General features: G+C 35.7%; 2 protein-coding genes across 5 annotated transcripts; one reads left to right on the top strand and one right to left on the bottom strand.

Annotated features, from left to right (window-relative positions):
• Nucleotides 1-18481: 18481 nt before the first annotated feature.
• On the bottom strand, nucleotides 18482-84288 carry P4ha1 (prolyl 4-hydroxylase subunit alpha 1). Of its 2 annotated transcripts, none has more exons than XM_046419814.2 (15): nucleotides 84152-84288; nucleotides 70209-70316; nucleotides 68203-68299; nucleotides 66531-66682; nucleotides 62846-62983; nucleotides 54006-54245; nucleotides 51322-51518; nucleotides 48584-48760; nucleotides 46597-46667; nucleotides 32462-32561; nucleotides 28503-28556; nucleotides 25009-25074; nucleotides 21663-21731; nucleotides 20776-20872; nucleotides 18482-19450 (listed from the first exon to the last, which is right to left on the bottom strand). In XM_046419814.2, the coding sequence occupies exons 2-15, from the start codon at nucleotides 70282-70284 to the stop codon at nucleotides 19380-19382; spliced, it is 1605 nt and encodes a 534-aa protein (XP_046275770.1). In that variant the 5' UTR covers nucleotides 70285-70316; nucleotides 84152-84288; the 3' UTR covers nucleotides 18482-19379. The 2 variants fall into 2 exon arrangements, with proteins under 2 accessions (XP_046275770.1, XP_046275769.1); XM_046419813.2 differs by lacking the exon at nucleotides 46597-46667 and adding an exon at nucleotides 45357-45427.
• A 14860-nt stretch (nucleotides 84289-99148) lies between these two features.
• Nudt13 (nudix hydrolase 13) lies at nucleotides 99149-117334 on the top strand. Of its 3 annotated transcripts, XM_046419934.2 has the most exons (10): nucleotides 99149-99298; nucleotides 104236-104328; nucleotides 107524-107663; nucleotides 109528-109662; nucleotides 110569-110675; nucleotides 111445-111570; nucleotides 111895-112006; nucleotides 113002-113156; nucleotides 115887-115977; nucleotides 116062-116199. In XM_046419934.2, exons 2-9 carry the CDS (start codon nucleotides 104246-104248, stop codon nucleotides 115929-115931), a joined length of 903 nt encoding a protein of 300 aa, XP_046275890.1. In that variant the 5' UTR covers nucleotides 99149-99298; nucleotides 104236-104245; the 3' UTR covers nucleotides 115932-115977; nucleotides 116062-116199. The 3 variants fall into 3 exon arrangements, with proteins under 3 accessions (XP_046275890.1, XP_046275889.1, XP_046275891.1); XM_046419933.2 differs by lacking the exon at nucleotides 115887-115977 and having other exon boundaries at nucleotides 116062-117334; XM_046419935.1 differs by lacking the exons at nucleotides 104236-104328; nucleotides 107524-107663; nucleotides 115887-115977 and adding an exon at nucleotides 110240-110414 and having other exon boundaries at nucleotides 99175-99298; nucleotides 116062-117334.
• The last annotated feature ends 13574 nt before the right edge of the window (nucleotides 117335-130908 follow it).

Here is a 130908-nt window from a genome sequence, read left to right as displayed (position 1 = left end):
ATTAGATGCAGAATCTCTGGTTTAATTCCTAGGTCCTTGATCCACTTTGAGTTGAGTTTTGTGCATGATGAGAGAGAAGGGTTTAATTTCATTTTGTTGCATATGGATTTCCAGTTTTCCCAGCACCATTTGTTGAAGAGACTATTTTTTCTCCAATGTATGTTTTTGGTGCCTTTGTCTAATATAAGATAATTGTAATTTTGTGGTTTAGTCTCTATGTCCTCTATTCTGTACCATTGGTCTACCAGTCTGTTTTGATACAAATACCATGCTGTTTTTGTTACTGTGGCTCTGTAGTGTAGTTTAAGGTCTGGTATAGTGATGCCACCTGCTTCACTCTTCCTGCTAAGGATTGCTTTAGCTATTCTGGGTCTCTTATTTTTCCAGATGAATTTCATGATTGATTTTTCTATTCCTATGAGGAATGCCATTGGAATTTTGATTGGGATTGCATTGAATCTGTATAGTGCTTTTGGAAGTCTGGTCATTATGATAATATTAATTCTGCCTATCCAAGAGCAAGGTAGATCTTTCCATCTTCTAAGGTCTTCTTTGATTTCTTTTTTTAGGGTTCTGTAGTTTTCATTGTACAGTCCTTTCACTTCTTTAATTAAGTTGATTCCCAAGTATTTTTTTTTGAGGTTATTTAAATGGGGTAGTTTTCCTCATTTCCCTCTCAGAGGATTTGTCACTGATATACAGAAATGCCTTTGATTTATGGGTGTTGATTTTATAACCTGCTACTTTGCTGAATTCATTTATTAGTTCTAGAAGTTTTCTGGTGGAGCTTTTTGGATCTTGTATGTATATAATCATATTGTCAGCAAATAATGCCAATTTAAGTTTTTCTTTTCCTATACATATCCCTTTAATTTCTTTCTTCTCCCTAATTGCTCTGGTCAGTGTTTCAAGAACTATGTTGAATAGAAGTGGTGAAAGAGGGCATCCCTGTCTTGTTCCAGTTTTTAGAGGGAATGCCTTTAGTTTTTCTCCATTTAGAATGATGTTGGCCTGGGGCTTAGTGTAGATAGCCTTTACGATGTTGAGATATGTTTCTGTTATCCCTAGTTTTTCTAGTGTTTTGAACATAAAGGGGTGCTGTATTTTGTCAAAATACAGCTTTTTCTGTGTCTTTTGAGATGATCATATGATTCTTACCTTGAGTTTATTGATGTGATGAATTACATTGATTGATTTTCATATGCTGAACCAACCTTGCATCCCTGGAATGAATCCCACTTGATCATGGGGCATAATCTTTTTGATATGTTTTTGTATTTGATTTGCCAGAATTTTATTGAGAATTTTTGCATCTATGTTCATTAGAGATATTGGTCTAAAGTTTTCTTTCTTTGATGTGTCTTTGCCTGGTTTTGGAATCAGGGTGATATTGGCCTCATAGAATGAATTTGGAAGTGCTCCCTGTTTTTCAATTTCCTGAAATAAATTGAAGAGTATTGGGATTAGTTCTTCTTTAAAGGTCTTGTAGAATTCGTCTGTGTATCCGACTGGTCCTGGGCTTTTCTTGGTTGGTAAGCTTCTGATGGTGTCTTCTATTTCATCACTTTATATTGCTCTGTTTTAATTGTGTATACTTTCTGATTCAATATGGGAAAATCGTATGACTTAAGAAATTTGTTGATGCCTTCAATATTTTCTATTTTATTGGAGTATAAGTTTTCAAAATAACTTCTAATTATCCTCTGTATTTCTGCAGTGTCTGTTGTGATATTCTCTCTCTCCTTCTCTTCGTTAGCAGTAGCTAAGGTTCTGTCAATTTTATTTATTTTTTTCAAAGAACCAACTTTTTGTTTTGTCAATTTTTTCAATTTTTTGTATTTCATTGATTTCAGCTATAATTTTAATTATTTCTTGCCTTCTACTGCTTTGGCTGTTGATTTGTTCTTTTTCAAGGGCTTTGAGATGTAAAGTGAGGTCATTTGTTTGACTTTTTCTTCTTTTAAGGAATGAACTCCATGCAATGAACTTTTCTTTTAGTACTGCTTTCATAGTGTTCCAGAGATTTCGATATGTTGCGTCTATGTTCTCATTTACCTCAAAGAATTTTTTAATCTCCTCTTTGATGTCTTCTGCAACTCATTGTTCATTCAGTAGCATATTGTTTAGTCTTCAGGTGTTGGAGTAATTTTTATTTTTTATTTTGTCATTGATTTCCAATTTCATTCCATTATGATCCGATAAATTGCATGGTAGTATCTCTACTTTTTTGTATTTGCCAGGAGTTGCTTTGTGGCAAAGTATATGGTCTTTTACCCATTTTTTAGAAAATATTTATTAGTTGTAGATGGACCCAATACCTTTATGTGGGGCTGAGAATTAATCCCAATGCCTCACACATGCACTCTACTAGTGAACCACAACCCCAGGCCCCTTTGCCAATTTTTAAATTGGGTTTTTTGTTATTGTCGTTGAGTTTTAGAGGTTCTTTATGTATTCTGGTATTAGTTTCTTATCAGTTACATGAAGTGCAAATATTTTCTCCAGTTCTGTGGGTTGCCTTTCACTCTCAATTGTGTTCTTCAATGTGAAATTTTTAATTTTAAATTTTTATAAAATCCAACCTTTTCATTTTCTGTCCTTTCTATGTCATAGTCATATCCAAGAAAGCAAATCCAAGGTCAAGAAGATCTTCCTGTTTTGATTGAGTTTCATAGTTCCTTTTTGTTTTTTTAAATACCATGATAGTTTCACTTATTGCTGGGATTAAGGTCGGAGCATAATTTGGAATTGTGGCTCTTTTGGGTTGGCAGGAATATTAAAGTTCATCTTAACAGCTCTTCTGATGTTTAACCCTACCCCTGACCCCCAGAATTGATCCATTTTCTTGGTTGCTTTAGAGTTACCTATAATATTTTTAGTGTGTAAGCAGGGAGTGATTATTTAGTTTGAGAATTTAAACATGCTTTCTCCTTATATAAATTCCATTGTCAACTAGGAATTTTTCTCAGAATTGTAAAGAATAAAGCAAATGTATTCCTGCTGTAAGAGGATTATTAAACCCAAACTCTTGGATGGAAGGATCTCTGTATTTAAAGGGTTTATTGAACAGTTATGGATGTTACCCAGCAAAAGGACCAGGTCCTGGGACAAGTTCCCCGACTACCCGCAGCAGGGCTGAGACATGGTGGGACGTGTGTCTGTCAAACCTGGAGCTAAGAGTATTCCTATTTGAGGAAGGAAAGTGTAAGTTGTTTACATTGAACCTACGTAGGATGTAGATAGGAGGGGCAGCTCAGCAGGCAGCAGGGAGAGCTTTGGGAGAGGAAGTGGTCCCAAAGAAGCCATGGTTGCCTCAGGAATGGCTAGGGTTAACAGGGAAGCTTTTACGTAAGCAGGGCATTGTGGACCCCATGGGATTTAAGGCAAGGTTTCAACATACATTTAGGGAAACAGTCTTTGCTGGATTTAATCTTAGCTGTAAACTGATTAACTTCTCTTATCTTTCCCCACCCCTTACCCCCTGTCCAAACTCATCCTCTGGCTCTTAGAATTAAGTTTACAACATCTCAGAATTTTTTTTTTCAGAATATGCAATACTCCTTTCTTTTCTGACTTGTTTCTATCTAGATTCTAAGGTTGGCTTCTAATGTGATGCATTAATCTTGTGTCAAGAGTCAATTTTTGAAAGAGAAATAAAAGATTGTTGTTGGAACAGATTAAAAATGAGTCATTTATTTACAAAATGGTTCTTTTTCAATACCTTGGAAACAAATGCAGCCACAAGAACAGGGTAATTCAGAATGTCAATCCTAGGAATTCTAGTCACACTCTTCATCTCTTTCTGTCAAACCCCTGGGCTCCAAATGTTTTCATCCCTCCACAAATTTCTCTGCCTCTTTTTACTTCCTGTGGAAATGGTCAGAAATCCTTTATATATGAGAAAGGATTGAAAGTAATGAGACCCTAGACCGATTTCATCAATAATGCTAATGAACGTTCACCTTCAAAGTCAGTTTTGGCTGAGTGTGGTGGCGCATGCCTGTAATCCCAGTGGTTCAGGAGGATCTCAAGTTCAAAGCCAGCCTCAGCGATGGTGAGGCGCTAAGCAACTTGGTGAGACCCTGTCTCTAAATAAAATACAAAATAGGGCTGAGGATGTGGCTCAGTGGTGGAGTGCACATGAGTTTGATCCCCAGTAATCCCCCCCAAAAGTTAGTCAATTTGGGAATCCAGACGGTTATCCTGGTGCTAAAAGTTGGTCAAATTTTTTTTAGAACTCCTTCATGAGTCAAGTATGCTGTTCTCTTGATCAGTGAGGCTCGATCTGTGCATAGTTCTCAGTCTTGTTTCACATTTAGGAAATTGTTAAAATATGTCCAGTTTCATTTCTAGAAATTCTAATTGGTATGGGGGTGGATCCATTTTGAGTTAATTTTTCTGTATGGTATATAAGGGATCTTGTTCATTTTTTTTGCATAGGGATATCCAGTTTTCCCATTTGTTGTCAAGACTGTTCTTTCACCATTGAATGGTCTTGGCAGCCTTGTCAAAATCATTTGACCGTATATATGTGGACCCTTTATTCCATTCCATTTCTCTGTTTATCCCTAAGCCAACACCATACTGTTTTGATTGCTTTAGCTTTGTGGTATGTTTTGAAATCACAAGTCCTTCAACTTGTTCTTTATCAAAGATGTTTTTGCTACATGAAACGGTGTTTATCTGTCACATGCAGTTTCTGTATTAATTGAAATGATCATGTTTATTTTCCCTTTTTCTATGACTATGGTATAGTACATTGGTGTATTCCAGGAATAAATCTCCCTGGGTCATGGGATATAAACCTTTTAAATTTGTGGTAGAGTTTGATTTGCTAGTATTTTATTAGGGATATTTTCATCAATGTTCATAAGGGATATGGGTTGGTAGTTCTCATATCTTTGGCTTTGGGATTAGAGTAATGCTGTACCCTTAGTATAAGTTAGGAAGTGTTCCCTCCTCTTGATTTTTGAGATGAATTTGAGAAGGATTGGTGTTAAATTTTACAAAAAACTTAAAGAGTTATCAGTGAGGCCATCTGATCCAGGGATGTTCTTTGTTGTAAAGTTTTAGATTCAGTCCCATAGTAATGATAGATTCAGAATTTGTTTCTTCATTATTCAGTCTTGGTAGATCTCGTGTGTTAGGGGAGTTGTACCTTTCATCTAGGTTATCAAATTTGTATTCAGTTGTTGGTGTTTCCTATAACCCTTTTTATTAAAATTTGGAATTTTAGTAATTTGTCTTCTTTTTTTAGTCATTCTAACCAAAGGTTTGACAATTTTATTTCTATAGAATCAACTTTGGTTTTGTTTTTTCTCTATTTTTTTCTATTCTCTATTAATCTCTGTCCTAATTTTACTATTTCCTTCTTCCTGCTAGTTCTGAGTTCAATTTTTTTCTAGTTCTTTAAGGTATAAAGTTAGGTTATTTATTAGAGGTCTCCAGGTTTTTGAGCACGTGTGTGTAGCTATAAACACTCCTCTTAGCTCTGCTGCTGTTGTTCCCATAAGTTTGGTGTATTGTTTTTGTTTTTATTCCTCTCAAGGTATTTTCTAGTTTCTATAGTGATTTTGGGCCACAAAACAAGACTTAAATTTTAAAAGGCTGGAGTCATACTAAGTATCTTTTCCACTCCAAATGAAGTGAGCCAGGGTGTGGTGGTGTGTGGGAGCCACATTGAGTGACCACGCCTTCCAGTCCTGATGCACCATGGCGATCTGAAAGATCACTGTAGTGTGGCCTGGTAGTGCCGGGACTTGTTATTAGGTCTTTTCTCCCTGCTCAGATAGCAAGGAGGCCGTCTTTGTGGGAAGTGCCCCTAGGGTTGAGTTACACCCACCTGTTCCCTTGAGTCCTGCCCCTTCTGCCTTTTTTGGATAGAACTTTCTAAGAACAAGAGTCCCCCCCCATAAAGCTCACTTCTGAATGTGTTCTTTTTCTCTTGTCAGCCTCTCCTGACTTTCTCTTGCTCTCCCTTTTGGGGAGGCTGAGGCTGAGAGCCGGGGAACCGTCCTGAAGCTTGTGTAAAGGCAAATTGTGACTGTGTTTTATTTGGTGTCCCTGCAAATTCACACGAGCGACCTTAGTTCAGCTGCCTGTGCTGGTCAGGGGGCGGCAGTGACTGCACACCTATGATCCCAGCAGCTGGGGAGGCTGAGGCGGGAGGATCACAAGTGAGTGGAGGTTTCTGTGCATGTCTGGTAGGCCTAATTGTTTTATAGAGTTGCTCAAGTCCTCTGTTTCCTTAGTGATCTTCTGTCTGGTTCTTCTATCCATTACTGCAATCCAGGTACTAAATTCCACAATTGTAGAACTCTTTCTCCTTTCAATTCTGCCAATTGATTGATATATATATTTGGTTGTAGATAGACACACTATATTAATTAATTAATTTATTTGTATGTGATACTGAGGATTGAACCCAGTGCCTCACACATATGAGCCTAGCACTGTACCACTGAGCTACTGCCCCAGCCCCTAATCGATACTTTTTTTCCTGAGCTCTGATATGAGGTACATAATATGCCTATACTTGTTATGGCTTCTTAGTGAATTGACTCTTTTATTAATATTTGATGTTCTTCTTTATCTCTGGTAATAGTTTCTTATCTGGAGCCTGTTTTGACTGTCATTAGGATAGACATCTCCACTCTTTTATTTGCATGGAATATATTTTTATATTGTTCATTTTCAGCCTATATTTATTTTTTAAAAAAATTTTAGTGCATTGTAGTTATACATAATAGTGGGGTTCATTCTGACATATTCATAAATACATAGAACAGGTTTTTTTTTTTTTTTCCATTACAATTGCCAGTACTATCCCTTTCACTCCTCTGGGCTGTGGCTGTGGCTCAGTGGTAGAGCGCTTGCCTAGCACCTGCGAGGCACTGGGTTTGATCTTCTATTTATTTTTAATTGGTGCATTGTTGTGTTCTGTGACTAAACACTCGGGGTCACTCCAGGTGAACTGGATTGCAGGAAATAATCGCCCAGAGATAGAAAAATACTTTTTTCTTTGGGTCCTGTGATGGCTCCTCTGACCTTAGGGGGGGCGGGTCCATGGAAAGGGAGAGTGAGAGCCTGTACTGAACCCTTCTATGGGGAGAAGCCATTCAAATGAGGTAAGGGGTCAGGTTTCAGGGGGTTGAGTCTAGCTTCCTGACGTCTGCTGTCAGCTGGTTGACTGACCTCTACAGAGGCCACGCCCATCTCAGGAGCTGTGTGAGGATCCTGGCAGAGCAAATGAAAAGACCAGAGCGAGGCCCCCCAAACAGAGGGGCAGCGTGGGTTCAGTCCACTTGGTGCGCTCAGTGCTCATAGTCACACACACACAGCCGTGGCTGGCTTGCCACAGCTCCACACTCTCATCACTCAAGGCTAAGGGGCACTCGGTTCCTGTGTGGCAGCTCCCGACTGTGCATTATAGTTATACATAAAATTGGAATTATTGTGATCTTCGTACATGCACAGAGCTTAATTTGGTCAACTTCATTTCCTACTTCTTCCCATTTTCCTCCCCTCCGCTCTCCCCTGTGTCCCCCACTTTCGCTCTGCTGACCTCCATTCTGTTTTTGCAAGATCCCCCTTTTTATTCCTTTTGTCTTTCTAGTTTCTACATATTAGAGAAAACATTGAGCCCTTAACATTCTGCGTCTGGCTTATTTCACTTAGAAAGATGTTCTCCAGTTCAATCCATTTACCAGAAAATGTCATAATTTTATTCTTTATGGCTGAGTATAACTCCACTGTGTATATACCACATTTTCTTGTCTGTTCATCTATGGCTGGGCACCTAGGCTGGTTCCATAACTTGGCTATTGTGGATTGTCCTCTATAAACACTGGTATGCTTGTATTGCTATCCTATGATGATTTTTAGTTCTTTGGGATAAATACCAAGGAGTGGGATAACTGGGTCACATGATGGTTTCTCTCCTAGTCTTTTGAAGAATCTTCATACTGCTTTCCAAAGTGATTACAATCCCACCAGCCATGTGTTAAGTATACCTTTTACCCACATCCTCACCAGCAATTATCATATATTTGTATTCTTGATGATTGCCATTCCAATTGGGGTGAGATTAAATTTGTGTATTTTTTTATTTACATCTCCCTTATTGTTAGGGTGTTGAATTTTTTTTTTCAAATTTGTGGCACATTTGCATTTCTTTTTTTGAAAAATGTCACTTTAGATCTTGTGCCCATTTATTAAGTGGGTTATTATTTTGGGGGGGGGGGGTTGTGGGTTTTTCTTTTTCTTTTTTTTAGAGAGAGAGAATTTTTTTAATATTTATTTTTTAGTTTTCGGCGGACACAACATCTTTGTTTGTATGTGGTGCTGAGGATCGAACCCGGGCCGCACGCATGCCAGGCGAGCGCGCTACCGCTTGAGCCACATCCCCAGCCCTGTGGGTTTTTCTTTATGTTGTTCTTTATATATTTTGGTTATTAATCGTCTGTCAGAAGAGTAGCCGGCAAAGATTTTCTCCATTCTGTAGGTTCTCTCTTCACTCTAATTGCTCCTTTGCTGTGTTTTTAAATTTGATGCTGTCGTTCTTACTGATTCTTGGTTTTATTTTTTGAGCTTTAGGAGTTTTATTAAGGAAGTCAATCTATTTTTTGTTTAGACTTAAAAAAAAGTTTATACTTAAAAAAAATCTAGACTAGGATTTTTTTTTTTAAAGCCCATTTTGTCGATCTTTACTTTTTTCATTGGTGTGTTTAATCCATTTAATTTATTCTTGCTATTGTGCTATTTGTTTTATGTATGCCTTATAGCTTTTTGGGGGAATTATATATATAACATAGTAAAGTTATAACAATATAATTCAAATGATGGTAATATAGCTTCATTCATGTACAGAAACACTACTTTCCAGATCAGCTTTCCCTTTATCAATGTCACCAGTTACATCTTTATGCATGTTATACCCAAAGAATAGATCTATGACTTTTAGGCATTTGTCTATAAGGTAATAAAAAGTGAAGTTACAAACCAAAATTATAATAATCTCATATATCTTATATTTGCCCATGTACTCACCTTCACCTGAGATCTTCTATCACCACATGGCTTTGAGTTACAGTCCAGTATCATTCATTGCAATCTGAAGGATTCTCTTTTAGATTTTCTTACAGGGCAAATAGAGTGGTGATGTATTTTCTCAGCTTTTATTTTTCCATAAATTTCTAAAATTTTCCTTGTTTTTGAAGGACAGTTTTGCCAGATATAGAATTCTCGGTTTGTGGGGTTTTTTCCTTTTAGCACTTCAAATATCGTATCCTACTGTTTCTGGCCTCCTGGATAGCTGCTGAGATGATAATATTGAGGATTAGCCCCGCTGCCTTGTATTTCTGTGAAGCCCTGGGTAGACCTGAGGCATGTCAATGTCTGGGCCAGTTGCTTGGCACTGGCTTTCCTGCTTGCCCACAGATCTGGTCCTGTCTGCAGTGCACACATGCAGGCTCTGTTGTCCCGTCAGGCTGCACTTACAACATGTAAGTTCAGAGTTAAGAATTTTGAGAACTTGAAGACAGTGATAGCAGAACATTAAACAAAGTTCTGTTTTTTTCCTGAGAGGAGGGCATCCATGAAGCTGGCCCTGACTGGGACCAAAACATGCTTTCTCTACCAGAAGTAGCACAGCATCTCTTCAACTGACATCTAAAGTGGAAGTAAAATATATGAAGTATTTCTTATCCTTATGTTGAGGACAAAAGAGTTTACTGTTTAATGTATTTGAGTAACAAACGTACAGAAATAGTAAAGAAGACAGCTAACAGGTACTTGGGCTAGGGCTGGGGCTCAGTGGTAGAGCACTTGCCTAGCATGTGTGAGGCACTGGGTTCAATCCTCAGCACCACATTAAAAAATAAAGTTTAAAAATCCCATGTATTTGCATGTAGGACAACTTGATTAGAAAGCATAGTGAATGAAGGGATCTACTGTATGATAAAAAATGCTACAAACTCCAGTTAGTTGCCATCAGTAAGATTTTTTTTTTTTTCCTGCCGTACTGGGGATCGAACCCAGGGCTTATGCATGCTAGGCAAGTGAGCTATATTCACAACCTATTTACTTTTTTAAAAAATCCATTGTATAGGCCAGTCTCGGGGGTACACACCTGTATCCCAGTGATTTGGGAGGTTGAGGCAGGAGGATAAGTTCAAGGCCAACCTCAACAGCTTAGTGACGCTTTAAGCAACTTAGCAAGACTCTGTCTCAAAATAAAAACCAAAAATGATTGAAGAAATGGCTCAGGGGTAAAATGACCCTGGGTTAAATCACCAGTTAAACTTATGGACAATGGAATTTTTTTTTATTTCTAATTGTTATAAATTGCTAAAACTTGTTTACTAAAACATTTGCATTAATGCTTTGTATCCTCAAATTTATATTAAAATTTATGCACAAATAAAAAAAAATCAATTGGAAAAATTGCCAATTGATTTCTGTTCCCTATTTTTCTGCTTGAAATCATACTTTTGACCTCGTGGAGTGGGAGGGGAGACCTAACATTCAGAACTACCAAACAGGAAAAAGAGGGAAAGAATATTTTTCACCAGAATGAAATGTTTTCCATCATAGTGGATTTTAAAGCATGTTCTCCATGTATGTGGCATGCTTTTTTTTTTTTTTTTTTTTTTGTCCTAATTGTTACAGATTTGGCATGGATAGCACATAGGTTGGTGTCTTCAAAAATAGTCAACCAGGTAGGATTCAGTTGCCTCCTGCAAAGCACTGATAGCTGTGCTTTGGAAGGGCAGATCTATTTTGAAGTCTGAGTAATTTCTTACACCATACACTGGAAGGGGAGAGTGTGAGTCTGTACAGAGGAACTCTGATGTCAGGGAGCGCCTCAGTACCAGGCGTGGAATGGTGAGGTTTCTTCATCTTTCCAGCAGAGGGCGCTCTTTGTGAGCACCATGTGCAGTCAGTCGCACCCTGGGCGTTTTAACCACTGGTTGACTTGTGGACAGTTGGCTTTGTCAGAGCCCTGATAAAGAGATCTACTCTCTTCTGCTGAGCTCAGTAAGCTAGAGGTGGCATTGGCATTCGTGATGGCAACACCTCAGCAGCTGCAAACACAACTCTAAAATACTTATTTTTTAAACCAAGTTTATAATAGAGAATCTGACCACTTAAGGTTTGGGGAAGATTCAACTCAAGTATCATTATATCTTCATAAAGCAAGTTCACTTCTAAGACTAAATCCCTGGCGATCTGAGCAACATGGTTTTGTTATATGTTAGCCTAGTATGACTGACTGAGTCAAAGCTGTTTCTAGGGCATAAGATGCGAATCTCTCTGCTCCCTCCCATTCCCACAGTTTTCCAGGGCCAGGTGTGTATGTGTGCACGCATGTGTTTGTGTGTGCTTGTGTACCTGTTATATTCAGGATGTTAGTCTGTGCTGTATGCAGTAACCCTTACTGTGACTTTGCAAGCCTGCTAGAAGATGGAAAATGGGCAAATGGAGAGGCAGGATGAAGTGACCATACGAATCCAGAGGTTAAGGTAGATGGAGAAGATAGCCTCACATGGGTCCTACCTGGAAAGCCCTACATACATGGCAGAGAAGGAAGCCAGTCAGGGAATAGGAAGCACAGCATACTCTATTTACTCACCACTCCACCCTCCCCTGTGCTGGGGATGGAGCCTAGAGCCTTGCACAGTCCAGGCAAGCTTTCAACCAGTGAGCTGCAGTTCTAGCCTCAACAGTCTTTAATCACAAAATTTCTCTTCTGGAAAGCCTTCCTCTGCCTGGTCAAATCTGACCTTCATGGCTCAGTTTAACTTATTCTTGTATAAAATTTAGCTTAACTCTAACAGTGACCATCACCTATTGAGCATTTATTGTATGCCTGCCCTGGTACTATTACCACTGTACATATGAAGGTAATAAAACAGGCTGAACAATTTGTCCAAGGTTAGATTGTGAATGGTTAAACCAGGACTCAAATTTAGGACTGCCTAATTCCAATGCCATTCCCTTAATCCGGACTGGATACTATTGCTCCTACTTTGTTGGTGCTGGTCCAGCCCTACTGTCGAAGGTCGCCTAATTCCTGTAAGCCTTGGTTTGCCTCATCCGGGGGAGCAGCAGCTGTCAGTGACTCCTGCTATGCTCATACTGTTCAGTCCTGCAGAACAGGATTGTCCCAGCTACCAGCACAGTAATAGTTTTGCCTAAAGGCTTTCTCTGATTGCTGAGCCGCCTCTGCTGTCTTGGTACAGATGGGTGGAAGTACCTCAGGGAGAAATGACCCTGGGGCAGTCCTACCAAATGCATGATGGCAGCTGGTATATAAAAACCTTTGCCATGAGCAGAGAGAGAATTCTGGGATGTATTTGTTTCATATTGTTACTGACAGTCCCCTGCTGAATTAAGGCCCAGGTGCCCACAGAAGTAACACACCATTTTGTTGTCTTCCTCCTTTTCCTGTCTTCTTCCCCTCTTTCCCTCTACTCAGGCCACCTCACAAGTATACTACTGGCAGCCAAACCCTCCTCCCCAGGGACTGCTTTTGGGGAAACCCAAACTAGGACACTCATTTTAGTTTTATTGCTAACTTTTGTTTTATTTAGACCTTCTGTGTATCCATGTTTTCTCTACTAAGGCCTTGTCACACCCCTCCTTGCATCACAGTTAGCAAGGGATTGGGAACATTAGCAAGGGGTTGGGAACAAGGTAGGTGCTCTGAACAAACCCATTTGATTGCCAGGCTTTATTCCAATAATTTCTGGCCTGGGAGCTTCATATGCAATGGGCCACTGGGAGCTGTGATTGACGTCTAAGGCAAGTGCTGTAACAGGTAACCCTCAAGGAATTACTGGAGGTCCTAGAGAAATATGTGATCTCTAGTTTCACCATAAATCCAAGTTTTGGAGAATCCAAATCAAAGCTGGGACCTGGATGTGTATTTAATGACTCTGAGCTGCACATTAAATCTGAAACTACCACAAAGCAGCCCAGGGCTGATGTGGAGAGACTGAAAACATGGACTCCCCTTGATGTGGGTAAAAGGACTAACATGCATTCCCTTTGTAGGCCATGAATGATGATAGAAGGGAGGAAAGGCTATTTAATGTTTATTTAAAAGATTGACTATGTGTATAGAGGCCCCTGGGGAAAGGGTGACCTCTGTAGTATTTCTCTCCTTCACATAATTACAATACCCACAAGTGTTCCTCAGCAGGGTAGTTTTTAACTTTTAGAATGCAGAGTTCTACAACTAGCTCTCCTGTGACTGCCTTTTCTCTAAATTAAGTTTATGAGTTGCCATAAGGGCCCTCTGTCCCTCCCATCCCTTTTCAATAGACTTTCATTCTTCCCCATCCTTTACCAAATCAAGACAAACTTCTTCACCTGGGATTCCAGCAACTTCATGATCTGGTCCTTTCTTTTTTTTCTTCGTATTTTCCATTTCTTTCTATTCTGTATGTTTATCAGTGTTCATTTCCCACTTTTCCCAACTTTCCCCCATCTCCCCTTCAATTTCTAAAGCCTGTCTACATTCTGAATGTCCTCTGAGTCATGAGGACTTCATCCCTCAATGTCCCTACCTACCTACCACCACATGGAATCTCTTACCACCACTGGGCCCTCAAAGCTATGAATTATCTCTTTTGAACATAAGTAACATTTTATTTCTACTGCCATAACATCTTTTAAACCTGATTTGTATATAGTAGTTCTCTGATTTTTCTTCGTACTCAACTATATAATATGTACTTTCATCTGAGTGTGTATTACCCAGAAATGGAATTGCTGGATCATGTTAACTTTTGATTAGGAAATCAAGTTTTGATTTTCATATTTTCCACAGCAGTTATACTGTTTTATATTCCTTCCAGAAATGCAAGAATTCCAATTTCCTCACCTAGCTAACATTTTTTAAAAATAGTAATCGTAAAGTATTATAGTTCTGATTTTACACTTCCTTAATGACTAGTGATATGGCATACCTTCACATGTGTTTTATCTTTGGAGAAATGTGCCTATTTGCAAGTATTTTTCCCCCTTGGTTTTTTGGGTTTTTTTTGAGAGAGAGAGAGAGAGAATTTTTTAATATTTATTTTTTAGTTTTTGGTGGACACAACATCTTTATTTTATTTTTATGTGGTGCTGAGGATGACCCCAGCACCCTGTGCATGCCAGGAGAGTGCGCTACCGCTTGAGCCACATCCCCAGCCCCCCCGCCCCTTGGTTTTTAAATTAGGATTTATCTTTTTGCTTGTTCTTCTGTTCCAGTTGTCTCTTTCTTCCAGTATCACACTATTTTGATGACTAACTTTGCAGTAAATGTTGAAGCATTATGAGACTTCTACAACTATTCAAGATTGTTGGCCATTTAAAGTGCTTTGGGATTCCTTATTCATTTTAGGAGGGATTTTTGTATTTCTGCAAAACTCTTGGGGATTTTGGTAGGGAATATATATTTCCATCCTTTCATTTTGAGCCTGTGTCTTTAAATCTACAGTATTTTACAGACAGCATATAGTTGAATCCTTTTTTTTTTTTAATCCTTTATGCCAATCTGTCTTTTTGATTGGATAATCTACACTACTAAATTTAAAGAGATTACTGTTAGGGAAGGATTTCTCTGTTTTGTCTTACAGCTTTTTCTCCCATTTTTCCCCCCATTATTGGCTTCCTTTGTGTTGACTTTTTTTTTTTTTTAATAGTAACATGTTTTGGTTCCCTTGTTTTCCTTTTGTATAAATTGTGGTTATCACGGGAATTACATGTAACATCCTAATGTTATAAACAATCTTAACCTGAGTTCTGGTGTGCTGTTGAATTGCTCTAGTGAATTTTTCAATTCGGTTATTACATATTTCAGTGTCAGAATTTGTTTAGCTCCATTTTACATATTCTTGTTGATAATCTGATTTTGTTCACGTAGCATTTTCCTACACCCCGTAGTCCGTCCATGTTTCCCTTTAGTTCTCTGGGTATACTGCAAACAGGTATATTAAAGTCCTGTCTAGTCCTCTGAGGTCTATGTCTTCCCAGATGGTCTCTACCACCCTTGCTCCCTTTGAAGGTTAGGTTTGTTTTCTCATCTGTCTTTTCGTTTTTGGTTGAACCTGCATTCATGCCAAGGACAACCTCTGCTAGGAGTGGGCAATGTTCTGAGCCTTGAGATCAGCCAGGGTGATGGCTTAGAGTCCTGCAGGTTTTCCCCAGCTGCCTCCTTGCTTCCTGCAAGCTCTGAGTTAGGTGAGACAGACTAGTCCTTTAGGCAACTCCCAGACAAGTCAGAATACTGAAAATAAGTTCTGCTCGGTTCTCTCTAGGACACTGGGAATTTAAAAATTTTACTTTAAACGTGATGGTTTTCACTGAAATAAGGAATTTTTCCACAATGTAAATAACACATTGCTTTCATCTAGAAAGTCTTGCAATAAAAAAAAAACTGAATTAAATGTGTTCTTGATGTAATATGATTTTGATGTAAGGTCCTTAACGTTAAATAAGAAACCCCAGGGTAGCTCATCTACAAATCACACTCAGAGCACTTTTATTATTGCTTTTCTTGAATTTTCCGTAGACTTTCCCCATAGTTAAAGAAATAAAATGAGAATGTGGGAAAGATAGCACTGATTATTTTTAGTTAGGACTTTTTTTTCTGTTTCATGGTAAAAGTCTAAAAGGTGTTTTCAGAAGTCACAAACTTCAAGTAATTTTTGCCTTTTAAAAGTAAAAATAGAACATAACTAAGTTCAATTATTATGTAAATTATTTCATCTTTTAAGATTAGAGGGCTGGGGTTGTGGCTCAGCAGTAAAGTGCTTGCCTCGCATGTGTGAGGACCTAGGTTTGATCCTCAGCACCACATAAAAATAAAGATTAGACAATGGCAATATTATTATAAAGGCATCAAAGGATAAGATCAATACCTGTTAGAAGTTAACCATTATGTAGTTATCTTATATATGATTTAAATAATATCTAAACCCATATAAAACCACTTTGCAATGGAGATAAACTGTGACTTTGAAGTAGATAAGGTAATAATTCTGATTTTTGTGGAGTTTATGTGAATGATTTTCCTAAGAAAAGGTTAATTCTCCTGAAAAACACTGAAGTGTAAAAGTGCCTGTCACTCTATATTTAAAATGTTTTATTCTGAATTCTGTAAGGTGCTTAGCCTAAAACAGATTTTTAAAAATAAGTCTATTAGGAAATTAGAAGGATCGAATGACATAATTTAGGAAACTTTCCCTTGAAAGTTTTCAAGTTTCTCTGTGATTATCTTGCTTTGTACAATTAACTTCAATAAAATAGTACTGCAAAAGAAGTTCAAGAAGGCCACCAAAAGCAGAATAAAGGATAGGCTCAGGGTTACTGAGGAAACCAGAGTTTACACTCCACCGGTTTCCTTTTACTTAATATCTGCTTGTACATTTAGTAAGTTACAAAACATCAACAGCAGGCTATTTTATCAGTCTTCCTGTGTCAAAATTTAGATTTAATTGAAGGTGATGTTTATATAGAAAATGAACTTAAAAACCCTCAAAAGTTAAAGTAAACAACCAAGAACCTGTCTACTGTAGTTAAATTTTGCAAAACACCAGAGTGGTAGGATAATATTCAAAGACATTAGAAGAATATGAAATTAACATTATTCTGATCTGGTAATTGATAATATTCTAGTGTTGGTAATTCACTCCTCTCTAACTTACCCAATATTATTCCTTCTAAAATACCTAACTTAACACAGTAAAAATAGGTGCTACCAAGAGAAAGAGATTTGCTCTTATGTTGCTGACTAATCAGATTAAAATGTCATTTTTCTGTTCTGCTTTCTCCTTGCAATCTTTATTTCACAATTATCTATTCTTGATTGAATGATTACAGTTACTCATGAAGATGTTTTGGTATTATTACAGTATAACTTTCCCATTCAACTATTTAGCCCATGATGTCTGGCACATACATTCATTATTCAATTATCTGGGTATAAGTAGTCACCTGGCATGCACCTTACATATAAATCTATACATGCTTATGTATAGATATTCAGATTTTTATCAGCAATAAGATTTCATTCATATACACATAAAAATTAGTCAATAAATTACATATTTTACTGCTTACAACCCTTTCACACAGTAAGATTTTTACTGAAGTAAATGGCTAATTGCTTCTTTCATCATTGTATTTCTCATTTAGCCAAAGAATCCTACAGTTGCCTTGGTCTTTTTTTACTAGGTCATGACCTAGCTATCATATTCACATATCCTGCTGTTTAGGATGTTCTGGTGGATACATCAGTTAACAATGAAACTTCTAAATTTGAAGGATAGGCCTAGGGTTGGTGAAGAAACCAGTTTCCACATTTTCCATGAGAGTTCAGCTCATTAACTTGAAAGGTCAGCATTAAAAGAAAAAGGAAAAAGAAAAAAAAAAAAAAAAACTTGTGACAGCTAGACCCCAAGCTTCCTATTTTTTTTTCCTCCTTTTTCATTGGAAGGAACAATCACTGATACTTATGAAACTATGGTGGGTTCTATTGAGACCTAACTCTGAAAGGAGTTTACCAATCCCCATGTGGGATTCTGGGTGAATATAATGAGATAATTTGTAAGGTCATGGACTATGCAACTTCCTTGTGAAAGTTATCTTACTTGCTAAAACACATAATGGCAATACATTTTATTTTCTATGCTTTGAATACCCATCTTATTTCTATACTTTTGAATTTGTTGCTTCAATCTTGATTAGAAATTTTTGTTATTGATGTTCTGGGGATTGAACTCTGGATATCATTTATGCTAATAAGCATGTGCTCATTTATGCTAATAAGCATGTGCTCTAACACTGAGGTACATCCCAACATCCTCAGCCTAAAAAAGTGAAAACAAATGAAAATGCTAGACTTAATATTTTTGTCTAAAATACTTGGGGTGGAACAGATGGTAGCTGAGAGAAAGGAACTTTGTACTTCATTTATACATAGGTAAAAATAATAGCTACTTCCCCACAGAATCAAATGGAAACCTTCCTTACATATTCAAAATGCAAAAGGATAAAGAATCAGGATTCACCACAAGTAAAAAGTCGGGGTTAATTAACATAAGTTCACAGCTTTCTATTATCATACCCTATTTCTGAATAGGAGAAAGCCTTAAGTACCATTAATGTAATAACCCCAAAACTAACCAAAGCAAAGCTCTCTAAAACAAACTTTTTTTTTCCTGTTATTTTGGGGATATAAAACCTGGAGCCTTGTGCATACTAGGCGAGCTCTACCACTGAGCTAAAATCCCTAGCCTAATGGAAACACATTTGACCGATTAATTTATCTGAAACTTCAGAGTCTTTGGCCCATAATAATGTGTTATCAGTGTGAGTGAAAACCAAGAGTTTATAAACCTAAATCTTGTGTATTAGGTAACATAAATTAGAATCAAACTACTATTGCTATATTAGACGTTCGATTTAAATAAGAAATACACAGAAAACAAACATTTTAAAAAAAGATTTAAGATCATAAATAGGTCGTTGTCACAACACATTTCAGAATTTTTAAAAAACATTTTGGTTTTTTAAGAAGTATTTTTTAAAAAATCAATTCCCTCATTGAAAGGACCTGTACATTTTTAAAATTCCAGTCTTATAAGGCACAATATTTAATCAGAATGCCAACATCACCACCCTGCTATAGTAGGAATAAGATGCAAGGTACTGGCACTAAGAAACAACAAAATTTCCGGGAAAAAAAAATCAGTCATTTAAGAAAAATGAAAAAGACAAAAATGCCTAGTGTTATGGAAGACTTTCTGTTAAAAAAACTTAAGTATTTTAACTCATTTAATTCACTAAAGAGGAGCTATGAGAAAAGAGGGGCAGTAGCAAAATACATTTTCTTTAAAAACTTACCAAAACAGCTTTGAATAGTGTATGGAGGGGGCAACCATCTAGAACCCAGATCAGAGCCCTAGATTATTACTATTGTCTGAGCAGATTCAGAAAATAAACAGGAAGACTTGGTTAGTATGACACTGTAAGGCATTTGTTCTGGCCTACTACACAACAATGGAGATATAGTGGAATATTAAAATCACAATTATATTTTATCCTGCCAAAAAAATTCTTTAAAATATAAAATTCTTCATTTTTAACTTTGCCTCATTTCCTGTGGTATCAACTGAACTTTAAAGTTCTATGCAATGTGGTGATTTACTATTTTAAAAGGAAAAAACCCACAAAGTGATTGTCCACAGATGAAACACGGGATGAGGTTCATGACTGAATCAATCATGGAGTGTTAGTCAATTGTAAACTCTCAAAGGTTAGGACTAGGAACTGTATCAGACACTAATTAGAGTACAACAATAGGAATGGAAAGGGAAGCCTATTTGTCATTCCAATTCTGACAAGGTACATGGTCTTCGAAATTCTTGTCCACGTTCATGAAGCCATTTATTGGATACTGTGAGGAGGAAAAAAAAAAAAAATTAATTTTCTTCCCTTCTAAATGCTAGTCTGTAACAAAGTTTCAACAAGGACTAGGAGTTCAAGACCAAAACCAGATAAAGGCAGACACTACTTTAAACACTGGGCCTGGAAATATATGATTTTGTTATGTACTTGTATGTGTATATACATTTGAGTCTATGTGCGAGTTTCCCAAAGCTTCCAAAATGAGGCTTGAAATGAGTACAAATAGGATTCAGATTGAAAGGTAAAACAATGCCCTGCTCTAAATATGACATCCAAAATAAAAATGAATGTAAACTCTCCCATATAGAAGAGCAACTCTGATCAATTACTATTATTATGTGCTCATTAATTTTCCTTGGTTCCTAGATAATTAACTTCTTTGGGATATATTTTTTAAAATTTTATCCTTCGGAGTGGGGTTGTGGCTCAGTGGTAGAGTGCTTGCCTAGCATGTGTGAGGCTCTGGGTTCAATTCTCAGCACCATATATAAATAAAATGAAGGTCCATGACAACTAAAAAAATATTTAAAAAAATTTTTTTTTCCTCCTTCATCTCCAGTATCATAAACTACATACCTTATTTCTTAACTGCTTTTTTACTATCCCTTGAATCTGACTGCTATTCATCAAACTGTCACTTCTTCTTATTTTTATTTTGGTACCAGAGACAACTCAGAAGTGCTTACGTACTGAGCCACATTCCCAGCCCTTTTTACTTTTTAAGATGGGGTTTTGCTAAGTTGTCCAGGCTGGCCTTGATCTTGCAATCCTCCTGCCTCAACCTCCCAAGTTGCTGAGATTGCAAATACACGCTACCACACCCAGCTCTGGATTTCTTATCTCTTGAATCTTTTATTTGTTCCCTAACCCTTCTGCTGCTGCTTTAATTCAGGCTCTCGATTCACCATTGCCAATTTAGAGGAAAAGAGCCTGCAGAAGGCTTCCCCAAACTTAGGTTATAAACAAGATATGACTCCCTTTGTATTAGTGTGTACTGCATGATACTGCTTGAGATTCTATACTAAGAATTCATAAATCAAACTCTAAGCCTCCGAGGAGAAGATGTTTTATCACCTTTGAGTCAATGTTTCTTATAAGAACAGGTGGAAATGCAGTTAAAAATATCTGTCATCAAAATTCTGATCTGAAAAAATGAAAATTTATATAAAGATCAGGGACTTCCTTGGTTGAATCCCATACAATCAATGTTAGTCATATGAAGCAAATCTATGGCAGGAAGTGCTTTTGTTTTAAGGTGTAGATTACGAGTTTTGAAATAAGACGTTCTTTTCATGGAATACAAGAAATATTTACCCCATTTGTTTCCAACTAGCACTGGACAGGCTGCATGCCGTGTACTATAATCTCCTTCTCCACTGGCGAACAGATTATACCAGAAAACAGCAGTTCCCTGTGGGAAACAATTCAAAATTATCCCCAAATAAAATGCCAGGTTAGCTGAGGTTGAGGCTCAGTGGTAGAGCGTTTGCCTAGCATGTGCAAGGGCCTGGGTTCGATCCTCAGCACCACATAATAAATAAATAATATAAAGGTATTGTGTTCAACTATAGCTAAAAATAAATTTTTAAAAATGCCAGATTATAACTTTTTTTAAAAAAAATTTTTGGGATTACAGGTGTTCAACATAGCTGGGCTCTTTTTTTTTTTTTTTGGTTTGTTTTTTAATAAACATTTCTTTTCCCTTTATTTTCATGTGGTGCTGAGGATTGAACCCAGTGCCTCACGCTGTGCTAGTCAAGCACTCTACGACAACCCCAGCCCTACGTTATCACTTTCTATAGTTAAATATTTGTTATCCTCTGGGGAAGCATTATACTTCCCCCTAATTTAATTCTGCAAGTGAAAATCACTTCAGAAACCTTCCTTGATTATTTAAAAAAGTTAATAACACAAAGCTTCTTGACGAGAGTATTTGCTATGACTAGATTCATTATCTTTGTTTTAGCAATGTGAAGAGGAAAAAAATGTCTGAAAACCAATGTTAGGGATAAGAACTTTTAAATACCAATCCCTGGTTGTTACTCATCTCACGGTAATTTGTGCCATAAATCTAGAGATAATATATCCCTTAAAGGATACTACCTTTAAAAATTTAACAATCAGACCATGAAATACAAGCGCATCTCCTTCTCAGGGGAAAAACAGACAAAAACAAAACTCCCACAACAAACCCAGCTTACTTTTTTGGGCCAAACACTAGCTCCTACTTCAGGAAAAACAGTGGCTCCTCCTGCAGACACATCACTCATCTACAAGAAACAAGAGGGCATCATCAAAAGTGTTATAAAGTAAAACATGCCAATGAGGAAAACGTGATATTGAACTTTAGAACACCAGGGACATATAGATTCCTATTTACATGGCTGGTCTTTGCATGATACTCAGAAAAACACTACGAAAGCATGCTTAACAGCAAGGGAGATGGGGATATAATTTGAGATAGGCACTTCTTTTATATCAACAGGGAAAATGAAATGACTTGAAACCAATAAATCAAGTAACAGGCATAAACATCTATTTTATTGCATTAACATGTAATCTCTTGGGCTGGGGTTGTGGCTCATCGGTTGAGCGCTCACCTCAAATGTGTGAGACCCTGGGTTCGATCCTCAACACCACATAAAAATAAATAAGTGAAATCAAGGTATTGTGTTAAATAAATAACATGTAATCTCCATGGAGACAAGAATGTCATTTGTTTTGCACTTCTGATCTTTAGCTTCTAGAATAGTAACTCAAGAACTGTAGGTACTCAACAAATATTTCTTTAAATAAAATTTAAATGAAGAAATCAGCTTTATTGTTCTCATGCTAGGTAACCAATTATGTTAAAAATGAAAGGGTTATATTAAGTTAGTCATGAAGGAAACATAGAATTAAAAACAAACATTTCAAATTAACAAGCACATGCACCAAAATAAGGTAAAGTAAGTATAGATCATATCGTGAATTTTTTTTTTTTTTTTTTTTTAAAGCAACACAACAGGGGCTGGGATTGTGGCTCAGCGGTAGAGCGCTCGCCTAGCACAGGCGGGACCCAAGTTTGATCCTCAGCACCACATAAAAATAAAAGGCATTGTGTTGTGTCCATCTACACCTAAAAAATAAATATTAAAAAAAATTAAAAGCAACACAACACATTAGGTTTTGCTTTGTGATAACAAAAGTCTATGTGTAATATCAGCTTATCTAAAATAAGACTTATAAATACAAAGATAAGATTTTGGGGGGTAATATTGCCACCCCCAAAATACAAAGTATGATCTCACATCAGACAGACTAAATCAAGGAAAAAAGTATTAATGAAGGGTATTTCACAAGAATGAATGTATAATAATGAAGAGCTTATCTCTTAAGCAATGAGAAAATCAACCTTGGAGATATTTAAATGTTATGCATGATAGGAAAAATAAATATAAATGCAATGTGGCTCACCTGGAAATAGTATTTAAATTTAAGAAATGAATACTAATCAAATGCTATTCAACTATTTTAGAAAAATACGAAGAGTGTATACATTAAGAAGGAAAAAACAATAATCTAACATAATCTAATAGGCCAAATAATATAACATCAATATTCATAAAGCAAAGACATATGAGAAACAAACCCAGAAACTAAGGAAACACAAATGGCTCTAAAACCTCTGAAAATATGTAAGATCCTAAATAAACCTTTCTAAGAGAAATACAAAATTAAATAACTGCCAATTTGGTGAGTGGAAGATATACAGATCAAGTAAGTCTGACAAATGTATCACACTTAGAGGTAGGACGATTTGGTACAACCTCTATGGAGAACTCACTTCTAGAAAGTATGTAAGCTTTTACAGCATAAAATTATACACTGTACCAGTTTCTCTTCTGGTTTTTCCTCGGTGATATTTCTTTCACTTTATTTTATATGAAACTTAGTAATGTACCTTACCTCCTTTCAGAAACTAGATGGAGTTGTGAGGGAGATGCAATTCGGAAGACAGGAGAGAGGGGAGGATAAGAGGGTGAGAAGGTGGAATGGAGGCAGGGAGAGAGGAAGAAAATAGACTGAGCAAAGACAGATATTGATAGGGAGCAAGATACCACAGATAGCAAAGATAATTCTATAAAAGTCTAATAAGGGTAAGAGATGGAAATAATGAAATAAGCAAAACTTAGTCTAGTTATAAAATACATCTTTAAAATTAAAGGTCATAGCCTTGTAGCAAATTATATTTTCCAAATATGTATTGTATTCCAAATATGGATATATTCATCACAGTATGCTTCATTCTACATGTTTTTTGTTGTTTTGGGTCTCATGCATGCTAATGTTGTGGATTAGCATGCATGAGATCCAAGATTGAGCCTTGGGTCTCATGCATGCTAATCCACAACCATGCTACTAGTGAGTTACACCCACAGCCCATACATTCTCTTTTTATATGACACTGACACTCATCTCAGGTGGTCGAACTTATATTCCCTCATCTTGAAGCTGGGCAGAGCTTTATGATTGCTTTAATTAATATAATAAAGAGCAAAAATTACACTTATTACACTGAAGGACATTGAGGGTAGGTTATAAAAATGCCTTGTACTTTTGCATTGTTCTTTTGGGATGCTTGGTCTTGCAATCCAGACACTATGCTGTGAGGAAACACAGGTCACATGGATTGACTAGACTTGAAGTATGCTGTACAAAGAGCCAGTTTCAACCTCAGCTTCAAGATGACCCTAATACCAAACATCTGACTGCAAATGTGTGAGAAATCTGGAGCAGGAATCATGAATTGAGCCAAGTCAACCTCATAACCATGAGATAATATTAAAAGGACTGTTATTTAAAAAAAAATTTTTTTTAGACTTTGGACATTTATTTTGTTCATTTATTTATATGTGTTGCTGAGAATTGAACCCAGTGCCTCACACATGTGAGGCTACAACTCCAGCTCCAAAAGGACTGTTATTTTAAACCACTTAGTTTTGGGGTGATTTGTTATGCAACAATAGAAAAGTAGAATATGACTGAAACTTAATGGGTTTAAACCTCAACATCACACATACCAATTTCATTTTACATTTATGTCTATATAAAGTTTTTAAAAAGATCGGTGTTTTGAAACTAACAATGTCAGAGTTGTTTACTGCTGATAGCACATTGCAGTACTCCAAAAGCCCTATTTGATCTGGGTACCAGTTACCAGATGTGTTCACTTTGTGCAAAATTACCAAGATATATACTTAATATGTATATTCTTCTGACATGATACTTCAATAAAAATTCTAATTTAGAAAAGTTTACTAAAATATGTGAATATATGGGCTTTTACATATATTAATTATACATCACAAAACAATTCTATTAATCATTAATATTTGAATATTAACTAAATTTAAAGTTTTCCAAATTTCTACACTGAACTTCTATATTACAAACTAAGTTAACTGTAAACTAGGATGTTAAATAGGAATAATGCTGAAGAATCTTAGTTGAGTACATCTAAATATTATGTGATCAAATCCCAACTTAAATTTAGCCATAACTTACATAAAACAGCCATGTAGCAATTCTGTTTCCTGTCCCCAGCTCTTTGAAAGCATCTGGCTCATCTTTCTGTGAATGCAACAATGAATTCAATGATATAAAATTCAATAATGCAAATACTCTAATAATAACTAAACATCAGTAGTAATAAGCTGAATGATAAGCCAAATTGTTCCCTTATAATGTCCATAAGCATACACAATAGCTGCTTAAATATCTGTTGAGACTGGTACTTCCATCATTAGCGGGATAAAAACAGATTTGTTAGCCTAAACAATAGTAGCCAGCATTAAATGACTATAGATTATTTAAAAGACATTACAGCCACCTCATAGCTACATTCATGAAGTATATTCTCTATGGATAAAAAATTTACACGGAGATTAATTTTCAGCTTATAACCTCCTCAAATACTTACTGCAATTCTGATTGTCTTTCTTTTGGATAGTCAACAATAATGAGGTTGAAGACTTCATATCTATCTACTTAAATCTAAATTAAAATACATAAAAATCTCTTGGCATTTATAAAAATGTATCTTTCACACAAATTTGTATACCGTTGTTTGTAATAACCCAAAATTGAAAACAATCCGAATGTTTTTTGATTTGTGAATTGGTAAACTGAGGTGCATCTATGCTATGGAATACTACCAAGCAATAAAAAACTCACTGTTGATGTGTGCCTCGAGGAAATTTTATGCTTGGTAAATAAACACAATCTCAAAAGGATACATACTGTATGGTTCCATTAATATAACATTTATGAACTAACTGAAATGGAACAGATTATTGGTCACCAGCAGTTAGGGATGGGAGGAGGAAGTTTCTTTTTTAAAGTTTTTTTAAATTTTTTATTCTAATTTGTTATATATGACAATGCATTACAGTTCATATTATACATATAGAGCACAATTTTTCATATCTCTGGTTGTATACAAAGTATACTCACACCATTCATGTCTTCATACATGTACTTAGGGTAATGATGTCCATCTCATTCCACCGTCTTTCCTACACCCATGGCCCCTCCCTTCCCCTGGCCCTATCTAGAGTTCGTCTAATCCTCCCTTGCTCCCCCTCCCAACCCCACTAGAAAGTTTCTATGTAGCTTTAGAGCAGTACTGCAAGGGAACACTGCTGTGATGCTACAGTGATGCATCTTGACTGTGGTAGTAATTGCATAAAGCTACACCATGTGCTAAAACTGCATAGAGCCACACAGAAACAAGTGCACATAATTGGTATAATATGCATACTCTTGGTGGATGTGTTAATGCCAAATTCCAGGTTTGGATATTTGACAATACTAAAGTTATGCAAGATATTAACATTGGGGGAGGATGGATGAGGGGTGCATGGGACCTCCCTGAATGTATGTTTACTACTTCCCATGAATTAATAATTAAAAATAAAAAGTTAAAAACATACAACTTAGTTTTGTAATTCAAGGATTTAACTGTATAGTTTTCTACACCATCAAAAACCTTCATATCTTTGAAAACTGAAAATAGAAGGAAAACAGGCTTTACATGTCTTGATAGAAAAAAGGCCCAAGATTTGGGGATTAAGCCAGTAGAGGGTTTTTATAAAATATAGACTGTTTTCTATGAAAAAGAATCTACCAGGCTGGGGTTGTAGCTCAGTGGTAGAGTGCTTGCCTAGCATGTGCGAGGCCCTGGGTTTGATCCCCAGCACCACATAAAACTAAATAAACAAAATAAAGGTATTGTGTCCATCTACAACTAAAAATATCAAAAAAAAAAAATCAACCCTTGTTTCATAATGGTGATCAAGAATGCTGTGGATACATGAGGCACATTCCTTAGAATTCCGTCATTATAATAAAGATTAAATTAAGATTGGTAATGCTATACTTTAAAGCCGAATATATAAAAGAAGTAAAAAGAGACTAACATGTATTAATCTTAAATCAAGAGTACTTGGCAAGCAGCACAAACTTTTATAAATTGCTTTAATATTATTATCCTCTATCCTCTAAGCTCTCTAGATCTTTCTTGTTTTTTTGAGATAGTGTCTTACTATGTTGCTCAGGCTGCTCTGGAATTTCTGGGCTCAAGTGATCCTCCTGCCTCAGCTTCAAGTAGCTGGGACTACAGACACACACCACCATGCCTGGCTTCTTTTGTTTATTTTCCTGTCTGAAAATGCGTTCATGTAATTGCTTCAGATCTATTGGTTCAGAATTCATATGAATTCACTTCATCTGTCTCTATTCTGTTTTGAACTTAGCCATTACAATTTAATTCTCAATTATTTTTTAATTTGAAACTTCCCTTATTTTTTAAGTATAAAAATTCCTTCTTATAGTTTCTTTTGTCCCATTCTCTAAGTACTATGTAAGTATTTTATATTATGTATCTGATAAATTTTAGTATGTAAAATCCTGGGGATATCTGTCAATTGCTTTAGTCCTACCAACAGTGTCTTATTTATTACCAGTTAGTGATTTTTAAAAAATGTTTATAGCTTAAGTGCTCCAATGAGTATTGTCTCTCTCTAGACAGGATATGAATTTGTTTCTGACACAGCAAGGAATACCACCTAGCTGAACACTCTGTTCTTTTCCAGAGTAGTAAAAATTCAAAACGCAGATTCATGTGAGGGTAGGCCTATACTTCTAGAAGCAGCGTCCCATACCACCCCAGCCAGGATAGATTGTTTTTAAACCCACTCTTTCCTTCACTGAAGGTGTAATTCTTCTGGAGATTTAGGTGTGATACTGGCGGTTCAGGTGCAGCAGCTCACATTGTGGCAGATCCTCTCCCTGAGCTGGTAATCTGGGTTCTTGCAGGTACGTGCCTCTGGCATCAGCTTTTCTGTCTCCTGTTATCCATCTAATTTTGGTCTCTAGGTGTCTTTGTTCAGTTTGTCTTTGGGAATATCCTTTACTTTCTTCCAAGCTTACCAATGCACTTAACCAAGTATCTTAAATACTTTCTCAGGTATCTAGGTGTTTTTTACTGCTAAAAAGGCTTTGCAGAGTATATATTCGCTCTGGATTTATAACACTAAAATAACGGAATAAATATGTTGACATTCTCTTCTTGACCAACTCTACTCAGGTCCCTCCAAAATCTCTCTTCAACTAGGCCCCAAATTCCAGGCTTCTGTGTTCACTTCTGCATTTAAGCAAGAATCCTGCTAAAGTTAATTTAGCCAGGATTACCCATCCTCAATATCTAATCAGGTTCCTCATCTTTTATCCCCTAAGTGAATATGATCTCTCTGCCCTTTCTGCAGCAAGATTCTTCTCTTACTCTTCCATAATTTTTCATTTTTCCTTACTGTATTTGGAGTTAAGCTCTCCCTCACTGCAAAATCTGACTGCAGTGGTCCCTATACTTATCTAACTCAATAGTCCTCTATTGAACTAAGTCGGCCTTCATCTTTAACAAGGGTCATGAATAATTTTTCTTTAACAATGTAATACCTAAGCTTCAGTGGATTTGTTAGGTCTCCATTTCTTTTACTTACCCGTGCAAAGTCAAAATGGGGTTCATATTGTCCTCCAACTCCATAATTTGCGACCTGAAGAAATAAAGTATGAATTAAAGAACTGTCAACATTAATGCTTTAAAAAAAAAATTCTGTGAGCCCGACTTTGGCCTTTTATATGGTTAGGAACTTCAAGAGAAATAAAAAAGCATTTAAAGTCAATGAGAATTCCAAAGAAAATAGGAATGAAAAACTAAGGATAGCTACTATGTGCTATTTTTAGAAACTTAGTTAATGTGATTTTCTCTTTTGCTTTTGCAGTGAGGAAGCACTTAAGCATATTTGAGAGACATGCTTTTTCCAAATACATAATTTAAACTAAAATTTTGAGATTGCTATTTATTTTCACAAATACATTTTCCTTAGAAATTTAAATTTTAAAAAAGTTTCTCAAAGCACCAAATGCTAGCAAATTTCCAATGTACTTTAATAAATTCCTTTCCTTGAATATTTTTTCTTCTTTTTTTTGAACCCAGGCCTTGTGTATGCAAGGCAAGCACTCTACCACTTGCGCTATATTCCCAGCCCTTGAATATTTTTTCTTTGCTAAGGTAAAATGGGAAAAGGTCTACATCTATTTAGTCATTTCTGCTGAAGGGTCCCAACAACTTCAGTTGGTTATGACAATATCTCAGTGTGATAAAGAAGGAAATAAGATATTTGTTCTGGGCTGGGTGCAGTGGCGCATGCCTATAATCCCAGCAGCTCGGGAGGGAGGGAAAGAGAAAGGGGGATCGAGAGTTCAAACCCAGCCTCAGTGAGGTGCTAAGCAGCTCAGTAATACCCTGTCTCTAATAAAAATACAAAATTGGGCTGGGATTATGGCTCATGGTTGAGTGCCCCTGAGTTCAATCCCCAGTACCCAAAAACAACAAAAAAGATACTTGGTCTAATTTTTATGTTCCAGCTCTCCTATTTACAATGTTTGTAATGTTGGATACATCTAGTTTTTTTATTCGGAAAATGATGCCTTCCTTAATTCCCTCCATCACAACATAAAATGCTGACAAAACCAAAGGAGAATGTAACTAAAAGAGTGTTGCTGACAAAACAGGAGATCATAATTAGAAGTACTGCCCACAGAAAGTGCAAGTCATGTATATTATTCTGGACATTTTATTTTTGTTTTAAGTAGGTGGACCAATCTGTTAGAAATCCACAATTTGCTTGGAAGAGGTTATAAAGGTTATGGAGGTTACAATAAAAACAAGATTGGAGAAGAAGACGACAAAGTGTTTTTTGTTTTTTTTTTTGATGATAATAATCAGATAACCATAGAATAAATGACAATTTAAGAACATATAAATATAGGCAGTTCTGCTTTACACAGTTCTAAATCTCATTTACTATGGCTTATCTACACCAGGACCCTAAAACACAGTTCAAATTTCAGTTGCCATGGTATATTAACTGTAATTGCATAAAGTAAAACTTTGCTGCTATTTCTTCAGTCCACAAGTAACTATGTAAAATAAAAGCTACACATCATGATCAATAATCAGTCATATCCAATCTTTCAAAGGCTGTCAGTGACTGGTCACTGTGCATCTGTTATTTTTTGTTTTAAATTATCATGACAAGTGACTTGCCAAGACAATTCAATAGGAAAAGAACAGTCTTTTCAATAAATGGTTCTGGGACAATTGATATCCACAGGAAAGAAATGAAGTTGATTGCCTACCTCACAATATCATATGCAAAAGTTAATTCAAAAATCAAAGACCTGAATGGAAGAGAGAAAACTATAAAATTCTTAGGGATCAGTGGTATAGCGCAGTGTCAGTGTGTGCTTAGCATTTGTAAGGCAAGGGAGGAGGGTTTAATTTCCAGTACTGAAAATAAAAACTACACAACACTTAGATAAATGCACAAATGTAAATCTTCATAACCCTGCATTAGGCAATCATTTCTAAAAAAGCATAAACAACAACAAAACCCTGACAAATCAGATTCCATCAAAATTAAAAATATTTGTGCCAGTAGATGCCATTAGAGTGAAGACAGCTCACAGAATGGGAGCAAATATTTGCAAACCACATCTGAAAAGGGACTGGTATCCAGAATATATAAAGAACACTTGACAAACAATTCAATCTGAACATGGGCAACAGATTTGAACCTCTTTTTTTTTTTTCCCAAAAAGATATAGTAAATGGCCAACAGCACAGGAAAAAGATGTTCATTATCACTAGCTAATAGGGATATGCAAACAAAAACACGAGACAGTACTTCAAACTCATTAGGATACCTATGCTAAAAACAAAGACTGACAATATCGACTATTAAGGTTGTGAAGAAACTTTAACCCCCATATATGGCTACTGAGAACATAAAATGGTTCAATCACTTTGAAAAACAATTTGGTATATCCCCAAACGCTAACCACTCTGGAAAGCAGTATGGAGATTCCTTAGAAAACCTGGAATGGAACCACTACTTGACCCAGTTATCCCATTCCACAGCATATACCCAAAGGACTTAAAAATCAGCATACTATAGTGATATAGCCACATCTATGTTCATAGCAGCTCAATTCACAATATCTAAGCTATGGAACCAATACAGGTGCCCTTCAGCAGATGATAAAGAAAATGTAGTACATATACACAATGGAATACTACTTAGCCATAAAAAAGAATGAAGTTATGGCATTTGCTGTTAAATGGATGGAACTGGAGGCTATCATGCTAAGTGATATAAGCCAATCCCAAAAAGCCAAATATTCTCTCTGATATGTGGATGCTGACTCACAATTAGGTGTGTGTGGGAGAGTAGAAGTTCAGCGGATTGAATGGGGGAATGTGGGGAAGGGAGGGGGAATGGGAAAGACAGTAGAATGAATCCCACATAACTTTCCTATGTTCATATGCAAATACGTGATCAATGTAACTCCCATCATGTACAACCACAAAAATGGGAAGTTATACTCCATGTATGTATGATACATCAAATTACATTGTGTCATGTATAATTAAAAAGAACAAAAAAAAATGTTACCATATGAGTCAGCAACTCCTAGGCATATACCCAAGAGGATTTAAAATACCTGTACATGAAATGATCACTGCAGTTATTCATAATAACAAAGTAGAAACAACCCAAATGTCCATCAAGTGATGAACAGATACATGAAATGTATTCTACCTACAAAATGGAATATTATTGTGCCATAAAAAGAAATAAAGAAGGGCTGGGGTTGTGGCTTAGCAGTAGAATGCTCGCCAAGCATGTGCGAGGCACTGGATTTGATCCTCAGCACCATGTAAAAATAAATAAAATAAAGGTGTTGTGTCCAACTACAACTAAAAAAATATTTTTTAAAAAAAGGAATAAAGGACTGATATATGCTTCCACATGAATGAACCTTGAAAATATAATGCTTAGTGAAAGAAGTAATATACAAAAGGTCACATATTAGACGATCCCACTTATATAAAATACCTAGCAAAAGCAAATTCAGAGACAGAAGGAAGACTAGTGGTTGCCAGAAGTTCAGAGAGGGGGAATATGGTATTACTATTTAAAGGGCATGGTTAGGGTTTCTTGCTAGGATTGTGAAATTTTTATGGTATGTGAATCACATTTCAATTCAAAAATTTTTAAAAAGTCAAAATTCATAGTGGCTACCCTCCAGACAGCCTGGGGAATGAAAAAAAAATTATAATGTACTTAGTAAGTTTTAGTGTCACATACTTTCCATTTCCTTGTACATTCATATTCAATAGTACTTCATGTTTTGACAAAATTCAAAGGTCATAGAACAATTATAATTTCTCCCACTGATTATTAAAATCACATTGCATGGTTTCAGGCAACAGTTACTTTTGACAGTTTCCAACTATCATGCAAATAAAGAACTGCCTGTTCAGTGTCCAAAGTTCTTATCTGAAGCCTTTCTTGAAGAACTATAAAAATAACTTGCAAATATGATTACCTACCTGTAATTCCTCTGCTGTGGAAACATCGAGTCCTGTTAGATCTTGAATTCTCATATTTATTCGAGACACTACAGGGTCTTCATAGCCAGAAAGCCAAGCACTAAGGACAAGAGAATATTAGTTTTACTGATATTGTTTTATTACATGAAGATCAAGAGCTGTAATGGGGAATGGGAAAGACAGTAGAATGAATCCCACATAACAAGAGTAATGGGGACTAAACCCAGGGGTTTTGTACCACTGATGCATATAACTGGCCCTTTTTCTTGTTTTGAGACAGGGTCTCTTTAACTTGTCCAAGCTGTCCTTGAACTTGTAATCCTCCTGCCTCAGCATCCCAAGCTGTGATCATATGCCATTGCACCTGGCAAGAGCTGTAATTTTAAAAATCATAACATATAGGACTATAAACGCTTAAAGGCATTTAGGTGATTTGCTTGTTTGTGCTTTTTATTAATGAATATATATTTTTTTTTCTAAAGAGAAAGTTAGAGAGAGAGAAATTTTTTTTTAATATTTATTTTCTAGTTTTTGGCGGACACAACATCTTTCTTTGTATGTGGTGCTGAGGATCGAACCCGGGCCGCACGCATGCCAGGCGAGCGCGCTACCACTTAAGCCACATCCCCAGCCCATGAATATATTTTTTTAAAGGATGTCACATTCTATAGTTAGAGACTGAAAGGAAAATATTTTTATCATTTTAGTGTTTCTATAAAAATTGTTGGATTAATGTAAAGAGACCACACTGAGAATTTCTTTCCTTGAAATAACATCTCACTATGTTCCTGGCCAATCTGTTAACTCCTGGACTCAAACAATCCTCTTGCCTCAGTCTCACATGTAGCTGGATTGTGGGCAAGCATCACTGTGCTCTGGCTTACAATAGCAATTTCTAAAAATTCTAGAAAAATACATTTAAACCGAAAACAACTGTTTCATATAATGTATAGGAACAAACTGGGGTGGAGGTCAAAGGGTCTTTAGTCATATGTATATAATAGTAATATTTTATAGGAAACAAATTCATGTATTTTATTTACTTTATTTAAATAAGTTTTATAAAAATATCCAAACACACCCACTAAGATAGTTATAACAAACTGATGATAAGCATTTATAGAAACTGGAACTCTCATACATTGCTGGTGAGAATGTAAAATGATCCACCTATTGTGGAACACAGCTTGGCACTTCCTCAAAAATGTCAAGTACTACCCCGAAGAATGGCACACACCTGTGATCCCAGCTACTCTGGAGGCTGAGGCAGGAGGATTGCAAGTTTGAGGTCATCCTTGACAACCTAGCAAGATCCTGTCTCAAAATAAAAAGGGCTAGGGATGGAGCTCAGTAGTCAAGTGCCTCATGAGTTTAATTCCCAGTACCACAAAAGGAAAAAAAAAAAAAAACCCAAGAGTAACCATATTAGCTTATAGCCATCTATGCAAATTAAATATTACATACAGAAATGTTCAGAGCAGCATTACTAACAGCCAAAAAAGTAACAACACAATGTCCGGGGTGTGTGTGTGCATATATCCATAAAATGGACCTTTACTGTGCTGTGAAAGTACTGATATATGCTATAACATGGATGAAAACTTATAAGCATATTCAGTGAAAGATGCTAGATTCAAATGGCCACATATTATATGATTTCACTTATATGAAATATACAGAATAGGTAAATCAACAGATGTAGATTAGTGATTGCCAGAATAGGGTGGGGGGAATGGAGAATAACTCATATTTTGGGGGTGGGGGGACAAAAATGTTTTGGAATTAGATAATGGTGACAGCTATACAACTAAAAAGATTAAAAATCCTTGAATGCACATTCAAAAGGGTGAATTTTATAGTATGAAAACTGTATTTCCATTTTTAAAAATATAACTCCATCATAAGGCGCTGGGTTTAATTTCCAGAACATAAATGACAGAACCCCAAATTCAATTATATCCCCTTTACATATATTTTTAAAAACATTTTTTAATAGTTGTAGATGGACAGCATGCCTTTGTTTAGTATTTTATAGTGCTAAGGATCAAATGCCTCACAAATACTAGGCAAGTGCTCTGCCAGTGAGCTTCAGCTCAGCCCCTTCACATATATTTTTGCCCAGTCTATTGGCCCTTTTCTTTCTTCATTTCTCCTCTCCATAAGCTTAATTCCATGGTTTGTCATTTTAACAATATTCTTGCTATGGGACTAAGTTTAACTGAGAAAAACAATCCTGCATGAATTTTTTTCTCCAAGCTATACCTATGTCACCAAACCATAGTCACAAAATAGGGCAGATATGGTCCACTAAAAAAACATGAAAACCAACTTCAAATGAGCCCTTACTCTTACTTCCTTCTCTATTCCGGACCCCAACCCACCCAGCTGCTTCTTTACTCTGCAAATAACAGAGAACAAACCACACAACTTGCCTACATTGTATCCACCTGTTCCTTCTAGTTTCCTAGAGGCTAACCTAAGGCTTACCTTTTCCTTTAGATTCCATTACCTCCATCTCAGGAACTGATGCAAACATCTTACCGTTGTGCTACAACCCATCTTCCTTAATAATTCCCATATCTTTTAACTGGGCTTAAGTCTCATTAATATAGAAAAAAAATTCCCACAGTTGTCTCCTTCTCACCAGCTACCCAACACCTTATTCCCCTCTTAATCAACTTTTTCAGACTCATAAATCCATTCTAATCTAGTTTTAGTCCCTTATCACTCCATTTAAATTGCTCTTGATAATGTTACCCATAATCCTATCATGCTACTAAATCTAATAACACTTACTAATTCCTGTTGTTTCTCCCCTTGGTAACATTTGACAGTATTAATTCTTTCTGGAAACTCTTCCTCAAACACTCCTTCTCCAGATATTCCTATAGTGTCTGGCTCCTTTACAGTCACCTCCTCCACAGCCTTCTACCTCCCTCCCAGGACTTCACCACTTCCTATGGAACATGCCGCCTCTAGCCCTAAGGCTAGTGCCATGCTTTTCTCTTTGCCCAGAATATTCTTTTGCTTTGCAAAATCAAGGCTGTGGATAGCACCTTAGATATCACTTCTTCAGAGAAGCCTTTCTTGGCCTCTCTCCCTGTCAGACTAAAGTCAAGTCTTCTAATACTCTTTTTTTTTTTTTTTTTAAAGAAGACAAGGAAGAGGAGGAGGAGACAGAAGTTTTTGCTAATCACATGAAACTGGCATAAATAACATCCTATTAGAATTAAGCGAGGATAAATACTGTTATAAAATTTCTATTTCTCACATCAATTTCAAAGGAAAATATATTTGGCTTTTTGATCATATGGACTGATGTCAGTGATTTTGATCATATGGACTGATTTCAGTAATACCGTGTGTGTTGTGTGGTATCAGGGTTTGAAACCAGGGTTTGTTCTACCTAACACTGAGCTATATCACCAGCCCCTTTAGCTTTTTGAGACAGGTCTAATTCATCCAACTTTTAGTCTTCCTGCCTCAGCCTCCTATGTAGCTGGGATTACAGGCTTGCCCCACCATACCTGGCCAATAAAACCATTCCCCACCCCACTGCATCCAGTAGAACCATTTTAAAAAAAATAGTAAATAGCAATTAACATCATCTCAACTGCTAAGACATTGTCTTAAAGGCAATTATAAAATCATATAATAACAACTGGAAGGATTAGGACTGTGTTGTAGAACACTAAGAATCATCTCTATTTTAGCTGTTATATCAACAATACACCTTGCAGTTTTCTCTCCCAGTTTTACTCTCTTTTGGAGTACAATAAATAATACAGATTTATAGGTAGGGAAGTATTATGAAATGCAGCTGTTCCAATTTTCTAAATTTTATTCCTTCAAAAGTAAATGGGGGGCTGGGGTTGTGGCTCAGCGGTAGAGCTCTCACCTAGCACGTGTGAGGCCCTGGGTTCGATCCTCAGCACCACATAAAATAAAATATTGTGTCCATCTACAACTAAAAAATATTTTTTAAAAAAAGTAAATGGGCAATTCATGATTGTTAGGAGTAATTCTTTGAGATACTTCCAGTTTTCTAAAAAGCAAGGTTTCTGAATAAGTTCTTAAAACTAGTTTTTCATTTTGGTACAAGAGCTTATAAGCATTATACATTTTGATCTGAATTTTAGTACTTTTTTTATGACTGTACTTACCTTCAATGAGGATTAATGTTTTAGTTTAAAACATTCTACTTAGATTTAAAAACTGAACTGAGATCTTTTTTCCACTTGTATACATTAATGTGTTAACCTAACATACACATATACACTTGTATATGAATGTACATGTATTCTAAAAGTAAGTTACTTTTACCAGTAGAATAAAACTAAACTCAAGAAAAAACTCTGAGGAACAGTTTGGTTTGCCTTAGAAATCCTTTTCAAGGTTGGAGAGAGCAGGTTGTTTGTTAAGAGTACAATAAAACTACCTATAGTCTAAACATCTGTCAGTCTCACACTGTGTCAGATTGCTCTGCAGCACAGGTCTCTAGAGGGATGCATATCAGACACAGCATGCTGTTGGGTGCTCAGTCAACGCTATCTGCAATCTTTCAATAACTTTTATTTTCCACTTTGTGCCTAGTTTTTGTACCAAAGTAATCAACACATTCAAGAATATCTCCATCTATAGAATGCCCAAATAATAGCCTTTGTGCCACTACACTCTCTAAGAATAGATATACACTTTCATTTAAATCTCCCTTCATTAACTGAATGCTGTAACTGCATCTTCAAAGAATTCTTCTATCCAGCTCTGAATGCTTCTACCTCCATGTATCCCTGTAGTTATTTCAGAAATAACTGCTAACACACATTATCTGCCACAGCCTGGTTCATCTATTGCAGGTCATATGCCCTATTCTCAGGCTACAGGGATCAGAAGGGTCCCGTCCTGGTGGGAATCCTCTTCAGGACTATTTTCTTAAAGGACTTATATTCTGCTGGCACTCCTTTTCTTTCCAAGAGGGAAGAAGTATTTTTTCTCGTGTATGTATTTTTTTTAGTTGTCAATGGACCTTTATTTATTATTTGTGTGTTTGTTTATATGTAGTGCTGAGAATCGAACCCAGTGCCTCAAACATGCCAGGTAAGTGCTTTACCACTGAGCCACAACTCCAGCCCTCAAAGTTTTTTGCCTGCAAATATTCTTAATGTTTTCTTGAAGTTAATAAGACTTCTTCACAAAAGCAATCTATTTTGTGGCACCTTTGCTACATACTGGAACTACAGTGACTTTGGCATCTGCTGGATGCTACTAAATGAATCAGCTTGATAGTTGGGATAATAGAGGGTGTCATCAGCTATACACCCAAAACTCTCCTAGGTTTCTCATAGTCCTTTAAAGAATCTTGGAGTTAGCAACTGCCTGCAGCCTGAAGCACATCAGGGAAGGCCACCTATGAGCATTAGGAAGTGGAGAAAGCTGCTGCTTCAAAATGCTTTTGTTGTTGTTGTTGTATAAAACATTTTATTTATTGATCTTTTGGGGGGAATGTGATACATCACCATTTTGTATTACAGCTGAGCCTTAATCTTGTAGCTTTGTCTACATAAGTTTTTTTGGCTGGCTATGTGAAATACATTCCTGGACTTCTGCCCTCCTAATTTGTTCCTGGCCATCAGCTTTCACCAGATCTCCCACATGCAGCTGCTCAAGTTCCAGGTGATGCTCTGCCTCAAATATGCTTTTATAGTACTATGCTATCCTTCCTTTCTAGTATTAATCACAGTAATAATTTTACATTTATTTGTTATTTGACTATAGTAGATATGTTAATTTGACTCTTATTTCCAAATACATATAAATGATGCCTGTTTCTGCTCACCAGTACAACTATAGAACCTACAATGTCTGGCATATAGTAGATGCTTAGTAAATATTTGCTAAATGAATGAACATATTCTGTACACTTCTTAAAACAAATCCAAGATTTATCTTATTTTACCAAATTTCTTTGTCTGTTGATCTCTTATAAATTTATCAGGACTGGCTGAGTAGGTTTCCTTAGTGAGCAGAATGGGAAGAATAAAAGAGTATTATTGTAAATTATATAGGTAACATACAGGTAATAAATATTAAGAATTTGATGGATTTTTTAAATTTAATAAGCAATCAGCAACTGACTTATAGTTAGCGGCAATGCAAAACTGACAAATATTCTAAGAAAGCTTCAAATTAACACATCTTGATAACTGTTCCTATTCTATCCTAGAAAACTATTACCTCAAAAATCTGTTACCCAAAAAGAACCTGACTTCTGATATCTTCACTCTCCTTCCTTGCTACCACCAATTTAAGTGTCTAGGCCTATCTTTTTCTTATACTTTAGTGGAATCATTTCCTTCAGCCTTACAGAGGCATACTCCCCCCACCTCCCCTTTTGGGCTGAGAACTAAACTCAGGGCCTTGCACATGCTAGGAAAGCAATTTGCCACTGAGCTAAATCCCCAATCCCCAGAAGCAGACTTTTCTATGATGCTTTTGAGTCTATCCTACTATCACATACCTTATTCTAGCAGCTGTAGCCTCCCTTTTTATCTTTAATCTCCTCCTTGCCAATGCTTGTTTGTTTTGGTACTAGAGAATGAACCCAAGAGCACTTTACCACTGAGCTATTTTGAGACATAGTCTCATACAGTTGCTGAGTCTGGCCTTGAAATTGAGATTCTCCTGTCTCAGCCTCACTGAGTAGCCAGAATTATAGGCATGTGCCACCACACCCCACTCTAGTGCTTGCTTTTTATTCTTCACTGTGAAGTCTCCTGCTACCAAGAGGAAAAAAAAAAAAAACTTTCATTTTTTTGCTCTTCTAGAAAGTTTTCAAAGCTCTCACTTTACTCATGTAAAATTACAAAAACAAAAAAAAATGTTTGTTATATTCAACAAATGGTCATGGAACACTGGATAGCTACATTCAAAGAAGAAAACTTCATACTATATTAAAAAATATTTTACTCAAGATGTATGAAAGAGTCAGGTGTGATGACACGTTTCTAATCCCAGCTACTCCAGAGGCTGAGATAGAAGAACCACAGGTTCAAGGCCAGCCTGGACAACAGGGCAAAACCCTATCTCAAAAAATCAAAGGTGTGTGTCTGTAGTTCCAGCTATTGGGAGACTGAGGTGGGAAGGTTGCCAGGAGTTCAAGCCAGCCTGTATAGCACAGCATGACCCCATCTCAAAACAAAAAACAAAAACCACACTCCACCATAAGATATAACACTTAACCTCTACTGGGATGGCTACCATCAAAAAGACAGTAACAAGTCAGGGGCTGTGGCCCATACCGGTAATCCCAGGGACTTTGGAAACTGAGGCTGGAGGATTGCAAGTTCAAAGCCAGCCTCAGCAACTTAGAGAGGCCCTAGGCAATTTAGCAAAACCCTGTCTCTGAAAAAAATAAGAAGGTCTGGAGAAATGTAGCTCAGTGGTTCAGCACTCCTGGATTAAATTCCTAGTACAAAAAAAAAAAAAAAAAAAAAAAAAATCCAGGCACAAGTATGTCAATCACTAGACATGATAGACATCAAAAACCTTTTTAAAAAAAATTTATACAATTTAGTGGTTCTTGATATATACATAGAGCTGTACAATCATTACCAATACTTAATTCCAGAACATTTTTACCACCACAAAAGAAACTCAGTGCTCATTAGCAGTCACTTCCATTCTTACCAAATATCTCATTTATCAGAAAAATGATTTGTAAATATTCTATAAGTTACCTTTCCATCTCTTGATTGAATCTGTGGATGCATAAAAAATTTTTTTCTGATACAGTAAAAACAATCTGGAAAAACTAGAAACCTAATAAATTGTTGGTGGGACTATAAAATGGGACAGCCACTTTGGAAAACAGCCTGACAGTTTCTCAAAGAGTTTAACAGAGTTACCATATGAATCAGCAATTTCACTTCTAGGTATAAACTCAAGAAATTTAAAATGTTTGTTCCTACAAATCTTGTAAATATTTATAGCAGCATTATTGTAATAAAATTTATATATATATATATATATATATATATAATTTGCACATTTGTGGGAATATCTCTGGATAAATTCCCAGATGTAGAATTGCTACAACTTTTATATTCTGAAAAACTATATCAAATTGTCCTTTTAAAAAGCTGCACTGATTTATACCTGCTTATTTCATAAATACTTGTTAACATCAATCTTTTTATTCTTTGTCAATCATAAAGGCAAAAATAATTTTAATAGTTTAAATTTTCTTAAAACTTTTAAAATTTGCACTTCTGATTATAAAAGATCTCAATGGAAGGTTTGGAGCTTAGCCGTTAAAGCCAATAATGATTACAGGTTAAAAAAAAAAAAAAACTTGTCATTTTAACAGTGATTCTATTGTAGTCACTGCAGAGGAAAATGAATGACACATGGGAATCAATCCTGCAAATATATCTTTGCAGACATTACTATAGACCTATCAGGTAATTTAAAAATCTAGCTGTTATTCCTGCATTTAATCATCAGAAATCATGGTTTCTTTTTTCTAGTACCCAGTGCTTTACCTAAATTAATATGTAAAGTTATTTAGGGGTGGGGATGTAGTTCAGTAGTACAGCACTTGCCTAGTGTGTACAAAGCCCTGGGTTTGATTCCCAGCACTGCAGAAAATAAAAAGAAAAAAATAATTTAGAAATAAGTAAATAAGATTACAGAATTTATTTATTTATTTTTTAGTTGGAGTTGGGCACAATATCTTTATTTTATTTTTATGTGGTGCTGAGATCAAACCCAGAGGCTCACACATGCTAGGCTAGGGCTCTACCGCTAAGCCACAATCCCAGCCCCAGAATTTATTTTAATAGGAAAAAAATCATTTGAAGCTGGGCATCTAATCCCAGCTACTTAGAAGGCTGAGGAATGAAGATCATAAGTTCAAGATCAGCCTCAGAAATTTTGCAAGACTCTCAGCAACCTAGTGAATCACAGTAAAATAAAAAGGGCTGGGGATGTAGTTCAATGGTAAAGTGCCCCTGGGTGGCTCAACCCCCAGTAGGAAACAAAAACAATCATTTGAAGATTTTTTTTTTTTTTGTACAACTGTATTAGAAAATGTCAACTAAGTTATAGTGTTTTCCCCATAACACAGTTTAGTGCCAGGAGGAAAAAAAAATTTGCTTCAAATAACTTCATACAAATCCCTAACTTCCATTAAAAGCTAAATTGCCCAGGGCTGGGGTTGTGGCTCAGTGGCAGAGCACTTTCCTAGCATGTGTGAGGCACTGGGTTCAATTCTTAGCACCACATATCAATAAATAAAATAAAGGTCCAGTGCAAACTAAAACAATAGTAAAAACAAACAAACAAACAAAAACTAAATTCCCCCAAATATCTTCCTTTTGGCCTTAAAGACAAACTTATTAGCCAAGTCGTACATTTAATTAGGGTACTATTTTTTTTTTACATTATCATTTTTAACATAATTTTTTAAAAAATCACAATAATGCTTTATTGACAAACAATATTCTCACACTAAACAAGCACAAGTGAATAAAACCATTTTGGAGGTTTTGGAGATTGTTACAAATGTCAGTAATATACTTTGAACACCATCACTGCCTTCTTCTAACACAACACAGATGTGAAAATTAACTATGTACAATTAGCTAATATAAAAATCACTATGCAAATTATCTTTTGCCTTTGTAATTTGGGGCTCAAAATGCCAGGGGGCAAAAATTCCAACAGTTCTTCAAGTGCTCTATGGTTAACAAACTGTTAACAGTGGTTCTCAGATAGAAATGGACAGATCTGTAGTCTTGTTAATTATTCTACTATTAACAAGACTACATACAGATCTGTCCATTTCAGTTCTTAGTCTGAGAACCACTGTTCAACCCATTAAAGGGCAGTGTTGTTAAAAATTTTAACATAATCTTAGCTTAAATTTTTAAAAATCTGAAATTATTTAAAATTATTTGTAATGCTTACATATTGTAAAAGTACTTTTATATCTGGATCTGCTCCTTATTAGCATGGTAAACTAAATTCTGAGCATAATATAAACATTATATTTGGTATCATAAATGTCATATTGTAGGAAAACATTACTTCAGAGCAAAGAAATTAAAATCATTTCTAAGAATAATTCACCAAATCATAGAAGATTTTTCTACCACTTTAAATAGATTGTTTATTATATATATCACTATTTATATTACTTCAACCGAACTTTATAAGCTCATCTAATTTGTCTTTTCAGAACATGTAACTGAACGTTTACCTTTCAAAACTTCAATTTCTTAGCCAGGCATTGACTTAGGAGGCTTCTGCAATTTAGCAAGGCTCTAAGCAATTATGTGAGATGACCCTGAGTAGCTGGGGCTACAGGTGTGCACTAGCATGCCTGGCTTAAATCATGTTTTAAATTATAAAGAACTTTCAAAAATATTTTGCCAAAGAAAATTCCATTTGCTGGAATGCTGGAATAAATTTTACTTCCACAGAAGATAATGTACTCTCTTAGCTATTTCTCAAAATACAGTTATTTGAAATCACCTTCCAGAAATTTTCAGAATACAGATGTTCCCAGAGCAAAAGAAAGCATTATATTAACAGACATCAGAACACATAAATTTTCTTCCATTTATTACCTGAGATGCCTTTTTCTTATACAAGAGAAAATATTTATTTCACTTACAGGAATTTTCAAAATTAAGATTTACAGTGATGGGTGGCAAATGACTCCACATAGCTTTAAAATAAATTTTCAAAATAGAAAAAACAGATTTTTATTTATATATATATATAATTTATATATATATATAAATTTATATATATATAATTTATATATATATATTTTATATATATATTAAAAAAACACAACATAGGACTAGGGGATGTAGCTCTGTGGTATAGTGCTTGCCTAGTATGCACAAGGCCCTGGGGTTCAATCACCAGTACCACCTACAAAAGATTTGTGGGCTTGTGTATATATATGTATATACACACATACATATACATATATACATACACATAGATTTTATATATACAATATAATAGAAATTATTATATATAATATGTATATAATTATATAAATAGAAAATTTCCAGGAAATGTTTTCAAAAACCCTTAACTTATTAAATGTTGTTTTATATGCTTCCTAGAAACATCCAAATGTGAAGAATTAAGTACTTATAAATTTTATGATAGTAAAAATGTCTAAAACCATGCAATCATCTCTGATGAATTACCTAACAACTTGTTTTTCTTTTTTTTAAAGAAGGGGTTCATTTTTGTGGAAATGAACAAGGTTCTGTAATACAATGGAAAATTAGTGTAACTTAAAATCAGGTTAATAACAGTGATCAGAAGCACTATAAATTATTCTCAGAACATGTCTACCCAAGTTGGTTTCTGCAAATCGTTACCATCTACTGGTGTTCCTGAAAGACAAATGGCTCCTACAATTAAATCAAAATCATATTAAAGCAAATTTAAATTTTCTTCATGTCTTCTGATCGAGTTCTGGATGCTCTACTCCAAAATATGGCACCTGGCATATGAGGAAATAGCAAAGCCAGAAAATCTCTGACCTCCTCCTATTCTTTACCCATAAAACAGGCCATAAAATAATTCTCTGACCTTCCTCAAAATAAAAATATTTTCATTCCAAAGATACCCTCCTTTATACCTGAAGGAAAAGAACTTATTCTTATCCTTAAAGATACAGAGATGCCAAGAAGTATCTGAACAAACAGGCCTTGTTAAATTCACTCTTGTTTATCACCATTAGATCATATGCTACTTTGTCCAATCATGCTTTTCTGAAGGCTTTAATGTAATGTAACACTTTATTAAATAAATTTGGATGCTCTTATTGATCTCTTTGGTTGTAGTGACTCAGCCATAACCTAGTGAGAGGTGAGAAAAAAACCTTTTCTTCCCTATTCTTACTGGGCAAGAGGACAAGTAGTGGTATAGGGTAGAGACAGGTAGGAAACTAGAATATGTATATGGTGATGTTAAGGTTAGTACATGAAGGACATAAATATATGCTCAAAAAACAGAAAATGTTCATGAATGTATTATCTAATCTTTAAAATTATTTAACAATTATTTGTAAAATAATTGTTAAAAATCTATGTAATTCTTTGCATAATTTTTAGTTGACAACTAAAATTTTCATAAATAATTTCAAATGATTTCATTCTGTCACAATGAAATATTGGTGTTATTTTGGTTTTGGGAATTAAACCCATGAGCGCTTTACCATTGAAGTGCATCCCAGTTCTTTTTGAGATAGGGCCTTACTAAATTGCTGAGGCTGCCCTTGAATTTATAATCCTCCTGCTTAAGCCTCCCGAATTGCTGGGTTACAGGTGTGTGCCTCTGTGCTTGCTTCTAAATTATATATTCTTAAAAATCATTCCAGTGATCTATCAGCTAATAATCAGAGTCTCTTTAAATATTGTCAAAAGCAAGGAATCTAAAACTGACTTGCAAAGGTTTCCTTATGTAATAACTCAAGGTGTTTACTTTCTTAATACTTACAGCTACTATGTGAACTAGAGATTAACTCTTATTTATAATAGAGTCCAAATTAGGCCCTATTCTATGGAGAGTCTTCGGGATCTTCTCTTACTTCAATATGAGAATACAAACTTTACATATAAGTTAAAGAGTTTAGGAGCCTTACCAGGCACTCTGTAATCTAATAAATTACTTTGGAAAATGTCATCAACTGCCCCATAACCATGTCTGTTTATTGGTCCATCATAAAAATTCAAGCACAGATGTCATCAAATACCTACACTTAACAGCTGAGGTCTCAGAAACCATATCAAGGATTTTGTGAAAATTAAATTCAAGAAAGAAAATGGTCCAAATATGACCAAAGTTCTCTCCATTACTCCCTTACCTCTTAGATACTCTGTACTGTGCTGTGGTCAATTTTCCAGTCTCAGGGTCATGTACTGTAGCTCGGCTCAGCTACAAAAAAAAGAAAAAAGAAAAAAAAAGAAAGGACAAGGACTTACTCCAGTAGCAGGCAATTTTGGACTTTATTCCTTTTCTTTTGTTTTGCCAAGCCACAGGTGATTGGAAGGATTCAGATTGGTCTGGATGGTAGACATAGTTTCAAATCAGCAAAAAACATTTAGAAAGGTGGCAATAAGAAGAGCCACTTCTAAGTCAAGAGAAAAAAGGGTTGTTGATAGATTCTATGTTGTAGATTTATTGTCCTTTCACTTTAAAAAAAAAAATCATTTGAAACTGTATGTAAATGATTTTTGGCACTGGATTTCACAGGCATTTTCCCAGATCCAGAAGTTTAATGTTCTTCAAATATTTGGGGGGAAAAATAGTCTCTGTAAGTACATTTTTTTTAAAGAATTTAATCTTTATTTTTTATTTATGAGAAGCTGAGGATTGAATTCAGTGCCTCACCCGTGCTAGGCAAGTGCTTTACCACTGAGCTTCAACCCCAGCCCTGTAAGTACATTTAAAAAAACTCTCACCAAGATAACTGTTTTTCACTGTCTCTGCAAAGTAAAAGGCAATTAAGTTCAGAAGTAATTTTTGGAAGCTTGAGTTCAGAAGCATAACTCTGTTCTTTCCATTGCCAACTTTTGAGTCAGCAATTTTTTTTTTTAAATAAAATACTCCAACAGGAGAAATACATTACTTTGTAATGACAAAGTAATCTTTATAAGATGTAAGGGCAAATGCCAACACAATCACCATGAAAGATGATGTGAATCACTGCAGCACTTAGGAATGCCAGAGAAATGCATAAGCAAGGTCTATTCCCAGATTAACCAGGCTGCTAATGAAGGAAATAAAGAAAAAGCAGCAAAGTGGGGAAAAGAAAACAAGTATCAGGCCATTTCCTGGATATTTGATACCTGATCTTAAGATACAAAGCTATTAATTCCCTAAACATAACAAAACAACTAACAATTGAAAAGAGAACTTCTAGTTAAAGGGAAAAGCCTGTGAAACACAGAGCAGTTTATCTGTGTGTTATCCTGTTTACATATAAGGTGGCAACTTGAGCTGGAGACTGAAAATGACCTATTTCCCTTAAATGAATAAAAATTCCTGTAGGATGTACAAAACACTCATTAGAGGGCAAAATATGCAGCATACACATCTCTTACCTTTTACTAATTCTGTAATGTACCGTCTCCAAGTCTCCTGTTATTGGGTTTGAAATGGTGGCTCGCCTCAGCTGTGAAGCCAACCATCAAAACAATTGCATTACAAGACAAAAAATGAATCACATTTATCCAACCAGTCAGAATTCTGGTGTTTTGTTTTGAAAGGAGAGTAAGTAGAGGAAATAACTCCATACACTTCCATTCACCTTGTGTTGAGCAGTGAAAGTCAGTTGGTTTCTTAGGATTTTGTATTTTTTTTTTAAATTATTATTTTATGTGCTTTTATGTTGTATGAATAAAGGATTACAAAAGAGATTGGAATATAAATTTCTTTCAATGGTTAGAGGATCTGACAGTGAGGAAAAGAGAAATTTCTAAAATTTAAAGCATAACTTAAAGCTATAAGAATGGCTATTTACAATTAGTGATCTATTCCAAATTCTCTGATTTTAATTTTTAGTGACAGAACTGTTTACAAACACTAATACTGTTTAGAATTCATTTTAAGGTCAATCTTTCCTCCTTCAAGACATCCACTTAACACATACAGTGAAATAATTTTGGACTGAGGAGAAAGGCAGATGAAAAGAACTCATAAAAGATGACAGCCAAGATATTATTTCAGACGAGATCGGGTGCATTCAGGGTGGCATGGCCATAGACTATTATCTCAAACTTCTTTTTTTAAAATAAAAGGGTGTTTCTGAGGTTAACAAAAGAGTATGAAATTTTATTATTAAAAAAAAATCCAAACTACGGAATCTCTGAATACAGAGCCTTCAAATCCAGAGATGAATTCTTAATATTCTACCAAGATAATTTAGTAAACTAAGTTTACTGACCACAAATAAAGGACTAAAATAGGAAGAAAATAACAGAATATGATGTAGTTATAAGTACATTCTGATAGTAGATTTATAAAAATTTCAGTGGAGAGTGCCCATCTGCATTAGACCAGTCATTTCAGTTACAATGTAATCTCTGACTAAAAAATACCAATTTGGAAAAGTAATCAAACTTAAAAAATTCAAAGTTAATTTTGCAGTACACATACCCACATAATTACCTTTATGATATAACAGGGGTGAGCAATTTTATTTTTAGAAATAAAATTTTCTTGTAATATAGCCACATTCATGTATTTTAAAGCCACACTTTATATATATTCTTTGGCTGTTTTTACACTGCAATGACAAAGTTGAGTTGCCTATAAGGCCTAAAAAGTATTTTCTATCTTGACCATTACAGAAAAAAAATTCACCAATCCCTGTGTAAACAAGTAAATAAAAATATGCCCACGATTTAACAAAATCTTTCTGAAACTGATAGCAGTTTGTAGTTTACTATCAATAAGATGAACTGTTTTAAGAGCAAGCTGATAAAAAAAAAAAAGGCGAGAGCATAAAGGCTATCCTTTCCCACATTATCACACAAAAAAAGAACTTCTATTCTGAATAGTTTGTAGGACTGGGTTTTAACCTACGTTAATCATTTTTCTTATCAAGATATAGGTTAAAGTCAAAAAACTATGATGTCAACCTTTAAAAATTAGCATGATTCTTGTGCCCAATTATATTTTTCTGGTATTAATGTGTCTAAAAGGGAATGAAAATATTTCAAAAGTCTTTTTTTTAAAAAAGAAGATATTTTTAAAAGTTAAGTTTTGACCTCTGCAGTTATTAAGACTACAAAATATATGGAAAAGTTCTTCAGTAAGACAGTGAAAGAGATTTGTTAAGTGTGAACAGTGTGAATAAAAATCTCATCTATAATTTTCATAATTCAGTTTCAGAATTACTTGTTTTGATAACAAACAGAAAAACTGGTATACATAGAGCATAATTAACAACTCCATTATGTTTAAGTGATAATATCTAAAACTATCTGTGAAGTTATTGCCTTATCAATTATCCTTTCTATTATCTTACAAAGGAAAAATTATAGGCAGGTACAGTAAACTGAGGAGAAAAAAAGAAAAAGAATTTACCCTGGGTTTTGCTAGATCTTTGACGATTTCAATTTCTGCATCAGAAATAATATCATGGAAACGAATAATACGAGGTTTGTCCCACTCATCCTCTTGTTTGGCGGGAGCCAGAATAAATTTAGGATTCCGGTTTCCATCATGGTAGCGGCAAAACAGCTTTTTTTGTCTGCGAGGAGTCTAAACATAAAGTTAAAAAAAATGCTAAGTATATTATATTTGGTAATATTTTAAATAGCTATTCCTTCACATATACATAAGAGTATCTCTGGAAAAATACACAAAGTACTCTGCAAATACTTTGCATCAAAAAGGACTTTCAGGGCTGGGTCTGTGGCTCAGCAGTAGTGCACTTGCCTTGAATGTGTGAGGCACTGGGTTCAATTCTCAGCACCACATATAAATAAATAAAATAAAGATCTATCAACAACTAAGGGAAAAATATTTTTTTGAAAAGACTTTCAGGACTTAAAATTTATTAATGATTATTTTCTTGGGGGAGATATGAGTGTAAATAGGAAAAAAAGTAGGGTTTTAACAATTCCTCATCAAAATAAAGTTCAAAATTACAAATGAAAGAAACAAGGAAATGTTTATGGAAATATGAAATGAATGCCACCACTGTTCCAGACTTCAAAAAGTAACTGGGTCTGTGCACGTGGAACACGCCTGTAATCCCAGCAGCTCAGGAGGCTGAAGCAGAAGGATCATGAGTTCAAAGCCAGTCTCAGCAATTTAGCCAGACCCTCTCAAAATAAAATATAAAAAGGGCTGGGGTTGTGGCTCAATGATAAAGTAATTGCTTCCATGTGTGAGGCACTAGGTTCAATCATCAGCACTGCATATAAATAATAAAATACAGGTCCATCAACAACTAAAAATATATGTTAAAAAGGTATGTGGGTGGGGCTAGAATTGTGGCTCAGCGGAGAGCACTCATCTAGCCTGTGTGAGGCCCTGGGTTCGATCCTCAGCACCATATAAAAATAAATAAATAAAATAAAAGGTATTTAAAAAAAAAAAAAAGGCTGGGGGTGGGTTGGGATAGGGTTGGACCGGGAATGTGGCTCATTGGTTAAGCAACCCTGGTAGAAAAAAAAAAAAAAACTGGAAAGTACACAGTGAGAAAATACCTAGAAGAAAAGGGACAAAACCAAACAGGTTTTCCTAAATACTTCACAATTAAATGCTTGTAGTGGTAATAATAATAATAATAATAATAATATTTAAACTACAAAGGTGAAACTGGGCCATTCTGTAAAAGAGAAAACAAGTTATTAAAGAAGCCAGGTGCTTTTATTAGGGGGCATAAAATATAGCTGTCATCAAACATCTATACCTTAGGGGCTGGGGTTGTAGCTCAGTGGTAGAGTGCTTGCCTAGCGAGTGCTTGCCTAGCACATGTGAAGCAGTGGGTTTGATCCTCAGCACCAAATAAATAAATAAATTAATTAATTAAAGGTACTGTGTCCAACAACAACAAAAAGAAAACTTAAAAAAAATCTATACATTAATGAAGGGCCTTACACGGCTAGACAAGCATTCCAACACTGAACTACAACCCCCCCTTTAAAGAAGTCTCTAACAATGAAATGAATTAACCATTTGATAAAACAGATGCTCCTTTGTGGGCAAAGTCTACGTGTATTTGTTACATTAAACTACTAAATCAGTAGGCTCCTGTTTTCTACCTATAATTCTATTTTGCTCTCTTATGCAAAGGTTATTAAGGGCAATAAAAAAGTCTGCTTACTGTTGGAAATTTGATGATTTTATAGAACTATTGTAATTTTTTTTTTAAGGTGTGATCATGACCTTATTCTGAATCCTTATCTTTAAAAGATACACACTGTTAAAGTTTGGATCAGTTTGAGTTTGTTATAGTCAAGAAAAATTCAAACATCTTTCAGAAGTCTACCCTTTCTCTAAAAATTCACTAATTATTTTTCAACTGAACACCACTACTTAAAAGAAGTTCCCATGATCAATTAATTTTGATAATGTATATTAAATTTATAATAATGCAAGTTATTGTAAAAAGTTTCTGAGAAGTCCTCAGGCTAAACAAAAACCTATGTTCAATTTTGTTCAACTGATGTTCCTTGGAACATTTTTGGTTTGGGCCCCAAAATCTATTGATATCCTAAAGAGCTGGCATTTTGAGTTCTAAATACGTAAAAATCAATATACAATAAATAAAGGAAAATTTATAGATATATTTGGGCCTCTTAAAGAGTAAATATTAAAATAAATCTGTCAAATGTCTGTTTTAAGTATTTCTTAAATAGACTAAAATATTTCACAAAGGAATCTTTTTAAGATTAAATAGGATCAAAACTACAAGAGATTATTGTACAAATGAATCTTTATGTCTCATAAAATCAGATTATAATTTCAACATAAGATGGCTGAAATCTTTTCTGCTTTAAATATAAGAAAATATTTCACTTTCCTTAAAATTATTTGATCCTTCACCCTATAAGCCTCTTTTGACCTGTGAAAATGTAATATTACCACAAATGCATATAATGGAATATGATCCACAAGTTTTATGTTTTACCAACAATTGGAGCATATAATAGTGTAACATCCACAGCAAGGTAATGTGGCATACTATAATATTTTACACAGTCATTCTGAATTTTATCTCAGACTTAAAAGAACTCTGGCTCTCTCTTGCACAACGTACATACATACACACACACATTCTCTTACATACACAATTGACTTTTCCACTTTACCATTTTGATACCCTCCCCACGGCACAGCATTTCGTACTTCTGTCTCTCTGGCAGGTAATCCACAGCAATCCCTTTTTTCTTCATTGTGGTTTTCTGATCAGACTGCTCATCTGAAGCAGACTTATTGACATCTTTTTCTTTAGCCATTATATACTCAAAATATTTTAAGTTACCATTAGCTCTCTGATGTTCAGGATCTATTTATTACAAGAGAAATAAAGCATGTCCATGGGTAAATTTACAGTTGTTCAAGCATCAGAATACAGTAACATAAATATAGCAGACCATATAATTTATCTTCCAAACTAAGATGATTTAAAGGAGGAATAAAAATTATTTATATTGTAACAATAGATATAAAATAGTACTGTGCCAAGTAAACTATATACAATCATACTATGTAAAAACAGTTGGAAACAGCCTTTTATTCAAGGTAGCAATTATTGCTTCTACTTTGAGAACTTACTAATCAGCTAAACGAACTATGTTCAACTTGATGTCAAATGAATCTTGAAATCTTACTCATTTTATTTATTTGAAGAATTGGAAAAGATCTTTCTAAGACTGAAAAGTAATCACTATGGTGAAGACAAAGCATACATGGTTGAAAAGCAAATTTTTCCACAGATATATTATTAATGCAGAACACAGTCTACATCTGAGGGCTAAGTGGATTACAGTCCCAACTTTCTAAGTAAGAAGGAAAAAGGAAACTAAAGATATAATTCTCAAATAAGCCAGAATCCACTAACTGCCTCAGAATTGCTAGTGATAATTTTAGCTACCTTTCAGTAAAGAGGAAGAAAAGAAACATACCACCCATCTGGGGAAAGTGGGGGGAAAAATCAAAGCAATCTAAACTACTACTATACACAGATTTAAAAAAATGCAGAATGGTAAGTACAGACTTCATGAGGTGTTTAGAAAAATCTAGTACTAGACTGTATAATATTTCCGTCCTTCAGAAACCACTCACAATATATGTCATGATATACTATAAAAGCCTATTTTTTGTAAAATGGAAAAGTGTATATTATGTGCAGAGGAGTATATACTACATTGAAAATTTGTGTGTATCTTTGGGTAACTGGCTCATGGATGATTCTTCTATATATTTTTCTATTTTAATTTTCTACAATGAGTACAAAGTATGTTTTAATTCAGGAGGAAATTCACTGAAAGACACTGAAAGAAAAGGAAAGGATAATTGAACTAATATCTATTTGACTTTTTTCCTAACATATACAAATATTCCTATTCACAAAATAAATTTTTACAAAGTTTTGAATCTTCATTATAGCCAGGTACACTGGCACATGCCTGTCATCCCAGTTCAAGGCTCATCCAGCTCATTTAGTAAGACCCTGTCTTAAAATAAAGAACAAAAAGGGCGGGGATGTACTTCAACGAAGAGTGCTCTGGATTCCATCTCCAGTACGGCAAAAAAACAAAGAACTTCATTATATACCAAAGACTTCCTGCAATTGTTATATAGATTCTGGACTCCATATCCAGATATTATGATTGAGCAGATCAAGTATAAATTAAGGAATTATGGGGGCTGGGTGTGTAGCTCAGTGTTAGAGCACTTCCCAGCACATGTGAGGCACTGGATTCAATCCTCAGCACCACATAAAAATAAAATATTGTATCCATCTAAACTAAATAAATACATAAATAAGGAATTTTCATTTCTAACAAGTGTCCAAGTAATTCTAGTACTAGACCATATAGTGTTCATGGTCCCTGGACCATACTTGCAGAAACAATACATCTCTGTAGAAAGTGCTAGTGGTAAAATTCTCATAAAATGTAATTTTTTTTTTTTTTTTTTTTTTTTTAAGTAGAGGTGACTGAAACCAGGGATGATCTACCACCAAGCTATATACCTAGTCCTTCTGACTGGTTTATTTTGAGATAAGTTCTAAGTTGCCTAGCTGGGCTTGAATTTAAATCCTCCTGCCTAACCTCTTAAATTTCTGGGATTACAGACATGCACTAGCACACTGGTCTTATTTTTCTAATATCTGAATATGAAATTCAACAAACTGATAACACTCTTCAAAGGAAACTCATTAACATGTAATATGGCAACATGGTAAATAAACATTTTTAATTATATTTTTATTGGTGCATTATAATTATAAATTATAGTGGAGTTCACTATGATATGTTCATACATACACATAATTTGATGATTTCATTCACCAGCACCTCCCCTTACCTTCCTCCTTGATCACCTTCCTCTACTCTATTCTTCTCCCTTCTATTTTTATGAGATTCCTCATTTATATTCCTTTTTCTCTCTAGCTTCTACATATGAGAAAAAGCATTCAACACCTGATTTGAATCTGGCTTATTTCACTTAGCACAATGTGATGAATAAATATTTTTGACTAAATTAGACAAGATTTGGTTTTGAAATTCCTGGAAAATATAGAGCAGAGGAACACAGCCACTGTTGTAGTACTATTAGGTGAGAAAAACTGGTTGCCATTTACTTTGAGAATTAACAGTGAGAGGATAAAGTGTATCTAACAGATATGGCTCTTGAATTCTAATAAATAAAAAAGCACCAAAGATATATCGATGAGTGAATGGGTAGATACATACATACATACACAGATGATATATATCCCCAACCCAATATAATTATAACCTTAAGTTACACATGGATAACATACCTAGTTCAAGAAGCTTCTTTGTGAGCAAAAGAGCCTTATCCAGATCTCCCTGCTGGTATACTGCATAGCTCAAATAATCCAGAACAGAGACTTTATCTATGGTAGAAACCTCGCCTTCATCCAGCTGCCTTAGTGCTTGATCCATCCATAGTTCTGTATGGTAATAATCTGCCTCTGTATAGGCCACTTTGCCCAACTCAAAGCAGTCCTCAGCTGTTAGAAAAGATTTGTGTTTTACTCCTATGAAAGAAAAAAAATAGAGAACTTTAGGAATCTTTACATTACTCTAAATTTTATTTAGGACCACAGAGCTTTCAAAGTGCGATTTAACTTTACAATAATCCTGAGGTAAAAAAGGCAAAAATTATCCTAATTTTATAACAAAGGAACAATTTACAAGGTAATATAGAATGATAGAGAATACACTGCTGGTAAAAGAGGACACAGCACTTAAAGAACCCAAGATTTAAATCATCAGCCATTATACCCAAATGAAACATCACTGAAGTTGAAATATACTCTTCTCTAACACACAGCAATAACCATGAGATGTATCTATCTTATTCTTAACCAACAATCTGGGCAAGAGATGAATGTACAGTAAAAGAGGCAATCCTGTAAAATGTTTGCTTTTTAAAAAATGGCATTAATGATATATAATTTAAAAATCATGGTCTACCCACTTAGATTACAATAGCTCTTAGAATATATAGAATAATGCAACAATCATCACAATCTGTTTAAAACTATTTGTATACTATAAGTGAGAGAAAATATCCCCTATAGAATTCCATAGGCATATCCTAAGGGAGGTTTTAATTTCAAATTTATATTACCTGCATGGTCTGAAAAACTAAAGCAAAAAAATTAACATGATCTGAGTTGGCAATGTTATAGGACATCTAGCAACATTTATACTCTGCAAAATGTACCCTTTTCCCAAGCTTTGCAATATTCCTACAGGTGACGCAGAATGAACATACACAATCCAAAACGGCAAAATACATTATAAGCCATTATGAATAAAATCAGAAATTATAAAAAAGCACTAGATATACCCCAAGATCTTCAAATATTAGAGATTAAGAATATAAAATAACTGATTAAAATGTTCAAATAAATTATGTGAATGATAAAGATACCTGCTGACATTTGGATGTTAAATGTCTCCCAAAGGTCCATGTGTTTAGGGTAGGTCCCTAGATTGGCAATAGGGAGGTGGTGGAAACTTTGGGGAGCTTTGGGGAAATATCTGTGAAGGAGACTGTGGGACCTTGGCCCTTTCCTCTTTGCTTCCTGGCTTATGAGGTAAACAGTTTACTTTTCCCCACCATAGCCATCTAACACTCCCACCAGAAGTCCAAAGCAATGGGGTCTACCTGATGCTAGATTGGAACCTCCAAAACTGTGAGCCAAAATAAACCTTTTAAGTTAATTGCCTTAGGTATTTTTGTTATATTAATATAAAGCTGCCTAATATAGTAGCCTACAAAGGACCAGGCAAATTTAAGTGGGGTGAGGTGGTAACTTCCAGTTGTTAAGTACAAGTTGAGTATCCCTAATCTGAAAGAAATGCTTCAAAATCTGAAACATTCTAAGCACTGACACAACACCATAGTGAGAAATCCCACACCTGTCCTTATATAACAGGTCACAAAGTGCAGGCGCACTAAAAAGTTGTGTGAAATTATCTTCAGGCTATATGTATAAAAGGTTTATTAAACATAAATGAATTTTTTTTGTTTAGACTTAGGATCTATCCTAAGATATCTTATTATATGCATCCAAATATTCCAGAATCTGAAAAACTCCAAAATCTCAAATACTTCTGGTCCCAATTTCTGGTTTGAACTTATTTCAGATAGGGGTTACTCAACCTGTATAATCAATGCTATTAAAAACTCACTGGACAGATTAAATAGTGGACCACATATAACTACAAAGAGAATGATGAAACTAGAAGAGCTAAATAAATCAGCATGTGATTAAACTAGTCAGAATACAACAGAGAGAGAGAGAGAAAGAGAAATGAAGTGCTAGTTAAAGTCTACTTAGAGTTCCAGGAAAAAAAAAAAAAAAAAAACAGGAGACAATATGTGGAGACATTAAAGACAGAGTGGTAGAAATTTTTCCAGAGTTAAAACACCTGAAACTTTAGATTCAGGAAGCACAATGAATTGCTCACCAAATGAATAACATATATACAAAGGTTTATTAAGGATGTATTTCAAGAAGGAGAAAAATTTGCTCAAAAGAAAAGTTTGAGGTACAAGAATGATTAACAAAGAAACTGGCATACATATGAGCCAATCTAAATTAAACTAACAAATTGGCAAAAATATCAAAGTTTCACAATATCTTTTGGGAAAAGGGTCATATACTACTGGAAGAAATGCAAATTGATACAAACCCTATGGAGTGTATGGAGACAATATTAGCAAAATTATTTATTTACTCTGAATCAGTGGTACCCCTTCAAGAAAAATATCTGTAAAGACTAGTTAGCAAAAACAGAAAATAGCCTACTAACGAGGTTACTAGCAGCAATATTTTTTTTAGCAGAAAAGGACTGCAAATAAACCAGATTTTCATCAATAGGGGTGTGGTTAAATAAACTGTGGAACCTCCACAAGAGAGTAACGTGAATAGCAGCTGTAAAGTGAAGTGAAGATATTTTTAGAATATAAAGTAATATTTAGGAAATATAAGTTAAAATACCAAAGTACAGAACAGTATTCACAATATACTTCCTTTTGTGTAAATGTTAACTGTGTTACCTTTTGTGCATATGTCAAGAGGAAATAGGAATATGTATACTTAGTTTTTCTATTTCAATACTTTAAAAAAACATAAAATGGTTACACACAGGAAAACAAAGGGAGTAAGATGAAGAGTACAGAAATTAAAGTGAGATTTCTATAAATGTGCTTTATTAGTATAGATTGGGAGATTAAAGAATATGAAAGTTTTATATAATTAAAGGGAAAGGTCAATAATCCTTAAAAATAAAGAATAAAACACTGATTGAACCCAACTGTAAAACATGTTGAAGGCAGACAACACAGAGCAATTAATTATTTTAGGTGTCTTCAAGGTAATATTTTGACTTTTCACAACTGGTGTGATATATATACTAAGGATTTAAAAAAAAAAAAAGCCATGGACTGGGGTTGTGGCTCAGTGGTAGAGTGCTTGCCTAGCATGTGTGAAGCACTTCAATTCTCAGCACCGCATATCAATAATAAAATAAAGGTCACTGACAACTAAAAAATATTAAAAAAAAAAAAAACAGCTGTAGTGGTACATGCCTCTAATCCCAGAGACTTGGGAGGCTATGGCAGGAAGATTGCAAAGTTTAAGTCAGCAACTTATGAAGAATGTGTCTCAAAAATAAAAAGGGTTGAGGGTATGACTCAATGGTTAAGCATCCCCAGTTCATCCCAATACCAAAATTAATAAGTAGTACAAAAAATACTGCAGTGAGTAGTCAATGTTATTAACAGCAAAGGCATTATTATCCTCTGATATTATTTTGAGCATATTATAGGTAATACAAAGAAGTGATTAAGTTAATGTCATTAGGAATCAAAATTTTCACTAGAGAAAGGAGATACAAGCCCTGTAATCTTTAATTTGAATCAGAACTAATATGAATCCACATATGTCCCATCTCTGTTCATTAAAAAGACCCGGAATAAATGACAAACAGAAATAAACACCCCTAGAACCTAGCTAGTCTGTTCCTTAAGTGCTATTCCCTGTTAAAAGGAATCAAGGGTTGTTGAAAAGCCTGATTCCAGCTTTGGAATAGAATTTATAAGATAAACTTGGAAAAAACTATGCCCAAAAGTAAGAAAGTTTCCTAGCTATCAAAGAATATGATCATTTCAAAAAGACAAAATGAGATGACAAGCTAATCTGAAGAAATTCACATTGGCAAAAGAAGGTAATCTGATTCAATGAATAAAACAGACTGAAATTTAAAAATACTACATATAAAAATGAGTTCATGATATTTTAGATAAAGATCACTGGTCACTAACAAAAGTTATTAGGATATCAGCTAATTATGCTAAAAACTGATAAAGAGGAATGTTCTTGTTATTACAGAATTCCAGCTAATCAAAGTAGATGAAATGAGGAAAATCACCATTTTGTAACCCTGAATGAATAGTGGCTCTAGGCAATGATCATCAAAGCTCCAAAAACCATGAGATAAAACTCAGAAAAACATTATATGGAAGGATCAGGCTCTCAGTACCTGAAGCTACTCATCAATCAGCATCACAAAAAGTGCAGGAGACATTAGGTGTCCATTCAGATAATTCAATAGAAAGTTCACAGCGCCACTTATGGAGTTAGTGAAATAAACCTAAACTGAATGTAACCGAGCCTCAAGCTCTAACCAGTTTATAGGAAAGGAGAGTTAGAAAAAGAAGTTTAAACACCACCAAAGAAGAAATCAGCCAATTCCAGGATGTGGGACATTCCATAGAACATATGTCCATATTTTCCATACTTATCAATAGCATGAAGAATTAGAAAAAGAAAAGAGAAATTTAACCCAAAACTCCAACTATAAAAAGATATCTTTGAGATCATCGCAGAAATTGAATATTGACTAGGTATTAAATTATTAAGGGAATAGTATCCATTTTGTTATGCAGGATAATAGCTAAGTAGTTATGTAAGTTTTTTTAAAAAATCTGAACAGTTAAAATATGCATACTGAATTATTTGTGAATAAAATAACAAGTCTAGGATTTGTTTTTAAAATATTCCAGAAAAAACAACAAAAAGGAGGAGTGAAGGAAACAGATAAAATACCAAAATATTAAGAACCTTTGGGGGGCTGGGGCTGTAGCTCAATGGCAGAAAGCTTGCCCAGCATGTGTGAGACCCTGGGTTCGATCCATATAAAAATAAACAAATAAAATAAAAGCTTTCTGTCCATACACAACTACCAAAAAATAAAAAAAGAAACTTTGGAGCTCTATGATGGATACACGGGGCTCATTATGTTACCATCTTTATTGTGGGGGGCGTGTGTGTGAGAAAGAGCAAGAGTGTGCACTTACATGTGCACACAAGTGATGTTTGATATTTTCTATAATAAAAGATTTGTAAATAATAAAAAAGGAGAAAGCCAAGCTAATCACTTACACTTAATAACTGATTATTAGTGTACTCCCAAAATGAAGATGAAGTTCCATGTTTTGATGTTTTTCCCCTTAACTAATTCTTTACCTTACCACCCTCCACTCTGGAATACTCTATCTTTGGCCATCTGTGTTGCTGTAGCAAAATACTGGTGACTGGGTAATTTATAAAGAACAGAAATTTATTTTCTCATAATTCTGGAGGTTGGGAAGTCCAAGGTCAAGGTGCCAGCAGGTTTGGTTGTCTGGTGAGGGCTGTTCTCCACTTTAAGATGGCACCTTGTTGCTACATCCTCCTGAGGGGAAGAATGCTGTCTCTCACGTGGCAGAAGGCGAAAGGAAAATAGAGCTGAATACTGCAGCTTCTTTTATAAAGGTCTTAATCCTGTTCGTAAGGGAGAAGCCCTCATGGACTAATTCCTAAAGGCCCCATTTCATTGGCAATTGCTATGGTTTGGATTTAAAATGTCCCACAAAAGCTCATGTTTTTAAAGCTTGTCCCCAAAGTAGCAGTGTTCAGAGGTGAGGCATTTAACAGATGATTGCCTCCTAAGAGCTCTAACCTCATCAATGGATTTATAGGTTAACAGACTATTGGGAAGTGGTAGAAACTTTAGGAGATGGGGCAGAGTTGGAGGAAGTAGGTCACTGGGGGAGTGTCTTTGAAGGATATATTTTGTCCTCAGCCCCTTCCTTTCCCTTCCTTCCCTCTGCTTCTCAGCTACTACGTAGGCAGCTTTTCTGCACTACATACTTCTGCCATGATGTACTGCCTTGCCACAGGTCTAAAAGCAACAGGCCAAGCAACCATGGACTGAAACCATGAACCAAAATATATCTTTTTGCCTTTAAATTGGTTTTCTCAGGTATTTTGTCACAGTGATGGAAAATCGACTAACAGCCATTAAGTTTCAACACCTGAATTTTGGAGGGAACACATTCAAACCACAGCAGACACTAAGAAACTAACTCGGCAGTTTAACATGACATAATTCCAAAAACTAAAACAAGTATATTAAATTTTGGCTTCCCTATGATTTTTTATTTCTGAGAACTGGTGATGCATAGTATAGCAATTATAAGTGTTTCAGGGATATGCAAAACATGTATGAGAACAGTACACCATCAATACATGCAGGTAGCATCAGTAATATTTTTTATGTGACCTAACACTTTGGCTATGTTACTTGAACAAACATAATTAAGAGCATAGGCTTTAGTGAAGTACCTCTGCTGGTCTTATTTTTGATCTAGTTACCATTATTAAAGGAAACTAGGAATCAGATTCTTAAAAGAAGAAAATAAATGATGTGCAGCTTTGGAAGTAGAAGACATTGCAAAGTAGTAAATATGGGGGTAGAAATAGGCTCGACAATGAGAAAAAACGAAATGAGCAAAGTTATACAGCCAAAAACAGACCTTAAAATGCTTTCATATAGGGGCTGGGGTTATAGCTCAGCGGTAAAATGTCTGCCTCACACATAAGGCACTGGGTTCGATCCTCAGGCACTGGGTTCGATTGTGTCCATCTTAAAAAAAAAAATCTTGGGGCTGGGGCTCAGCAGTAGTGCACTTGCCTGGCATGTGTGAGGCACTGGGTTCACTTCTCAGCACTGCATATAAATAAATAAAATAAAGGTCTATCAACAACTGAAAAAAAATTTAAAAAAAAAAACTTTCATACAAAGGGTAATAGTTGGAATCAGGCCTATAAAAAATTAATTGTAAATTCCTTTGGTTCAAAGGAAGAGGCATTGATGACTTATTAATATAAGTATCAGACTGAATATTTTGAGACTCTCTCAAAATAAAAATAAAAATAAAAAAGGTTGGAAATAGCTCTGTAGTAAAGGAGTCCCTGGGTTCAATCCCCAGTACAAAAAAACCAACAAAAAGATCCTAATTTATTGTTACAATACAATCACCTCATGCACTCATGACTTAAACTCATGTTGTTAAACCATACAAATTTGTTAGTTATCTGAATATGACATGCTCGACTTTTCAGCCTTTGTGTATGTTCCCTCAGAATGGAACACTTTTCCTCGGTATGACCACTTCTGCCTTCCTCTTCCATTTTCATGGCTAATGCTTTGTCCATTAGATCTTTTTTTTGGTGGAGGAGAGGGGGCACCATGAATTGAACCCAGGGGTATTTATCCCCAGCCTTTTTATATTTTATTTAGAAAAGGGCCTTGCTAAGTTGCTGAGTCTGGCTTTGAACTCATAATCCTCCTGCCTCAACATCCCAAGCCACTGGGATTAGAGGCGTGCACCCCACACCCAGTTAGATTTCAATTTTTAAAATGTTGTCTTCTCCAGGAAGTCTTCCTTAACCCTCCTTATCAAGTCCAGAATTAGGTTTCCAGTTATGTGCTGCCATGGTATGCATTTACTGTAGTATATGTATTCACTGTAGTATATCTTGAAAATATAAGCACCCTGAAAGGCAAAGGTAGAATTCTCTCTTGTTCATTATGTATGCTTAGTTCCTAACATAGTAGCTGGTACATATTAAATAATCAATGTCTATTAAATGTGGCATTTTAAACCAGAACTTTTTTGGGGGGGGCAGTGCTGGGGATCAAACCCAGGATCTTGTATATGCTAGTCAAGCACTCTATCACTGAGCTACATCCCTAGTCCTTCAGAAGTCGATTTTTAAAAATAAAGTTATAATCTTATTGAAAGTGTTACAATATATAGTATTAGCAGAAACAAATAAATTTGCAATTTTGTACATTTTGGGGAATTTGAGTTAATGGAATTATATTCCAGTTTAACAAATTTTATTTAATATTATACCATGTTTAGCTTTACCACTTGATACTTTTATCCCAAATGAAGCGAGAGAAATAACTTTTTTTTTTTTTTTTTGGTACTGGGGATTGAACTCAGCGACGCTCAACCACTAAGCCACATCCCCAGACTATTTTGTATTTTATTTAGAAACAGGGTCTCACTGAGTTGCTTAGTGCCTGTTGCTGAGGCTGGCTCTGAACTCATGATCCTCCTGCCTCAGCCTCCTGAGGCACTGGGATTACAGGAGTGTGCCAATGACTTGGGTACAAAGCATCTTGACAAACGACTCATCCCATTGTTTTTTCCTTCCTGAGAAAACCAATTTCAGTATGAACAGAGGCAACATATTTATTTTTTTCAGATGACAGTGACAGGAAAAAGTAATCATAGTAAGCCTCTGTCTGAAAGAAAAAGTGAGTAAAGTAAATTATCATGAAATAAGACGTAACTTTAAAAAAGGAGAGCTTTGCCAAAAAGGTTAGAAAACAGGATGTTCCATAACATCTGTGTATACTCAACACATTTTGGCTCTTAATTATTAAGCCTATAAACTTTGATTATCAATTCCCTTACAGTTTTACAAAACATTCTAGTAAGAGATGTTCTAACCTAGAAATATGATTGTTTCTTTTTCTAAACACTAAAATTGCCTACTTAAGTTAGTTCCCATAAATACAAGCTTTCCCAGTAACAAGCTAGAAGAACATCCACCACTATTAAGTCCTAGAGAAAGGGACAGTTCTTTTGTTCTCAAAGGTTATGAAACAAACTAAAGTTTAAAATCTTAAAATACAAGTCTTTTTAAATTAACATTATCCTAGTGGACTGAATAGAGCAACCAGGTGATAGACATTACATTGACTGGAAGAATGACCTTACCTGGAAGATTTCCCTTTGAAATGGTATCTGTATCCAGATTGTAAGTGTCCTGGAGACGCAATAGAGCTTTGGCTGCCCCAACCTGATCTTCATCATTAGGAAAGTATTGTCTCTGAATGGTTAGGTTAGAGATAAAGCCTTGAAATAGGAAAAAAGAGATTAAAAAATATGTACAACCTCACAGACTTCTAAGAGTCTTTACAAGGATTTTTAAATTTTATCATTTTCTACCATTCTATGAATGTTTCACGTGTTCATCAAGAAAACGTTAAATACACTGAATGAGATTTGACATATCCCTAATTTGTTCGACCTTCCCAATGTCTTCTAAGGTTAAATTATTTGAGGTAACTGCACAAATTATATGAGTAGATAAAGATCAACTAACACATAATTGCAAGAAAACAACAATACAATACCAGCCAGCCTGGAAAACAAAAAGTGCCTCCATTAAGCTTCAGAAATGAAATATTTATGAATTTGCAAAGGATATACCTTGGCAATAAATTAAAACTTTCAGATAACAGATGGTACGTAAAATCTGTGCTATTAAAAAATCTGTGCTCTGTTTTCTTCCATGTACCACATGTTATATAGCATGTAAACATAAATTTTAGTGGGATTCTTTGGAGGACAGAAAATTATAGATTTAAGATTAACAGTTAAGCTAGTATACTGAAATATATTTAGAAATGTTAAATTATCAAATACAGTGATAATCAATCAAGATTTGATATATAAAACCTTAATTTAAAGATGATTTATAAATAATATAGCAAAAATCAAACTAAATACAAATCAATTACTGATAATGATATAACTCCTAAGAAGGATGGATGCTAAATACTCTTTGAGAAACCAAAACCAAAAACAATGAGTTTAAAATTTTTATAATGTAAATGTCATCATTGTAAATAAAAAATAGGTATGAGATTTCTCTCTTATTAACTTTTAATCAGGGGCTGGGGATGTAGTTCAAGTGGTAGCGCGCTCGCTTAGCCTGCATGAGACATTGGGTTCGATTCTCAGCACCATATAAAAATAAAGATATTGTGTCCACCTAAAACTAAAAAATAAATATTTAAAAAAAACTTATAATCAACTATTTGTATTTTGGTCAGCAAAAGATCAGGCATTTTTATGTTAATGGAAATATGCAAATATCAACTAGCTGGAAGAAGGCTAAAGTTCATATAAAGTTTGAAACTATCCCTCAGTAACAATTTCCACATGGAATTTTACAGACAAATTTCACAAGTCTTACAGAAGATCACAATGTTTTGTGTGTGTGTGTAGCACATTATGGGATAACTACCACAGATTAAAACACCAAAGTCTACAGGTCATTATTTTCTTTTCCAGCCTTGTATACTGCAGGTCATTACTTTAGAATGAATGATATGTGTGTTTATGTTTGTGTAAACATGTTATGCATAGAATGAGGGGGGTGGAGAGAGATAGGTGGGTGTTATTTCTTTCAAAATGTTCTCATGGGGCTGGGGTTGTGACTCAGAGGTAAAGTGCTTGCCTCACATGCAGTGAGGGACTGCGTTTGATCCTCAGCACCACATAAAAATAAGTGAAATAAAGATAGTGCCCATCTACAACTAAAAAAAAAAATTTTTTTTAATGTTCTCATGGTGTTATATATATAGCAAAGAAAATAATCACAGACATTTCCCCTCATAGTGAAGTATTCATAAGTACTTGCAATTACTTTTCAAGATTTCTGGTCCTATGCATAATACAGTAGTCCCCTAAACATAAAGAGACATTCTAAGACTGAATATTGCCTGAAATCATGTATAATACAAAACCTATGTAAACTATGTTTTTCCTATGCATATATACACAAATTTAATGCTTTTTCTATCTTAACAAGTACTTATGATATCACACTTTTGTAGTTTGAGATGCAACTATAAAACAACCATGTTTCTTTTTCTTCACAATTTCATGGAAAATTCATTTTTACTATAGATCCTAGTAATTTTGTGTGCAATTTTTTCAACTTCAGTACATGATTTTTTTCCTATCAAGTCAATAACTTTCACTTAAAAGAAATAACTTTCACTTAAAGAAAATACTTTATGTCTTCTCTTTGGCACATCCAAACTGTCATCACTACTCTTGCACTTTGAGGTCATCATTAAGTAAAATAAGGGTTATCTGAACACAAAGCACTATGATACTGTGACAATGAACTGGTAACCAAGAGAATTACTAAGTGACTAAGGTTGGGTAGCATATATAGCATGGATACACTGGACAAAGCTATGATTCCTATCCCAGATGGAACAGGATATGACAGCATGAGATTTAATCACACTACTAAGAAAGGCACAAAATTTAAAACTGTTTATTTCTGGAATTTTCCATCTAGTATTCTTAAACTATGAGTAACTAAAACTGCAGAATGTAAAGCTGTGCCTAAGAAAGGAATAATATAGTTTACTTCATTGCCTAAAACACTGGTAAGTACTCCTGGAGGATTTTTTGGTTTGTTTTTTTTGGTGGTACTGGGGATGGGACCCAGTAGCATCCTACCACTGAGCTATATCCCTAGTGTTTTGGGTGGTTTTTTGTTTGTTTGGGTTTTTTTTTGGGGGGGGGTGTTGTTTTTGTTTTTTTGTTTTGAGATGAGGTCTTTCTAAGTTACCTAAACAGGTCTCAAACCTGTGGTTCTCCTGCCTCAGTCTCCCAAATGCTAGGATTACAGGTGTGCATCACCATTCCTGGCTATCTTGGGAGTATTTTTATTTGAGACCAGCTCTCTTAGAAATTTTTTTTTCTTTTTTTCTGGGTACCGGGAATTGAACTCAAGGGCACTTAATCAGTGAGCCATATCCCCAGCCCTATTTTGTAATTTATTTAGAGACAGAGTCTCACTGAGTTGCTTAGCTGGCTTTGAACTCACACACTCCTCCTGCCTCCACCTCCAAGCTGCTGGTATTACAGGTATGTGCCACCATGCCCAGCTTAGAATATTTTATCTCTACAGCTGGCTCAGCATTCTTGCTCCCTCTTTTGGCCACCTTATTACATTCAACAAATATATGAGCCCCTAACTGTATACTAGGCATAATCCCTTTACCTCCTGCAATTCTAGACTAAGTTTTCTGTTACTAAAATATCTAAAACACCTGAACAATTTCAACTACAATTTTACTGTTTCAACTAGGAAGACTTATTCATTATTGGTGTTTGTAGTCTCAGTTTTTAAATTTATTGCCTATATTGAGTAATAGAGTAATCCTAAACTCAGAATAATAGGTAGAACATACTAACACTCTCTTTACGATACCACTCCTGATATTTTAAGAATTGAAAATAAAAATTTATATAGACATCTTTAAAGTCTGAAAGTAATCCTAAATACAAACGATTACCCTCAGAAATGCCAAATGCTATTTGCCAAATAATCTATTCACTTCTGTAGATTTCATAACAAAATCACCAGTGTTAGTCACTAGTAGCATAAATTACTATTTTTTAAATCAAAGTATTCAGGATCTTGACTAAATTAGCTCTGATCTAACCAAATGGAGTTGGGCAATAATTCACTTCATTTACAACATTGATGTTCTAGGAACTGAATTTATCACAAATTTTGGCATTTCTATAGGTGGTGAAAGTATTGCCTTACCCTTTTTTTTTTTTCCCTCATTAGATTCCTCAGACTTACCATCTGACATATCTTTAAGGATCAGATTCTCCAACTCACTCCACTCAGTGTTGAGTCGTTTCATTAACTTGAATGCATTTACAGGATGCCCAACAAATCCTTCTGGATCTTTTGTTGCCGTGCTAGTTAGCTGATCTAACTTCTCTGCCCATCTACAGATGTTAAGACATAAAAATGGAGTATACACACAGTCAAATAAGGAAAAACACAATTTAGTAGCACTTGAAAATAGAGACTAGAGGCTTAAAACTATTAACTTCTTTTTGGGCTGGGGTTGTAGCTCAGGGGTATAGTGCTTGCCTAGCCAATGTGAGGAACTGGGTTAGATCCTCAGCGCCACATATAAATAAAATAAAAGTACTGAGTCCATCTACAACTAAAAATATTAACAAAAAACTTGTTTTTAAAGTAAAATTATAAAGGTTCTTTAAAAAGTAAAATGTTCTTATTGGTAAATCCAACTTGGCAGAATCAAAATATAACTATAAAAGATTTTTGGTTTAGTTTTTTGTTGTCGATATTGTATGTTTGTTTATTTATTTATTTGTAGCACTGAGGATTGAACCCAGTGCCCTCACATGCTAGGCAAGTGCTCTACCACTGAGCCACAACCCCAGCCCTCATGGTTTAGTTCTGTTTTTTTCCAAATAGTAAACAGAACCTACCTTAGTAAAAGCCGAGATTTGATACTTCTAGTACAAGTGAAAAAAAAAAAAAAATTCATTTTCCCATAGGTCCTTAAGGCCAAATAACTGACGATTACAAAGTACAGATAAGCTCAACCAAATTCAGCAACATGTTCATTTAAATCAACTTACACTAAAATTTTTTGTGTGGGTGGGTGGAGTGGGGATGGCATCTTGCCACGTTGACCAGGCTGACCCAGAACTCTTGGGTCCAAGCAATCCTCCTGTCCTACCTCAGCCTCAGGAGTAGCTGGGTTTATGAAAGTAAGCCACTGAACTTGGCTTAACTAATGCCAGAGTTTTACATTCAATATCTAGAAACTAAACAAAAGCCTTAATACTTAGCTACTCATTGAACAAAGAACAGGAATTCTCAGGTCAGGATTAACTATAATCTGAGTCAATTAAAGATAATTAGCATTTGAGAAAAACTACATCAATTAAATAATATTAACTATACTTACCACTATTGGCTCAAAAATGAAGGAATGAAGGATAAAGAGAACTTTATCCAGGTGGCTTCATTAGGGGTTGGGGCAATAATAGGATAGATGATATTTTGAAAATATTTGGCACCATTTTGAAAAATGGTCAGTCAATTCCTCATTACCCATCATATCCTCATCTCAATCCATGTTCTTCCACATAAACCCGGACCCAGGCTTTAGCCCTTGTTCACTATACTCTTGCTTTAGCCATTTTAACTTGTTTTCTAAAACTCAAAGATGGTTTTTATTTCTACTCAAAGTTTTAGCTTAAAAAAAGAAAACATACAGGTGGAGGTTTGTTTGTTTTGTACCAGGGATTGAACCACTGAGCCACATCCCATATCCTTTTTTATTCTGAGACAGAGCCTTGCTAAGTTTCTGAGGCTGGCTTTGAACCTTGGATCCTCTTGCCTTAGCCTTCCAAGCCACTGGGATTATAAGTGTGCGCCAGCACACCCAGTTTGGAGTCAATCTTAATAAGTAAAACATACTACTTACTTTTTTATTTGTTCTAATTTGTCCTCTTCGGCCTTAATATAATCTTTCAGAGAAGTCACCAGATCTTTCTCAGTATGGATCAAATCAGTCATCTGACCTATAAAGGAAAGAGGAGAAGAAGATTTTGCTCATATCCATCTACACAATATTTTAGAACAAGCTTAGAATGATTAAGAATGCTTCATTCTATGGGAAGATTTAACTGGCATAAATGAGATAGGTTAGAGAGGATCATTTTTTCCCTTTTTATAGCACTTGCCTAGTATATGAGAGAGGCTCTGGGTTCCATCCCCAGCAAGATAAAAAAGAAAAGAAAGAAAGAAATTAAGGAGATAAATCAAAATAAAGCCCCAAACTTTATTCTAATCATGTGTTCCAATTTTAATTTTCAATCTACTTAATTTTACAAGCCTTGTCTGTGTTGGCACATTGTCTTTTCATTGACAAAATTGTTACAAAACAACACTACTTTCCAAGGATCAATGTTTGCTTTTTATCACTTCCTTCCTCACCTTTTGTTTTCAAGACTAGAATTAAACAGAAACTACACTAAAAAGGTTGCAAATATTCTATTTTTAGTTATTTATAAGGGATTGAGATTACTCATCATTTTATATGATGAAATCAAATATTATAAATATTTGTATTTTAGCTTACAATTCTATAAGGGTCAAAAAGTCAACAGAATGAAGGCAAACACCTTATTTAAGGCAATTAAAAGTATATACATGAAAATATAAAAGGATACATTTCAAACTCTAAGGAATTATTCTGGGAGCAAGGGGACATGGGGAGATGTACTACAGTCTGTGTACTATACTTTTTTCCCCCCACTTTAACCAATATGCTATTTTTATAATACTTTTATATAAGATCTATAAAAATTATGATGCAGAAAAATAATGTATTCACAGTAGATTTTTAATGGAAAAAGATCAGAAAACAATATGTAGGATATTTGTTTGTCTATGCATCAAAAGACTATATGCATTAAATTATTTGCTAGATAAAAAAATCAGTAATTTTCTTTGGCATGCTTTTCTAAATTTTCATAAGCTTCTAATCAGAATATTTATCATGGAACTGCACTGTATACATTTCTACTAATTTAAAAACACTTAAAAATGGAAAATTTTAACAAGTGCTGGCGAGGATGTGGGGAAAAGGGTACACTTGTACATTGCTGGTGGGACTGCAGATTGGTGCAGCCAATTTGGAAAGCAGTATGGAGATTTCTTGGAAAGCTGGGAATGGAGCCACCATTTGACCCAGCTATTCCCCTTCTTGGTCTATTCCCTAAAGACCTAAAAAGAGCATGCTACAGGGACACTGCTACATCGATGTTCATAGCAGCACAGTTCACAATAGCAAGATTGTGGAACCAACCTAGATGCCCTTCAATAGACAAATGGATAAAAAAAATGTGGCATTTATACACAATGGAGTATTACTCTGCATTAAAAAATGACAAAATCATAGAATTTACAGGGAAATGGATGGCATTAGAGCAGATTATGCTAAGTGAAGCTAGCCAATCCCTAAAAAACAAATGCCAAATGTCTTCTTTGATATAAGGAGAGTAACTAAGATCAGAGTAGGGACGAAGAGCAGGAGAAGAAGATTAACATTTAACAGGGATGAGAGGTGGGAGGGAAAGGGAGAAGGGAAATTGCATGGTAATGGAAGGAGACCCTCAGGGTTATACAGTGGAGGGGGTAGAGAGAGAGAAGGGGAGGGGAGGGGAGAGGTGGGGAGGGGGGAGGGTGGAGGATGGGAAAGGCAGCGGAGCACAACAGACACTAGTATGGCAATAGGTAAATCAATGGATGTGTAACTGATGTGATTCTGCAATCTGTGTATGGGGTGAAGGTGGGAGTTCATAACCCACTTGAATCAAAGTGTGGAATATGATATGTCAAGAAATTTGTAATGTTTTGAACAACCCACAATAAAAAATTTAAAAAAAAAATGGAAAATTTTAAATGCGAAATATAGTTAAGACTTACCAATTGAAGTAAAAAAGCCTGGATGGGCCAAAGACTGGGGAAGTAGAATCCCTATGATTAAAATACACCAGATCATCTTGGAAGACTTAATTTTACAGGTTCACACACCTGCAAGAGAAATAAAACCATTGCAAAAAAAAGAGGAAGAAGGGAAATGTTATTTATCTTTCCCATTTAAATGTTGTTTAAATCCAGATTCCAAGAATTTTTTTTAATCTGTAAATGGACATAATACCTTTATTTATCTATTCTTATATAGTGATGAAGATCAAACTCAATGTCTCACACTTGCAAGGCAAGTGCTCTAACCCCAAATTGATGTTAATTATCATAAACTCAGTGGATTAAACAAAGGGGAAAAGGGAGCGGGACTAGGAATAGGAAAGACAGTAGAATGAAAAAGAAAAAATTCTTATAAATTGATATAATAATTTAATTAAATAATTTAATGATAGTTAACTTCTTATTTTTCATGTAGAATACTACCTTGATATTTCATGTTAGAGAAAAAAAATACATTTTTTAATTACCTGATAACTTATGCTTAAAAATTTAATCTGAATTTTTTTCATAATAATACAATCAGAGTAGCTGAATAGCAGCGGCTCTTCATATAACCTAAGATATGTTTTCTCTGTGATATAGATCAAAACCATGATATTCCCAGAAGATATGCTTTATTAGATATTGCCAATATATTTTAAAGATGTCAGAATATGTTTTAAAGGAAAAAAATTTCAGAGCTTTCTAATTAATCCTTAAAATTCCTAACTTGTGGGCTGGGAATATAGCTCAGTTGGCAGAGTGCTTGCCTCACATGCACAAGGCCCTGGGTTCAATCCCCAGCACCACAAAAAAAAAAAAAAAACAAAACGAAAGAAAATTCCTAACTTGTTCCATCTTTTTCTGTATGGTTTTAAATTTTTAAATAAATTCAATTAAAACTTGTGCATTTGGGGGTAATGAAAATGTAGGGACACATGATTAAATAACTCTGATAGTACTGAATCATGAATATTAAGTAGGTGAATTGTATGGTATATGAATTATATCTCAATGATGCCTAAAAACAAGAAAAGAAAGTTCATAGTTGTGAATTTTTTTATTTTTTAATCCTGGTAGCAAAGTCCTTCTGTTTCTCTGTGCCACTGGTAGCAGTTTTTTCTAGTGAAAATTCTACACAGCAGATGAGGATATCAACTAAACAACATAAAGGTTTTAACTTGATTTCCCAGATGTCCTACCACCACTCTTCTCTCTCTCCTTCTCTACCCAAACATGAACTTTAAATGCTTCTGATTACCTTACAGGAGAATAAACCACCATTACAATACTGTTTGCCCCAGTAACAGGCTCCCACTGGTTATTCTAATTTGTCACACTGTTCTCTTTGTATAGGCACCTCTGATTTCCAGTGTGAATTTACCTAAACCAACAGGCTGAGTGGAGGCCACAGTGAAAGGTCCCTATTCCAGCTGAAAAATAACACTACTTTCCCTGTAACTTGAATCTCAATAAAAATAGATCACCACAAAAAATGACATTCTGGAAGAACTCCTAAATCTCCTCCCTCAAATTTGCTGCAAACTTCCAGATACTTCCAGAACCACACAGTAGTGAAATGCCCTGCTTTCTTGGCTGCCATACAGTGATTTTGGGAAGGCTTCTAGAATGTAGCAGATGCAGACACTTCCTTTCCTGGGTTCCTGCCAAAGCACAAGTCTTTTTCAAAACCCGATGCTGTCTGAAGAGTCTAGAAGTTTCTCACTGTTTAAAAAGATTTCTGTCATCATTTTCTTCATGAATAAATGCTATTTCCAAAAAATACAAATGCTTTGTCTGTACTCACAGAAAGATAATCACAAATGTTGTTTGAACTTTTAACTCTAATGAGAAAGTTTAGATTTTTTCAGATGAGATTATTGTTTCACTGCTAAAAATATACTGTCATGAACGATTCTTTGTCAACTTTTATTGTCCTTAAACTTCAAGAACCATTAGCTTACAGAACTAAAAAGATTTCAATGGTGCTTTTCTTCAAATACAACCTGAAAATTGTATTTTAAGAATGACAGAGCTTACATAAAAATCCAAAGCATTATTCACATAAAGAGTAAGTATTTCTTTACCTTATGTTATGCTTTAAAATAAAGTCTACACAGGTTTAACAGTTATAAACAATAAAACAAAACAACCACAGAGTATCTCTGAAAGCAGATAATTTCTAAATTTACAAATAAGAAAGCAATCTAGATAATTTACACAAATTCCAGGTGATGCTGATATTACTGGGACTAAGGATCACACTTTGGAGAACCACTGGATACAAAAACCCTTGTAATTATGGAATTCTTCCCTTAAATAGCTTTTACATCAACTCACGTTTTGTAAAAATATAACTGAAATTCTAATTACTGTAGGGAATGGTTCCTCTAACCTGTTTTAACACTATGTCTCATTTACCCACATTCATTCAGAAACCTTAAGGAGTATGTTAATGTGCTTTATCAATCACAGATTTTTAAAACAATGATTTCCTTACTCATAGTGTTTTACTTCCATCATTTCCATTCTCAGTTATCAACTTGCAAAGTAAATCATTATAGAACATCTAAGAGTCAAGTGCCCAAAGACAATACAATTTTATATATAAAAAAAAAGGAGATATGTCTCCTGTTCTAAATCTTCAAACAAGCTTGAATAGAATATAAATAGATCAAAGCGGATGCAATCTCCTTTAGGAAAAAAAAAATGTCTCAGGTAGGCCTGGATAAAAGCAAATTGCAAAGTGCACGAATTATTCAACATCAAACTTTCCTAAAGTGCTTCTTCCAGGAAAGTCCAGCCCCACAAACTCAATAGGTCAATCAAACCCTCAGAATGGACTTTAAGAGTTCTACTACACTGTAAATATTTACAATGTTGAGTCATCAGGATTTACTGAATTTTAAGTATAAATTATTCAATAAATTACTAGAATTGGGCATCCGGAAAAAAAAAATTCTATTATCCTTTCCGTTTCACATTTTTTCTTCCAAGAAAAACCTGCAACATTTCCAGACAAATCATCCAACAATTTTAAAAGGCAGACTCAAGATGCTTGATATCCTAAACTTTAAAATTTTTCACAAAGCTCCTTTTAACAAGTCTCTCCACACCTTCCATACTTGTTCTAATTATTTTAGAAGGCTCCAACTTTGTTTTTCCTCATACAGATCTCATATCCAACTGTTGGTTCTCCTGTCACAGTGTTCACTTAAATCATTTTGACAGTTTTCATGATCAACACAAAAGACCAACACAAATTCTGGCCATTACAATGTGCTATGTGTCAAGATGTGGCATGCCTTTTCTATCAAAGACGGAATGGATTTTCTGAGACAACTAAGAGTGATTACTGATGCAAGTAGTTTTATTTTTGCTTTTCTCTGTAATCCCTTAGCAAATTGTCATTTGTTTAACTTAATTCCATGAATTCCAGTCATACTTTTGTTCCCAAAGAATGTGAGCTAGTATCTAGTACTTAGAATCTGATGGACAAGAGCTTTAATGCTATGATCAACTGCTCTATCAAAAACTCAAGAAATCTTGCTAACTTCTTTTCCACACCTTTCTTACTTGAGCAGTGAACCGAGTTGCTGACTTAATTCCAACTTAATAGCATTTTAAGACTCATACTGGAAGTCAGTTCCAAGTCAAGATATTGCCCTTTATTAAAAGTGCAACATGGGGAATCATTTAGAAGTTCTTCTATCAGAGAAAACCTTAATATAAAATCATTTCAGAAAACACACCTCTGATTTTGCCTATTATACCTCCATTACTCCTATTCTCTTCTAGAAACTGCCTCTTCTACCCTTTTGATGCTGCTCTCCTCTACCTTCAACTCATCCTCACAGTTTTAGCAGTCATGTTACAAACAGCATGATCCCTAACTAAGTGGCTCATAAATTTCTGGAAATTTTGGAAAGTGAGAAAGAAATGGCACTCACTCTTTGAACTATATAAAGTAAGTTCAGGAGAAATTAGAGATCAAGCTCTGTCATATAGGTCCAAAGAGTGGATGAAGCAGATATACAGAAAGACAAGACGACGAACAAGATGGAGAAGAAAAAATATATTCTTGAAGTCTAATCATACTCTTAATCTCAATTTTTTAGACAATTTCCTATTTATACTTACAATTACCTAATGTGCTAGGAGTTGGGTTTTTATTGAGCCCAGAGTACTAAAAAATAATCTGTCTCCTCATCCCTGTGCTTAATGCAATATTTCTCAATAATTGCTTTTTGCTTGTTAAAGAGATCCAAAAATACTACTTCTATATCAAAGGTAGTTTATGAATATGTGACTTAATCTACTTTTTTAAAGATTTAAACTGGAATTCAGGTTCACTTCAAGTTAAATTAACTCGATATTTATTCTTTTATTTATTTTTTTAAGTGCCAGGGGTCAAACCCAGATACACACACACACCCCAGGCAAACATTCTACCACTGAGCACATGCACAACTTAATGTCTGAAGTTCTGCTCAGCTAGGAAAATCAGATACTCCTAAATCAGAAACTTTTTAATGTAGGTTAATGGAGAAGTTTGACAAAGATATCAATCTTATTATTATTAAAATGGTACCATTCTTTCACTAACTTTGAGACTATGTGTTTTAAACTACATAACAGTTGAATATTCAACTATTTCAAACACCTTCTTAGAAATACATACATTCCTAATATGCAAAAAAGGTCAAAATTCTTGCTTTCAGGATAGAGAAGCTAAAAATTTACAGTAAATCAGTAAATGTCAACCTTTATTTGATGGTTCTTTTAACAGGAACCAGGAATAAGCCAAAGGGTAAGGTGTAAATATGAAGGTCAAATGTGACTGCCAGCAAGTAATTTAAAAAGCAATAATTTATATCAAGGTGCTTAGGTTACCACCTGGAACACAGAACACGCTTAAAAAATGTCAATTACTTTTGGATGTGGGGAAAAACTCAATAATAGCTGAATTTGTCACCAAAGATGTCTCATGGGGCACAGAAACAGAAATGACCTGGAGAAGAAAGCTCAATTTCAACTCTGGTTAAGATAGCAAGAAGGAACAAGTAGCCCAGACCCCTAGAAGACAGATGCAGGTCCTTTATGTTTTAGGAATTTTGAGAAGACAATAGACAGAGGCTGAAGGAAGAAGGAAAAGAAAGAAACATTAAATGATATATACATTCCTTGATGTTGCTTAATCCAAATATTATGTTATGTCCAAATATTAACTTAGTCTAAAGGTTTATCTCAGAAATAAAACAAAGATTTTTTTCTTCTTTTGCATACAAATATCCAACAGTTCCAGACTGTCTTCTATTGAATTGCCATTTATTTTTCCCAAAAGAATTGACCATTTTTGAGCATCTGAATTCTTTTTTTAATTTTTTTAGTTATTTAGGTGGACACAATATCTTTATCTTTAATGTAGTGCTGAGGATCAAACCCAGCGCCTCACGAATGCGTGGCAAATGCTCTCCCTCTGAGCACAATCCCAACCCTGAGCATCTGAATTCTTATTTTGTTCCATTGATCTACACATCTTTTCTCTAAAACCATACTGCCTTGATTACAGTAGCTCTATATCAAGTTGAAATCAAGTAGTGTTTTAGCTTTTTTAGTTCCTTTGCTTTTCCCTATAAATTTTAGAATCAGCTTGTGAGTTTCTATAAGAAATCCTGCTGAAATATGGACAGAAACTGCATTGAATCTATATATTTCAGGTGGATAAGAATGTACATTTTTAATAGAGCTTCCAATCCTTGAGCATGGTATAATCAGTGTTTTTTAATTTTCAGCATACAGATTTTGTAAAGTCAATTCTTCAAATATTTCATGTTTCTGGTGCTGAGATGGTAATTTTTTAATTTCAATTTCCAATTGCTCACTACAAGTATAGAGAAATGCAACTGATTGATCTGTATTGACCTTCTATCCTGAAAATCTGCAGAATTCACTTATTTACCATAGCTGTTTTTGAAGAGCCTTTTAAGTTTCTACATAGAGATGTTGTCTGATAACAGAGATTTCCCTTTGAAATACACTTTTTAAAAGAATGAAGACAAGCCACCAACTGGAAAAAAATTACTTCCCTATCACATAAATTCAAGTCATTCCACTCCTAGAAAAGAAAGCATATGCCCTGCTAAAGATTTGTACATTAATGTTACAGATTTATCACAGTCAAAAATGGGGAGGGGCTGGGCATGTGGCTCAAGCGGTAACGCGCTCCCCTGGCATGCCTGGGGTGCTGGGTTTGATCCTCAGCACCACATAAAATAAAGATGTTGTGTCCGCCGAAAATTAAATATTAAAAAATTCTCTCTCTCTCTCTCTCTCTCTCTCTCTAAAAAAAGGGGAGGGAAACAGCCCAAATGTCCATCAACTGGTAAATGGATTTTTTAAATTATGGTAACTTGTACAATCTACTACAATTTAACAAACAACAAAAAGGAATGAACAACATGGGTGAATGTCAAAATAATTATACTGAGGGCTGGGGACGTGGCTCAAGCGGTAGCGCACTGGCCTGGCATGCGTACAGCCCGGGTTCCATCCTCAGCACCACATACAAAGATGTTGTGTCCGCCGAAAACTAAAAAATAAATATTAAAAAATTCTCTCTCTTTAAAAAAAATAATAATAATTATACTGAGTGTAATAAGCCAGACTCATACTCTATAACAATATATATAGAGAGAGATTATACTAAACAATCCCATTTATATAAATCTGTAGAAAATACAAACTAATCTCAAGTGACAGAGAAAAATGGTTTCTTAGGGATGAGAAGCAGAGGAGGAACTGCAAATTCATAAAAAAAAAAAATCTTAAGGGTGATATTTTTACTTAACACCATCACAATTCTAGTGTTCACATGTAACTTATTTTTTTTAGTTGTAGATGGACACAATACCTTTATTTTTATTTATTTATTTTTATGTGGTGCTGAGGATCAAACCCAGTGCCTCACATGTGCCAGGCAAGTGCTCTACCACTGAGCTACAACCTCAGCCCTAGAGTGTTTTTTGTTTGTTTATGGGTACTTTTTTTTATTTGTTCCTTTTAGTTATACATGACAGTAAAATGTATTTTGACATATCATACACAGAGTATAACTTCCCATTCTTGTGGTTGTACAAGTTACACTGGTCATGTATTCATATACAAACATAGGAAAGTTATGTCAGATTCATTCTACTGTATTTCCCATTCCCATTAGGCCTTCCTTCCTCCCATTCCTGCCCCCCTCCAATCCAGTGAACCTCCACTGCCCTCCCCCTTGACCCCCACAAGGTCCACTGTGGGTCAGCATCTGCATATCAGGGACAATATTTGGTCTTTGGTTTTTTGCGGATTGGCTTATTTCACTTAATATCCTCCAGTTCCATCCATTTACCAGAAAATGCCATAATTTTATTCTTCTTTACAGCTAATATTCCATTGGGTATGTACCACATTTCTTTATCCATTCATCTGTTGAAAGGCACCTAAGCGAGTTCCATAGCTTACCTATTGTGAATTGAGCTGCTATGAATATTATGTGGCCACATCACTACAGCATGCTGATTTTAAGTTCTTTGGGTATTTGCTGAGGAGTGGGATAGCTGGGTCAAATGGTGGTTCTATTCCAAATTTTCTGAGAAATCTCCATACTGTTTTCCAGAGTAGTTACACCAATTTGCAGTTCCACCAGCAATATATGAGTGTCCCTTTTCCCCCACATCCTCACCAACATTTACTGTCACTTGTAATAGTGTTTTTAATCAATTAATTGAGACCTATTCTCTAAATATCTTTGAGGTTAAAAGAAATGACAGTAAAATTTGAAACTATGTAACTTTGAGAATGTCTTCGTGCAACCTTTGAATATGAATAAATCTGTATGAATTTAAAAGGTGTTGGGACAGGATTCTCTGGAAATGAGGCAATAACAAAGGTCAATACAGCAATGCTGAGAGATCCAAAATGTTTTGAGGTCCTAAATTCAAACAAGTAGATTTTAGAAACACTAAAATAAACACTTATTGATTAATTTTTGAAGGAACTAGATCTATAAATACAGCTAATCTTACAGTGTAACAATAGTTCTGAGCCTATTTAAAACGAGTTAGTTGATATTTACTGCACTCATATAAACATATAAACACATCCTCCATTCTGTATGTTATTTCAAACAAGAAGCTATTATTCTTTAAGCACAATGTAAAGTAACAATATCACTATGTGCAATAAGACTTAATGATCACAACACAGAACCCAGAACAACATTTCCAGGACAATTTTTCTAGAAGTAAACAACAGTGCAGTCTTTGTATACACATTTTCCTTCTTTAGTGAAATAAACATTTCACAGAACAATTTTTGGTTAGAAAGCTTGAGAAATTATTTGGACAATAGAGCTAGGGAGCCAGGTGAAAAATCTTTTTCAGAAAATAGAAAACAGATTAACCACATCTTAGTGATTAAAACTTTATAATTTCCATTTCTATTACTTATTCCCCAGAAACCTTACTAAATACCTTCCAAAAATTTAATATGTTTATAAAAATTTGGGGAGGTGCACCAGGGATTGAACTCAAGGGCACTAGACCAGTGAGCCATATCCCTAGCCCTATTTTGTATTTTATTTAGAGACAGGGTCTCACTGAGTTGCTTAGTGCCTCGCCATTGCTGAGGCTGGCTTTGAACTCGAGATCTTCCTGCCTCAGCCTCCTAAGCCACTGGGATTAAAGGCGTGCACCACCACCCTGGCTAGTAATTTTAAGATGCTCACAGAATCCACTTCTGTCACTGTAGACATGAATAACAGAACACAATAGTTTTCCTTTATCCACAGGTTCACTTTCTGTGGTTTCAGTTACCCATGGTCAACTGTGGCCTAAAACTATTATTTTAGTGCAATGAGGAATTAAGACATTTTGAGCACAAGTGTAGTGATCTGGCAATTTGGATATACAAAGAGAATCCATAAAGTGCTTCCAAAGTAATATTCAAAATTTTGAGAGACCATATCACATGACTTTTATTATAGTATAGTTATAATTATATTTTAATTTATTGTTCTATTTTAATTTATTGTTCTTAATCTCTTACTGTGTGTAGAGGAAAAAAAACAATATATGTACAATCTGATACTGAGGCTTCAGACATCCTTGGGGGTCTTAGAATGTAACCCTCCTGGATCAGAGAGTACTACTATATACTGCTTTTCTACTTTATACTTCATACGATGTTCAAAGCTTTTTTCATGACTTGTAGTTGTTGACTATCAATTCTTGGGTCTTATTAAGTTCCAAAATCAAAGTAAGTTTGATTCCTATAACTGAAACATCTGTTTAATTCATTCTGCATATATTACAGACAAATACCCACAGGTACCTATAATATTACTCAAATCTCATTCCTAATACAAAAGAGGTTATTTATGTATGCTTGTATCTCTGAACATGATCAATTCAGGCCAGGGTCCATTAGTTCAGAGTAGAATAGCCAAAACTGGTTAGCAACCCCTTTCTTAATAGATGGATTATAGCTTCAAGACTCAGGTATACTTTACTCAACTTCAACACTCCCAAGGCTATATTGCCAAAATGCCACTTTTCTTTACCCTGGTCTAACTCTCTTCTTTCCAGCCTTCAATTCCCTTTTTTTCTGATGCCAGCTGAAGAAAATGTACATAAAAGACTATTCCTTATTGCAGAGGATAAGAATCTAGATAAGTGCTTCCATTCAGCACTGACTGATTTAACAGAGTAAAATAATAGCATTATTTTAAGTATTCATGTTCTGTTTTTTCTATGAAACATTTTTCATTACTCTTTTGATACTCCCAGTCATTTAAATTGAATGGAAAAGACTGTTAATTACTACTAGCCAGGAATTCAGGTTTATTTCAACTCTAGATACTGAAAACATTTCTAATACAGTGGTAGATATGCTATTAATCAACTTTCATCAGAGATGATGAAGGAATACGAAATATGAATCAGAGAACAGGTGACCTGAGTCCAAGTCCTAGTTTTGCCATTTATTGAATTCTTGAGCAAATTACTTGACTTTTCTGAGTCTTGTTTTCTTTATATTGTGAAATGGAGATAATATAAAACTACCTCACAGAATCATCTTCAGGCATTATAATATATAAAGAAACTCTTCCTAAGGTGCTTTAGTTATCTGGCAGATCATATAAGAGGACTTTCCAAGTCTTTTTAGAGTCCAGTCCAATCCCTGGATGATTAGAGGAAGAAAAGAATTACTGACTGCTATGGTTTAGATGTGGTTTGTACACCAAAGGTTCATTTGTGAGAAGCCTGGCCCCAATGTAGTGATGTGAAAGGCAGTAGAAACTTTAAGAGTTGGGCCCTAGGGGCTGGGGTTGTGCTCAGCGGTACAGCGCTAACCTAGCACATGTGAGGCCCTGGGTTCGATCCTCAGCACCACATAAAAATAAATAAATAAAGATACTGTGTCCAACTAAAAAATAAATATTAAAAAAAAGAGAGAGAGTTGGGCCCTAGTGGGAGGTGGTTACCTTGTTGAGGCACTGCCCTTAGAAGGAATTAATGCTGGTCTCAGAGTAAGTTTGTTTCCCCAGAGTGGGCTGTTAGAGAGAGTAAGCCTGAACCCTCAATTTCTCTGGCTTCCTGTCTCACCATGTCATCATTTTCACATACACTTCCACCATGGTGATGTCATCTACCATGAGGCCCTCACACCAGAGCTGAGCAGAAGCCAGTGCCATGCTTTTAAACCTCCAGAAGAACAATCTAAATCAGCCTAATTTTTTAAAAAAACACCCTGTCCTATTTTCTCATAGCAATAGAAGACAGACTAGTATATGAATAAGGTTTTAGTGTCATGTGTTTCTTTCTTTAAAGAATACTAATGGTCATACTGATCATCCAAGGAATGATCAGTATAAAGTTCAAAAACTGTTGGGAGTAACCTAAATGAGAAGCCTTTTGAATTCTGTAAATTTTTATTCATGCACAATATTTATTTGACTAGAAGACAGGATAGCTTCAATTTATACAAATACATTTCACCAAGTAGGAAGAGAAATTTAACAAGTTTCACATATATATATCTACTTTGTTTGACTCATCTCATATATTTATATACACACTCATTATTGTTTAATTGTAAGATTCAAGATCTCACTGTAAGAACAGCAATGAAGTTTAATCCAAGAGTGATACAATTTATTTCTGTTTACCTTCATGCCTATTCTACTTTGAGTGACAAACCAAATATGTCACAATATGGTGGGAATACACAATATGATGTACTATCATTGACTTGGCAATTCAATAATTCTAACAATCTATTAACTTTTCTTAAAACCCTTTAAGCCAAGTGGGTTGGGGTTGTGGCTCAGGGGTAGAGTGCTTACCTGGCATGTGAAAGTCACTGGATTCTATTCTCAACACCATATATAAATAAAATAAAGGTCAACTATACACACACACACACACACATACATAAACAAAAAAAAAACCTCAAAATTCATGCCTAATTCAATTTTCAGAAATATTCAAGAAATTCAAGATGCCTAGATAGCCTTAAACATCAGCTTTGCATGCCTTTTATTTTTTCTAGAGTATCTTATAATAAGAGTTCATGAGTAAGGAGAAGGCAGAAATGGTATATAAAATCCCATGTTAGAGCATATTTGCCCTTTCTGACCTAGGACCACACTTTCCAGCAGTTTTCCAAAGGATTCCATGACCTTGAAATAAGTTGAGAACCACTACTATGTATATCCCCTAGGTCAATAAAAGAGCAGTAACTACGGTCCAGTTCATAATCACTAAATAAAATAAACATCCCTTCCACAGAAATGAAGACTCGCAAACTTTATCACTACTCTAACTCTTGCTTTATCCTTGGAATAAAAGAAGGAGTTTGAATTTAACTGCTCTATAAAAGATACTGCTTGTCAGTATACAGTTCACTCTGCAGTAACAGAAAAGGTTAACATCTCCTTACCAAAAGCCAAGGTCCCTCTCTTCTACAACATGGACTACACAGGTGATATAGTTTTCTTTTTTCAATGGTTGTTTAAACAATAATTAAAAGTTGTACACAATTTTCATCTGTTTTACCAACTAAGTACCAAGACAAAAAATGGCCAATGTAATTATCCTCTTATCAAAAAGACCTGGCTTTGAGTAATTTAAAATTCATTTCAGTATGTCAATGGAAACAGCATTACCCATTTTAAAAGAGAAAAAGAGTCCTTTTTCTTAGACTGTAAATCCAAGAAGCTTTTGCCATTAGCTATCAAAAACACTGGTAGGACTTACAAGAGCCAATAATCCAAAACCAAAACTGACATGATTTTTAAAGGTAAGTGGTAAAATCTATTCTTCTAAAGAAAAAGATAAAATTTAAGTTTCATATTAAGATTACTTTAAGCCAAAGTTAGAGAAAAATCACAGAATGACTATTCATGTTTCAAATCAAGGTAAAATATATTCAAGGTTGTTCACTTTTCAGCTTCTTGGCTATTTTCTGCTTAAGGTACCTATTTTCTCCATATAAACTAGATCCAAAGAACCCTTCAAAGTATTTAACTTCCAATGTTCCTGCTCTGCATGCTGAATATTTCATCTGATTATTTTAGGAAAAGTCTAGCCCCATTCATAAGCTACATCCAAACCTACAAGGGCAAATACGTTACTTCCCAGAACCTTAAAAAAAAAAAAAATGAGCAAAAGTTGATGAAAGAACACTGCTGCCACGTCTTTCCCCCTCCCCCACTCACGTAGTGGCCACTTCATCCCTTCAGAGTGCATTCCAAGGCAAAGTCCTAGAGCCACAGCTCTCAGAGAAACAGTTAAGCAGAAATTGGCAAACGTCTTAGACATTTTAGATCAATTCCTAAAAGGGGATTTAGCTGCTTCTTTATCCCTTTAAGACAGTGTAAAATTCCAAGAGTCTTCTCCACTCTGCGGAACGCATGTTAGCGTCTAAAAATTGAATTATGTATTTAATAGGTTCGATTATTTAGGAGAACTATTCTCATACTTACCGTACCATCCCTCCTCCCCTAGAAACATGTATCTGGAGGCCAGTCATATAATCCAACTCAAAATTCTCACACAATCATGAAATGTTTGACTTAAGTGGACTTTTAAACTCTGCAAATTCTCGAGGGCGGGGAGAACTCATGTGCCTTTAAAAAGATTTATGGGGACGAAGAGGGAAGCAGCAGCCCAGCTTCCCCAACTGGGAGATGTGACAGCAACTTCCTCGGCTCCAGCAGCCCTAAACTCGGCGCCCCCGGCTACGTGTGGCTGCTGAGGCAGCACCCCGGCGCGCAACAGATGACTTCAGCCCTAACTTTCAGAGAAGGTCCGCTTCCCGGACCCGACGATTTTTTCGATAGCGCAAAATGCCTGGAGAGCTTCAGCCTCAGCTGTAAGCTGTAAAGCCCACTCTCCATTGCCACATGCTAACCATCTGCGGCTGTGGCAGCCAAAAACCCACGCCCCACCCTCGCGTTCCTCTCAGCTTTGTAGGGAGCACCAGGTACGAAGGGAGCTTGGAAAAATCAACAGGGCGATTCCTGCCCGGGAAGGAACATTCAAGAAAGTCCTGGTCCCTGGGGCGGGGACAGAGGCTGCTGCAGCCCCAACGGTCAGAGGCGGGATGGGGGCAGAGGTGGGAAGGGGAGCCCCGAGGAGAGCAGCCGGGCCTGCGGGGCAGCACGAGGGCACTGGGAGACCGGGACCCGTCTCCAGCGGAGAAGGTACCCAAGCTGCTGTAGTTAAGCGGAGACCCCCGCCCCCCAGCCACCCTACCACAGCCGGGAGAGCACGGACCGCTGCGGCAGTGCGAAGTGGACCAGGGCTGCCCCTGGGCCACAGCCCTTCTCCAAGGTCGAAGGAGCGTCTCACCTGGAAAGTGGGACGGGAAGGCGGCGCGCTCTTCAGTTCCTGTCGCCTGCACTCGGGCCGGCTACCTACTCCCTGCCCTCAGCCCGCTGGCGGCGCAACTGGGCAGCAGAGGGAGCCAGTTAGCCCTTTTATAACCTCTAGGCCGCGACGGCAGCTCCGGGGAGGAGGCAACTGCAGCCCTCGCTACGTGAGCTCGATCACACCAGCGCCCCCAGGACTGCGCAGGCGCCTCAGCTCGAGCCTCCCTCCCGCCCCCACCCGCGGCGGGTGCGTGGAGTCGAAGGCGGAGAGCAGGGGCTGGGGCTGGTCGCGCCGCCAAAGCGGGCAGGCCTAGGGAGTAACGCGCGTGCGCAGTGGTGTCTCCACGCTGTCGTTCCCGCGGATACCACGGGATTTCCCCGCTCCTGTTCAATTTCATGGTCAGCGCCAGGTCTGAGCAACGAAGCCACCAGCAAAGGCATATCTTTAAAATGAAAAGAGGAACAAGGAAGCATAGAAAATATAGCAGAAAGGAATCCTGGAGTGGAAAATAATACAGTGCGTCCAGTCTAGTGTCTCAACTATCTTGGCTTAAAGCCTTTTTGCTTTTTAACCTCCCTCTCATATCTCTATAGTCATTTTATAGGAATCTCACTCTATCTCCCATCTTTATTCTTTATCAGCAGATAGTAGGCTAAAAGCTCCAGAGTCAGATTATCTGGGTTTAAATCCTGCTTAGTCCTTTGTAACGTTTGGCTTTAACCTTTCTCATATCTTTTTCCTCAACTACAAAATAGGAATGACGGTATTATCTGTCTCCTAGGATTAGCATGAGAAAATGGATATAAAGCACTTAGAACATGCCTACCATACAGAAAGGATTTGATAAATATTATAATTTATTGTAAGTAAGTCCTCTAGGGTCTGGGGGTGTAGCTCAGTGGCAGAGCACGTACCTAGTATACATGAGCCCTGGGTTTGATCCCCAGTCACACAAAGAAAAGGGAGGAAAAAGAAAAAAATATATACTAAGTACTCTAAGACACTAAATAGTGCATTGGATCTTAGTCATTTCTAAAAGAAGAAAGCTTTACTATCAAGGAGCAGCAAAGGTGATTTTCCTCTTGTCAATGAAAAGAAAAAAAAAAAACTTCCCTACAACATTTTATTCATTAAAAAGTGTTCACACAAAGTTTTCCATATGTACCAGAAAGTATATTCAGGAGGTGTGGTTGAGTATACAGATATCAAAATAGATAAAGCCTACTTGGGAGCTTCAGGCAACCAAAAAAGTAGATAAGGTGATGCCTTAATCAGTGGTTCTTAAAGAGTGGTCAGGGTATCACAAGGTCAAAATTCTTTTCATGTTAAGAATTTATTTGCTTTTATGGCAATACAGTGGGGTTTTCCAGAGACTACAGATCCTGTGCTCTTGCAAAGGATTGAGTGCAGAGCATCTATAAGAATCTTCTTTTAAGCCAGACATTAGATTTGCAGAAATGTAAAATAGTGCCAATCTTCTTACTTTAGAAAATGTATTCTATTTAAAAAGTTAACATGCAACTTTTTAATTGTTTCTGAATGAATTAATAACTCATATCCTAGACAGATATGATCTACATAAAAGCTTCTTGTTGCCAGGCACAGTGGTACTCGCTTATAATCACAGTGATTTAGGAGGCTGAGACAGGAGGATTGAAAGTTCAAAAACAGCCTCAGCAAATTAGTGAGACCCTGTCTCAAAAACAGGGTGGGCATGTAGCTCATGCTAAGCATCCCTGGGTTAGATTTAAAAAAAAAAAAAAACTTCTTGTAGTCCTCAATATTTTTTAAAAGTGTGAAGTGGTCAAGGAGCCAAAAAAACAATGGCTTCAGCAGATTTACTGTGAAGTTAATGAAGCTCCAGCTTCAGGGATACTCATTTGCACTTCCCCTTTCCAAGTCCATAGAAGGAGTCCTAACAATATGTTCAAATAGTCATATGCTTTTGTAAAAATTTTAAAAGCAAAATATTTTAACAACAATCTTTAGTCCTTAGTGATTTCACCTCTTCCACACTTCCTCTTGTCTAGTGGAGTTGGATAGCTAGCAGACATTTTTTAAATGAAGCTAAAGTTGAATTAGGAATACATTTGGTTTGAGTTTAGTGGGATATATTTTTGTAACCCACAGTCTCTTTCATGTGCAGTTAAGATATTGCCAGCTGTCCAGGCTTCCAAGAATACTCCTTACCACCCATTGTGTTGACCCACCCAGGATTGTAAAACAAAGGTGTGGGATTAGACCTCTTAGAATTATTTGAATGTACCCTGTGTGCTAGCATCAAAAAATATGTGTGGGCTGGGGATGTGGCTCAGTGGTAAAGCACTTGCCTAGCATGTGTGAGGCCCTGAATTCCACCCCAACAGTTCAAAAATTAAAAAATAAAAATATGTTGTTAGTGGGGGAAGAGCAGGGTTGAATTTTAGGGAGCTTGAAGCTAATTTGTTGGAAATTCTTCCTATTCGGTGTGTAAGTTTTTAAAGTAAAGATTTAATGTTTACCAATGCATAGCCCAAAAAAGGAAGTTCTTTTCTTTTAGAATGTAATAAGAACATCCACAGAAAACTAAAGAATGTCATTCCCCCAAAGAAAACTGATGTTCCCTGAATTCTGTTAAGTCATATATTTAACAACCCTTGGGTATTTTCCCAAATTTGACAACAATCCTAAAAATTTATATGCATAATCAACAATAGTTGTGAAGCTTAAACTTTTCTAACCTATTTCTTTGTCAAATATTATAATATTTTAACCAACCACACAAAAGGAAAAAACTAAATTTTCTTTTTATCTTCTCTATAAAAGTTGTTAGTGAATTATTAGCATTTGAAGCGACAAAGAGTATAAGGTATAAAAATGTAGGGAAAGAAAAGTAATACAGAGATGTCTAGCAGCTAATTAATAAAATTATTATGTTCTTCTAAATTTTATGATGTTTTGTCTTAATCCATTTGGTGTTGCTGTAATAAAATACCTGAGACTGGATACTTTATAAGGAAAGTGGTTTACTATAGCTCACGGTTGTGAAGGGAATAAGACCAAGATCAGGCTCCCACATCTGGCAAAAACCTCATGCCACATCATAACATGGTGGATGGCATCTGGTGGTGAGAGCACATGCTAAAGAGTCAGAAAGTTCACATGATGAGAGACAAAGCCAGAGGGCAAGCCAAGAAAGTTGAACCCAACTTTACAACAACTCTGTCTCATGGAGACCAATCCAATTCAAGAAGACCTAATCCCTCACAACATTGATCCCTTCTGAGGGTGGTGACTCCAATTACCTAGTCACCTCCACTAAGCCCTGCCTTCTAAAGTTCCACTACTTCTCAATACTGTTGCACTGGGTTCCAAAACGCCACATGAGACTTTGGGGGATAAAACATAGCAGTGAGGGCATTTTAAAAAATATTTGTCATTTGTTTGCTCCCCCCAAAAAAACACTTCAATTGAAATCTACATGACTATTCAACCTGATCATCCCTGCTTGGTTATAATGACAATGAGAGATACTTAGAGTAGTAGAAAAGAATAACATGAATCCCTTTTGAATGGGCAAACATTCGAGCAGAGCTGATCTAGCCTTACTCTAAACCACCAATAAATCTCTTCCTCTTGCATCTGAAAAACTTGAACATGTCCATCAATCAATCAATCAATATTTTTGAATAAGGCATTAAAAATTTGATACACATATATATATTCATTCTTAGGAAAAGACTGTTCAGTAACTATGGTAACAACTAACACAATTAATAGATTGATGGCAACTCAACTTGGCAAACAAGACTCTAAAAACAAAACAAACAAAAAACCCCAAACGAGGGGCTGGGATTGTAGCTCAGTGTCAGAGTGCTTGCCTAACAGGTGTGAGGCACTGAGTTCGATCCTCAGTACCACATAAAAATAAATAAAATAAAGGTATTGTATCTATCTACAACTAAAAATATTTTTTAAAAAACAGCCAATCAGTAACAAGCTTCACACTTTCTAAAGTTAGTTAAATAAAAACAGTCTTACTCTAGTGAATTCATCTCTGAAAAGTCAGCCAGTCATCCAATACTCTTTCCACCAAAGTAATCATGCTGTAAGGGTGATGTCTACCCTCCCTCACCTCTGAAAATCAATCAATCCCTTCCCCAAAAAGCTATACAAGATCAGCAGAGAGTTGATGTTAAAAAACATAACACTTCTACATGTAGAAAATAAGTCACCTTTTTCTTTTAAATTTTGAATGTTTTCTTTTCCTTTCACATTGAACAACTGTGTGACCAACAGAGGGAACCAAAATAGAATACATTTCCATGTTATCGAAGGCAGTTTTAAATAACTTGCACTCACATATATGAAAAAATTAGAAATCATTTGAGATAGTAAAGTATTAAATTATGAAGTAAGGGATTATGAAATAATATACAGTTCATAATCAGAATGAATAAAATTAAATCGGATGAAATAGATAACAGTGAATAGTTCCTTTGGTAGGGGGCAAAGATGATGGAAGAAATATTTTAGATCATATGTGTCAGAGTTTTAGTCAGCTTTTTCGCTGCTGTGACTAAGGATCTGACCAGAACAATTGTAGAGGAGGAAAAGTTTATTTGAGGGCTCACGGTTTCAGAGGTCTCAATCCACAGACAGCAGGCTCCATTCCACAGGGCTCAAGATGATGTAGAACTACATGGTGGGAGAGAGAGACAGAGAGAGACAGAGAGAGAGAGAGAGAGAGAGAGAGAGGGATGGGGGGAGGGAGAGAGGGAAGATTTACTGATTAGATTAAGTCTATCCACCAATTATTTTTCCTCCAAACTTTCTTGCATTGTCTCACATATGAGCTTTTGGAGGGTACCACATCTAAACCATAACAGGCACTGTGCCACAGGGCTGAGAAGCAGACACCAGTGGCCCATCTCCTGGAAGTCACAGCCCGGCCGGGGGACTACTGCTCAGTTCCATTGGCTGAAGAACTTTAAAGTTCTGGTTGTGTATGGGGAAGGAGACAAATCCACACAGACTGTTCTCACAATGGCCCTTCCTCCCTGGGCAGCTCTTTCACTCCACCTATGCCTCCTAGGCCAAGGCAACCTGTTACTTTCATGGTCTTTGCAACAAACCAGGCTCACAATGTGTGTAAAGCCTGGTGGGATGAGAGAGATGTGAGGGTATGTGTTACCAGGATAGCTGGTTTGGAGAGAAGAAAAGGAAAAGAAATGAGCCACTTCATGAGATTCATTCAGACTCTCTCTGCATGGGTTTAAACCTGGGATTTGTGATTCCTCTTGTGCAGTGTTCCCTCAATTTTAACCGTCCCAAATTTCAGGTGTTCTTCTCCCACCTCTATAATTTTGCAATAGCATGCAATAGCATTAATTAATTCACTTAAATAAACTAAGTTTAGAATTTTTATATTTTATGAACTTTCATAATTCTTTATATATAATTTTTATAATATTTATATTTTTAAAATGTTCTTGCCACACTGTCTTGGACACTCTCAGGTATTTGCTTTCTTAGGAACAGTCTGCCTAAGAAACTCATGAATGTTCCTTCAGGAGGACCTTGAATCTCTAAAATTAAAAATTGTGCTTATAGTGCAAAAAAGGAAACATTTTAGAAATATTATGCTATATGAATTAGAAGAGAAGGGTCTGGTGAGAAAATTAAGATTCATTGAATTAATATTTATGGAACATTAACCTACTATACACAAGACACTGCCTACTGGGCTGTAGAAAATAAAACTTTGATTAAACAATCTCTGTTTTAAGAGGTTTAACTCTATCTTATTAGACAGAGTGAACACCTGCACTTGTAGCAATGGGAATTCATTCATCCTGCCTACATGAACTAGACTATGCTAAGAGCTGGGTATGTGGCTTCTGCTGTCATAGAACTTGGACTCCTAAGTAAACTGACAACATGCCACATTAGTAAATATATATATTATATACATATAATATATAATATATAAATATATATTATAAACATATAATATATTATATACATATAATATATATATGGAAAATAATAAGAAAATAACCAGAGTGCTATAGGCAAGAATAAGGGACATAATTTAGATTGATAACACAAGAAAAGTGTCAATGAAGAAGTAACATTTAAACTGAGGCCTGAGTTAAGCTGATAGAGTGTGTAAATAAGAACATTCTAAAGAGAGGAAATAGTATATGTGAGGACCAGGGTACAAGATAAGTTTGGTGCATTTGAGAAGCTGAAAGAAATTCGGTGTGGCTGTAGTGCAGGAAACAAGGAGGAAGCTCTTAGGAGAGGAGATTGGAGAGGTCTGCAAAGGCTAAATCATGTGGGGCATGTGGGTGTTTTTTTGTTTTTTTTTTTTTAATACTGTAACAAGTATAATGAGAAGGCAGGAAAGTATTTTAAGCCGTGCCGAAACGTATTATTTGCCTTTAACAAAGGAAAATGCAATGTAAGAGAATAGAGATTTTTCTATGAATAACATGTCACTGAATGTGGGGATGGACCTTAGGAATACATGAAGGTCAAGAAACGAGGAATTCTAGAACATAGCTAAAATTGGAAAGTATTCTATTCACTAACATACTGGTATTGTGACATTGTGGGAAATGACTGCATTGGAATAGACAGACCTCCTGTATCATGTGATCTCAACAGGGATGGAATACTTGCTGTAGTAAACAGGATAAGGACTTCTAGAAGATATCCACCTCCTAATACCTAGAACCTGCGAGCAGACTGCCTTACAGGTCAAAAGAACTTTGAAGATATAATTAAATTAAAAACTTTCAAATGAGAAGATTAGCCTAAATTAGGGAGCTGGCCCCAATCTGATTACACAGGTTCTTTAAACTGAGAACCTGGGCTCAAGATGTGGCTCAGTGGTACAGTGTTTTCCTGGCATGCATGAGGCCCTGGGTTTGATCCCCGAACACTGCCCTGGCCCCCCACCACCAAAAAAAAAAGGAGTACCTGCCATGGTCAAGGAAAGAAATGTGAAAAGGAAGTAGGGTCAGCTATATACTGCTTTGCTGACTTTGAAGATGGAAGTGGACTTTGAGTCAAGGAATGTGGTGGCCTCTAGAAACTGAAAAGCCAAGGAAATGGATTCTTCCCTAGAACTTCCAGAAAGAAAGGAATGCAGTCCTCTCAGCTCTTTAGATCTTACCCAAGAAAATCTATATTAGATTCTGACTTACAGAACTGTAAGAAAATAAATTTGTATCAAGCCACCAAGTTTATGGTAATTTGTCATAGCAGTAATAAGACCTTAAGACACTCACTTGTGTGACCATAGCAGAAATAACGGCAAAGACAATGACTGAAGATATTTCTGAAGAGTTCTTAGATGTGAATGATCCCTTACACTGAGTAAGGGTTCTTGAGACCATGGGAATTATCTAAGGAAGAGAATTTAGAGAGTAAGAAAAACCTTTCAATAAGCAGGACAGGAGCATTAAGTGCTTTAATTCTAACATCAAAAGCTATATAACCTCATATTGTATCTTCAAGCAGGACACGTGTGTTACATAAGAATTGTGCCAAGGTTTCTACCTTGGAAAACCATCAGAATAGTGGTATCAACTACTAACATAAGGAATTTGGGAAAGCAACCTAGCTTGTAGAGCATATGATGACTTTGGTTTTGTATCTTATTGGGTTTGATATGACAGAGGCTTTCACAGGGTTCAAAGGCACTCCAAGAGTTTGTCAACACGAAGCAGATTTTCATATTGCAAAAGAAATTGATCTAAATTCTAACTTTCTGTCTACATGTAACTCTAACTTAAAAATAATCCACAGTTTCTTGGGCTCTAACTGCTAACTTGAATCAGCTATATGTTTACTGAACATATCTTTCTGTTGTTGGCTGGCATGGCAAGACTACCTCCTTGTGCTAGCCATTAATATTCCCCAAATATTTCTAGGGCTTTTCTCTTCCCAGGCAGGAAGGTCTGTTCTTCTCTACCATCTCTGAAGTTAACTGTCGCTAAATAACTCGATTTAGCAGAAAAGAAAAAAAAAGTGGCAGTTTGAGAGTCAGAATTGTTTTACCACGTTCTCTTCCCATTGTAGTTTACCATGGAAGTTCATATCAAGATGAAGCCTTCATCTGTTTGGGTTGAGAGTTTCTACAATGAACAGAGCCCCAGACTCTCCACTGCCTTGACAATCTATTCTGAACCTGTACCTTGAGTGAAAAATAAACTTGTATTATTTAAACCACTAAAATTTGAGCTTTATCACTGCAGTATTACCTAGTCCATCTTAACCTATGAACTGCCTTAACCAAGTCAGACTCACCCTTTACAAAAATTTACTATCAGAATTGTCAGGGGACTCTGGTTGTAGTTCAGTGGTGGTGCGCTGCCCCTCACATGTGAGGCACTGTGTTCAATCCTCAACACCACATAAAAATAAATAAATAAAACAAAGGTAGTATATCCATCTACAACTAAAAGTATTTTTTTACAAAGGAAAAGAATAATATTTAAGTCAGGTGTGGTGGCTCAAGCCTGTACTCTTCGGGGCTCAGGAAGCTGAGACAGGAGGATCACAAGTTCAAGGAAAACCTCAGCAATTCAGCAAGACCCTAAGACACTTATTGAGATCCTGTCTCAAAAAACAAAAAGGATTGGGGGGACTCGGGTTGTGGCTCAGTGGTAGAGCGCTTACCTAGCATGTGTGAGGCACTGTGTTTGATTCTTAGCACCCCATATAAATAAACAAATAAAATAAAGATCCACCAACATCTTAATTTTTTTTTAAAGGACTGGGGATGTAGCTCAGTGGTAAAATACCCTGGGTTCAGTCCCCACTACCAAAAAATATTGTATTTATTAGGTCTGTTTTGTATCTGGAATGTAGCAGAATTCTATTTATTGATTATATCTTGTAACTGTTAATAAATACTGTGTGTTGCCCACATACTGTTCATTTCCCACCTCCTCCAACCATTAAGACTCTCCAGATTGCTCAGTTTTCTAGTTTAGATGTGATTTCTACTTCTGCTTAGGATGTAGAAAATGGCAAAGAATTACTTCTGTCCTTACAGTGGGGAGGGGGAGCCAATAATCTACAATATAATGAAGTTTTGATCATAACAGTCAGCTGAGGTCACAAGAAAACCAAGTAACCTGAGTTCCAAGGAGAAACGGGACACACAATGAAGACCTTCAGTCAAGCAAAAAAGGAAATCAGCAAACATTTTAACAAATTATTAGCTGGGCACACTGGAACATGCCTGTAATCCCATTAACACAGGAGGCTGAGGCAGGAGGATCACAAGTTCAAAGCCAGCCTCAGCAACAGCCAGGTGCTAAGCAAGTCAGTGAGACCCTGTCTCTAAATAAAATACAAAATAGGGCTGGGGATGTGGCTCAGTGGCTGGGTGCCCTGAGTTCAATCCCCAGTACCCCACCCACCCCCCAAATTGTTAAAGGCCAAATGTAGGCTACATGTCAGTTGAGAATCTCAACCTCCCAAGTAGCTGGGACTACAGGTGTTCATTACCACTCCCAGCTCCTAGCCCCAATATTAATGGCCATTTTATAACATACTCTCTGTACTCAACTGTTGTCTTGTTTTGAACAAATTCTAATTCCTAAAGGAATCTCTTTCCCAAAGGGAACTGTTCTAATAGGAAGACTATTTCAATTATTCATGTCTTCATTCATTCAACAAATATTTACTGAGCACCTACAATGTGCCAGGCCTTGTATTAGATACTAAAAATATATTGGTGAATGAGGAGCAATTATTTATTAATGTTGGTGTATTAAAATTGATGAATAGCCTGACAGCTGTAGCAGACTCCATTTGTTCCTCTTTCATTTTCTGGTCTCTTTCCTAAGAAATTTATCATCCTTTGAATATAAGTAGTTTGAGTTGCAAATATTCAATATTTTCAGTTTTCAGGGGAATATCTAACAGCTATTCTATCAAGCATAGAAGGTGTTTACAATTTTAAAAATACTTTACTGAAAACAAGAAGTTACATTTGAGAGTGCTTCTGTTTATAAACAAACAATCTTGACTTGGCTGACTGGAAGATTTGTAGAGCTTGGCCAGTCCTCACATTCTTCCACCCAAATGAACTTGTCAAGAGGTCAAAAACACCCAGCAGGAATGCCAGAAATCTCAGCTTGATTTGGTGAAGCAAGACTTGGAAGAATAACTCTTGGTTTGAAAAGAGCACTAATAGATTCAATGAACTTGGGTCCTGGTCCACCATTAAGAGGATAACAGAGGATAGTAGAGGGCTGGGGTTATGGCTCAGTGGGCTATGATGGTGCTTGCCTAGTATGTGTGAAGTACTAGGTTTAATCCTCAGCACCACATAAAAATAAATAATATAAAAGGTATTGTGCCCATCTACAAGTTAAAAAAAATTATGAATTTTTAAAAATAAAAAAAGAGGATAGTAGAATGTTCCTGTGGAATTGCTCTAACTTTTATGCTGAAATTTCTTCATCCATCAAATGGCCGTTATAATATGCATTATATTTTTTAAAAATCATGTATTCAGTGCTGGGGTTTTGGCTCAGTGACAGAGCCCTTGCCTCACATATGAGAGGCACTGGGTTCGATCCTCAGTACCACATAAAAATAAATAAACAAAATAAAGATATTGTGCACATATATAATGAAAAAATATTTTTAAAATCATGTATTCAAATTATTTTTAACTTTATCCTAATTTTTCTTTTTTCATCTTCACTTCCAGCTGTTTATGGCCTTTGGTCTTGGCTCTATTCATTGCTGTGTGTTAAGCATCACTTCATGTTCGAGAAGATAGTTAGCGGGGAAACCTATTCTACTTTGCTTTTGAAGAGAAGCATAAAGATCACCCCATATTTAGGGCATCATTGGCTCAAATGGACAAGCTCTTTGCCAGGGGCTTATATTTGAAGAGTCCTCATGTAAACCCTTTCCCATCCTCATTTGCTAAAATCTATTTCTTGTTCTACCTAAAGTAAAACAATATCCAACTGACTATACTATATGCCTGCTTACTGAACAAAATTACAATTTTTCTCCAAGTTTGCTAGCACATGCCTTACTTCCTGATGTCCATTCCTGTATCGGTCAAAGGCTGAGTAACCTGTCTATCGTCTCATATATTTGTATGCTCACCCATTTATGTACCCACCTGTACACACACATTCACACACACACACCCCACACACTTCACACATACATGCATAACTAGTTTTTTGATGCCAGAGACAATAGGTTATTCACCATCACATCGCCAATTCTAGCATGATGCCTAGCATATGATAGATTTCAATGCATCAATACACTGTTATTCTCCTTTACCACCAAAAGGCTAGAGTGGGGAGAGGCTGGGGCTGTGACTCAGTGTAGAGCACTTGCCTTGCACATGTGAGACACTGAGTTCTATCCTCAGCACCATATAAAAATAAATAAAGATACTGTGTCCATCTACAACTAAAAAATATTTTTTAAAAAGGCTTGACTGAGATTCAATGCCCTTAAAAGTGTGTTCAGTGTGCATTTATTACATCACTACACAAATCCTATTACTTTGAAGTTAAGCATGTCCAAGAAAACACAATTTTACCTCATCACCTAAAAAAAACTATAAGGTTAATTAATAACATATATTTTTGTATTTACTAACCATGCACTATAATTGTTTAATAGAACAAATGATTGGGTTGAGTTTTAATAGCTTTATTGAGATATAATTGAAATAACATGCAATTTACCCATTTAAAGTGTGAAATTCAATGATCTTTAGTAGAGTCACAGAACTAAACAATTAGCACCATAATCAATTTTAGAATATTTGCATCCATCAAAGGAAAAAAATTAAAAACCTGTTCCCATTAATAGTCACCCCCTTATTTCCAACCTCGTCCCCCACCTTCCCTAGGCAATCACTAATCTACTTTTTGTCTCATAGATTTTCACATCCTGAACATTTCATATGAATGTAACCGTATCTTTATGCTTATTTCATATAATCGCCCCCATCCTTAGGCAATCACTAAACTATTTTCTGCCTTATAGATTTGCCTTTTATGAACATTTATATAAATGCAATATGTAAATTTTGTGACTGGAGCCTTTCACTTAGCATAATGTTCTCAATTTCATTTCTGTTGTAGCATCATATATCAATACTTCATTTTTATTGGTGAATAAAATGCCAATATATGTTAAAAAAACATTTTGTTTATCCACTTATCAGTTGCTGAACACTTATCAGTTGCTGAACTTAAATAAGGCTGCTATGAAAATTCATGTACAAGTTTTTGTGTGGACATATCTTTTCAATTATCCTAGGTATATAACCAGGAGTGAAATTGCTGGGTCGTATGATAAGTTTGTATTGTAACTTTTGGAGTAACTGTGAGATGTTTTCCAAAGTGGTTGCATCATCTCGCCATCTGTGTTTGAGAGTTCCAATTTCTCCATATCTTGTCTTTTTTGTTTGTAGCCATCCTTGTAAATATGAAATAGTATCCTGTGGTTTTGATTTATATGCTCTGTTGGTTAACGATGTTGAACATATTTTTTTTTCATGTGCTTTTTGGTCACTTACTTGTATCTTCCTTTGAGAAGTACCTATTCAGATCCTTTGCTTATTTTTAAAATTGGGTTGTTTATTTTCTTATTACTGAGTTGTAAGTGTTCTTTATATATTTTGGAAACAAGTTTCTTAACAGGTACATGACACACAATCATTATTTCTGATTCTATGGGTTATCTTTTCGTGTTCTTACTGGTATTGTTTGTAGTGCAAAAATTTTACATTTTTATGGAGTTCTGTTTATTTTCTTTTGTTGCTTGTGCAAAAAAAAGCCAGCTGAGATTTTTTTTATAGGGATTGTATTGGATTTAAAGGTAAATTTGAGGAATATTGACATTTTATTTTCTTATTATTTTTTTAAATAGAGAGAGAGAGAGAGAGAGAGAGAGAGAGAGAGAGAGAATTTTTTAATTTTTTTTTTTTAATTTTCGGCAGTCACAACATATTTGTTTTTGTATGTGGTGCTGAGGATCAAACCCGGGCCACACACAGGCCAGGCGAGCGCGCTACTGCTTGAGCCACATCCCAGCCCAATGTTGCCATTTTAATAAAATCAAGTTCTATAATCTATGAGCATGAGATTCTTTATAACATTCCAATATTTTTCAATATTTTGGTTCAGTTTTCCTGACCCACGCCTGGTCAGAGATATACCCTAGGTCTATAGAACATTATAGTGGTCAAAAGCACAGTTTCTGTCTAGAGTTTGACAACTCAGAGTGAAAGTCCCAGCCCTTCTTCTGACTAGCTATGTAAATATGGACAAATTATTTAACTTTTCTTAGTCTCTGTTTTCTTAAAACAAAGTATAAAGTGCAAATAATAATACATATTACACAGGATATAAAGATTAATGATAAATATGTGACACACTTAGCATTGCACCTGCAACGTTTTCCCTTAAGTGCACTCCACCATCTCTTTGGAATTCATTGACGTTGTATCTTGTTTCCCTCAAAATTTCTGTGCCTTCCTTAAAGATAATGAATCAAACTACTTAAAAGCTTCAGTTCATGTTTAATGGAAGAGGTTCAAAAGAAATGGCTGGTCAACTAACCAGCTCTGCTCTTCCTTCCCATATGATCTAGGTACATATCAATTAAGAAATTTTGGATTTAGTTATCCTTTTCCTCTACAGTCGGACTTCCACATACAATGATTCTTTTAAAATATAAGTCAAATCATTTAATTGTTCTGCTCAAGTCCTTCAGTAATTTCCCATCCCTCCTCCCATAACAGCCAAAAACATTGCAATAGTTTAAGAATTTAAGACTTGTAAAACCCTATGTGATCTAATACCTGACTACTCTTTGACCTCATTTCTGATACCATCCTCTGTCCTAGCCTTTCCTCAAACCTGTCAGACACATTCCCACACAGGGCCTTTGGATATGCTCATTTTGTTCTATCTACAAATATTTTCCTATGGATATCAACTTGGCTTCTTCAGTTATAGCCTTTGGGGTCTTTGCTCAAATATTGCCAAGTAAGGCTGACCATCCTGTATAAAATAGCAAAATTATTCCTCTTATTAATTTGCTTTATTTTTCTCCCTAGCACTTATAACCCTCTGACAAATGACATATTTACTTGTTTATTTCCTTCTATAAACTGCAAGTAACATATGTTCGTGTATTTGATTCCTTTAATAGTCCCAGGCATATTTGATGCTTGTTAAATATATGCTAAATGAATGGCCTCCAAAGTTGTCTTTTCCTATAAGTAAGTAACTTCAGTAGTAAGAAGACCAACAGGGCAAGACCAAGGGAAAGGATTGCTTTCTGTCAGATGAAATGTTCTTCTCCAATCAATCAAAGGATAAATTCTACTCAAAGCTCAAACATAGCTTGACACAGTCCTGTATTTTTAAATTAACAGAATTTCAAGAAATGTTAGAATTAGCTCTAAAGTGGACAGAGATAGAACTAGAAAAAAAAAAAAAGAAAGGTAGAATTATCTGATTCCCACTCCCCTTTGCCCTATCCCCATAATCTATGCATTCTGGGTTTCAGAGTGGATTTATAACTTTATCATTTTGTTATTTAAAAATGGATATAATGCCACTTTACTTTTTCCACACATGGTATTTCTGTTGGTATTAAGATCTTAGGGGGCTGGGATTTGGCTCAGTGGTAGAGCACTTGCCTCAGCACCACATGAAATAATAAAGATATTGTGTTCCTCTACAACTAAAAAAAAAAAAGAAGAAGAAGAAGAATTAAAAAAAAAAAGATCTTAAAAATTCGTTAACAAGATTGTGGTTAACTTTGCAATTAGAAAACACAGTGCCATGCCTAGGAATTGAACTACAGTTCCCAGAGTGCATCTCTTAGGAGAACTCTGGGAAGTGTGGCAGAAGTATGCTTTTTGACAACCATAGAGAACTTTATCAAGCATAGGGATTAAATTACATTTCCCAGAGTGCTTCTTTTAGGAGGATTCTGGGAGGTGTGGCAGAAGCAACAATGGTCTTCTCCAGGGAAGAGAAGTTGTTTGAACTTGAACATTTGGAGTTTGCTGGTTTCTGCTGATTCTTGAGGCCTAGGAAGGCACCCCCCAAAGAATTCAGAGTGAGTACAGTAGAACAGAAATGTGCTCAGGTTCTAAGTGCAAGAAGTTATTTTATAGGGAGACATAATTAGAACTTAATAAAAGCTCTTAGTTACAGTGTTTTACAATTTAGGTTAATCTCTTCTCTGTCTTGAAGAAACCAGGGGAATGACCAGTTTTGCACTTGTGAAGCTATCTCATTAACTACAGTTCATCACTTTCTGATACCTCTTTGAAGAGTTGTTTAAAAATAGAATTTGCTAACTTCTCACTCTTTGCCTTAATTTTTTAGTTAAAGGAGGAAACACCATCTTTTAGAAAGCAAGTCAGAAGACCTTGAAATTTGTACCCCAGTGGTTCCTCAGGTCCCCATATTGTTGAGGTCTATAGTCATGCCAAGATAGATGGACTCTCTCCAGAGGGCTCTCCCAAACATCAGAGTCTTAACCTCTTCTTGGTGATAGCAACATAAAGACTTGAAATGAGCTTTTTTTGTTATGCTTTTAGGCTTTATAAATTAATCCTTCTCCTGGAAAGATGAATAGAATGAGAAATGTGTGTGACTCGTTGATTTCAGAGAGTTCAGAGAAATTGTTAATCTTAAGGTCATCATTTATTAGTTTTTGAAAAAAGTAATATTACTTTTCATTTCTATTAGGCTATGTACTTTAAAGGGAAAAAACAAAGAACAAGTCAGCCATGATAATTCAACCATAGGCTGGTGGCAGAAACTGGGCAAAACATCAGACAGCCAAGTACACTGGGCTACATAGATTCGTCAGTAGTTAAAACCGCAACCAAATAGTTCTTGCAGTTCCCAGGATCCAAAAAATACTCCAAAGGAATTCCCTTTGACTCACAGGGAATATGCCGAGGTATTTCCAGTAACAGTGGCTAAGAAATAGCCTCATTGACCAATTAGTCCCAGGAACTACTATTTTATGATACTTTCTTTTATTCAAAAAGGAATAAGTACATACGGTTATAAAAAATGTTCAAGTGCAAACTGGACAAGGTGGCACACACCTGTAATCTCAGCAACTTGGTAGGCTGGGGCAAGAAGATCACAGTTTGAAGGCCAATTTCTGCAATTTATCAACACCCTGTCTGAAAAGAAAAAAAAAAAAAAAAGGGCGGGCGAGGGGCTAGGGTTGTGGTTCAGTGGTAGAGCACTCACCTAGCACAGGTGAGGCACTGGGTTCCATCCTCAGCACCACGTAAAGATAAATAAATAAAGGTTTTTTAAAAAAAACGGCTGGGGATGTAGCTTAGTAGTACAGCATCCCTGGTTTTTTAATCCCTAGTGTTGCAAAAAGAAAAAAAATTAAGTGCTGAAATGAATAAAGTAAAAATTACAAGTACCTCTTTCAGCCCTTAGAATCTCCTTCCCTCTCTCCAGAATTAGTCACTGTTAAGAGTTTGGTATGGGGCTGGGGATGTGGCTCAAGCGGTAGCGCGCTCGCCAGGCCAGGCATGCATGCGGCCCGAGTTCGATCCTCAGCACCACATACAAACAAAGATGTTGTATCCGCCGAAAACTGAAAAATAAATATTGAAATTCTCTCTCTCTTAAAAAAAAAAAAAAGAGTTTGGTATGTGTATTCCTAGTCATTTGAAAAATATAAACAAATACACAAATTATGAACTCTGGAATATATGTATATGTCCATTTCTTTATAAATTCATTAGACCATGCTGACCAACCAAATATTACTTACTTTTTTCCTCCAGTTTAAGGCATAACTGGCAAATAAAAATCATATATGTAATATACATACTATAACATCATATGTAAAAATTATATATGTATATATGTATATATATGCATCACACAATTTTGATATATGCATTCATTATGAAGTTATTAAATCAAACTAATCCATCACCTCACATTCTTGTGATTTTTTTTCAATTGTAGATGAACACAATACCTTTATTTTGTTCTATTTATAAAACAAAATATTTATTTATTTACTGTGGTGCTAGGGATTGAACCCAGGGCCTTGTGCAAGTACTCTACCAACTGAGCTATATCCCTAGCCCTATTTATTTTTTTACATGGTGCTGTGGATCAAACCCAGTGCCTCACACATGCTAAGCAAGCGCTCTACCACTGAGCCACAACCCAAGCCCTTGATTTTTTTTAATTGTAGAAAGGACACTTAAGATCTATTCTTAGTAATTTTCATATATACAATACATTAACTATAGTCATCATGCAATACAATAGATCTCCAGAATTTAATATCCTGTCTAACTTAATTATCCTGTCTAAAGTATTATTTTAGTGCTTTTGATCAACATCTCCTATTGCCCCCTTGCTTTTCTTACTTAATGATAGATTCTGAATAAACTTCCCTATTACTACATAAATATTTTTAACTGTTATATTATTTTCTATTTATTTTTAACAGCAAAGTGTGTTATTCCATTTCATTATAATTTTTAAAACATTCTTGTACATGTCCTTCTCTTCCTAGAATAAATTCCTAGAAGTAGAATTGTTAGGTGAAAGGAATGCTTATTTAACATTTTAATAAGTATTCCTAAATTGATCTCTAAAAATATTGTTTCAATTCACATTTTCTGAATTGTATATGAACTAAAAATATTTACGTCAAATATAAATATTGACTGAAAATACATTTCTCCCAATATATCACACAAATCCCTGGGTTATTAAAATGGGGATTTTACCTTTAAATACTGTCTCAAAGAGTGCTTTGCAACCCACATATCACATATTGCCTTCTGTGAAAGCTAGTTATATATTGGTATTCTCTCTCTTGCTAAAGTTTCTTGAATGTAGGAATTTTCATCCTATAAATTTTTGTGCTCCTTAAGAGAAACCCTGTATAAAGTCAATATTCAACAAATACTTTGTTGACTCCCATTGCTAAATATATTTTACCCTTGCTTAGGACATAGATTGCAGCTAAAACTATCCAAGGATTAGTCACCAGTGACTCATAATTATGCAACCAAGAAGTAGGCCTCAAACTTTACTTATTCCTTTGTAGGTTAAGGTCAAAGTTTGCTTCCTTTGGGCACAATTAAAGGGATGGCTTATTATTTAGCTGTACTGATTTTCCCATTATTTTCAGTGAAAATTTGTGATTTTTTTTTTTTTTTTTTTTTTTGCTGCTAATATGAAAGGTATTTTCATGGGGAAGAAAATACTACTGACATACAATTTAAAAGGAACCCTGCTGGGGTTGTAGCTCATGGATAGAGCACATGCCTCGCACATGTAAGGCACTGGGTTCGATCCTTAGCACCACATAAAAAATAAATAAAGATATTGTGTCCATATTTTTTTAAAAAAAAAATCTTTTAAAAAACAAATACATAGGGGCTGAGGTTGTGGTTCAGTGGTAGAGTGCTTGCCTACCATGTCTAAGGCATTGGGTTCGATTCTCAGCACCACATATAAATAAATGACTATCAACAACTAATGAAAAAATATTTTTAAAATAAATAAATAAATAAATAAAAGGAACCATGGGGGCCATGGATGTAGCTTAGTGGTAGAGTGCTTGCTCAGCATGCCCTAAGCCCTTGATTCAATCCCCAGCATGGAAAAAATAAATAAATAATAAAAGGAACCATATTTTGCAGAATGGATTCTTCAGATACAGTCCCCCCCCCCCTCTTCTAGTGAGCTACAAAAGATAGAAACTGTCTTGGATCCATGTGAATTTATATAACTGCCTTTTGAAATATTTTCCTACTGTCTATGATTTTATATTTTTCTTATCTACAGAATTTCCTATTAACTCATTCCCAGAGGGATGTTGGTTTTTATGTATTCTGAGAAACTTTGTTTCATTACTATGGAGATATCCCAGGCTTTTTACTTGGTCTATTAATTAGAATAATGCTTGACATTTTAATAAATAAACTTCAAATTTTCAGTAGCCAAGCTGGATGCAGTGGTGTGTGCCTGTAGTCCCAGCTATTTGGGAGGCAGAGGCAGGAGAATCACTTGAGCCCAGGAGTTCAAGACCAGCCTAGGCAACGCAGCAAGATTCTATCAAAAAAATTCAATGGCCAGCAGTATAACTTAATAGAAGAATACATGCTCCCTGCACAAGGCCTGGTTTCAATCCCCAACACCAAAAAATAAAAATAAAATCATTTTAGTGACTTAATATGGCTGAAGCTCTTATTTCTTTTCTTTTTTTTAATCTTTATTTTATTTCTTTATTTTTATGTGGTGCTGAGGATCGAGCCCAGGGTCTCACACATGCTAGGCAAGTTCTCTACCACTGAGCCACAACCCCAGCCCCATCTTATTTATTTTCTTGTAGTGCTGAGGATTAAACCCAGAGCCTGTGCACACTGGGCAAGTGCTCCATCGCTGAGCTACATCATCCCTCAGCCTGTGTGGTAGAATTTTATTTCTCACTCACAAATAACCCAACCTAGAGCATCTTTGGTCAGTAGACAGCTTTTTCTCCATGTGTGAGTCAAGGATCCAACTTCACCATCTAATCTATCCTTTTCCCATGGAGTCTTACAAGGAGAAGGAGAAAAAGAGAATGGAAAAGGCATACGCACTTCATGATTGCTTCAGCCTAGACAGGACATACCACTTCCACTCATATTCAATTGTTAGGACCCAGCCTTTGTTTTCCCCACATGCAAGGAAGGAGAGAGATTTAGGCCATAGCCTGGCAGCCATCTCCCAGCAACAGTTCCACAATATGAAAGATAATTAGGTGATTCTCACAACTTATCAGCTTGGCAGAACAAATTTCAATTTTGTAGATTAAGAGAGAAGCACTGAAAAATTGAGATCCTGAGGTTAGTTAGTGGTGGAAGTGCAATGGCGAAGCCAGATCACCTGACTCTTATTTAGTTTCTCTTAATATTACAAAGCCATCCTAACCTGGCTTAAAATATAACTCTTGGTGATTCATTACTTTAATTTTCTTTAAACTCCTTTTTTCTCTAGGGATCTCACAATGTCTCTATATTGTGGAATAGCTTTCAGAGGAAAATCCTTTTGTTGCTATAGGCTGCTGTCAACCTATGTCACTAAGTCTAGGTAAGTTGTGACTAAGCTGAGCCCTGACTATTCTGTTCTGGGCCTAATAAGTTATGAAATCTAAACAGCTCAAAATCCCATTTTGAGGATTAAGTATGAAATTACCATTAAGAATGTTCAATATAAATTATTTACCATTGAAAAGATTTTAAACAAATGAAATTTCCAATAATATCTAAAATACCTAAAATATCTCACACTGTTGAATGTAAATTCTGTTAAGATTTTGGAGCTATGGATGTGGCCCAGTGTTAGAGCACTTTCCTGACACACATGAGGCCTGGGTGCTATCCCCAGCACCACCAAAAACATAAGGATAAGATTTTGTCTCTTTCACTATGATACCTTAGTGCATAAAACAGTGCAACTATGAAGTATTACTGAATATATTAATACTGAAGTATTAATGAATGAATAATAAGGAAGGAGTTAAATAAATTAAAGTTCATGCATAGATGGAATAATAAACACATTAAGAACTATATTGAATAACATTTCATGAAGTTTCCTGAAAATAATGCGGATAACTCCAATACCTCCTTCCCCCCTGAAAGAACTAACCTTCAGCGAAAAGCAGACTAGAAAATAAAAACCTAGGGGCTGAGGTTGTGGCTCAGCGGTAGAGCACTTGCCTCACATGTGCAAGGCCCTGGGTTCGATCCTCAGCACCACATACAAATAAATAAAATAAGTGTATTGTGTCCAACTACAGCTAAAAACTAAATACTTTTTAAAAAAAGAAAAGTCTATAATCACACAGAAAGATGACAAAGGAATTTTTTGTCTTAGCCTGGAGAAATTTGAAATCACTAGCCTGCTCTCATAGTTTCGGGGTTTGAATGTTTGCAATCTCTGTGGTATAGCCCAAGAACCCCCACCTAATAAAGGAACTGAAGTAGTAATCCTGGACTGATAATACCCCTGGGACACCTTGCAAATCAAATGTAAAACCCTTCAGGAGCCAGACACACACAACCAGGCTCTCTAGTTAACCTTACCAAACTTGAGTGCCGAGTGCAAAATTAATAGGCATAAAATTCTTCATGAGAAAGAGTGAACAAACAACAAAATTGCAAATTTTTTTGATATTTTTGGACATTTACATGTTTGTCCTTCTTACACTGAGACTCCAAAAACAATAACAAAATTATTGAGAAGAAGTCTAAGAAATGAGAATCTTAAAGTGATTAAATGTATTTAAAATGAATTGAGGCCGGAGTTGTGGCTTAGTGGCAGAGCGCTTGCTTAGCATGCGTGAGGCACTGGGTTTGATCCCCAGCACCACATAAAAAATAAACAAATAAAATAAAGGTACTGTGTCCACTTACAACTAAAAAAAAATTTTAAAAAAATAAATAAAAATAAAATGAATTGAAAGCATGAGAAAAGAATAAAAGTCTATAAGTAAAGAAGGTTATGATATAAAAAATGTTTATATATGTTTAAGAAGAAAAGACTACAAAAGAGTAGGTATGACTGATTCTAAATATACCTATACATGCACTGATGTATAATCTTAAAGTTTGTAGAGTTCCAAAGTGTAAATAGTGATCATCTCTGGTAGGATTGCTGATTATTTCCTTTTTAAAAAAAATTGATAATTGTATATTTTCTGATTTCTAAAGAATGACTTTTTTAATGGGTATAAGAAAAAACAGCTAAAGGTTTTCTTGGTATAATTTTAGTATAGTAACTTCTATACTATTATAACTAAATGGAGAAAATGAATTATTTTAAAACACAGTTCTTTACTGAGGAGAGTATGAGTATGAGGAACTTTTGGACTTAGTTCCTGTTCCATTTGTGGGTGTTTTGCTTTTTAGGGTCATTTGGGCAGAGCACAGGTTGTACCACTCTTAACTCTTTTGTGAAAGCAACAGTGTTTGTTCCATTATTTATATTTAGTAACTTCTTGGTCACTCTACTTTGACAAACAAGGAGTCTTTACTCCTCATTCCAGGCTGCAGTCACTTAAAATGAGTTTTAAAATATCACAGGTCTTAAAAGATCCAGTTTCTTTTGTCTTCTAGTTATAAAGAGCTCATTATAATTACCTTTATTACACAATCAAAATAAGTTCCTAAAAATGGCTACTGGAATGTGTTTGTCATTTTGCTTTGTATTTTCACTGTTAAGCCAATGCTCCCTACTGGTGTTACAAATGCTCCCAGATCCTACAGATTTTCTGATTTCTGTCAGTAAATCATATTTTCCACTTACTTGACAAAATATGCCATATACCTAAGAATCTGTTTTAGGGTTTTTGATAGGCAAATTTTTTTTGTTGTTAATTCCAAGGCCCAAAAAAGCATCTGTGTTCAATCTCTACTAATCACATGGACCCTGACTCAATTCCCGAGGATCTTGAAGGAAGAGATCAGACCACACTTAATAAAAGTATTGGAAAAGCCTAGAATTCCATTTTATCTCTTTCTGAGAAATCAATAAAAGGATGTTTATTTTCCCACATTTTTATTTTGGCTATTGAAAATATTGTCCTCATTAACAAGTCACATATAGGCTTCATCAGTGGTCCCTTCAAAACAGATAAGCTGCCAATAGTGTCTACTTTTGGAGCTAGATGTTTAAAGTCAGGGTACACTGAAGATAAATGTGTTTCTTATCTTTGCTTGATCAAATGAAAGCTCCTGAAGGTATAGTGTCTGCTCCTTGGCCGTCTGCAGTAATCAAGTCTGCTCCTTTCTCTAGGTATTCTTTGGTTGATGTTTCATTATGGTACCTGTTTTCCTTTCACTCCACTGCCTGTAAATTCTTGCCTCACAGTATAATATTGGCAAAGTTCCTTGAGGTTCATTCAGTAAATATTTTATTACCCTCGAGGTTCAATAAATATTTATCAAATTGAGCCATTCAGTATGCTAATGACTGAGGTGCAGAGCTGAGAAAGGCAGACTCTGCCCTTAAGAAGATCAAAGTCTTCCAGGGGAGTCAAATGAACAAATAATGTGACAGTGCACCCACAGAAGTGTGGGCAAGGGGTGCAGTAGAATGAAGAACAGAAGCAGTGATTGCCTGTAGCCACCTCAAATCCTTTATAGAGCACATCAGAATGCAAATAAATAAGTAAAGGGAAATAACCATGGTGGGAGAGGGATGCAGGAACAGAACTCTCAAAAATATATGCTATGATAGTAAGTATGGTCTTGTAATGGCTTAATTATTTCCCAAATGCAGGTATTTATTTGAACTGAAAGAAGATGATGATGCATGCAGAAAAGCCCAGCAGACAGGAGCATTTTACCTCTTTCATAGCCTGGCTCCTTTGCTTCAGCCATCAGGACATCAATACCTGGTCCCCTGGCTTAACCTATTAGGTAAGCCCAATGCGGACGGGTAAAGTAGATCACCTGTGGCCACTAAGCAGAATTCAGTCCATATTGGATCTCAGAGAAATATTCTTGAACTTTAGCATCCAATTTTTTCAAACAGCTTCTGCATCTCAAGCTTTTACAGCTGCTTCTGCCAATTAGTCATTTATTGTATGGACAACCTTAGTTGACCAGTCAAATATTAGGTGATGATATGAACTCTGATATTTTAAACCAGAGGTCAACAAAACTGCTATGAAATGGAACCTGCTGCCTGTTTTGTAAAAACATTTGTTTTTTCAGTGCTGGGGACTGAACCCAGGGCCTCATACATGCTGAACACACTCTGCCATTGGACTACATCCTCAGCCTCTATAAATAAATTTTTACTGGAACAGAGCCACAGTTATTCGTTGACATACTGTCCATGGCTGCTTTTGCCACACAATGGCAGCTGAGTATTGTGACAGACTGTATGACTCACAAAGCCTGAATTAATTAGTATCTCTTTATAGAGAAAGTTTGCCAACCTCTGCCTTACACTGGTGATTTCCAGCTTCCATGGAGTTGTAATTGTTTTACTGTTTAAAATTTGCATCCTTTCTTAGTTTTTACTAGATAAAATTTGCATCCTTTCCTAGTTTTTACTAGATTTTTGTACTGGGGATTGAACTCATGGGCACTCTGTCGCTGAGCCACATTCCCAGCCTGATTTTGTATTTTATTTAGAGACAATGTCTCACTGAGTTGCATAGTACCTCATTTTTGCTGAGGCTAGCTTTGAGCTCATGATCTTCCTGCCTTAGCTTCCTGAGACACTAGGATTACAGGCATGTGTCTCCTAAGATCAAAATTTAAAGTGAATTAAAATTAATTTGTTTAGAGAACTCTTTTTTAGTGTGTATAAATATAGATATCTAAGCAGTTGGGATTTAGTGTTTTTGTTTTTTTTTTAATGGGATCTCAATATCTTACTATGTTGCCCAGGTTGGCCTTGAGCGCCTGGGCTCAAACAATCCTCCTGCCTCAGCCTCCTGAGTACCTGGGACTATAAACCTGTACTATAGCACCCAGCTGGGATTGGATATTCAAATATTAACTTTCAGTTTTATATTGATACATAAATATAACAAGTCACTATATACTGGCTAACTTCTAAATACATTGCCAGTAAATTTCTGTCATGGGTCAGATGTTGGAGTACTTGCATAGGTAGTTTCCAACAAATACAAGGGCTCCACTTGAAAGCAGTAAACATTTTTTTCAATGCCTAAAGAAGTTGACTGTCACTCATTTTATGAATGAAGAGGTATGTTCCTTGCATCGTACAATGGTAAACAGAGTTATACAGAATTCCTCAGATTGCCGTTGAGAAATTGGAGGCCAAAGAAGTGATTAACCAATGAATGTTATACAGCTAATTAGCTTCAGAGCAGTGACTTTAAGCACAGTTGGCCTCCATATCCTCAAATAACTGTGGATGCCAAAAAAAATTTTTTTTAAATTGTGACTGTGCTGAACATGTATGGACTTTTTTTTGTTATTTTCCCCTAAACCATACAGTATAACAACTGTTTACTTAACATTTGTAGTGTATTGGTGATTGCAAGTAATATAGAGATGATTTAAAGTTTATGGAAGGATATACATAGGTTATATATAAATACTATACCATTTTATATAAGAGACTTAAGCATCTGCAGATTTTGGTATCTGTAGGTGGTTCTATAATCAGTCCCCACAAATACTGAGGGGCAACTGGATAGCTAAAGTAGATGATTTTCTGTAAGTCTAATCTGGCTTCCGTGATATTATTGAAACTCTTGTTTTTGTTTGTTTGTTTGTTGTGTGTGTATGTTATGTTTCTTAGAGTTGGAAAGGCTCCTGGGTAAGTTTGGACAGGATGCACAGAGAATAGAAGATTCAGTGCTGATTGGATGCTCTGAACAGCATGAAGCATGGTTTGCTCTGGATCTAGGTCTGAATAGCTCCTCTTCCACATATGGTACATAACACTTTCTAGTGGGTACTTCTCAGCAATTCTCAGACTTTGAGATTTCACAAAATAATATTTCAAGAAAAATTTTAGGAGTACAAAAGTTATCAACTTTTAATTTTTTTTTTTAGTAAGGTCATAAAATTTCTATCATTTAAAAGAAAATAAAGGACATTTTTAATGTTTGCTTTCTAAGCTAAGTGGTGAGTACACAGATATTTATTGTATTTTCTCCATACCTTTATACATTTTTTGCATTTATGCACTTTAATATATCATACATAGATGGGATATAATTTCTCATTTTTCTGAATGTACATGTTGTAGACACATTTTAAGTCTTAAATATTTTATAAGAAATGTTTTGAAATTCATATCATCATAGTATTGCTCTTACCAATGAACAGAAATGAGTGTTACCATGGGGTAGATCTGGGTCCCCAGACCATCAGGTGGGAACCACTCTGCTCTAGATTTATGGCTCCTATCAAACTTTCCTTCTCTCTTTAAGGGTCTGTGTGTAAATGTAATGATGCTGGAATGAGGTTCAGAGAGGAATTTAGAGGTCATTTCATCTCTTTTCTAGGGAGAGTTTGTGGCTAATTCAAATGAGTTTATTGCCTTGAAGAGGATCTTGAGAAATACTATGCTCTAATGTTTCCCAAACTAGCCTGACCATAAGAATCACCTGGTGCTTGTTAAATATAAAGAAAGAAAGAATTCTGGGCCTCACTCCACACCTGCTGCTTCAAAATCTCCAGGTAGGAGCTTGAGAACCTGTATATTTTTTACTTTTCCCAGTTGAGTCTTATTAGGCAAGTTTGGGAAACACTGATCTATCAAGATAGACTGGGGTAGGGGCTCAGAGACAAATTTGACATTTGTTTAATTTCCTTCTCTCTTCTGATTTTCTAGCCTCCTTACCAAAATCTGAATTGGAGACGGAACTCAAGGGGTCTTTCGTTGAGCTGAGGAAGGCTCTCTTTCAACTGAATCCAGTGGATTCCTCCTTGTTATTCACGGTAGGTTCTGATTTATCAATTCTGTAAGAAATTTAATAAAGTTGGGTCAAATCCATGTGTGCTACACAAGACTAGAGTGACATTTGATTTCTTCTTTTGTGGATTATAGCCCTGCCTACAAATTTTGGCAGGATAGTGTGTTGTAGGAAGTTTGCTGCTGCTTCTTTATTTTACCCTTGTTTTTGGCAGAGTTGCTATCAAGGCTCTTTTCTCCTAAGGACATGCAGATCTATGGCAAGAGAGTCCATCAGCCTCATAAATATTATTATTGGCTCACAGAAGGACATACAGAATGTCTTTAGCCTGAGAAATAATTTTTGAATTGTTTTAATAACTTGTCCTCACTGCTTTAGATTCTACTTCATTTGGCATTTTGATTGTCTATTTGATTTAAAAACTCTGAACACTTAGTTGCAAAAAAAAAAAAAAAAAAAATCCAGCCTATTAAAGAGAAATACATGGGGGTGTTCACCTATACTGAAAATGTTTTCTTTTTAAGCTGGTCATGAATACATAGGTGCTTATTATCTTTTTATATTTTATTTAATAATCATAATACACTCTGTGCTTCCTTTTATTCATATTTCTGATGCTAGGGGAATATATCCAGATAGTTTCATTATCTTAAACAGTTAGTAACCAGTTAAAGATAGTGAAGTAGAAAGGGATTAGCATTTCCCTCTACGTTGCTCTAGATACCAGGCCCAATGTTGTTGTGGATGAACCTTATTCTCTCCAAATGAAACCAGGCCCCTCTGTGTATTTCTAGGCTCAATCTCTTCTCCGTTGGCATGATGATCATCAGTTCTGCAGCAGAAGTGGGCAGCCCACCAAAAAGAACATGGCTGGCAGCAAGCGTGTGTGTTCTTCCAATAACATAATCTATTATCCACAGGTAAGGGTTGCTTTAAGGAAACAGTAATCCAAGAAGGCTGTGAGTTACACTGTCCTGGGGAAGGAAGCCTGTACAATCAAAATGCTTCCTTAGCTGGACACGATAATGTCCAGGTTAGGGAGGCTGAGACAGGAGGATTGAGAGTTCAAAGCCAACCTCAGCAATTTAGCAAGGCCCTAATCAACCCGGTGAGACCCTAAATAAAATACAAATAGGGGCTGGGGATGTGGCTCAGTGGAAAAAGGCTTCCTTAATTATCTATTCCTTCTGTCCAGTTAGCAGGCCCCAAAGTGCCAGTGTCTAATTTCTGTTCTCCTTCTCTAGATGGCTCCTGTGGTGATCACTCTGGTGTCTGATGGGACCCAATGTCTGCTTGCCCGCCAGCACTCCTTTCCCAAGGGACTATATTCTGCTTTGGCAGGTTTTTGTGATATAGGTAAGAAGTGTGGGGGGATATACAGGTGATAGTGGGGGACAGAAAATCTTATTAATAGTAGACATTTCTCTGTTTTGTTACCATACTTCTTTGAATCTCAAGCACCATCTTTCCCTTTTATATCAAGAAAACTGCCTTCTGGCATTATGAATTTCCAATATTGTGTTAGGCAAAATTTCAAACACAGCATAGTTAAGAAGATTACATAGTGAACACCCATTCAGCTACTACCTAGAGTCAATACTTATTTATGCCACTAATTTTATTGCATATCCATTCATCTATCCATCAATTCATTTTATCTCTGATGTACAGATTGTGGACCTAGTATGCTTTTCTCTAAATACTTCAGCATGCATAATACTAAGATTTCCATATTTATTACAGGGTTGTTGTTTGTTTTCTTTCTTAGTTTATTGGAGAAAAACTTAAAAATGGTGAAAAGTGAGATTTTTATTAAAGGTGAGGGCAGTAGTAGCCTCTCCCATTGAAGCCCTTATATAATATAGTTATAATATATAACTATAGTAGGAGCTGGGTGCGGTGGCACACGCCTGCAATCCCAGCAGCTTGGGAGGCTGAGGCAGGAGGATCACAAGTTCAAAACCAGCCTCAGCAACTTAGTGAGGCACTAAACAACTTAGTGACATCCTGTCTCTAAAATATTTTTTTTAAGTGTGGAGGATATGGTTCAGTGGTTAAGCAGTCCTGGGTTCAATCCCTGGTACCAAAAAAAAAAAAAAAAAGGTGTGTATGTGTGTATATATAATCTATCTATCTATCTATCTATATATATATATATATATAGAGAGAGAGAGAGAGAGAGAGACACACACACACACACACACACTCAGATATTGAGGACCTCCCAAGAGTATTTTATTGAGACTTTAGAGCCAGTTTTTTACTCTCTTCACAATGGGCTATCATGGTACAGAAATATGATGCAAACTTCCGGCTCCAGAACTGTCCTGAATTAATCTGAGTTCTTGCAGGTGAAAGTGTGGAAGATGCTGTCCGAAGGGAAGTTGCAGAGGAGGTGGGACTGGAGTTGGAAAGACTAGAGTACTCTGCATCCCAGCATTGGCCCTTTCCTAACAGCTCACTCATGATTGCTTGTCATGCAACCGTGAAACCAGGACAGACAGAGGTAAATTCTTATCTTTCATTTACTCTGGGATATTTCCTTTGCTTCATCCAATCTGCTGGTCTGCAAGTAGTCAGTGAGCTAGTGAGTGAGTCTAGTCCAGTGGGTGTAGATTATACAGTGATATGTAAGATTCGATTTATACCCTCAAGGAATTTGCATTCTAGTAAAGGAAACCAATAATTGCCACTCTCCCTTGCACATATATCAATCATAAGACAATTTCTTTATATTTTTAACTATTGAGGTATAATTAGCATATAAAAAGCTATAGATATTTAATATACCCAACTTGATGGGTATATTTAGATAAATATACCCCATGAAGCCACCAATTAATCTTTATGAATGTCATCAACTTACCCATCATTTCCAAAAGTTTCCTCTCGTCTCCTTTGTTTTTTTTTTTCTTTTGTGGTAAGAGCCATTTACAAAAGATCTATCCTTTTAGCAAATTTTAATATATTCAAAATAGTACTGTTAACTATAGGCCCTATGTTGTACAGGTCTCCAGAACTTATATTGTATATTATTTTATATTTTGTGTATTTATTTTATGTTCTTTGACCAACACCTCTCTATATTCCCTTCCCTCCAGCCACTCCACTCTTTATTTCTATGTATTTGACTCTTATATTCCACATGTAAGATCACACAGAATTTGTCTTTCTGTATTTGGTTTATTCCACTTAGCCTGCCCTCCAATCCATCACCTTGTTGCAAATGCAGGATTTCCTTCTTGTTTAAGACTCAATAATATTGCATCATCTGTATATGCCACATTTTCTTTATTCATTCCTTAATAGACATTTTAGTTGTTTCCGTATCCTGGATATTGTGAACATAGGAGTTCAGATATTCCTTCAAGAGACAGATTTCATTTCATTTAGATATATACCCAGAAGTAGTATTCCTGGATTAAATGATCATTTTCCTTTGTTGCCAGCTATTATAAGGTATGAGGTGATACCTCACCATGGTTTTAATTTGCATTTCCCTGGTGATAAGTACCATTGAACATTTTTTTATATCTTTTGTCCATTTGTATTTCTTCATTGGAGAAATGCCTATTTAGGCATTTTGCCCATTTTTAATTGGGTTATTTGATGTTGAATTGTAAGAGTTCCTTACATATTTCGGATATTAACTCCTTATCATATAAATGGTCTGCAAATATTTCCTCCCATTCTGTAGAGTGCCTTTTCATTTTATTGTTTTGTTTCCTGTGCAGAAGCTTTTTTAAAATTTTTTAAATTTATATATGACAGCAGAATGCATTAGAAGTTTTATTACACATGTAGAGCACAATTTTTCATATCTCTGGTTGTATACAAAGTATATTCACACCAATTCATGTCTTCAAACATGTACTTTGGATAATAATGATCATCATGTTCCACCATCATTTCTAACCCCATGCCCACTCCCTTCCCCTCCAACCCTCTGCCCTATCTAGAGTTCATCTATTTGCAGAAGCTTTTTTGTTTGATATAATCCTATTTTTGCTTTTGTTGCCTGGCTTGTGATGTCTTATCTACAAACTCATTGCCCAGTCCAGGGTCTAGATGCTCATTCTCTATGTTTTTTTTTTTTTCTTTTTTTTTTTTAAAGAGAGAGTGAGAGAGAGAGAGAGAGAGCATTTTTTTTTTTTAATGTTTATTTTTTAGTTTTCGGCGGACACTACATCTCTGTCTGTATGTGGTGCTGAGGATCGAACCCGGGCCGCACGCATGCCAGGCGAGCACGCTACCGCTTGAGCCACATCCCCAGCCCGAGAGAGCATTTTTTAATATTTATTTTTTAGTTCTCAGCGGACACAACATCTTTGTATGTGGTGCTGAGGATCGAACCCGGGCCGCACGCATGCCAGGCGAGTGCGCTACCGCTTGAGCCACATCCCCAGCCCCCTATGTTTTCTTTTAAGTGGTTTATGGTTTCAAGTTTTGCAGTTAAGTCTTTAATCCATTTTGAGAGTTTTGTTGTTGTTGTTGTTATTGTTGTTTTGTTTTTTGGTATCTGGTGCATGAGTAAGGATCCAATTTCATTCTTTTTGCAGTTGTTTCAACATCATTTATCTGATAAAATTTTATTTTTCATCTTTAGATTATACTAGTACCTTAAATAATAGGCATAAAATACATATATCAAATTTAATGACCGATTTTAGGATTCATCTCATTGCTCAAGTTAGTCAGGATCTTGGGGGCTAATGATATAAAATTATAGGAACTTCTGGTTTAAAGGTGCTTAGATGTTGTCTTATCTAAGCTCATCTCACTCATTTTCATCTGTGGCATCTCTGAGCCAAAGTGTGCCCATTATATGCTTTGATTTTTATAGAATATTCTGTTTTGATTTCCTGTGGACAAAGTTTGCATTTGTTTGCTTCCTGCAAAGAAGATACTATGCTTTTGATTACCATTAACCCTTAATCTTTACAAAAAATAGTAATATTTGTAAGTTCTCTTTTAATTCAATCATACAATCAATGGAGGCACAAAGTAAAACAAGTATTATTCATAATTTACCACTCAGTGTTAACCACTACTCTTGATATTTTAGTATTTGTACTTCCAGACTTGGTGGGGAGGGGCTTGCTTTGAACCCAGGGTCTCCTGCATATGAAGCACATGCAGAACCACTGAGCTATATATACTCCTAGCCTTATATTTTCAGGATTTTTTTTAAAGTATCCTATTTTAAAAAAACTGTTATTTTTTCAAATGCATTTAGGTCTCATTCCTAGTTGTACTTCTCTTGTGTCTGGGCCATATCTAGAACTGAGTTTCATTTAACCTGTAGATCCCAGGTGTTGCCTTCCAAGGTAATCATTTTCTTATTTTTGGCCATAGTCTTTTAAAATTTTATAGTTCCTAATCTTACTTTGTTTTATCCTCATGTCTTTCAGATCCAGGTGAACTTGAGAGAACTAGAGGCAGCTGCCTGGTTCAGTTATGCTGAGGTGGCTGCAGCCCTGAAGAGAAAGGGCACCTATATTCAGCAACAGAATCAGAGTTTTCCATTTCTCTTGCCCCCAAAGTTAGCCATTGCCCACCAACTGATTAAGGAGTGGGTGGAAAAACATGCCTGTTCCCTGCCTAATTAGCCCAGGTAAAGCCATTGAGATCCCTCCTTGGATTGCTGAAGGACATACCAGAGATCCATTATAAAGGTGAGGTAACACAAGAGGAAGGACAACCTCAAGCTAACCCACAGCAAGACAGCTGTATCAGCAATGTTAATGAAAAAAGTTTCTAATAATGGGCCCTCAAGAATGCCAGTGTAAGCTGCTATGGTGGTGCAGGCCTGTGGTCCCAGCTACCTGGGAACATGAGGCAGGAGGATCACTTGAGCCCAGGAGTTTGGGGCTAACCTGGGCAACATAATGGAACTCCTATTTTTAAAAGAATGCCATTGTGATAGGAAAAACAGATGAGATGTCAACTATAAAAATCAGAGGGAAGCATGAAGATTAGTGTGGATGTAGACCTTTGATCACTCATTTTCTCTCAGGCCTTAGGAGCAAACATCTGGTACATGGCTTGTTAATGCTGTGTTTCCTGTCTGCCAAAATGTACCTGGGGTAATTTTGGTGAAAATCTTTATTTTAGTACTGAAAATATGTAGCAAGTTTCAAATCACTACTGAGTTACTTTTTATCCCCCAGAATTATGAAAAATTGTGCAATATAACATTTCTGAATTTGTGTACAGGTACATTCTTATATATGGTAATCAAATAAAAATTGTATTTCTTTAAGTCATCTGAAAGGCCGAGGAAGGAGGGAACTCGGGTCTTCCTGGGAGTACTCTGCCATAAATCAGAGGTAGTGAGGTTCTGTTGAGGTAGTTGAATCTCAGAGGGGCTCAAGATGATTAAACACTATTTTTGTGTTCTCAGCTCTGTGGCTTGTTCAATTTGTGAATCAGTGAAAGGACTACCAGTTTGCCATGCTTGTTTTCCTAAGTGTAAAAGAACCACTGTCATTTACATACCCAGAAAGTGCTGATTAATTTCAGTTAAAGGATTAGCAAGGATAAGCAAAGGTCAACCTGAACCATTTCTTGAGATTTATGGGATAAACCAAATTTAGGATAACTCATCATTCATATAGGCTGATCTATACCTTGTCATAAGTGAGGAGTGTATTTGGGAAAAATAAAATGTATTTCCACACCTTTGCTCAGATGTATTTTTTTTCCTATTCTATGAATTAAGAATTTTAAAACATGAGGATGGGAATGGGTAGGAAAGATCCCTTTTTGATGTGACAATAAAATGTTTTAAGTGTGCTTTCCAAGTCTGCAGCACAATTGAAACAGTGTGTAGAAGAGATGCTTTTAGAGGCCAGGACTGGGGCTGTGGCTCAGTGGTAGCGTGTTTGCCAGGCATGTGTGAGGCACTGGGTTCGATTCTTAGCACCACATATAAATAAATGAATAAATAAAGAAAGGTCCATCAACAATAAAAAAAAAAGAATAACTGTGGGAAGAGCCATTTCTTCAGATGATTCTAGGCATTAATTTATGACTAAAAGGCACAAGCCCCAGAGACCCTTAAGATTATTCACACATTGATGTCCCACAGGACTAAGCAAAAGAGATTCTAGAATTGGAAAAGTTGGAGAAATGAACTTCCTTTTGACTCCAAAGGGTCATTGCTATCTTCCCTGCCAGCAAACCATCAATGCTTTGGGGAAATCAAAGTGCCTTTATCCACTGTCCTTGAGGGATAAAATGTGATGGGACTTTATTGTCCTGTTAGATTGGCATTTTGCCTTTCCCTGGGGTGAACCCAGTATGTAGAAAGGAAATGTACTTAGGAAAGAGGACCAGAGATTTCTTCATATCTTGTAATCAGAAGAAAACAGTTCAGGGTCCATGTGTATTACTGTCTGCCAATCATTTCCATTTCTGTGGGTGTGTTTGTGAGCACATGTGCACACATTCCCCATCTGAAATACCAGTAGAAAGGGTAGTGTGCAGGGTTCCGGTTATGAGTTTCTCAAACTTATCCTGGAATAACTGCTTTTTGATTAATGCGGTTTGGGTTTTTTTTTTTTTTTTTTTTTTTGGAAAAGAAAAGACTAACAGTCACAACGTTGGACTTTGTTTTCCTACACAATTAGGAAAAGGGCTTTGCTATAGAAAATGATATCTGAAAACAGGCGGAATACAGGGTTAGGGTACTGAAAAAGGCAGATAAATAGAGGAAACTGGTACAAAGTTTTGGGACTGGAGAGTGAATGTATGCAATGAATTATGGAGGTGCTGAGAATAAATAGAATTCAGCTGAGTCCATGATGTAGCATAGCAAAAACAGGCAGAATGTTAAAACAAATATATTTGTCACCAGCATGAGCTTGGCTTAAGGTCAGGTAACCATGGTAACAGAAATTAAAAAGCAATGAATTCATTCCTTATTTTTGCCTGTTTTCCTTTCTCTGCTCAACATTTAATCTTCCATGAAGATAAACTTTATGTACCACAAATACATTGTGGAAAAACCTATTTCTCATAATCAATCTGGAATAGCATTCTTACCAATGAAATGTAACTTGGAAGCAACTTATAAGAATATATTTACTTAAAACATTTTAAATTGTTAACATTATTTAAAATGTTGCCTTATGTAATAAAAAGAAACATTTTTCTCTGCTGCTTTCTTTTTTATATATATTTTATTTTTTTAGTTGTAGTTGGACACAATACCTTTATTTTATTTACTCATTTATATGTAGTGCTGAGGATCAAACCCAGTGCTAGGCGAGCGCTCTACCACTCGGCCACAACCCCAGCCCTCTGATGCTTTCTTAACTACTAGTACAATGCTTTCCCTCTTCCTCAGTTCATTTCAGTCAACACTGCTATGAAAACAAGAGCAAGGACTGAAGGAGGGTATGATGTAGTTTGTGATGTTAGGTTCACAAACTATATAACACCATTCTCCTAATTCCTCTCTTTGTCACTGGAAAGGAGCTGTATAGAAAAAAACTAGGCACCCTGTATTCAGGGGTTCTGCATCCTTGGATTTGACAACCATGGGTTGAAATTTGGGGGGAAAAATTTTATCTGTAAACATCAACCATACCTGTTTATTTCTTTTCATTAATTTCTAAGAATACACTACAACAACTATTTACACAGCACATACATTGCATTAAGTAGTATAAGCAAGTGTACTAAATTCAAAGTATAGAGGAGGTTGTATGTCAGGTTGTATGTTAGCACTGTGCCATTTAATATAAGTGACTCAAGATCTGTAGGTTTTGGCCTGGGGTAAGGGTCCTGGAACCAATCCCTATGGATACTAAAGGACAATTGTACTTTCACTATCATTACCTTCACAGGACAAGATATATAAGGGCATATTTTTTCTGCATACAATTAAGGGAAAAACCAGAGACTCAGATTATAAAAACATGGTTAGTAATACGGAGCTATTTGTACTGACTTTATTCATTTTTGGAGGAATATGAGGATCATCTTAAGAGATAAAAACATTTCATCTTGGTAATATATAAAGTAGTTATATTATCAATTTAAGAAACATTTCTTCTTAGTTAATAGATGTATGAGTTATAATAGTATCAAGCAGACTCAATTAATTCAAACTAATGCAATGTGTGAAACATCCCAAACAGGTAAATCCATAGAGACAGAAAGTAGATCAGCAGTTCTAGGAGCTGGGAAGAAGGAGGGAGTAGGGACTGACCATTATTTGGTACAGGGTTTCTTGGTGGGTTGATGAAAATATTCTGGAATTAGATAGTGGAAATGGCTGCACAATTTTGTAAATAATACTAAACTACTAAATGGTACACTATAAAGAAGTAGATTTTTGGTATGTGATTATGTCTCAATAAAACTTATTTAAAAAGTAAAGTCTTTATTCTGACATAGGAGCATACATGCAAAAATTTATCTACCATAAACTCAGAATTAAAAACTAGAATGAGCCGGGCACGGTGGCACATGCCTGTAATCCCAGCAGCTCAGGAGGCAGAGGCAGGAGGATCATGAGTTCAAAGCCAGCCTCAGCAATTTAGCAAGTCTCTAATCAACTCAGTGAGACCCCGTCTCTAAATAAAATATAAAAAAGGACTGGGGATGTGGCTCAGTAGTTAAGCGCTCCAGTACCCCTTCCCCCCCCCAAAAAAAAAATACCACAAGAATGAAAAGTGAATGAGTTGAAATATATCATTTCAATCTATTTCAAAATATTCTGGTCCCCACAAAAAGAAACCCCACATCTATTGGTAGTTTCCCCTCACTCCCATCCTCCCAAACCTCTGGCAATCACTAATCTAATTTGTGTGGATTGCTTATTTGAACATCTCATACACTGGAATCCTACAATGTGATCTTTTGCAATGGGCTTCTTCTCTTGGCATAATGTTTTTTGTTTTTCTTTTTAAAGAGAGAGAGAGAGAATTTTTTAATATGTATTTTTTTAGTTTTCGGCAGACACAACATCTTTGTTTGTATGTGGTGCTGAGGATCGAACCCGGGCCACACGCATGCCAGGCAAGTGCGCTACGGCTTGAGCCACATCCCCAGCCCCGGCATAATGTTATAGTAGGTAATAATACCTCACAAAAATTTTCTTTGAGGGCTGGGGTGTGGCTCAGTGGCAGAGCGCTCACCTAGCAAGTGCGAGGCCCTGGGTTCGAGCCTTAGCACCACATTAAAATAAAGGTGTTGTGTCCAACTACAACTAAAAAATAAATATTAAAAAAATTATTTGATTGCTTATCTAATATCTCTGGGAAGTTTGTGATTTCTATAATGATTACTCCTACATTGGGTATAAAACTATTAGGAAAAAAGCAAAACAAAAATAGGATTACTTTTTCACTGAAAATTGAAGCATAGCACACATATATATAGCAACACTAACCTGTCATTAATCTTAGTAACAGTCAAGGAAAGAGATTGAGTATAAACCAGCAATCATCTGTGATCACATACTTTCATAATATCTGTTCTACTTAGGAAAATATAACTGATGTGAAAAGCTTGAGTGCCTGATTACCTTTTTTAAAAAATATTTTTTTAGTTGTCAATGGACCTTTGTTTCATTTCTTTATATATAGTTCTGAGAATTGAACCCAGTGCCTCACACATGCTAAACAAGAGATCTACCACTGAGCTACAACCCCAGCCCCCTTGATTTTTTTATATGTAATGTTTAAAAGATATTTTTTATTTGTAGATGGACACAATACCTTTATTTTATTTATTTATTTTTATGTGGTGCTGAGGATGGAATCCAGTGCCTCATGCATGCTAGGCAAGCACTCTACCACTGAGCCACCACCTCAGCTCCTATTAATTAATTAATCTATCAAATTATTTATTTATTTTTATATGGTGCTGAGGATTGAACACAATGCCTCACACATGCTAGGCAAATGTTCTACCACTGATCTACAACTCCAGGCTTTTTATATTATGATCATTGATATAAGCCTTAAGTCTACTGCAACATTCAAAGCTAGTCATAAATTGTGTACAAACCAGTGTACTATTTATTTTATTTTTATTAGTATTATTTTTTTCAGTGCTAGGGATTGAACCCAGGGCCTTGGGAATGCCAAGTAAGTGTGCTACTACTGAGTTATACCCTCAGCTTTATTTTTTATTTAATTTTTAATACCAAAAATTGAACCCAGGGGCACTTAACTACTGTCACATCCCCAGCCTTTATATATATATATATATATATATATATATATATATATATATATGTTTGTTTGTTTATTTCTATTTTAATTTAGAGTCAGGGTCTCACTGAGTTCCTTGGGACCTCACTAAGTTGCTGAGGTTGGCTTTGAATTCACAATCCTACTGCATCTGCCTCCCAAGCTCTAGGATTATAGGCACGTGCCACCACACCTGGCTTACTTTACTTTTTAAAATAGACTATTCGTCTCACACTGAATCACTATTTTCTTAAATATCATGAAATAAATGAAAAAAGAAATAGATATAAGATAAAAGAGGAGCTGATATATCAAAGACCCAATTAGTAATGGAAACAATAAAATAGAGAAAAACTTGTCTTGAGTTTGTGCATAAGTGACTAAAACACAAAACATTTTTCATATTTGTAGAATGTTACACATGCTTTATGGGAAAAATTTGCATAAAAGCAAGTCTAAATATATCAAATGCTTAAAGATATATGGTATTCTAAACTATTTTTTAAATGGGATAAATCCTAATTTTAAAAATATATCACTGTACTCCACAGACAAAGGAAGACTCAATTACCCATCCATTTCTACAAGAAGTTGATTTATATTCTGCCTTGAATATGGCTGTGTTCAATTCTCTTCCAACCAGCATCATCTAATTCATCAATTCACATAACACAAGGAGCATTTGCTTTGGCTTCCCCTTAGAGAATATGAAAGATTCAAATAAGTTGAAAGAAATTGACAGTTTTTGAACAAAACTATATATATATATATATATATATATATATATATATATATATATGTAAAACTGTTTTAAAAACTTGTAAGGAGAAAATATACAAAAGAAGGTTTTTGTTTGTTTTTAACTAGGAATAAGAACTCTGTGGGAGTGGGTGTTAAGGATGGGGGTACAATATTAAAGAGAATGATGGGAACAAAGACTTCACCTTTTTATCCTGTAGTATCTGGGATACAAGTGGATAATACTTGAGAGGGCTTAGGGAAAGCAGTCTCTGCAGGAGAGAACCAGGTTTTGATTAACTCAGGAAGTAGAAGCAATACTTTAGGGTAGTGATGGCCAAGAGAATGAACATTCTGGAAAGGCAGAGACGCTTCTGAAACATTTTCTAAACCTTTCTATTATATAAACTTTCCATATACTATTTATGTTCTTCTGCACAAATTACTTGTAGAATCAAGTTTTTAAATGCTTTATTTTAAAACAATTTTAATATTTAAATTTTGAGCCCAAGGGTGCTCTACTACTGAGCTACACCCCAACCTTTCTTTTTTTGAGATGGGATCTTGCTAAGTTGACCAGGCTGACCTCAAGCTATGATACTCCTGTCTCAGCCACCCAAGTTGCTGGAATTACAGACGTGTGTCCCCATGCCTAGCAATGTTTTTATATTATTAATTTAATTTTATTTTATTATTATTATTATTTGTCTTGATACCAAGGATTGAACCCAAGGGTGCTTAACCACTAAGCTATATCACCAGCTCTTTTTAAATATTTTATTTGGAGACAGGGTCTCACTGACCTGCTTAAGGCCTCACTAAGTTGCCGAGGCTGTCTTTGAACTTGTGCTCCTCCTTCCTCAGCCTCCTGAGCTGCTGGGGTTTCAGGTGTGCACCACCGTGCTGGGCTGCTTGTATTTTTTATGAGTATAAATCAAAAGATTTTTTAAGCTATATATTTTTTTAAATTTTTCTCATTTCCTACAGTTTTCACAGAAAACTTCTTACATATCTGCTTTTCTACTTCAGAAGTCATGTGAATGAGCAACACATACCTTGAAAACTCATGCAAAAGAGCATAAAAATGAAGCAAAGCTCTATTATTGACCCATGAGACTTTGGATGCCAAATTTTCTTAAGGAGAAGAAATTAGAAGTGAGATAATAATTCTCTTGATAAAGATGTATTGCTGATTTTATTGCAAGAATCTAAGTAGCATTGCAGTAGCCTCTTTTTGCAGATATCGCCTCCCCACTCCCCACCACCACTCCATTCTTGATTTGGTATAATTCAAGGTCTGAACTATTTTGTCGATCTTTTGTCAAATTAACTTAATTTTGGTTATTCTCAGATGACACTTATTGCAAATTAGTAACCTAAAGCAAATATATTTAAAAAATAAAGAGCTATTAGGGTTGAAAACATCCTGTTTGAGAAATGTTGATCAGTTGTTATGTTGAAAGTAAATAATGCTTTTATGGTTGGTTCCTGTATTAGGGATGAATAAAAGTCTCCCTTTAACTCCTGGTATTTTTAATTTGCAAGATAAAATTAGGAAAGAATTATTGAAAATAGACTTTCTCTGAAATTAAGGGCAACTTCCTTATAAGGAGAATGAAGCTCCAAACTGCTTTAGCTTCTAAACTTACTCAGGCTGAGATTAGAAACCATCCCCTGCCCTGGTCAGGCACCATGACATCTCTTTCTAGCTCAGCCTAACTAAATCTACATATGTTTATTTCCTGCCTTTTGTCCCACTTTGCCTTCTCTTCTCTTATGAAAGTTTTCCTACCCCTTGTGTTTTCTGAAAAAAAACTGAAGAATTTAAGTGTCCATGTTCCTTCAACGCTGACTCAGAATAAACTTTTTTTTTTCTGACAATTTGACTCTCAAGTATTTGTGGAGTAAGGGGTGCCCCTACTTGGTAACATCATTATCTCTTGATTGTAACATTGCTCTTTAATAAAGAAATAATGCTGCCGGGCCCGGTGACATACACCTTTAATCCAGGGAATTGGGGGCTGAGACCAGAGGATCCCGATTTGAAAGCCAGCCTCAGCAATGGGGAGGCACTAAGCAACACAGTGAGACCCTGTCTCTAAATATAATACAAAATAGGGCTGGGGATGTGGCTCAGTGGTTGAGTGCCCCTGAGTTCAATCCCTGGTACCCAAAATTTAAAAAAGAAAAAAAAAAGAATGCAGTTTTGTTGTTGGTAAATCATATTTCTAAGTACATCAGTGAACTGTCATTAAGATGTACTTAATTATACTCGAGATCTACCATATATAAAATAGTTTTCTAAGAGGGGCCGAGGTTGTGACTCAGTGATAGAGCGCTTGCTGAGCATCCATGAGATACTGGGTTCCATCCTGGCACCACATAAAAATAAACAAAATAAAGGTATTGTGTCCATCTACAACTAAAAAAATATTTTTTAAAAAAAGACCACACATTTAAAAAAATTTAAGAGTAAAGAATTGTAAACCTAAAGGTACAATTTGAATTTAAATGATTATAACTTTTTTGAAATGCACCATGCTCTTTCATCTTCACTAGACAAATGAAATTTAACCTAGAGCAACAGTATTTAGTAAATAAACAAGCAACAAACTTCATTCTGAATAGCTGTATAATTAGGCTTAATTTCAAGAGCAAAAAAACCCCCAAAACTTCCTTTCAAAGTGAGCTTTTGAATGACCCTAGGTTGTGTTTAGTTTTCACGAATGTGAACATGTTGTTACTGGGTTTACAGACTAATATTTATTTAACTCCATAGAAGACATTTTAGAGTAACTTGTATTGGGTTTTAGAGCCAAATTATGTTCTTGAAGTGACTTTTTAATCACTAGCTGTTGTCCTTGGAGGCTGCTTCCCTGAGGGTGACTACCACAAGAGTTTGGGAGCCCAGCCCATGCTGGTTGTTAAAAATGAATCTTCAGGAGCAAACCTCTGTGTCAGTATATAAAAATTCTTTTAGAATTTTTCAAGAGACATAAATAAATAATTAAGTCTATAATTTTCTAATAATTTAAGCAATAAATGATCTTCATTGAAGATGATGGATATAGTTAGAGAATTTGCATGATATTCTTGTCCTTCCTTTGGTAATCTTAACTTTTGATGTAATTTTAAACTGAAAAAGTTACCAGAGTATTACAAGCAACTCCTACATGTCCTTCATCTAGATTCACTCCTTTTTTCCATCTCCCTATTTTTTTAAATTGCCCCCAGGCTTGCTCATGTACATGTACTTTTTCTTCCCCCCTCTCTTTACATGCACATCTAATATACATATAATATGCACACAGCCAGGAACAGTGGCACAAGCCTGTAATCCCAGTGGTTTGGGAGGCTGAAGCTGAGGGCCAGCCTCAGCAATTTAGCAGGCTCTGCAGAAAGAAAGAAAAAAAGAAAGAAAGAAAGAAAGAAGGAAGGAAGGAAGGAAGGAAGGAAGGAAGGAAGGAAGGAAGGAAAGAAAGAGCGAGCTAGGAATGTGGTTAAGTGGTTAAATGCCTCTGGGTTCAATCCCTGGTACCAGAAAAACAACAAAAAATACACATACAGAACACTAATAAAGTTTAACCTGTCATCTATTCTGACTTCAAAAATTTTTTAGATTGATTGATGCTATAAAATTTATTGAGCTTAAGTACAGTTCAAAGGTGTGTGTGTGTGTGTGTAAAATCATCAGCACAATCAAGTTTTGGAACATTTTCATCAGCCCCCAAGATTCTGTCATGCAAGTTTGTAGATAATTTTTGAGACACCGGTGAACTGATTTCAAAGTGACTGTACAATTTTACTTTTTAACCAGCAATGTGTGAGGGACACAGTTTCTTCACGTGTTTCACGCTACTTTTTTGTTTTTGTACTGGGGATTGAACCCAGGTCACTTAACCACTGAACCACATCGCCAGCCCCTTTTCTTTATATTTTATTTAGAGACAGGATCTCACTGAGTTGTTTAGGGCCCTCACCAAGTTGCCGAGGCTGGCTTTGAACTCTTAATCCTCCAGCCTCAGCCTCCTGAGCAGCTACAGACATTTGCCACCCCATCTGACTTCACAATACTTTTTTTTTAAATATTTATTTTTTAGTATTTGGCGGACACAATATCTTTGTTTGTATGTGGTGCTGAGGATCGAACCCGGGAAGCAAGCAAGCCAGGCGAGAGTGCTACCACTTGAGCCACAACCCCAGCCCCCACAATACTTCTTAATAATAATAGTCTACCCTTTTGATTATGGCCATTCTAATGAACATGAAGTGGTATCTCAGACCTCTCATATTCAGATTAAACTCATCCAAATTGTAATATCTCCCAGATTAAATCATTGTGGATTTAATTTGTATCTCTCTAATGACTTATGATGTTGAATATCTTCTGTGCTTATTTTATATCTTTGGAGAAATGTCTATTCAAACATTTTCTTTGGAAAAATGTTCAAATCTTTTGCCCCTTTTTTAGTTGAGGTATAGACTTAATTGTAAGTTATAAGTGAACATATATCCTGAATTAAAATCCTTTATCAGCTAGATCTTGCCTTTTTATCCAGTCTGATAATCTGCCGTTTCACTGGGATGAGTGTTCACTCATATTTAATATTATTGATATAATTAGATTTACTCCTGCTTCTTGCTGTTTTTCTCATATCTAAAGCAATTCCTTTGTTTTTCTTTTCAGGTCTTTTGTTTTGAACAAATACTTTTTTAGTACCATTTTAATTTTTCCTGCTATACTGAGATATTATATGTTTGAGTGGTTGCTGTAGGGATGACAATATAAATCTTATTATAATCTACTTCATACCAACACAAACTTTTTTTTTCCAACACAAACTTAAATTCAATAAAATATACGAACTTTGCTGACATGAAGCTCAGTTGTAGGGCAGTTGCCTAGTGTACACAATGCCCTGGGTTTGATATTCGGCACCACACACACACACACACACACACATAACACACACACACCAAAAAAAAAAAGTATGGATCTTGTTCCAATATATATTCCCTTTTCCTCTCCTTTTCTTTGTTCTATTATTGTCATGTGTATTGCATCTACTCAATGTTTCAAGCTCAACGGTATCAAGCTATAACTGCTCCTTTGCACAATCTTAAATCTTCATTCTTCATCTTAGAATGTCTATTTTTACCTTTGTTGTAAAAGGTAGATTTGTGAATACACATGCTTGACAAGTTTTTCTTTATTTCTTTATTTTTATTTATTTATTGTGTGGTGCTATGGATTGAACTGAGGGCCTTGTGCATGCAAGGCAAGCACTCTACCAACTGAGCTATATCCCCAGCCCAAGTTTTTATTTTTATCTCTTTGAATATGTCATTCCAATGAACCCTGACTTCCATTAATTTTGAAAGTCAGCTATTGATCTTTTTGGTCCTTTTCATAGACTAGATTGTTTTTGTTAGTGCTTTCAAGATTTTTTCCTTTTGTCTTTTAAAAGTCTGCCTATGAGTCATGCAACAGGGGTACACACCTGTAATCCCAGCTACTTAGGTGACTGAGGCAGGAGAATCAAGTTTGAAGCTAACTTTAGCAATTTAACAAGACTCTATCTCAAAATAAACAAGACTTTTAAAGGTCTGGGGTTTTAGCAAAAAGTAGAACACCCCTGCGTTCCATCCCTAGAATGCAAAGAAAAAAAGTTTGTGATGTTTTTGGCAGAGCTCTACTTGTGATTATCCTTCTTTTGGTTTGTTGGGTTTCTTAAATCAGAGATTTTTGGCTTTCATTTCCTCAAATATGTATTTTTGCCATTTTCTGTCTTTCCTCTTCTGTAATTCCTCTTATACATGTGCTGATACATGTGCTGATGTTGTCCTGGTCTCTGAGATTCTGCTCATTTTCTTCTTTCTCTTTGTTCTTCAAGTCAAACAATTTCACTTGATTTTTGTTCAGCAACCTCAAATCTACTGAATTTTTTACTTCAGACATACTTTTCAACTTCTGGTTCTTTCATATGCTCTCATTTTGAGATTCTTTTTTTGTGTGTGTATGCCCTCTGTTTTTAGCTACTCCAAACAGCTCAAGGGCATTCACTGAAGTGTGCTTGAGACATTTTGGGGTTTTGGAGACTGCTTTAAGAAAATGGAGCTGTCTGGGGAGGACTGGAAAATGCCCCTGGGATTTAATGCCCTATTTCTTTTTTAAAATTAATTTTTTATTTATATATGACAGAGGAATGCATTACAATTTTTATTACACATATAGAGCACAATTTTTCATCTCTCTGGTTGTATACAAAATATATTCACACCAATTCATGCTTTCATATGTGTACTTTGGATAATAATGATCATCACATTCTACCATCATTTCTAACCCCATGCCCCCTCCCTTCCTCTGCCACACCACTGCCCTATCTAGAGTTTCTCTATTCCTCCCATGCTCCCACTCCCTGCCCTACTACAAATCAGCCTCCTTATATCAGAGAAAACATTCAGCATTTGGTCTTTTGGGATTGGAGACTTCATTTAGTGTTATCTTCTCTACCTTCATCCATTTACCTGCAAATGACATGATTTCATTCTCTTTTATTGCTGAGTAATATTCCATTATGTATGTATGCCACATTTTTTTCATCCATTCATCTATTGAGAACATCTAGGTTGGTTCCACAATTTAACTATTGTGAATTGTGCTGCTATAAACATTGATGTGGCTGTGTCCCTGTAGTATGCTGTTTTTAAGTTCTTTGGGTATAGACCAAGAAGAGGGATTGTTGGGTCCAATAGTGGTTCCATTCCCAATTTTCCAAGAAATCTCCATACTGCTTTCCATATTGGCTGCACCAATTTGCAGTCTCATCAGCAATGTATGAGTGTACCTTTTTCCCCACATCCTCACCAACACTTATTGTTATTTGTATTCATAATAGCTGCCATTCTAACTGGAGTGAGATGAAATCTTAGAGTAGTTTTGATTTGCATTTCTCTGCTAGCGATGATGAACATTTTTTCATATATTTGTCGATTAATTATATATCTCATCTTCTGAGAAGTCTCTGTTCAGGTCCGTGGTCCATTTATTGATTGGGTTATTTGTTTTTTTGGTGCTTAACATTTTGAGTTCTTTATATACTCTAGAGATTGGTGCTCTATCTGATGTGTGAGAGGTAAAGATTTGCTCCCAAGATGTAGGCTCTCTATTCACCTCACAGATTGTTTCTTTTGCTGAGAAGAAACTTTTTAGTTTGAATCTATCCCATTTATTGATTCTTGATTTTATTTATTGCTCCAAAGGAAGTTGGGGCGTAAATCCACATGATGGAGATTAGGGCCTATTTTTTCTTCTATTCAATACAGGATCTTTGGTTTTATTCCTAGGTCCTTGATCCATTTTGAGTTGAGTTTTTTGCATGGTAAGAGATAAGGGCTTAATTTCATTTTGTTGCATATGGATTTCTAGTTTTCTGAGCACCATTTTTTCAAGAGGCTATCTTTTCTCCAATGCATGTTTTTGGCACCTTTGACTACTATAGGATAATTGAAATTTTGTGGGTTAGTGTCTGTGTCCTCTATTCTGTGCCATTGGTCTACCAGTCTGTTTTGGTGCCAATACCATGCTGTTTTTGTTACTATTGCTCTGTAGTATAGTTTATGGTCTCATATAGTGATGCCACCTGCTTCGCTCTTTCTGCTAAGGATTACTTTAGCTATACTGAGTCTCTTATTTTTCCAGATGAATTTCATGACTGCTTTTTTTTATTTCTTTATTTTAAAAATATTTTGTAGTTGTAAATGGACATAATGCCTTTATTTTGTTTATTTTTATGTGGTGCTGAGGATCGAACCCAGTGCCTCATGCATCTAGGCAAGCACTCTGCTGCTTTTCTATTTCTATGAGGAATGCCATTGGGATTTTGATAGGAATTGCATTAAATCAGTATAGTGCTTTTGGTAGTACTGTCATTTTGATATTAATTCTGCTTATCCAAGAGCAAGGTAGATCTTTCCATCTTCTAAGGTCTTCTTTCATTTCTTTCTTTAGGGTTCTGTACTTTTCATTATATAGATCTTTCACCTCTTTCGTTAAGTTGATTCCCAGGGTTTCTTTGTTTGTTTGTTTTTGTTTTTTGAGGCTATTGTAAATGGGGTAGTTTTCCTCATTTCCCTTTCTGAGGATTTGTCACTGACAAACAGAAATGCATTTGATTTATGGGTGTTGATCTTATATCCTGCTACTTTGCTGGATTCATTTACTAGTTCTATAAGTTTTCTGGTGAAACTTTTAGGGTCTTCTAGGTATAGAATCCTATCATCAGCAAATAGTGCCAATTTGAATTCTTC

This window comes from Marmota monax, unplaced genomic scaffold (assembly GCF_021218885.2).
Source record: "Marmota monax isolate L192 unplaced genomic scaffold, Marmota_monax_Labrador192_F-V1.1 WCK01_AAM20220418_F8-fsc00019, whole genome shotgun sequence".
Classification (NCBI taxonomy): domain Eukaryota; kingdom Metazoa; phylum Chordata; class Mammalia; order Rodentia; family Sciuridae; genus Marmota; species Marmota monax.
The sequence above is the reverse complement of the archived record's forward strand: the minus strand, read 5'-3'. Positions and strand labels throughout refer to the sequence as shown.

Bases quoted from the DNA above. Each gene is read 5' to 3' on its own strand.
- P4ha1 (XM_046419814.2), bottom strand. From the start codon at position 70,284: ATGATCTGGTGTATTTTAATCATAGGGATTCTACTTCCCCAGTCTTTG. The intron at 28,557-32,461 runs GTAGGTAATCAT...TTATTTCTTCAG, and splicing joins CCACAGCAGAGGAATTACAG to GTCGCAAATTATGGAGTTGG. The intron at 19,451-20,775 runs GTAAATATTTCT...TCCTCCTCACAG, and splicing joins GCTAGTTGGAAACAAATGGG to TATCCAATAAATGGCTTCAT.
- Nudt13 (XM_046419933.2), top strand. From the start codon at position 104,246: ATGTCTCTATATTGTGGAATAGCTTTCAGAGGAAAATCCTTTTGTTGC. The intron at 110,676-111,444 runs GTAGGTTCTGAT...GTGTATTTCTAG, and splicing joins ATTCCTCCTTGTTATTCACG to GCTCAATCTCTTCTCCGTTG. The intron at 111,571-111,894 runs GTAAGGGTTGCT...CTCCTTCTCTAG, and splicing joins ACATAATCTATTATCCACAG to ATGGCTCCTGTGGTGATCAC.